At 44.5% G+C, this 125,450-nt stretch overlaps 5 long non-coding RNA genes across 5 annotated transcripts; all 5 read right to left on the bottom strand.

Annotated features, from left to right (window-relative positions):
• Positions 1-8,488: 8,488 nt before the first annotated feature.
• Positions 8,489-24,540, bottom strand: LOC121838313. The gene is made up of 3 exons (XR_006078460.1): positions 24,499-24,540; positions 23,576-23,580; positions 8,489-8,555 (listed from the first exon to the last, which is right to left on the bottom strand). It is a non-coding gene; the product is annotated as an uncharacterized LOC121838313 (long non-coding RNA).
• Positions 24,541-24,593: 53 nt separating this feature from the next.
• LOC121838312 lies at positions 24,594-40,646 on the bottom strand. Its single transcript, XR_006078459.1, has 3 exons — positions 40,605-40,646; positions 39,680-39,684; positions 24,594-24,660 (listed from the first exon to the last, which is right to left on the bottom strand). It is a non-coding gene; the product is annotated as an uncharacterized LOC121838312 (long non-coding RNA).
• A 53-nt stretch (positions 40,647-40,699) lies between these two features.
• Positions 40,700-56,757, bottom strand: LOC121838311. Its single transcript, XR_006078458.1, has 3 exons — positions 56,716-56,757; positions 55,792-55,796; positions 40,700-40,766 (listed from the first exon to the last, which is right to left on the bottom strand). It is a non-coding gene; the product is annotated as an uncharacterized LOC121838311 (long non-coding RNA).
• A 53-nt stretch (positions 56,758-56,810) lies between these two features.
• On the bottom strand, positions 56,811-72,866 carry LOC121838310. The gene is made up of 3 exons (XR_006078457.1): positions 72,825-72,866; positions 71,901-71,905; positions 56,811-56,877 (listed from the first exon to the last, which is right to left on the bottom strand). It is a non-coding gene; the product is annotated as an uncharacterized LOC121838310 (long non-coding RNA).
• A 53-nt stretch (positions 72,867-72,919) lies between these two features.
• Positions 72,920-88,975, bottom strand: LOC121838309. The gene is made up of 3 exons (XR_006078456.1): positions 88,934-88,975; positions 88,010-88,014; positions 72,920-72,986 (listed from the first exon to the last, which is right to left on the bottom strand). It is a non-coding gene; the product is annotated as an uncharacterized LOC121838309 (long non-coding RNA).
• Between the last annotated feature and the right edge of the window lie 36,475 nt (positions 88,976-125,450).

Genomic DNA, 125,450 nt, shown 5'->3' with positions numbered 1-125,450 from the left:
CCCAAAGAAAGCATTTATGAGAATTTTAGAGTAGCTCATTGTTGTTTGAGGCGAGGACGGGCGTTATGCGAACCAGAACATACAGAGCGAAGTACCAGGAAATGGATACAATGTGCACTGCTTGTGGAGAGGAGGACGAGACGGCTGAGCACTTGATACTCTACTGGAAAGGCCTTCACCCTATGCCTACCGAAGACAACATAGATTTAATAAAGTTTTTAGGTTTTAGAAACAGCGAAGGAAGAGTGGACAGTAGACAAAGTAGAGATTGTCAAGCAAAGATTGAGTGAATAGTGCCAGAAAGAGAAAAAAACTAGGTATTATTACCTGATGGCAAGGGAATTTATAGCCTCACTTTCTTTGCAGTGCGGAGTGAATATAGTTTTCATATTTAAATATTCTAAGTTTAAACGGTAAAACAAAATGGCTTGATGGCGCAAGCTGCCGCCCGAACCAAAGGGCTCAGCCGGATTCATCCATCCGTCCATCCATCAAGGATGGGAGGCACGGGAGGCCAGTAGCCAGCTGCAGTATTTCCTTCACAAACCTTTACATAGCTGGGCGATTGCAGTACTGCCTAGTGACAATATTTGATTGCGGCTCATTGATTGGACCCCCAGCATTGTGTGATCACTCGATTTGGGCTTATGACAATCAATAGCTGGACAAGCATTCGGGTAGTTTTCTGTGTCCAATCGCTGCAATGACGACAACGGACGAACCATGACAATGTCTGGAATTAAGCCCGTGTAAGGTGCCTTGCCAACCCCAGCGTGTGGCTACGATGAACATTAGCGGCGTTGAGTCGGCTCCAGATCACGTGGCCGCTTGTTCTGGCTGCGATTTAAAACAAAAAGAAGGACCTTGCTCTTCATTTGTTCTTTTGCGAATTTGATTGCGTGTGCTGACAATCGGACGGTTGTTTCACAAGTTCTTAACGTGAGGGATCTGTTCTAAGCGGTATTTGCTCAAAGTACAATAATAGCTGCATCACCCCTTTTAGTATTTATTTCACTCAAAATGATTTTCAGGCAGAAAAAAAAATTCGTGTTCTCTTTCTAGCTGTAGTGTGTATTTCACTGACATGAATTCCAGATACCTCCGCAGCATCATGTCTTGTTCTGACAAAATTAGGCTTAGGTAGAGGTGGACTCATAGAGAAATCTGGAATCCCTTTGTTTTATTTTATTTCAGCTAACATCCTCTTCTCAAACATTGGTGCTTTACACAAAGCGCAAGCGCAACATGTTCAGGGACGGACAAAAAATATGTTTGTCCGTCCCTTCCCATTTTCTTCCTCAAGTTTAATTCCTCAAGTTTAATTGTCCATACCATCCCGCTCGTTCAGTCCTTACATGCTCAGGGAGTTTCAGCTTCCTTCGATACCGAAACGCACGTTTTATTTAATCTCCTCCCCTTCCCTCGAATGCAGATTCTTCCGCTATCGACCCTACTTTTAGCAGAGCTGGTACCTTTGTTCCCCTTTGAAGATGTTATGATTAACGGATGTATGCTCTGATGAGAGTGAGGACGAGAGATGTTCTTTGTTCTATATAAAAAGGGGCTCTCGTGGAAATAGCCTTTCACGAGGGCCATATGACGGGATAGTTGTTTATACATTACATAAATAAAAGTAGATCAAAAGACCACGGCAAGTAGAAGAAAGCATATGTTAGTGTAACTTAATTTAAAATACAGTTTTTTGTTTCTTAATTTTGACGTGTAAATAAATTCTTGCGTTGTATCGTCGTTTGTTTTGATTTCATATACCTCCTTAAAGTTCTGCTTTATATTCCTTCGTTTCTTCACTAAACAGCAGTTCCGAGTCAGCACTTTTCCGTTTGTGTATTCCTGTTCTTATATTATTTTTATTTGCACTACCATCGTTTTTTAAATAAAATATCAGCTGCGTTTCCTGATGTTTCTTTGTAGGACTTTTTTTTTCGTGCCTCGGAGTTTTTTGTATGATATTATAAAACCCGAGATGGATGTATTATAGTTTTTTTGTTTCTCAATCTGAAAAATGACGTTAGTGACCCCGAGTGGACACTCCCCCGCGCTATTGTCCAAAGTATTTTTGGAGTTATTCGTATATTTCAAATTAAATGAGAGTGATTTATTTCATTGCTTATCTATTTATTCCTTTAATAAAATTGCAGACAATTCTGAGCCTAAGAAACAGTGTACAGTACAAAAAGGCAAAGTTAAAATAATTAGAAACGACCATTTAACTAAGGACAGAAACAATATCCCAAGCAGCACACTTGCTTGGGCTAGCTGGGGCCAGGATGGGGCCTTGGCCGTAGTAGACTGGACCGGGACCGCCCAGGGAATTCGGTGAACTGCCAGCCTGGCGTCTCACCGTATTTCCCGTGCACCGGTATGCCACGGAACTGCCAGGGAAGGGATTTCCTTGGCGTTCCTCGTCTTTTCTTGGTCCGAACAGACCAGTGTAGACAGGCGGCCGCCAACATTGGCGCTTCAGTGTGTTCATTGGCCCCAGGATTTTACGGAACTGCCAGGGAAGTGATTCCCTTGGCGTTCCTTGTATTTTGTTGGTCCGAGCCGACCGGGGTAGACAGGTGGCCACCAACATTGAAGTCTTAGTGGCGCTTCAGCGTGGTCATTGGCCCCGGGATTCTACGTAACTGCCAGGGAAGTGATTTCCTCGGCGTTCCTTGTATTGTCCTGGTCCGAGCCGACCAGGTTAGACAGGCGGGTGCCAAGATTTAAGGATTTCGTGGCGATTCACTGTATTCACTGGCCCCAGGATTCCACGGAACTGCCGGGGAGTGGTTTCGGGCAGTGGCGTCACAAGGTGGGGGACCGCGCCCGGGTGCAGCGCTCAGGGGGGTGTCGCGACGGGATGCGGGGGGAGGGGGGGGGGGCGCGGCGGGCCACGCGAGAGCGGAGGGTGGGGGGGGGGGGGGGAAGTTCGCGGCGGGCCACGCGAGAGTGGAGGGGGGGGGGGGGGGAGCGGCGGGTTATGCGGCCACGCACGAGCGGAGCGCGGGGGGGGGGGGGGGGGGGGGGAGGAGGGGGGGTGTCGCGGCGGGCTACTGCCGCGAGTGCCGCTGACCCTCGTGACGCCACTGGTTTCGGGTGTCGTTTATTTTTGCAAGATCAGCGCGCGAAGGAACGACGGGCAATTACCGTCGTTCATTATTTTTTGTCTGGAACTTGCTTGACATCGGACCCTGAAGTACTAGATACGGCCACTTTTACTTACATCAACTTAATATCCGTTCTTACGTTGCGCTTAAATTTGACTCTCACGCTATTATCACAAAGCCAGTGACGTACAGCTTCGTACACGAGAATCTGCGCTTAGACCTTTGGCCAGAAACCGTTTCCTCCTTTTCAAAAATATTGCGCTTGCCGGCGTGACGCGATCGTCGGGCTTTATTGACACGGCCGTGCCGACAGTACATCGCAACCGCAAGCAGGGTCCGCAAAACAGCACCCCATGTCTGATTTCACAAAATCGCCAAAAACAAACTGTTGCACTGGATGCGTAAATTAGAAAAAAACAATAGAACACATTTCATCAAATTCCAGAGGCCGGTGTTTATTCCAGAACAAATTGACTAATCGCAAATCAGTCGGCGCTTCAAGAAAAAATATGTGAAAAACATGTTGCTCAACTAAATCTGCGTACATTGCAGCGGCGTTGAGCGCGCGTGTTCAGTTTTCCGTTTGCTAAGACCCCGAGTTCTTTCCAGACTGAAAAGAATGACCGGGTGCTTCAGTCAAATTGATCGTCCCACCTTTAAATAAACAACAAATATCAGTTTCACATGCTACGTAATTGCATCCTGGTGGTGCGTTTTCTTCGCGAAAGCGAACTTGCCTCAGAAGCTTCAAGCAAAAAATGCTTTCTAAAACCGACATGTGCTAAGCCTTTAGTTTTTCAAATGAAACGCGACACGCAAAACTTCCGACACGAGAAAGGCTTAGATGTTGGCTGGTATTTCTAAGTTCAAGAAGAGGCAAGACTGCTCTCGCTGCACCAACGTCAACGCTTAGTGCCGCAGTATGAGAAACTGATTTTTAGTATTTATTTAAAGCGGGAACGACTCATCTGACTCACCTTACACCGCCAACACACGTGGAATGCAGTCCGCACGGACCGCACCACAAGTTACGAAAGCCTTGGCCACGCGTGGTGCAAAGCAAAAACGTTGTATGTGCAAGTGGCGCTAGTGATCAAGTACATAAAAAAGAAGTTTGTTCCGCGGAAAATCGCATTCACTGATGTAAGGAATCGAAACAAAGTAAGGGGTACCGCGAATGTAAATATTTATTTACATTTTTATTTTCATCTCAAAATTAAGCAAGCCGGACTTTAATCCGCGTTTGGATAGGTTCCACGGGGAGTCATGCTTATCAGAATTTGTAAATACGAAATAGGCTTAGCTTAGGCAGTCAAAACATAGATGACATAGATCTACCCTGCCATCTATTACACTATCTACATACAAAACATAGATTACATCTATGTTTTGTATCATTTCTTTGTTCTATGACTCTTCATTCTCTCTTTCACCATAAATACGAGCGAAGGTGAGCTCGTGACGTGTCAACAGCGACCTCACATTGCTTTCGCTCGCACTGATCGTGAAACGAAGTGTAGGACATGTGGGGCACGTTTCGGCGGTGCACGCGTCGACGTGTTCAGAACTAATTTGTTCTACGTCATCAAGGTTAGCGTAACTTCTGCAGGGCAAAAATTGCAAATTGGGTTATGGGGATATTTTTACAGCGTGTAGTTGGTCAGCCATTTAAAGTTGCGACGAGTCACTCGCGGTAGATGAGCAATTTAGCCGGTGCAGCACAACCACTAGCCTGGGGTCTTTAACGTGCGCCACGCAGTAGTGATACACGACCGAACGCCGGTACGATGCTCATCCAGATCGAAACGGGCAGGGGTGCGGAACCCAGGTGCAACAGAACCCAGGATCCCTGGGTTCTGTTGCGCGAGCTTTCGCTCCGCGTGCTCCGAGCTGGTGTGCTCTAGCCCACTCGGCCGCCGATCCCGCTCTGGAGGGAAACATGTCTTCTGTTTAGACACGCACAGAAAGTTAGCGAGTGGATTACACCGCTGTATGCACTGAAGCTGTAGCGATCTAGAAGGTCCACGAAAAAAAAAAATACAGCCATACTCGTTGGCAGGTTGAAAGTAAACGCTGGGGAGGGGGTCGGCTCCTCCCGAGCGTTCGCTCTGCAAAAGTGGAAAGAGATGGGAGGAGCTGCTTCATCTCAAAACTGAAAGTTTTCAGATGAAGCAGCTCCTCCCTCCTTCGATTTGTGTGAATGTTGATAAGGCAAAAAACGCAGTGCCTCTTATGCTCATTTAGCGACGCAGCCAGGAATATTTTCTAAGGGATGGGGAGGGGGGGGGGGGACGCTTCTCCCGCCTCCCCTGTATTTACATCACTGGTGTATTGTCGGCTGTACATGATCTTGAATTTCTCAAAACAACCTGTTTTACTGAGCCACAAAACACGGCCTGTAATTCCAACCAAACAAAAAAAAAAACTTAAAAAATACGTACATTTTTTAGCAAAAAAATAAATAAACTTAAAACAGATATCTAGTGAATGATTAATCAATTACATGTATTCACAAATAAGAAATCAAGTCGAATTAAGATATTAAACACCGTTTGTTTGAAGGACCAGATGGACATGAGTTGATGCAGATTCCAATCAGCAAACAAAGGTTATCAAGCAATGTATAACAGGAGAAGAAGCTGGGAAATTATGTCTGCTCGCATTCGATTGACTTCAAAGTTTGTATAGAGTACGATAACTGCAGTAATGTCAACCGTAGTGACACCGGCCCCAGAAATATGGACAGAGATAGAGTGGGGTCGAAACCAAAACTACTAAGTCGTATTTCAATCCTTGGCTGCCTTGGCTGGCTTGGCTTCGTGCCAATTCAAAGCCGCAAGCAACTTCTGGATCCTTGTTCGTTCCGGAGAGGACACAAAGGCCTTTCTCGGAGTGCGTCGGTCGATCCGAGTTTAGTTAAGTTTTGACGATTGCATATTCATATTGCATGCTAGAAGAATATCCAGATATGCTAGATCATCTTCGGAACAACGTAGCTCATGTTGCCACCGTAATTCGGATGATTTTTCACTTTTTTCTACGATTTGAGTCGAAAAAAGTGAAATCGTCTTAGCACTGACCGGCGGCGGCGCCGCGGTGCCGCCGTGCCGAGTATGTAGGCTCCCTAGCCGTGCCGCTATCTTGAGAATCCCGTGAATGCTCTGCGACACCGGAGCACTGCAGAGACGCTGATTAGATTGTTTCTAAAGTACGCGTTGCTATCAGTGAACTGTTCTGTGTTGTTAAACGCTTGATTGCGTGTCGTCTCGTCCTTTTTCATGCTAGCGGCAGCGTTGAGTTGTGCCCAATGTTTTGAAACTCCCGGCCCGCGCGTTCTGGGTTTTCACGCCGCGTCCAGAGGGATGGCGCGGTTCGACTGGCGCTGGCGTTTGGCGTATTGATAGGACACGCTCCTAACTGGGTGTCGTCGTTGTGCTCGTGTACGGCGTGTGCCTCGCGCCGGCGTGCGGTGCGTGGCGTTGGGTTTGAGGTGCTCGGGCCTTGAGTTTCTTATACTTGGGACACACGGGCAACTCGAATGCCATTTACAACGAATGACATTTGAGCGGACGGCCAATCGGCGCGCGACACTCCGGGCGTGACGCGTTCCACGCGCGACAGATAGCGAGCTGATTCGCCGATCACACAATTGTCATTCGTTGTAAATGGCATTCGAGTTGCCCGTGTCGCACGGGTGTTAAAAGTGTTGACCGAGCCCTGTTAATCTCATCGTTCTTGTTGTTTTCTCCCTTGTTGCCTGTTTGTTATTTTGATCATCTTGGTCTGGTTGATTGGCTAGCAGACGATCGTGCGTACGGGCCCCTGCATATATGTCTAGCCTTGCGAACCACCCAGGGTACTACTGTCGCTAATAATGATTATTATTGCTTGCCTTAGCGACGTTTTAATTTACTCCAGCTACATTCGTGACTTGTAGAACTCGTGGGTGCACAAGTAGTTTACATGGCCGAGGAAAGAGGTTGAATGATTTGATTAAAATGCTCTGATCTGGTATAGAACGTTTAGTGGTACTGGGGAGACACATACAAAGCAAGGAGATCCAGCTTTGAATGTGTTGGCTCCCTACTTACTACAACGTTTAAATACCTGAGGCCCTGGTAAAGTTGAAGGGAGTCTCTTAAAACATTTGTGGAAAGACCCAAAGCTGGATACAATTTTAGTCTAATAGCTGGTCCACACTGTTGCAACCGACTAGGACTGACTCCGACAAAACCACTCTTTAAGCCTCTTGTGACGGCTTATGACCACGCCGTCCAGCAGTAATAATGGCAGTCGTAAGCGGCTTAAAACCCTGTTTTGTTCAACTCGGTCGTAGTCAGTTGCAACAGTGTGAACCAGCTCTAACGCCTCTTAGGCGCATGCGCAAACAGTAGCTTCAGGATAAACTTGCGCATTGCACTGCCCCAAAGGATTTCGATCACATCCCCGGTGTTTATTTTTAATTTGTATCCCTGCACTGCACAACATGTCAAGAGGCTTGTTGATTGCTGTGCATGTGCCTATCAAGCGAGCTGTGCTATTTTTAAGTGGTGTTTAATTTGTGTTTAGCTTCCTGGGATTTCTTAAGGTACCAGTAGGTATCTAAGCTCTACATGCACATTCTTCTTAACAGGCGCTTCACCAGAAATTTGTTTTTTTTTTGGGGGGGGGAGGGCCAGCAAAATGGACGATTCTGGGGGGGGGGATAGGGTAGGTAATAAAGAAAAGGTGAGGTAGGCTCCTACCCCCCCTTCCGGCTGCGTGCCTGGTTCTTAATACAATTGCGTCATGAAGAAGCTAAGTTTCCTTGTTTGGTTGAGTTTAATGGTGCTGTCATCATGGTCTTTGCACTGTCGACAACAAGAGAAGCGTAATGTTGGCACTTTTTCTTTTGTTGATCTGTGAAGCAAGTTTTGGTTTCTTTTTTTGTTCCAGAATATCAGTCTGATTCTTAATCATGGTATTGCAGGAAGTCTGTATCATCAAGAAAAAACTGCAGGTGGCTGGAAGCTGCCGATCAGCTGCCAGTCTGGATAGTAGCCATCAACCCAGCAAAGGCCTGCAGGCGAATCAGCCCAACCTGTTTCTCTGCCGCCATTCAAGACAGGGTGCTTTGTGAAAAGTGAAACGGGGCCCATGCACCGCTTCCGCAGGGCCCTACTGGTATTTATCTGACCTTTTGTTTTCCTAAACAAATAACACCATTACAAACTGTAATATACCGAGCGATTGCCCACTCTAAATTGGGGATGACCATGGAGAGCTGGGGGATAGGTGTACCAGAATATGTGTAGCGAGGATTGCGCTGCAGAACCCAGGGGTCCTGAGCTCGGTCCCCACCCTTGCTCACACACACCAGTGAGCTTGCTAGCCAACCGGCATACGGAAACAACTAGGAGTCCCGGTTCCCACTGTCCCATTTGTCATACACGTTGCACACCACTTGCTTGGTTTGTTCTAAGATTTCTTGGTTGCCAAACTTCATAAAAATCTTACATGTCAAACAAAGGGGCGAGCTCACAGAGTGTGCCTACAATAAACCACACTGATGATGCCCAAAGATGCGCATGATAAAGATGCCATCTTAATTTTGCAGGGAGCTAGAAAACCTAGGGTGAATTTAAACCAAGAAAACACAAAATAGCTAAAAAGGAAATGCTCTAGGTTTGGCACGTCCTGGCTAATGTTATGCTAACATTCTAAAGTCAAAGCTAAACAGAACAATTTTACATATATTTTAATTGGTTACGTTCCACCCAGCAAATTATTATGGTTGAACTATATTCAGCTATGCAGTGAAATGGTGTCCTTTGGCTCTCTAGCTTTAGCTCCATTGCCACGGAACGTTGTCCCCAAGTATATCATTTTCTAGCTCTTTTCGACTGCACCCCTCCTATTCCTCTCCTGCTTTGCTGTTCTACTCGTTCTATCCCCATTCTGTCTGCCAGTCGTGGAGATAAACGCCCATGGCGACAGGGTGCTTGATGTCTCTTTCATATATTTTTTTAACTTGCTTAAAATAGAGGAATAGGCTTTAATATGTCCTTAGATGAGTTGATATGTTTCAAAAGTAGGGGTTGAGCGCTTACTCTGCCGCGGGTGCATGCTCGGTGTTTTTTGGTAGTTTTATGGTGTTGTGCGTTACCAGAATAAGTTGGGCTTTAGTATAGTTACCGCATATGTGTACAGTAACTCACGCAGTTGTTAATGGCCGTTAGTACCTAACTCAACCCTGTGCAGGATGTCTATGAGCTGAAAATTGGTATTGTTGAGAAATTCGGCAATTGGAAAAGTCTCAAGATTTCCAGCCTAATCAGTATCGCCCTGTTGGAAAATATCGATGATGGAAAGATGATGGAAAAGGCTCATACAAGCGTAACCGTAATATGGGACATCCTATACAAGCGAAAAGGCAGCTCCAGTATAGTGGATTACGGCGGAACGATACAGGTAGGCGGAACCATACAAGCGTGTCGTATTATGGGACATCCTATACCGGCGTAGTGGATTATGGCGGAACCATGTAGGCGGACGGAACCATACATGGATAACGTAATATGGGACATCCTATACCAGCGAAAAGGCGATACCGGCGTGGTAGAGCCATATGGCTCCAACATGGTGGTTTCGCCTTTTCACTGTTGTACACGGCAATTTAGTTTTAAGCTTTACATATATGTTTAGAAAGGCCGTGAAAGCTAAATTAATGCGATTTGTGCAGGAGAGTTATATGGCCAGGCGTACGTAGCATAGGGACCTAGTCGTAACGATCAGTCAGATAATTAAATACAATTTGTTAATTAACTTTTTAATTAGTGAAAATGAAACTATGGTTTCTATTGGAAACTTGCTGAGTCACTGAAAACCACAAAATCAACTCTTTTTAGAAGGATATAATGCAGGGGTAGCATTTTACGCGTTCTGTAAAAATGCTTTATTTGGATACGAGTTTCTAGGTTTCAGTTTCTTATCAGAGCTCATTTTTGCGCCCACGGTCCTGTTCCCCAGGGGCTTAGACGCGCAACACACGTGCGCCTTGCTTCCCTCCATCCTACGAGGGAGGCGAGGGGGCGGCTTCGCACTGCGGCCACCGGGCAGCAGGACCGTAGGTGCAAAGATGCGCTCTGGTAAGAAACCGAAGTCTGGAAACGCGTCCAAATTGACCATTCTTTTAGAACACCATAAAATGCTGCTCTTGTCTTATATCTTCACAAAGAAAATTGATTTAGTGTGTTTTGATGATGCTTAGAAGTTTCTAATTGGAACCATGGGTCTATTTTCACTGATTAAAAATTTTAGGAACATACTATACTTAGAGAGAGGCTGAAGCGGTTTTGTATTTGAGAAAACTCTTTTAAATCTTCTTCATTTGACCTCCAGAATCTCAAATATCAAAATTATTTGCTAATTTAATTAATCGAGGCTGCATAGTCATTTTTAAAGCGCTTTGAAAGCACTTCCCTAGAGAGGGACGTAACAAGAGCAGCTTTCAAAATCTTTGTTCACGCATCTTCAGTGCCTATGAAAGCTATGCACGCACATGCTATTTTTTAAAGGGGCAGAAAAATGTGTCACGACTGGTGCCAATGCGGGAGAATATACCTAGAAAACTTGCGACTGGACGCGCGGCCCTTAAGCGACATACACTTGGCGGCTGAAAGGTCTTCTTACGATGTCACTATTGGTAGGATGTTTTTTTTGTGTTTTCTCACGTTTAGTTATATCTTTGTGGAAAACGAACGGGATATTCAGATTCGCGGGATAAAACCACGCGAGAATGAACCTCCATCTAGTTTTCTGAAAGAAGTCTGGCACATCTCTGTAATAAGCCGACTGATCATTACAAATTAGCCTTTTATACTATGCCGCCCTGGCCATATAATTCACGTGTACAGACTGCGTAAATGTAGCTTTTACGGCTTTTTTTTAAAAAATCTGTAAAATATACAAAAAAACACTCTGTAGAATGTCCCCCAATACAATATGATTGTATGGTTCCTTTCCCGCTTGCATTGTTCAAGAAAGACTTGTGGATATCCAGCGTTTCATTGGAATGCTGGATGTCAATAAGTCTCTACATCAGTGAGTGGTTTCAAACAATTATGATGTTTGCACCCCAGTAAGCTCTCATCCGAGGCTCACCAGGAGCACTAAGAGCAGAGGCAAAATGTCGTGACCTGGTAAATTTGGTTGCAGGTATTTATTTTTAGAAGAACTGCATGCAGCAAAGCTTAACTTTGCTCAAAAGAAGATAATTAAAAATTCAATACTGAACAATGGTGTCCCTTGAGCTGTCAGACCAAACTCCCACTCTTGTCACTCAGGAGTTCCTAACTTGTGCGTAGAGGATCAGCACAACCCAGATTTGTGCTGCAAGCGCACCTGCAATATGAAAGTTGAAAAAACATGAGATGAAATATGAGACGTTTACAATTCTCTGTAATGAGAAAATACAGTACAGCTCTCGAAGAGGAAGATGGGAGGGTATGCCCCTCCTTCCCTCCCCTCCTCCTTTTCTGCTCCCTCCCATTTAGGGGGAAATTTCCCCACTAAATTTAGCGGGTTAAGTTTCCCAATAAATTTAGCGCGGAAATTGATGTCACATGACCTCTACACAAATGCAGTTTTTCTGCTAAAAGTAGCGGGGAAAATGACGTCGCATGACCGTGTCACGTCATCCATAAAAACACTCAGTTTCTCAGCTAGACTTAGCGGAAATATTAACGTCACATGACCACAACATTAATTCAATTTCCTGCCAAGTTTAGTTGGGCGGTTACGCCGACAGCGACGCCGCGAAACGCGGAAACGGGTGCTAACAGCTGCGCTAAAAACTAAATGCATCAGGTGAAATAAAGTGAACATTAGATATACTGTAAGAAAAAGGAGAATCTAAGATACCGTTCTCAGATCCTTCCTTTTGTCCGTTCTCAAATGTTTTGATATCAAGAAATGTTTATCTCTTTATTCATACCCAGAGAATTCCTCCCAGTTTCAGCATGAATGCAATAAATCAATGCAGACTAGACCTAGTAAACTATAATGCACATAAAAATGAATGTTTGCCACATAGTCATGTATCAGTCAGTGGCTCAGATCTCAAAATACATTTGTATTGAGGAACATTCTTGAATAAAACTTCTGGGCTTCGAATTCAACAGTTTGTACTTCCATAAGGAACACTGTATGGCACTGATTTTTTTTGTTTTTTGTGACACATCAGAAACAGCACAACACTGTCATCCTTGCATACCTAACAAGAATTTGTATTTTTTTTTAGCATGGCATGTGCTATTCTAATGCCCATACAGCCTCCTTTAACAAAATTTCCTTTGTATAGCTTTTTATTGGTTCTTATTTAGCTCGCACGACAGATTCGGTACCTTGAATTCTCACTCGGCATCAACAGTTTTATATATTAATGTAATAGCGAAAGACAAGATGTATGGACTTGAGTATGGTTCAACAAGCACAGATGTTGAGAAAAGTACTGAGGAAAACTCAAATGTCAAAATAAAAATAAGCTGGAATGTGGATACAATTATGGACATGGTCATGAATACACTTAGCAGATTCAATATAAAGAATATGTGTTAGACGCACGCTCAAAGAAACCTGTTGCATCATTATTCATTCAAATTACTTTGCAGAACCCAGCGCTGCAGTCTCAGGTGGGAGTTCGCTGGATGAGTCTACTGAAAATGAGTGTAGACGGAAAAAGCAGTTTGATCTGCGATAATGAGCATTACATAAGTGACATGTCATTATTACTGTTACAGTGCCGAATGTTCCAAACTGTCAGTCGCATCATTCTGTGAATTCCCTCCGTACATTACAGGGTTTGGCTCTTTCGAATGCTTTGCGAGAAAAATGATGAACTGGAAATATCTAGAGTAGTTCTAGAAAAACTATTTCCAGAATCTTATCTCAGCATCGCAAAGAATATAAAAAGTTTCTAAAGACAAGGTTAGTGCAGGAGTTGAATAAACTAAATACTTTGTTTTTCGAAATTATCTTGCCGTAGTAAACGTATGAAGTTCCCCTAGGTAGAGCTAGTCATTACGGATAATTGTGCCCATTGCATACCATAAAAATTTAATTTGCGACCTACAATGTTTACAAACTCAATTAACTCTGAATAAGTGGACCACTTGGCATTAAAAATTGGCCTCACCATGACTGTCTGCCAACATCTACATAATAATTTTCATGAACCTATGTATTTCAAGAAAATATTTGGTGCGAGCTGCTTAAAACACAATAGCACTTTTTAACAAGTGCTGATTGTTGGGCAAGTTCGTACGGTACGTTAGAAAACATAATTGCGCTTTAAAGACGGGGACATAGGAAGGACAGACACCACCGAGTGCTAACTTTCAACTGATTTAATTCAAGAACCTCAGCGTAAAAACACACCGCGTCACCGCACCACATCTCAACCAATCCGTGGCCCTGCCACGGACCGCAAGTACGCCAACTTTTTATCCGCCAAGTCAATTGACGCCACACTGACACAACACATGCCAGAACTATTTATAGCATCAGCCTCCATAACCTCTCAAACAGTCATATCTTTGTGCCTAGCAAGAACAGTAGACAAAGCAAATAATGGTTTGCACTCGCAGTGATAATCTGTCGTGTCACTGTCATGACTGCGGGTGCAAACAATTATTTGCTTCGTCTACTGTTCTTGAGAGGCACAAAGATAGGACTGTTAGCGAGATTATGGAGGCTGACACTATAAATAGTTCCGGCACAAGTTGTGTCAGTATGGCGTCAATTGACTTGGCGGATAAGGAGTTGGCGTACTTGCGGTCCGTGGCAGAACGGATTGGTTGAGATGTGGTGCGGTGACAAAGTCCGTTTCTACGCTGAGGTTCTTGAATTAAATCAGTTGAATGTTAGCGCTCTGTTGTGTCTGTCCTTCCTATGTCCCCGTCTTCCAAGCGCAATCTTGTTTTCTACCACACTTTTTAACACTAATAGAAAGCCTGTAGTGGGCCACAACTTAAGCAGTTTTCCCTTCATTATGAAGAGCAATTACACATATGTGAACCATGAATATAGGCCTGCACTGAATTTTTTTCTTAAGCTGAACGTGCTATGCTCTGTTTACTGACCGGAAGTCGTCCACGTCGTGCGCCTCAAGCCGTACTACGCGCGATAAGAATGCGAAATGTGATCTTGTGCACCGCTTGATAGGATTGTGTTTTGCGAGCCTCCGTATGTTCCCATTTTTTTGTTTGTTTCGCTCTGTTTTGTTGCCTTTTACGTGGCATCCAGACGATGCCTTTTTAAAGGGGGGAGTAATGCCACGCTCGTCAGTGAGTGACCGCGCGCGTGGCCGAGTGGTTACCCTGCTTCACTGTCGTGCAGAAAGTCTGGGTTCGATTCCAGTCAGTGGAATGCTCTTTTATTTGTTCTTTCATTGCGTTCTCGTCAGATCGAGTTCTGAATGTTCCTGTCGCCGAACAATTTAGGCCGATTGTTCCAGAACCCAACGCGCGTACATAAGGGACTCTGCGTGCTGATCTGCAGTCAGTTTTCGCCCAGCGTTCGACTCTGCTGCTACGCCGACTTCGACGCCCGCGACGCTCCGTGATTATATTTTGTACCCTTTTATTTTTGGCACAAGTTCGCCACATTAAACGTTTATTTCTTTCTGTTTATTTATTGTTGATTGGTCACCGCCTGTGACAATATGTTGGTAATGCATAATATGAAGAACAGACTGGATGAATCAATAGATTGCGAGGGCATACTGGGCGAGTTACAGAACGGGTTTCGAAAACAAAGGTGGCTGGAGGACAGTATATTTTCTCTAACACAGTGTATAGAAACAACGCAAAAAGAAAACAGATAGCTCTGGCTGGCATTTCTGGATATCAAGGGTGCCTATGACAATGTGAACCAAAGGAACCCGTGGGACATAGTGGAGAGCTAAACCTAGATGAAGTACACACATCAATATTAAGGAACATTTACAAAGATAATAATGTGATTATAACATGGGAAGGTAAGGCAACGGGGAAAATAGAGATAAGACGAGATCTTAGGCATGAGTGCCCGTTGTCGCCTTTGCTGTTTATGTTGTTTCTGAGAGGATTAAAGAATAGACTAGAAAGTGTGGGCTTGGCTTCCACCTTTCGTACTGTAAGCTAGGCCAAAAAATTCAGCACTCCTTACCGGAATAGGTGTATGCGGATGATATCGTACTAATGTCTAACAACCGGACAGAGTTGCTGGAATGAATGAGTATCTGTGGTAGGGAAGGAAAGGAATTAGGTTTAGAAGTCTGTAGTGAAAAATCAGCAGTCATGATTTTTTAACAATGATGAAGTTGTGAGGCTGAAGACACAGAATATTACAGTTGAGAGAGCAAGCAAATACAAGTACCTAGTAGTATGGGTATGTGATGGTGAAGAATATCTCAGTGAGCATGAAAAATATATAATAGGTAAGGGTAACAGAAATGCAGCTGTAATGAAAAGTAGAGCACTTTGGATTTATAGCAGGGTTGAGGTGGTGAGAGAGATTGGGAAAGGGGTCATGGTGCCTGGTTTGACTTTCAGAAACGCAGTGCTATGCATAAAATACGAAGCATGCAAGACTCGAAATAAAACAGCGTGGAGTAGGTAGGCTGGCTTTGAGGGCACATTGAAAAACGCAAAACCAGGGAGTACAAGGAGACTTGGGATGGGCGTCATTTGAGTGCACGGAAGCTGTGACCAAGATAGCATTAGAGGATCGGTTGAGGCAAATGGATGGAGAGCAAGAAGCACGAAAGGATTTGTTCTATTTATACATCAGGAGTATAGACACAAAGTGGAGACAGCGTACCAGGAAATTAAGTGGAAAGTTTTAGGCTATAGTGCAGCTACGGAAGAGCAGGTCTCAGTTAAGAAGAAAGTTAAGGCCACTTGAAAGACATCGGTGGCTAGAGGGAATGCAGGGGAAAAAAGCTCTGGAAAGCTATAGATTAAGCAAAACAGTTATTCCCAAAGAAAGCATTTATGAGAATTTTAGAGTAGCTCATTGTTGTTTGAGGCGAGGACGGGCGTTATGCGAACCAGAACATACAGAGCGAAGTACCAGGAAATGGATACAATGTGCACTGCTTGTGGAGAGGAGGACGAGACGGCTGAGCACTTGATACTCTACTGGAAAGGCCTTCACCCTATGCCTACCGAAGACAACATAGATTTAATAAAGTTTTTAGGTTTTAGAAACAGCGAAGGAAGAGTGGACAGTAGACAAAGTAGAGATTGTCAAGCAAAGATTGAGTGAATAGTGCCAGAAAGAGAAAAAAACTAGGTATTATTACCTGATGGCAAGGGAATTTATAGCCTCACTTTCTTTGCAGTGCGGAGTGAATATAGTTTTCATATTTAAATATTCTAAGTTTAAACGGTAAAACAAAATGGCTTGATGGCGCAAGCTGCCGCCCGAACCAAAGGGCTCAGCCGGATTCATCCATCCGTCCATCCATCAAGGATGGGAGGCACGGGAGGCCAGTAGCCAGCTGCAGTATTTCCTTCACAAACCTTTACATAGCTGGGCGATTGCAGTACTGCCTAGTGACAATATTTGATTGCGGCTCATTGATTGGACCCCCAGCATTGTGTGATCACTCGATTTGGGCTTATGACAATCAATAGCTGGACAAGCATTCGGGTAGTTTTCTGTGTCCAATCGCTGCAATGACGACAACGGACGAACCATGACAATGTCTGGAATTAAGCCCGTGTAAGGTGCCTTGCCAACCCCAGCGTGTGGCTACGATGAACATTAGCGGCGTTGAGTCGGCTCCAGATCACGTGGCCGCTTGTTCTGGCTGCGATTTAAAACAAAAAGAAGGACCTTGCTCTTCATTTGTTCTTTTGCGAATTTGATTGCGTGTGCTGACAATCGGACGGTTGTTTCACAAGTTCTTAACGTGAGGGATCTGTTCTAAGCGGTATTTGCTCAAAGTACAATAATAGCTGCATCACCCCTTTTAGTATTTATTTCACTCAAAATGATTTTCAGGCAGAAAAAAAAATTCGTGTTCTCTTTCTAGCTGTAGTGTGTATTTCACTGACATGAATTCCAGATACCTCCGCAGCATCATGTCTTGTTCTGACAAAATTAGGCTTAGGTAGAGGTGGACTCATAGAGAAATCTGGAATCCCTTTGTTTTATTTTATTTCAGCTAACATCCTCTTCTCAAACATTGGTGCTTTACACAAAGCGCAAGCGCAACATGTTCAGGGACGGACAAAAAATATGTTTGTCCGTCCCTTCCCATTTTCTTCCTCAAGTTTAATTCCTCAAGTTTAATTGTCCATACCATCCCGCTCGTTCAGTCCTTACATGCTCAGGGAGTTTCAGCTTCCTTCGATACCGAAACGCACGTTTTATTTAATCTCCTCCCCTTCCCTCGAATGCAGATTCTTCCGCTATCGACCCTACTTTTAGCAGAGCTGGTACCTTTGTTCCCCTTTGAAGATGTTATGATTAACGGATGTATGCTCTGATGAGAGTGAGGACGAGAGATGTTCTTTGTTCTATATAAAAAGGGGCTCTCGTGGAAATAGCCTTTCACGAGGGCCATATGACGGGATAGTTGTTTATACATTACATAAATAAAAGTAGATCAAAAGACCACGGCAAGTAGAAGAAAGCATATGTTAGTGTAACTTAATTTAAAATACAGTTTTTTGTTTCTTAATTTTGACGTGTAAATAAATTCTTGCGTTGTATCGTCGTTTGTTTTGATTTCATATACCTCCTTAAAGTTCTGCTTTATATTCCTTCGTTTCTTCACTAAACAGCAGTTCCGAGTCAGCACTTTTCCGTTTGTGTATTCCTGTTCTTATATTATTTTTATTTGCACTACCATCGTTTTTTAAATAAAATATCAGCTGCGTTTCCTGATGTTTCTTTGTAGGACTTTTTTTTTCGTGCCTCGGAGTTTTTTGTATGATATTATAAAACCCGAGATGGATGTATTATAGTTTTTTTGTTTCTCAATCTGAAAAATGACGTTAGTGACCCCGAGTGGACACTCCCCCGCGCTATTGTCCAAAGTATTTTTGGAGTTATTCGTATATTTCAAATTAAATGAGAGTGATTTATTTCATTGCTTATCTATTTATTCCTTTAATAAAATTGCAGACAATTCTGAGCCTAAGAAACAGTGTACAGTACAAAAAGGCAAAGTTAAAATAATTAGAAACGACCATTTAACTAAGGACAGAAACAATATCCCAAGCAGCACACTTGCTTGGGCTAGCTGGGGCCAGGATGGGGCCTTGGCCGTAGTAGACTGGACCGGGACCGCCCAGGGAATTCGGTGAACTGCCAGCCTGGCGTCTCACCGTATTTCCCGTGCACCGGTATGCCACGGAACTGCCAGGGAAGGGATTTCCTTGGCGTTCCTCGTCTTTTCTTGGTCCGAGCAGACCAGTGTAGACAGGCGGCCGCCAACATTGGCGCTTCAGTGTGTTCATTGGCCCCAGGATTTTACGGAACTGCCAGGGAAGTGATTCCCTTGGCGTTCCTTGTATTTTGTTGGTCCGAGCCGACCGGGGTAGACAGGTGGCCACCAACATTGAAGTCTTAGTGGCGCTTCAGCATGGTCATTGGCCCCGGGATTCTACGTAACTGCCAGGGAAGTGATTTCCTCGGCGTTCCTTGTATTGTCCTGGTCCGAGCCGACCAGGTTAGACAGGCGGGTGCCAAGATTTAAGGATTTCGTGGCGATTCACTGTATTCACTGGCCCCAGGATTCCACGGAACTGCCGGGGAGTGGTTTCGGGCAGTGGCGTCACAAGGTGGGGGACCGCGCCCGGGTGCAGCGCTCAGGGGGGTGTCGCGACGGGATGCGGGGGGAGGGGGGGGGGGCGCGGCGGGCCACGCGAGAGCGGAGGGTGGGGGGGGGGGGAAGTTCGCGGCGGGCCACGCGAGAGTGGAGGGGGGGGGGGGGGGAGCGGCGGGTTATGCGGCCACGCACGAGCGGAGCGCGGGGGGGGGGGGGGGGGGGGGGGAGGAGGGGGGTGTCGCGGCGGGCTACTGCCGCGAGTGCCGCTGACCCTCGTGACGCCACTGGTTTCGGGTGTCGTTTATTTTTGCAAGATCAGCGCGCGAAGGAACGACGGGCAATTACCGTCGTTCATTATTTTTTGTCTGGAACTTGCTTGACATCGGACCCTGAAGTACTAGATACGGCCACTTTTACTTACATCAACTTAATATCCGTTCTTACGTTGCGCTTAAATTTGACTCTCACGCTATTATCACAAAGCCAGTGACGTACAGCTTCGTACACGAGAATCTGCGCTTAGACCTTTGGCCAGAAACCGTTTCCTCCTTTTCAAAAATATTGCGCTTGCCGGCGTGACGCGATCGTCGGGCTTTATTGACACGGCCGTGCCGACAGTACATCGCAACCGCAAGCAGGGTCCGCAAAACAGCACCCCATGTCTGATTTCACAAAATCGCCAAAAACAAACTGTTGCACTGGATGCGTAAATTAGAAAAAAACAATAGAACACATTTCATCAAATTCCAGAGGCCGGTGTTTATTCCAGAACAAATTGACTAATCGCAAATCAGTCGGCGCTTCAAGAAAAAATATGTGAAAAACATGTTGCTCAACTAAATCTGCGTACATTGCAGCGGCGTTGAGCGCGCGTGTTCAGTTTTCCGTTTGCTAAGACCCCGAGTTCTTTCCAGACTGAAAAGAATGACCGGGTGCTTCAGTCAAATTGATCGTCCCACCTTTAAATAAACAACAAATATCAGTTTCACATGCTACGTAATTGCATCCTGGTGGTGCGTTTTCTTCGCGAAAGCGAACTTGCCTCAGAAGCTTCAAGCAAAAAATGCTTTCTAAAACCGACATGTGCTAAGCCTTTAGTTTTTCAAATGAAACGCGACACGCAAAACTTCCGACACGAGAAAGGCTTAGATGTTGGCTGGTATTTCTAAGTTCAAGAAGAGGCAAGACTGCTCTCGCTGCACCAACGTCAACGCTTAGTGCCGCAGTATGAGAAACTGATTTTTAGTATTTATTTAAAGCGGGAACGACTCATCTGACTCACCTTACACCGCCAACACACGTGGAATGCAGTCCGCACGGACCGCACCACAAGTTACGAAAGCCTTGGCCACGCGTGGTGCAAAGCAAAAACGTTGTATGTGCAAGTGGCGCTAGTGATCAAGTACATAAAAAAGAAGTTTGTTCCGCGGAAAATCGCATTCACTGATGTAAGGAATCGAAACAAAGTAAGGGGTACCGCGAATGTAAATATTTATTTACATTTTTATTTTCATCTCAAAATTAAGCAAGCCGGACTTTAATCCGCGTTTGGATAGGTTCCACGGGGAGTCATGCTTATCAGAATTTGTAAATACGAAATAGGCTTAGCTTAGGCAGTCAAAACATAGATGACATAGATCTACCCTGCCATCTATTACACTATCTACATACAAAACATAGATTACATCTATGTTTTGTATCATTTCTTTGTTCTATGACTCTTCATTCTCTCTTTCACCATAAATACGAGCGAAGGTGAGCTCGTGACGTGTCAACAGCGACCTCACATTGCTTTCGCTCGCACTGATCGTGAAACGAAGTGTAGGACATGTGGGGCACGTTTCGGCGGTGCACGCGTCGACGTGTTCAGAACTAATTTGTTCTACGTCATCAAGGTTAGCGTAACTTCTGCAGGGCAAAAATTGCAAATTGGGTTATGGGGATATTTTTACAGCGTGTAGTTGGTCAGCCATTTAAAGTTGCGACGAGTCACTCGCGGTAGATGAGCAATTTAGCCGGTGCAGCACAACCACTAGCCTGGGGTCTTTAACGTGCGCCACGCAGTAGTGATACACGACCGAACGCCGGTACGATGCTCATCCAGATCGAAACGGGCAGGGGTGCGGAACCCAGGTGCAACAGAACCCAGGATCCCTGGGTTCTGTTGCGCGAGCTTTCGCTCCGCGTGCTCCGAGCTGGTGTGCTCTAGCCCACTCGGCCGCCGATCCCGCTCTGGAGGGAAACATGTCTTCTGTTTAGACACGCACAGAAAGTTAGCGAGTGGATTACACCGCTGTATGCACTGAAGCTGTAGCGATCTAGAAGGTCCACGAAAAAAAAAAATACAGCCATACTCGTTGGCAGGTTGAAAGTAAACGCTGGGGAGGGGGTCGGCTCCTCCCGAGCGTTCGCTCTGCAAAAGTGGAAAGAGATGGGAGGAGCTGCTTCATCTCAAAACTGAAAGTTTTCAGATGAAGCAGCTCCTCCCTCCTTCGATTTGTGTGAATGTTGATAAGGCAAAAAACGCAGTGCCTCTTATGCTCATTTAGCGACGCAGCCAGGAATATTTTCTAAGGGATGGGGAGGGGGGGGGGGACGCTTCTCCCGCCTCCCCTGTATTTACATCACTGGTGTATTGTCGGCTGTACATGATCTTGAATTTCTCAAAACAACCTGTTTTACTGAGCCACAAAACACGGCCTGTAATTCCAACCAAACAAAAAAAAAAACTTAAAAAATACGTACATTTTTTAGCAAAAAAATAAATAAACTTAAAACAGATATCTAGTGAATGATTAATCAATTACATGTATTCACAAATAAGAAATCAAGTCGAATTAAGATATTAAACACCGTTTGTTTGAAGGACCAGATGGACATGAGTTGATGCAGATTCCAATCAGCAAACAAAGGTTATCAAGCAATGTATAACAGGAGAAGAAGCTGGGAAATTATGTCTGCTCGCATTCGATTGACTTCAAAGTTTGTATAGAGTACGATAACTGCAGTAATGTCAACCGTAGTGACACCGGCCCCAGAAATATGGACAGAGATAGAGTGGGGTCGAAACCAAAACTACTAAGTCGTATTTCAATCCTTGGCTGCCTTGGCTGGCTTGGCTTCGTGCCAATTCAAAGCCGCAAGCAACTTCTGGATCCTTGTTCGTTCCGGAGAGGACACAAAGGCCTTTCTCGGAGTGCGTCGGTCGATCCGAGTTTAGTTAAGTTTTGACGATTGCATATTCATATTGCATGCTAGAAGAATATCCAGATATGCTAGATCATCTTCGGAACAACGTAGCTCATGTTGCCACCGTAATTCGGATGATTTTTCACTTTTTTCTACGATTTGAGTCGAAAAAAGTGAAATCGTCTTAGCACTGACCGGCGGCGGCGCCGCGGTGCCGCCGTGCCGAGTATGTAGGCTCCCTAGCCGTGCCGCTATCTTGAGAATCCCGTGAATGCTCTGCGACACCGGAGCACTGCAGAGACGCTGATTAGATTGTTTCTAAAGTACGCGTTGCTATCAGTGAACTGTTCTGTGTTGTTAAACGCTTGATTGCGTGTCGTCTCGTCCTTTTTCATGCTAGCGGCAGCGTTGAGTTGTGCCCAATGTTTTGAAACTCCCGGCCCGCGCGTTCTGGGTTTTCACGCCGCGTCCAGAGGGATGGCGCGGTTCGACTGGCGCTGGCGTTTGGCGTATTGATAGGACACGCTCCTAACTGGGTGTCGTCGTTGTGCTCGTGTACGGCGTGTGCCTCGCGCCGGCGTGCGGTGCGTGGCGTTGGGTTTGAGGTGCTCGGGCCTTGAGTTTCTTATACTTGGGACACACGGGCAACTCGAATGCCATTTACAACGAATGACATTTGAGCGGACGGCCAATCGGCGCGCGACACTCCGGGCGTGACGCGTTCCACGCGCGACAGATAGCGAGCTGATTCGCCGATCACACAATTGTCATTCGTTGTAAATGGCATTCGAGTTGCCCGTGTCGCACGGGTGTTAAAAGTGTTGACCGAGCCCTGTTAATCTCATCGTTCTTGTTGTTTTCTCCCTTGTTGCCTGTTTGTTATTTTGATCATCTTGGTCTGGTTGATTGGCTAGCAGACGATCGTGCGTACGGGCCCCTGCATATATGTCTAGCCTTGCGAACCACCCAGGGTACTACTGTCGCTAATAATGATTATTATTGCTTGCCTTAGCGACGTTTTAATTTACTCCAGCTACATTCGTGACTTGTAGAACTCGTGGGTGCACAAGTAGTTTACATGGCCGAGGAAAGAGGTTGAATGATTTGATTAAAATGCTCTGATCTGGTATAGAACGTTTAGTGGTACTGGGGAGACACATACAAAGCAAGGAGATCCAGCTTTGAATGTGTTGGCTCCCTACTTACTACAACGTTTAAATACCTGAGGCCCTGGTAAAGTTGAAGGGAGTCTCTTAAAACATTTGTGGAAAGACCCAAAGCTGGATACAATTTTAGTCTAATAGCTGGTCCACACTGTTGCAACCGACTAGGACTGACTCCGACAAAACCACTCTTTAAGCCTCTTGTGACGGCTTATGACCACGCCGTCCAGCAGTAATAATGGCAGTCGTAAGCGGCTTAAAACCCTGTTTTGTTCAACTCGGTCGTAGTCAGTTGCAACAGTGTGAACCAGCTCTAACGCCTCTTAGGCGCATGCGCAAACAGTAGCTTCAGGATAAACTTGCGCATTGCACTGCCCCAAAGGATTTCGATCACATCCCCGGTGTTTATTTTTAATTTGTATCCCTGCACTGCACAACATGTCAAGAGGCTTGTTGATTGCTGTGCATGTGCCTATCAAGCGAGCTGTGCTATTTTTAAGTGGTGTTTAATTTGTGTTTAGCTTCCTGGGATTTCTTAAGGTACCAGTAGGTATCTAAGCTCTACATGCACATTCTTCTTAACAGGCGCTTCACCAGAAATTTGTTTTTTTTTGGGGGGGGGAGGGCCAGCAAAATGGACGATTCTGGGGGGGGGGATAGGGTAGGTAATAAAGAAAAGGTGAGGTAGGCTCCTACCCCCCCTTCCGGCTGCGTGCCTGGTTCTTAATACAATTGCGTCATGAAGAAGCTAAGTTTCCTTGTTTGGTTGAGTTTAATGGTGCTGTCATCATGGTCTTTGCACTGTGGACAACAAGAGAAGCGTAATGTTGGCACTTTTTCTTTTGTTGATCTGTGAAGCAAGTTTTGGTTTCTTTTTTTGTTCCAGAATATCAGTCTGATTCTTAATCATGGTATTGCAGGAAGTCTGTATCATCAAGAAAAAACTGCAGGTGGCTGGAAGCTGCCGATCAGCTGCCAGTCTGGATAGTAGCCATCAACCCAGCAAAGGCCTGCAGGCGAATCAGCCCAACCTGTTTCTCTGCCGCCATTCAAGACAGGGTGCTTTGTGAAAAGTGAAACGGGGCCCATGCACCGCTTCCGCAGGGCCCTACTGGTATTTATCTGACCTTTTGTTTTCCTAAACAAATAACACCATTACAAACTGTAATATACCGAGCGATTGCCCACTCTAAATTGGGGATGACCATGGAGAGCTGGGGGATAGGTGTACCAGAATATGTGTAGCGAGGATTGCGCTGCAGAACCCAGGGGTCCTGAGCTCGGTCCCCACCCTTGCTCACACACACCAGTGAGCTTGCTAGCCAACCGGCATACGGAAACAACTAGGAGTCCCGGTTCCCACTGTCCCATTTGTCATACACGTTGCACACCACTTGCTTGGTTTGTTCTAAGATTTCTTGGTTGCCAAACTTCATAAAAATCTTACATGTCAAACAAAGGGGCGAGCTCACAGAGTGTGCCTACAATAAACCACACTGATGATGCCCAAAGATGCGCATGATAAAGATGCCATCTTAATTTTGCAGGGAGCTAGAAAACCTAGGGTGAATTTAAACCAAGAAAACACAAAATAGCTAAAAAGGAAATGCTCTAGGTTTGGCACGTCCTGGCTAATGTTATGCTAACATTCTAAAGTCAAAGCTAAACAGAACAATTTTACATATATTTTAATTGGTTACGTTCCACCCAGCAAATTATTATGGTTGAACTATATTCAGCTATGCAGTGAAATGGTGTCCTTTGGCTCTCTAGCTTTAGCTCCATTGCCACGGAACGTTGTCCCCAAGTATATCATTTTCTAGCTCTTTTCGACTGCACCCCTCCTATTCCTCTCCTGCTTTGCTGTTCTACTCGTTCTATCCCCATTCTGTCTGCCAGTCGTGGAGATAAACGCCCATGGCGACAGGGTGCTTGATGTCTCTTTCATATATTTTTTTAACTTGCTTAAAATAGAGGAATAGGCTTTAATATGTCCTTAGATGAGTTGATATGTTTCAAAAGTAGGGGTTGAGCGCTTACTCTGCCGCGGGTGCATGCTCGGTGTTTTTTGGTAGTTTTATGGTGTTGTGCGTTACCAGAATAAGTTGGGCTTTAGTATAGTTACCGCATATGTGTACAGTAACTCACGCAGTTGTTAATGGCCGTTAGTACCTAACTCAACCCTGTGCAGGATGTCTATGAGCTGAAAATCGGTATTGTTGAGAAATTCGGCAATTGGAAAAGTCTCAAGATTTCCAGCCTAATCAGTATCGCCCTGTTGGAAAATATCGATGATGGAAAGATGATGGAAAAGGCTCATACAAGCGTAACCGTAATATGGGACATCCTATACAAGCGAAAAGGCAGCTCCAGTATAGTGGATTACGGCGGAACGATACAGGTAGGCGGAACCATACAAGCGTGTCGTATTATGGGACATCCTATACCGGCGTAGTGGATTATGGCGGAACCATGTAGGCGGACGGAACCATACATGGATAACGTAATATGGGACATCCTATACCAGCGAAAAGGCGATACCGGCGTGGTAGAGCCATATGGCTCCAACATGGTGGTTTCGCCTTTTCACTGTTGTACACGGCAATTTAGTTTTAAGCTTTACATATATGTTTAGAAAGGCCGTGAAAGCTAAATTAATGCGATTTGTGCAGGAGAGTTATATGGCCAGGCGTACGTAGCATAGGGACCTAGTCGTAACGATCAGTCAGATAATTAAATACAATTTGTTAATTAACTTTTTAATTAGTGAAAATGAAACTATGGTTTCTATTGGAAACTTGCTGAGTCACTGAAAACCACAAAATCAACTCTTTTTAGAAGGATATAATGCAGGGGTAGCATTTTACGCGTTCTGTAAAAATGCTTTATTTGGATACGAGTTTCTAGGTTTCAGTTTCTTATCAGAGCTCATTTTTGCGCCCACGGTCCTGTTCCCCAGGGGCTTAGACGCGCAACACACGTGCGCCTTGCTTCCCTCCATCCTACGAGGGAGGCGAGGGGGCGGCTTCGCACTGCGGCCACCGGGCAGCAGGACCGTAGGTGCAAAGATGCGCTCTGGTAAGAAACCGAAGTCTGGAAACGCGTCCAAATTGACCATTCTTTTAGAACACCATAAAATGCTGCTCTTGTCTTATATCTTCACAAAGAAAATTGATTTAGTGTGTTTTGATGATGCTTAGAAGTTTCTAATTGGAACCATGGGTCTATTTTCACTGATTAAAAATTTTAGGAACATACTATACTTAGAGAGAGGCTGAAGCGGTTTTGTATTTGAGAAAACTCTTTTAAATCTTCTTCATTTGACCTCCAGAATCTCAAATATCAAAATTATTTGCTAATTTAATTAATCGAGGCTGCATAGTCATTTTTAAAGCGCTTTGAAAGCACTTCCCTAGAGAGGGACGTAACAAGAGCAGCTTTCAAAATCTTTGTTCACGCATCTTCAGTGCCTATGAAAGCTATGCACGCACATGCTATTTTTTAAAGGGGCAGAAAAATGTGTCACGACTGGTGCCAATGCGGGAGAATATACCTAGAAAACTTGCGACTGGACGCGCGGCCCTTAAGCGACATACACTTGGCGGCTGAAAGGTCTTCTTACGATGTCACTATTGGTAGGATGTTTTTTTTGTGTTTTCTCACGTTTAGTTATATCTTTGTGGAAAACGAACGGGATATTCAGATTCGCGGGATAAAACCACGCGAGAATGAACCTCCATCTAGTTTTCTGAAAGAAGTCTGGCACATCTCTGTAATAAGCCGACTGATCATTACAAATTAGCCTTTTATACTATGCCGCCCTGGCCATATAATTCACGTGTACAGACTGCGTAAATGTAGCTTTTACGGCTTTTTTTTAAAAAATCTGTAAAATATACAAAAAAACACTCTGTAGAATGTCCCCCAATACAATATGATTGTATGGTTCCTTTCCCGCTTGCATTGTTCAAGAAAGACTTGTGGATATCCAGCGTTTCATTGGAATGCTGGATGTCAATAAGTCTCTACATCAGTGAGTGGTTTCAAACAATTATGATGTTTGCACCCCAGTAAGCTCTCATCCGAGGCTCACCAGGAGCACTAAGAGCAGAGGCAAAATGTCGTGACCTGGTAAATTTGGTTGCAGGTATTTATTTTTAGAAGAACTGCATGCAGCAAAGCTTAACTTTGCTCAAAAGAAGATAATTAAAAATTCAATACTGAACAATGGTGTCCCTTGAGCTGTCAGACCAAACTCCCACTCTTGTCACTCAGGAGTTCCTAACTTGTGCGTAGAGGATCAGCACAACCCAGATTTGTGCTGCAAGCGCACCTGCAATATGAAAGTTGAAAAAACATGAGATGAAATATGAGACGTTTACAATTCTCTGTAATGAGAAAATACAGTACAGCTCTCGAAGAGGAAGATGGGAGGGTATGCCCCTCCTTCCCTCCCCTCCTCCTCTTCTGCTCCCTCCCATTTAGGGGGAAATTTCCCCACTAAATTTAGCGGGTTAAGTTTCCCAATAAATTTAGCGCGGAAATTGATGTCACATGACCTCTACACAAATGCAGTTTTTCTGCTAAAAGTAGCGGGGAAAATGACGTCGCATGACCGTGTCACGTCATCCATAAAAACACTCAGTTTCTCAGCTAGACTTAGCGGAAATATTAACGTCACATGACCACAACATTAATTCAATTTCCTGCCAAGTTTAGTTGGGCGGTTACGCCGACAGCGACGCCGCGAAACGCGGAAACGGGTGCTAACAGCTGCGCTAAAAACTAAATGCATCAGGTGAAATAAAGTGAACATTAGATATACTGTAAGAAAAAGGAGAATCTAAGATACCGTTCTCAGATCCTTCCTTTTGTCCGTTCTCAAATGTTTTGATATCAAGAAATGTTTATCTCTTTATTCATACCCAGAGAATTCCTCCCAGTTTCAGCATGAATGCAATAAATCAATGCAGACTAGACCTAGTAAACTATAATGCACATAAAAATGAATGTTTGCCACATAGTCATGTATCAGTCAGTGGCTCAGATCTCAAAATACATTTGTATTGAGGAACATTCTTGAATAAAACTTCTGGGCTTCGAATTCAACAGTTTGTACTTCCATAAGGAACACTGTATGGCACTGATTTTTTTTGTTTTTTGTGACACATCAGAAACAGCACAACACTGTCATCCTTGCATACCTAACAAGAATTTGTATTTTTTTTTTAGCATGGCATGTGCTATTCTAATGCCCATACAGCCTCCTTTAACAAAATTTCCTTTGTATAGCTTTTTATTGGTTCTTATTTAGCTCGCACGACAGATTCGGTACCTTGAATTCTCACTCGGCATCAACAGTTTTATATATTAATGTAATAGCGAAAGACAAGATGTATGGACTTGAGTATGGTTCAACAAGCACAGATGTTGAGAAAAGTACTGAGGAAAACTCAAATGTCAAAATAAAAATAAGCTGGAATGTGGATACAATTATGGACATGGTCATGAATACACTTAGCAGATTCAATATAAAGAATATGTGTTAGACGCACGCTCAAAGAAACCTGTTGCATCATTATTCATTCAAATTACTTTGCAGAACCCAGCGCTGCAGTCTCAGGTGGGAGTTCGCTGGATGAGTCTACTGAAAATGAGTGTAGACGGAAAAAGCAGTTTGATCTGCGATAATGAGCATTACATAAGTGACATGTCATTATTACTGTTACAGTGCCGAATGTTCCAAACTGTCAGTCGCATCATTCTGTGAATTCCCTCCGTACATTACAGGGTTTGGCTCTTTCGAATGCTTTGCGAGAAAAATGATGAACTGGAAATATCTAGAGTAGTTCTAGAAAAACTATTTCCAGAATCTTATCTCAGCATCGCAAAGAATATAAAAAGTTTCTAAAGACAAGGTTAGTGCAGGAGTTGAATAAACTAAATACTTTGTTTTTCGAAATTATCTTGCCGTAGTAAACGTATGAAGTTCCCCTAGGTAGAGCTAGTCATTACGGATAATTGTGCCCATTGCATACCATAAAAATTTAATTTGCGACCTACAATGTTTACAAACTCAATTAACTCTGAATAAGTGGACCACTTGGCATTAAAAATTGGCCTCACCATGACTGTCTGCCAACATCTACATAATAATTTTCATGAACCTATGTATTTCAAGAAAATATTTGGTGCGAGCTGCTTAAAACACAATAGCACTTTTTAACAAGTGCTGATTGTTGGGCAAGTTCGTACGGTACGTTAGAAAACATAATTGCGCTTTAAAGACGGGGACATAGGAAGGACAGACACCACCGAGTGCTAACTTTCAACTGATTTAATTCAAGAACCTCAGCGTAAAAACACACCGCGTCACCGCACCACATCTCAACCAATCCGTGGCCCTGCCACGGACCGCAAGTACGCCAACTTTTTATCCGCCAAGTCAATTGACGCCACACTGACACAACACATGCCAGAACTATTTATAGCATCAGCCTCCATAACCTCTCAAACAGTCATATCTTTGTGCCTAGCAAGAACAGTAGACAAAGCAAATAATGGTTTGCACTCGCAGTGATAATCTGTCGTGTCACTGTCATGACTGCGGGTGCAAACAATTATTTGCTTCGTCTACTGTTCTTGAGAGGCACAAAGATAGGACTGTTAGCGAGATTATGGAGGCTGACACTATAAATAGTTCCGGCACAAGTTGTGTCAGTATGGCGTCAATTGACTTGGCGGATAAGGAGTTGGCGTACTTGCGGTCCGTGGCAGAACGGATTGGTTGAGATGTGGTGCGGTGACAAAGTCCGTTTCTACGCTGAGGTTCTTGAATTAAATCAGTTGAATGTTAGCGCTCTGTTGTGTCTGTCCTTCCTATGTCCCCGTCTTCCAAGCGCAATCTTGTTTTCTACCACACTTTTTAACACTAATAGAAAGCCTGTAGTGGGCCACAACTTAAGCAGTTTTCCCTTCATTATGAAGAGCAATTACACATATGTGAACCATGAATATAGGCCTGCACTGAATTTTTTTCTTAAGCTGAACGTGCTATGCTCTGTTTACTGACCGGAAGTCGTCCACGTCGTGCGCCTCAAGCCGTACTACGCGCGATAAGAATGCGAAATGTGATCTTGTGCACCGCTTGATAGGATTGTGTTTTGCGAGCCTCCGTATGTTCCCATTTTTTTGTTTGTTTCGCTCTGTTTTGTTGCCTTTTACGTGGCATCCAGACGATGCCTTTTTAAAGGGGGGAGTAATGCCACGCTCGTCAGTGAGTGACCGCGCGCGTGGCCGAGTGGTTACCCTGCTTCACTGTCGTGCAGAAAGTCTGGGTTCGATTCCAGTCAGTGGAATGCTCTTTTATTTGTTCTTTCATTGCGTTCTCGTCAGATCGAGTTCTGAATGTTCCTGTCGCCGAACAATTTAGGCCGATTGTTCCAGAACCCAACGCGCGTACATAAGGGACTCTGCGTGCTGATCTGCAGTCAGTTTTCGCCCAGCGTTCGACTCTGCTGCTACGCCGACTTCGACGCCCGCGACGCTCCGTGATTATATTTTGTACCCTTTTATTTTTGGCACAAGTTCGCCACATTAAACGTTTATTTCTTTCTGTTTATTTATTGTTGATTGGTCACCGCCTGTGACAATATGTTGGTAATGCATAATATGAAGAACAGACTGGATGAATCAATAGATTGCGAGGGCATACTGGGCGAGTTACAGAACGGGTTTCGAAAACAAAGGTGGCTGGAGGACAGTATATTTTCTCTAACACAGTGTATAGAAACAACGCAAAAAGAAAACAGATAGCTCTGGCTGGCATTTCTGGATATCAAGGGTGCCTATGACAATGTGAACCAAAGGAACCCGTGGGACATAGTGGAGAGCTAAACCTAGATGAAGTACACACATCAATATTAAGGAACATTTACAAAGATAATAATGTGATTATAACATGGGAAGGTAAGGCAACGGGGAAAATAGAGATAAGACGAGATCTTAGGCATGAGTGCCCGTTGTCGCCTTTGCTGTTTATGTTGTTTCTGAGAGGATTAAAGAATAGACTAGAAAGTGTGGGCTTGGCTTCCACCTTTCGTACTGTAAGCTAGGCCAAAAAATTCAGCACTCCTTACCGGAATAGGTGTATGCGGATGATATCGTACTAATGTCTAACAACCGGACAGAGTTGCTGGAATGAATGAGTATCTGTGGTAGGGAAGGAAAGGAATTAGGTTTAGAAGTCTGTAGTGAAAAATCAGCAGTCATGATTTTTTAACAATGATGAAGTTGTGAGGCTGAAGACACAGAATATTACAGTTGAGAGAGCAAGCAAATACAAGTACCTAGTAGTATGGGTATGTGATGGTGAAGAATATCTCAGTGAGCATGAAAAATATATAATAGGTAAGGGTAACAGAAATGCAGCTGTAATGAAAAGTAGAGCACTTTGGATTTATAGCAGGGTTGAGGTGGTGAGAGAGATTGGGAAAGGGGTCATGGTGCCTGGTTTGACTTTCAGAAACGCAGTGCTATGCATAAAATACGAAGCATGCAAGACTCGAAATAAAACAGCGTGGAGTAGGTAGGCTGGCTTTGAGGGCACATTGAAAAACGCAAAACCAGGGAGTACAAGGAGACTTGGGATGGGCGTCATTTGAGTGCACGGAAGCTGTGACCAAGATAGCATTAGAGGATCGGTTGAGGCAAATGGATGGAGAGCAAGAAGCACGAAAGGATTTGTTCTATTTATACATCAGGAGTATAGACACAAAGTGGAGACAGCGTACCAGGAAATTAAGTGGAAAGTTTTAGGCTATAGTGCAGCTACGGAAGAGCAGGTCTCAGTTAAGAAGAAAGTTAAGGCCACTTGAAAGACATCGGTGGCTAGAGGGAATGCAGGGGAAAAAAGCTCTGGAAAGCTATAGATTAAGCAAAACAGTTATTCCCAAAGAAAGCATTTATGAGAATTTTAGAGTAGCTCATTGTTGTTTGAGGCGAGGACGGGCGTTATGCGAACCAGAACATACAGAGCGAAGTACCAGGAAATGGATACAATGTGCACTGCTTGTGGAGAGGAGGACGAGACGGCTGAGCACTTGATACTCTACTGGAAAGGCCTTCACCCTATGCCTACCGAAGACAACATAGATTTAATAAAGTTTTTAGGTTTTAGAAACAGCGAAGGAAGAGTGGACAGTAGACAAAGTAGGGATTGTCAAGCAAAGATTGAGTGAATAGTGCCAGAAAGAGAAAAAAACTAGGTATTATTACCTGATGGCAAGGGAATTTATAGCCTCACTTTCTTTGCAGTGCGGAGTGAATATAGTTTTCATATTTAAATATTCTAAGTTTAAACGGTAAAACAAAATGGCTTGATGGCGCAAGCTGCCGCCCGAACCAAAGGGCTCAGCCGGATTCATCCATCCGTCCATCCATCAAGGATGGGAGGCACGGGAGGCCAGTAGCCAGCTGCAGTATTTCCTTCACAAACCTTTACATAGCTGGGCGATTGCAGTACTGCCTAGTGACAATATTTGATTGCGGCTCATTGATTGGACCCCCAGCATTGTGTGATCACTCGATTTGGGCTTATGACAATCAATAGCTGGACAAGCATTCGGGTAGTTTTCTGTGTCCAATCGCTGCAATGACGACAACGGACGAACCATGACAATGTCTGGAATTAAGCCCGTGTAAGGTGCCTTGCCAACCCCAGCGTGTGGCTACGATGAACATTAGCGGCGTTGAGTCGGCTCCAGATCACGTGGCCGCTTGTTCTGGCTGCGATTTAAAACAAAAAGAAGGACCTTGCTCTTCATTTGTTCTTTTGCGAATTTGATTGCGTGTGCTGACAATCGGACGGTTGTTTCACAAGTTCTTAACGTGAGGGATCTGTTCTAAGCGGTATTTGCTCAAAGTACAATAATAGCTGCATCACCCCTTTTAGTATTTATTTCACTCAAAATGATTTTCAGGCAGAAAAAAAAATTCGTGTTCTCTTTCTAGCTGTAGTGTGTATTTCACTGACATGAATTCCAGATACCTCCGCAGCATCATGTCTTGTTCTGACAAAATTAGGCTTAGGTAGAGGTGGACTCATAGAGAAATCTGGAATCCCTTTGTTTTATTTTATTTCAGCTAACATCCTCTTCTCAAACATTGGTGCTTTACACAAAGCGCAAGCGCAACATGTTCAGGGACGGACAAAAAATATGTTTGTCCGTCCCTTCCCATTTTCTTCCTCAAGTTTAATTCCTCAAGTTTAATTGTCCATACCATCCCGCTCGTTCAGTCCTTACATGCTCAGGGAGTTTCAGCTTCCTTCGATACCGAAACGCACGTTTTATTTAATCTCCTCCCCTTCCCTCGAATGCAGATTCTTCCGCTATCGACCCTACTTTTAGCAGAGCTGGTACCTTTGTTCCCCTTTGAAGATGTTATGATTAACGGATGTATGCTCTGATGAGAGTGAGGACGAGAGATGTTCTTTGTTCTATATAAAAAGGGGCTCTCGTGGAAATAGCCTTTCACGAGGGCCATATGACGGGATAGTTGTTTATACATTACATAAATAAAAGTAGATCAAAAGACCACGGCAAGTAGAAGAAAGCATATGTTAGTGTAACTTAATTTAAAATACAGTTTTTTGTTTCTTAATTTTGACGTGTAAATAAATTCTTGCGTTGTATCGTCGTTTGTTTTGATTTCATATACCTCCTTAAAGTTCTGCTTTATATTCCTTCGTTTCTTCACTAAACAGCAGTTCCGAGTCAGCACTTTTCCGTTTGTGTATTCCTGTTCTTATATTATTTTTATTTGCACTACCATCGTTTTTTAAATAAAATATCAGCTGCGTTTCCTGATGTTTCTTTGTAGGACTTTTTTTTTCGTGCCTCGGAGTTTTTTGTATGATATTATAAAACCCGAGATGGATGTATTATAGTTTTTTTGTTTCTCAATCTGAAAAATGACGTTAGTGACCCCGAGTGGACACTCCCCCGCGCTATTGTCCAAAGTATTTTTGGAGTTATTCGTATATTTCAAATTAAATGAGAGTGATTTATTTCATTGCTTATCTATTTATTCCTTTAATAAAATTGCAGACAATTCTGAGCCTAAGAAACAGTGTACAGTACAAAAAGGCAAAGTTAAAATAATTAGAAACGACCATTTAACTAAGGACAGAAACAATATCCCAAGCAGCACACTTGCTTGGGCTAGCTGGGGCCAGGATGGGGCCTTGGCCGTAGTAGACTGGACCGGGACCGCCCAGGGAATTCGGTGAACTGCCAGCCTGGCGTCTCACCGTATTTCCCGTGCACCGGTATGCCACGGAACTGCCAGGGAAGGGATTTCCTTGGCGTTCCTCGTCTTTTCTTGGTCCGAACAGACCAGTGTAGACAGGCGGCCGCCAACATTGGCGCTTCAGTGTGTTCATTGGCCCCAGGATTTTACGGAACTGCCAGGGAAGTGATTCCCTTGGCGTTCCTTGTATTTTGTTGGTCCGAGCCGACCGGGGTAGACAGGTGGCCACCAACATTGAAGTCTTAGTGGCGCTTCAGCGTGGTCATTGGCCCCGGGATTCTACGTAACTGCCAGGGAAGTGATTTCCTCGGCGTTCCTTGTATTGTCCTGGTCCGAGCCGACCAGGTTAGACAGGCGGGTGCCAAGATTTAAGGATTTCGTGGCGATTCACTGTATTCACTGGCCCCAGGATTCCACGGAACTGCCGGGGAGTGGTTTCGGGCAGTGGCGTCACAAGGTGGGGGACCGCGCCCGGGTGCAGCGCTCAGGGGGGTGTCGCGACGGGATGCGGGGGGAGGGGGGGGGGGCGCGGCGGGCCACGCGAGAGCGGAGGGTGGGGGGGGGGGGGAAGTTCGCGGCGGGCCACGCGAGAGTGGAGGGGGGGGGGGGGGAGCGGCGGGTTATGCGGCCACGCACGAGCGGAGCGCGGGGGGGGGGGGGGGGGGGGGGAGGAGGGGGGTGTCGCGGCGGGCTACTGCCGCGAGTGCCGCTGACCCTCGTGACGCCACTGGTTTCGGGTGTCGTTTATTTTTGCACGATCAGCGCGCGAAGGAACGACGGGCAATTACCGTCGTTCATTATTTTTTGTCTGGAACTTGCTTGACATCGGACCCTGAAGTACTAGATACGGCCACTTTTACTTACATCAACTTAATATCCGTTCTTACGTTGCGCTTAAATTTGACTCTCACGCTATTATCACAAAGCCAGTGACGTACAGCTTCGTACACGAGAATCTGCGCTTAGACCTTTGGCCAGAAACCGTTTCCTCCTTTTCAAAAATATTGCGCTTGCCGGCGTGACGCGATCGTCGGGCTTTATTGACACGGCCGTGCCGACAGTACATCGCAACCGCAAGCAGGGTCCGCAAAACAGCACCCCATGTCTGATTTCACAAAATCGCCAAAAACAAACTGTTGCACTGGATGCGTAAATTAGAAAAAAACAATAGAACACATTTCATCAAATTCCAGAGGCCGGTGTTTATTCCAGAACAAATTGACTAATCGCAAATCAGTCGGCGCTTCAAGAAAAAATATGTGAAAAACATGTTGCTCAACTAAATCTGCGTACATTGCAGCGGCGTTGAGCGCGCGTGTTCAGTTTTCCGTTTGCTAAGACCCCGAGTTCTTTCCAGACTGAAAAGAATGACCGGGTGCTTCAGTCAAATTGATCGTCCCACCTTTAAATAAACAACAAATATCAGTTTCACATGCTACGTAATTGCATCCTGGTGGTGCGTTTTCTTCGCGAAAGCGAACTTGCCTCAGAAGCTTCAAGCAAAAAATGCTTTCTAAAACCGACATGTGCTAAGCCTTTAGTTTTTCAAATGAAACGCGACACGCAAAACTTCCGACACGAGAAAGGCTTAGATGTTGGCTGGTATTTCTAAGTTCAAGAAGAGGCAAGACTGCTCTCGCTGCACCAACGTCAACGCTTAGTGCCGCAGTATGAGAAACTGATTTTTAGTATTTATTTAAAGCGGGAACGACTCATCTGACTCACCTTACACCGCCAACACACGTGGAATGCAGTCCGCACGGACCGCACCACAAGTTACGAAAGCCTTGGCCACGCGTGGTGCAAAGCAAAAACGTTGTATGTGCAAGTGGCGCTAGTGATCAAGTACATAAAAAAGAAGTTTGTTCCGCGGAAAATCGCATTCACTGATGTAAGGAATCGAAACAAAGTAAGGGGTACCGCGAATGTAAATATTTATTTACATTTTTATTTTCATCTCAAAATTAAGCAAGCCGGACTTTAATCCGCGTTTGGATAGGTTCCACGGGGAGTCATGCTTATCAGAATTTGTAAATACGAAATAGGCTTAGCTTAGGCAGTCAAAACATAGATGACATAGATCTACCCTGCCATCTATTACACTATCTACATACAAAACATAGATTACATCTATGTTTTGTATCATTTCTTTGTTCTATGACTCTTCATTCTCTCTTTCACCATAAATACGAGCGAAGGTGAGCTCGTGACGTGTCAACAGCGACCTCACATTGCTTTCGCTCGCACTGATCGTGAAACGAAGTGTAGGACATGTGGGGCACGTTTCGGCGGTGCACGCGTCGACGTGTTCAGAACTAATTTGTTCTACGTCATCAAGGTTAGCGTAACTTCTGCAGGGCAAAAATTGCAAATTGGGTTATGGGGATATTTTTACAGCGTGTAGTTGGTCAGCCATTTAAAGTTGCGACGAGTCACTCGCGGTAGATGAGCAATTTAGCCGGTGCAGCACAACCACTAGCCTGGGGTCTTTAACGTGCGCCACGCAGTAGTGATACACGACCGAACGCCGGTACGATGCTCATCCAGATCGAAACGGGCAGGGGTGCGGAACCCAGGTGCAACAGAACCCAGGATCCCTGGGTTCTGTTGCGCGAGCTTTCGCTCCGCGTGCTCCGAGCTGGTGTGCTCTAGCCCACTCGGCCGCCGATCCCGCTCTGGAGGGAAACATGTCTTCTGTTTAGACACGCACAGAAAGTTAGCGAGTGGATTACACCGCTGTATGCACTGAAGCTGTAGCGATCTAGAAGGTCCACGAAAAAAAAAAATACAGCCATACTCGTTGGCAGGTTGAAAGTAAACGCTGGGGAGGGGGTCGGCTCCTCCCGAGCGTTCGCTCTGCAAAAGTGGAAAGAGATGGGAGGAGCTGCTTCATCTCAAAACTGAAAGTTTTCAGATGAAGCAGCTCCTCCCTCCTTCGATTTGTGTGAATGTTGATAAGGCAAAAAACGCAGTGCCTCTTATGCTCATTTAGCGACGCAGCCAGGAATATTTTCTAAGGGATGGGGAGGGGGGGGGGACGCTTCTCCCGCCTCCCCTGTATTTACATCACTGGTGTATTGTCGGCTGTACATGATCTTGAATTTCTCAAAACAACCTGTTTTACTGAGCCACAAAACACGGCCTGTAATTCCAACCAAACAAAAAAAAAAACTTAAAAAATACGTACATTTTTTAGCAAAAAAATAAATAAACTTAAAACAGATATCTAGTGAATGATTAATCAATTACATGTATTCACAAATAAGAAATCAAGTCGAATTAAGATATTAAACACCGTTTGTTTGAAGGACCAGATGGACATGAGTTGATGCAGATTCCAATCAGCAAACAAAGGTTATCAAGCAATGTATAACAGGAGAAGAAGCTGGGAAATTATGTCTGCTCGCATTCGATTGACTTCAAAGTTTGTATAGAGTACGATAACTGCAGTAATGTCAACCGTAGTGACACCGGCCCCAGAAATATGGACAGAGATAGAGTGGGGTCGAAACCAAAACTACTAAGTCGTATTTCAATCCTTGGCTGCCTTGGCTGGCTTGGCTTCGTGCCAATTCAAAGCCGCAAGCAACTTCTGGATCCTTGTTCGTTCCGGAGAGGACACAAAGGCCTTTCTCGGAGTGCGTCGGTCGATCCGAGTTTAGTTAAGTTTTGACGATTGCATATTCATATTGCATGCTAGAAGAATATCCAGATATGCTAGATCATCTTCGGAACAACGTAGCTCATGTTGCCACCGTAATTCGGATGATTTTTCACTTTTTTCTACGATTTGAGTCGAAAAAAGTGAAATCGTCTTAGCACTGACCGGCGGCGGCGCCGCGGTGCCGCCGTGCCGAGTATGTAGGCTCCCTAGCCGTGCCGCTATCTTGAGAATCCCGTGAATGCTCTGCGACACCGGAGCACTGCAGAGACGCTGATTAGATTGTTCCTAAAGTACGCGTTGCTATCAGTGAACTGTTCTGTGTTGTTAAACGCTTGATTGCGTGTCGTCTCGTCCTTTTTCATGCTAGCGGCAGCGTTGAGTTGTGCCCAATGTTTTGAAACTCCCGGCCCGCGCGTTCTGGGTTTTCACGCCGCGTCCAGAGGGATGGCGCGGTTCGACTGGCGCTGGCGTTTGGCGTATTGATAGGACACGCTCCTAACTGGGTGTCGTCGTTGTGCTCGTGTACGGCGTGTGCCTCGCGCCGGCGTGCGGTGCGTGGCGTTGGGTTTGAGGTGCTCGGGCCTTGAGTTTCTTATACTTGGGACACACGGGCAACTCGAATGCCATTTACAACGAATGACATTTGAGCGGACGGCCAATCGGCGCGCGACACTCCGGGCGTGACGCGTTCCACGCGCGACAGATAGCGAGCTGATTCGCCGATCACACAATTGTCATTCGTTGTAAATGGCATTCGAGTTGCCCGTGTCGCACGGGTGTTAAAAGTGTTGACCGAGCCCTGTTAATCTCATCGTTCTTGTTGTTTTCTCCCTTGTTGCCTGTTTGTTATTTTGACCATCTTGGTCTGGTTGATTGGCTAGCAGACGATCGTGCGTACGGGCCCCTGCATATATGTCTAGCCTTGCGAACCACCCAGGGTACTACTGTCGCTAATAATGATTATTATTGCTCGCCTTAGCGACGTTTTAATTTACTCCAGCTACATTCGTGACTTGTAGAACTCGTGGGTGCACAAGTAGTTTACATGGCCGAGGAAAGAGGTTGAATGATTTGATTAAAATGCTCTGATCTGGTATAGAACGTTTAGTGGTACTGGGGAGACACATACAAAGCAAGGAGATCCAGCTTTGAATGTGTTGGCTCCCTACTTACTACAACGTTTAAATACCTGAGGCCCTGGTAAAGTTGAAGGGAGTCTCTTAAAACATTTGTGGAAAGACCCAAAGCTGGATACAATTTTAGTCTAATAGCTGGTCCACACTGTTGCAACCGACTAGGACTGACTCCGACAAAACCACTCTTTAAGCCTCTTGTGACGGCTTATGACCACGCCGTCCAGCAGTAATAATGGCAGTCGTAAGCGGCTTAAAACCCTGTTTTGTTCAACTCGGTCGTAGTCAGTTGCAACAGTGTGAACCAGCTCTAACGCCTCTTAGGCGCATGCGCAAACAGTAGCTTCAGGATAAACTTGCGCATTGCACTGCCCCAAAGGATTTCGATCACATCCCCGGTGTTTATTTTTAATTTGTATCCCTGCACTGCACAACATGTCAAGAGGCTTGTTGATTGCTGTGCATGTGCCTATCAAGCGAGCTGTGCTATTTTTAAGTGGTGTTTAATTTGTGTTTAGCTTCCTGGGATTTCTTAAGGTACCAGTAGGTATCTAAGCTCTACATGCACATTCTTCTTAACAGGCGCTTCACCAGAAATTTGTTTTTTTTTTGGGGGGGGGGAGGGCCAGCAAAATGGACGATTCTGGGGGGGGGGATAGGGTAGGTAATAAAGAAAAGGTGAGGTAGGCTCCTACCCCCCCTTCCGGCTGCGTGCCTGGTTCTTAATACAATTGCGTCATGAAGAAGCTAAGTTTCCTTGTTTGGTTGAGTTTAATGGTGCTGTCATCATGGTCTTTGCACTGTCGACAACAAGAGAAGCGTAATGTTGGCACTTTTTCTTTTGTTGATCTGTGAAGCAAGTTTTGGTTTCTTTTTTTGTTCCAGAATATCAGTCTGATTCTTAATCATGGTATTGCAGGAAGTCTGTATCATCAAGAAAAAACTGCAGGTGGCTGGAAGCTGCCGATCAGCTGCCAGTCTGGATAGTAGCCATCAACCCAGCAAAGGCCTGCAGGCGAATCAGCCCAACCTGTTTCTCTGCCGCCATTCAAGACAGGGTGCTTTGTGAAAAGTGAAACGGGGCCCATGCACCGCTTCCGCAGGGCCCTACTGGTATTTATCTGACCTTTTGTTTTCCTAAACAAATAACACCATTACAAACTGTAATATACCGAGCGATTGCCCACTCTAAATTGGGGATGACCATGGAGAGCTGGGGGATAGGTGTACCAGAATATGTGTAGCGAGGATTGCGCTGCAGAACCCAGGGGTCCTGAGCTCGGTCCCCACCCTTGCTCACACACACCAGTGAGCTTGCTAGCCAACCGGCATACGGAAACAACTAGGAGTCCCGGTTCCCACTGTCCCATTTGTCATACACGTTGCACACCACTTGCTTGGTTTGTTCTAAGATTTCTTGGTTGCCAAACTTCATAAAAATCTTACATGTCAAACAAAGGGGCGAGCTCACAGAGTGTGCCTACAATAAACCACACTGATGATGCCCAAAGATGCGCATGATAAAGATGCCATCTTAATTTTGCAGGGAGCTAGAAAACCTAGGGTGAATTTAAACCAAGAAAACACAAAATAGCTAAAAAGGAAATGCTCTAGGTTTGGCACGTCCTGGCTAATGTTATGCTAACATTCTAAAGTCAAAGCTAAACAGAACAATTTTACATATATTTTAATTGGTTACGTTCCACCCAGCAAATTATTATGGTTGAACTATATTCAGCTATGCAGTGAAATGGTGTCCTTTGGCTCTCTAGCTTTAGCTCCATTGCCACGGAACGTTGTCCCCAAGTATATCATTTTCTAGCTCTTTTCGACTGCACCCCTCCTATTCCTCTCCTGCTTTGCTGTTCTACTCGTTCTATCCCCATTCTGTCTGCCAGTCGTGGAGATAAACGCCCATGGCGACAGGGTGCTTGATGTCTCTTTCATATATTTTTTTAACTTGCTTAAAATAGAGGAATAGGCTTTAATATGTCCTTAGATGAGTTGATATGTTTCAAAAGTAGGGGTTGAGCGCTTACTCTGCCGCGGGTGCATGCTCGGTGTTTTTTGGAAGTTTTATGGTGTTGTGCGTTACCAGAATAAGTTGGGCTTTAGTATAGTTACCGCATATGTGTACAGTAACTCACGCAGTTGTTAATGGCCGTTAGTACCTAACTCAACCCTGTGCAGGATGTCTATGAGCTGAAAATTGGTATTGTTGAGAAATTCGGCAATTGGAAAAGTCTCAAGATTTCCAGCCTAATCAGTATCGCCCTGTTGGAAAATATCGATGATGGAAAGATGATGGAAAAGGCTCATACAAGCGTAACCGTAATATGGGACATCCTATACAAGCGAAAAGGCAGCTCCAGTATAGTGGATTACGGCGGAACGATACAGGTAGGCGGAACCATACAAGCGTGTCGTATTATGGGACATCCTATACCGGCGTAGTGGATTATGGCGGAACCATGTAGGCGGACGGAACCATACATGGATAACGTAATATGGGACATCCTATACCAGCGAAAAGGCGATACCGGCGTGGTAGAGCCATATGGCTCCAACATGGTGGTTTCGCCTTTTCACTGTTGTACACGGCAATTTAGTTTTAAGCTTTACATATATGTTTAGAAAGGCCGTGAAAGCTAAATTAATGCGATTTGTGCAGGAGAGTTATATGGCCAGGCGTACGTAGCATAGGGACCTAGTCGTAACGATCAGTCAGATAATTAAATACAATTTGTTAATTAACTTTTTAATTAGTGAAAATGAAACTATGGTTTCTATTGGAAACTTGCTGAGTCACTGAAAACCACAAAATCAACTCTTTTTAGAAGGATATAATGCAGGGGTAGCATTTTACGCGTTCTGTAAAAATGCTTTATTTGGATACGAGTTTCTAGGTTTCAGTTTCTTATCAGAGCTCATTTTTGCGCCCACGGTCCTGTTCCCCAGGGGCTTAGACGCGCAACACACGTGCGCCTTGCTTCCCTCCATCCTACGAGGGAGGCGAGGGGGCGGCTTCGCACTGCGGCCACCGGGCAGCAGGACCGTAGGTGCAAAGATGCGCTCTGGTAAGAAACCGAAGTCTGGAAACGCGTCCAAATTGACCATTCTTTTAGAACACCATAAAATGCTGCTCTTGTCTTATATCTTCACAAAGAAAATTGATTTAGTGTGTTTTGATGATGCTTAGAAGTTTCTAATTGGAACCATGGGTCTATTTTCACTGATTAAAAATTTTAGGAACATACTATACTTAGAGAGAGGCTGAAGCGGTTTTGTATTTGAGAAAACTCTTTTAAATCTTCTTCATTTGACCTCCAGAATCTCAAATATCAAAATTATTTGCTAATTTAATTAATCGAGGCTGCATAGTCATTTTTAAAGCGCTTTGAAAGCACTTCCCTAGAGAGGGACGTAACAAGAGCAGCTTTCAAAATCTTTGTTCACGCATCTTCAGTGCCTATGAAAGCTATGCACGCACATGCTATTTTTTAAAGGGGCAGAAAAATGTGTCACGACTGGTGCCAATGCGGGAGAATATACCTAGAAAACTTGCGACTGGACGCGCGGCCCTTAAGCGACATACACTTGGCGGCTGAAAGGTCTTCTTACGATGTCACTATTGGTAGGATGTTTTTTTTGTGTTTTCTCACGTTTAGTTATATCTTTGTGGAAAACGAACGGGATATTCAGATTCGCGGGATAAAACCACGCGAGAATGAACCTCCATCTAGTTTTCTGAAAGAAGTCTGGCACATCTCTGTAATAAGCCGACTGATCATTACAAATTAGCCTTTTATACTATGCCGCCCTGGCCATATAATTCACGTGTACAGACTGCGTAAATGTAGCTTTTACGGCTTTTTTTTAAAAAATCTGTAAAATATACAAAAAAACACTCTGTAGAATGTCCCCCAATACAATATGATTGTATGGTTCCTTTCCCGCTTGCATTGTTCAAGAAAGACTTGTGGATATCCAGCGTTTCATTGGAATGCTGGATGTCAATAAGTCTCTACATCAGTGAGTGGTTTCAAACAATTATGATGTTTGCACCCCAGTAAGCTCTCATCCGAGGCTCACCAGGAGCACTAAGAGCAGAGGCAAAATGTCGTGACCTGGTAAATTTGGTTGCAGGTATTTATTTTTAGAAGAACTGCATGCAGCAAAGCTTAACTTTGCTCAAAAGAAGATAATTAAAAATTCAATACTGAACAATGGTGTCCCTTGAGCTGTCAGACCAAACTCCCACTCTTGTCACTCAGGAGTTCCTAACTTGTGCGTAGAGGATCAGCACAACCCAGATTTGTGCTGCAAGCACACCTGCAATATGAAAGTTGAAAAAACATGAGATGAAATATGAGACGTTTACAATTCTCTGTAATGAGAAAATACAGTACAGCTCTCGAAGAGGAAGATGGGAGGGTATGCCCCTCCTTCCCTCCCCTCCTCCTCTTCTGCTCCCTCCCATTTAGGGGGAAATTTCCCCACTAAATTTAGCGGGTTAAGTTTCCCAATAAATTTAGCGCGGAAATTGATGTCACATGACCTCTACACAAATGCAGTTTTTCTGCTAAAAGTAGCGGGGAAAATGACGTCGCATGACCGTGTCACGTCATCCATAAAAACACTCAGTTTCTCAGCTAGACTTAGCGGAAATATTAACGTCACATGACCACAACATTAATTCAATTTCCTGCCAAGTTTAGTTGGGCGGTTACGCCGACAGCGACGCCGCGAAACGCGGAAACGGGTGCTAACAGCTGCGCTAAAAACTAAATGCATCAGGTGAAATAAAGTGAACATTAGATATACTGTAAGAAAAAGGAGAATCTAAGATACCGTTCTCAGATCCTTCCTTTTGTCCGTTCTCAAATGTTTTGATATCAAGAAATGTTTATCTCTTTATTCATACCCAGAGAATTCCTCCCAGTTTCAGCATGAATGCAATAAATCAATGCAGACTAGACCTAGTAAACTATAATGCACATAAAAATGAATGTTTGCCACATAGTCATGTATCAGTCAGTGGCTCAGATCTCAAAATACATTTGTATTGAGGAACATTCTTGAATAAAACTTCTGGGCTTCGAATTCAACAGTTTGTACTTCCATAAGGAACACTGTATGGCACTGATTTTTTTTGTTTTTTGTGACACATCAGAAACAGCACAACACTGTCATCCTTGCATACCTAACAAGAATTTGTATTTTTTTTTTAGCATGGCATGTGCTATTCTAATGCCCATACAGCCTCCTTTAACAAAATTTCCTTTGTATAGCTTTTTATTGGTTCTTATTTAGCTCGCACGACAGATTCGGTACCTTGAATTCTCACTCGGCATCAACAGTTTTATATATTAATGTAATAGCGAAAGACAAGATGTATGGACTTGAGTATGGTTCAACAAGCACAGATGTTGAGAAAAGTACTGAGGAAAACTCAAATGTCAAAATAAAAATAAGCTGGAATGTGGATACAATTATGGACATGGTCATGAATACACTTAGCAGATTCAATATAAAGAATATGTGTTAGACGCACGCTCAAAGAAACCTGTTGCATCATTATTCATTCAAATTACTTTGCAGAACCCAGCGCTGCAGTCTCAGGTGGGAGTTCGCTGGATGAGTCTACTGAAAATGAGTGTAGACGGAAAAAGCAGTTTGATCTGCGATAATGAGCATTACATAAGTGACATGTCATTATTACTGTTACAGTGCCGAATGTTCCAAACTGTCAGTCGCATCATTCTGTGAATTCCCTCCGTACATTACAGGGTTTGGCTCTTTCGAATGCTTTGCGAGAAAAATGATGAACTGGAAATATCTAGAGTAGTTCTAGAAAAACTATTTCCAGAATCTTATCTCAGCATCGCAAAGAATATAAAAAGTTTCTAAAGACAAGGTTAGTGCAGGAGTTGAATAAACTAAATACTTTGTTTTTCGAAATTATCTTGCCGTAGTAAACGTATGAAGTTCCCCTAGGTAGAGCTAGTCATTACGGATAATTGTGCCCATTGCATACCATAAAAATTTAATTTGCGACCTACAATGTTTACAAACTCAATTAACTCTGAATAAGTGGACCACTTGGCATTAAAAATTGGCCTCACCATGACTGTCTGCCAACATCTACATAATAATTTTCATGAACCTATGTATTTCAAGAAAATATTTGGTGCGAGCTGCTTAAAACACAATAGCACTTTTTAACAAGTGCTGATTGTTGGGCAAGTTCGTACGGTACGTTAGAAAACATAATTGCGCTTTAAAGACGGGGACATAGGAAGGACAGACACCACCGAGTGCTAACTTTCAACTGATTTAATTCAAGAACCTCAGCGTAAAAACACACCGCGTCACCGCACCACATCTCAACCAATCCGTGGCCCTGCCACGGACCGCAAGTACGCCAACTTTTTATCCGCCAAGTCAATTGACGCCACACTGACACAACACATGCCAGAACTATTTATAGCATCAGCCTCCATAACCTCTCAAACAGTCATATCTTTGTGCCTAGCAAGAACAGTAGACAAAGCAAATAATGGTTTGCACTCGCAGTGATAATCTGTCGTGTCACTGTCATGACTGCGGGTGCAAACAATTATTTGCTTCGTCTACTGTTCTTGAGAGGCACAAAGATAGGACTGTTAGCGAGATTATGGAGGCTGACACTATAAATAGTTCCGGCACAAGTTGTGTCAGTATGGCGTCAATTGACTTGGCGGATAAGGAGTTGGCGTACTTGCGGTCCGTGGCAGAACGGATTGGTTGAGATGTGGTGCGGTGACAAAGTCCGTTTCTACGCTGAGGTTCTTGAATTAAATCAGTTGAATGTTAGCGCTCTGTTGTGTCTGTCCTTCCTATGTCCCCGTCTTCCAAGCGCAATCTTGTTTTCTACCACACTTTTTAACACTAATAGAAAGCCTGTAGTGGGCCACAACTTAAGCAGTTTTCCCTTCATTATGAAGAGCAATTACACATATGTGAACCATGAATATAGGCCTGCACTGAATTTTTTTCTTAAGCTGAACGTGCTATGCTCTGTTTACTGACCGGAAGTCGTCCACGTCGTGCGCCTCAAGCCGTACTACGCGCGATAAGAATGCGAAATGTGATCTTGTGCACCGCTTGATAGGATTGTGTTTTGCGAGCCTCCGTATGTTCCCATTTTTTTGTTTGTTTCGCTCTGTTTTGTTGCCTTTTACGTGGCATCCAGACGATGCCTTTTTAAAGGGGGGAGTAATGCCACGCTCGTCAGTGAGTGACCGCGCGCGTGGCCGAGTGGTTACCCTGCTTCACTGTCGTGCAGAAAGTCTGGGTTCGATTCCAGTCAGTAGAATGCTCTTTTATTTGTTCTTTCATTGCGTTCTCGTCAGATCGAGTTCTGAATGTTCCTGTCGCCGAACAATTTAGGCCGATTGTTCCAGAACCCAACGCGCGTACATAAGGGACTCTGCGTGCTGATCTGCAGTCAGTTTTCGCCCAGCGTTCGACTCTGCTGCTACGCCGACTTCGACGCCCGCGACGCTCCGTGATTATATTTTGTACCCTTTTATTTTTGGCACAAGTTCGCCACATTAAACGTTTATTTCTTTCTGTTTATTTATTGTTGATTGGTCACCGCCTGTGACAATATGTTGGTAATGCATAATATGAAGAACAGACTGGATGAATCAATAGATTGCGAGGGCATACTGGGCGAGTTACAGAACGGGTTTCGAAAACAAAGGTGGCTGGAGGACAGTATATTTTCTCTAACACAGTGTATAGAAACAACGCAAAAAGAAAACAGATAGCTCTGGCTGGCATTTCTGGATATCAAGGGTGCCTATGACAATGTGAACCAAAGGAACCCGTGGGACATAGTGGAGAGCTAAACCTAGATGAAGTACACACATCAATATTAAGGAACATTTACAAAGATAATAATGTGATTATAACATGGGAAGGTAAGGCAACGGGGAAAATAGAGATAAGACGAGATCTTAGGCATGAGTGCCCGTTGTCGCCTTTGCTGTTTATGTTGTTTCTGAGAGGATTAAAGAATAGACTAGAAAGTGTGGGCTTGGCTTCCACCTTTCGTACTGTAAGCTAGGCCAAAAAATTCAGCACTCCTTACCGGAATAGGTGTATGCGGATGATATCGTACTAATGTCTAACAACCGGACAGAGTTGCTGGAATGAATGAGTATCTGTGGTAGGGAAGGAAAGGAATTAGGTTTAGAAGTCTGTAGTGAAAAATCAGCAGTCATGATTTTTTAACAATGATGAAGTTGTGAGGCTGAAGACACAGAATATTACAGTTGAGAGAGCAAGCAAATACAAGTACCTAGTAGTATGGGTATGTGATGGTGAAGAATATCTCAGTGAGCATGAAAAATATATAATAGGTAAGGGTAACAGAAATGCAGCTGTAATGAAAAGTAGAGCACTTTGGATTTATAGCAGGGTTGAGGTGGTGAGAGAGATTGGGAAAGGGGTCATGGTGCCTGGTTTGACTTTCAGAAACGCAGTGCTATGCATAAAATACGAAGCATGCAAGACTCGAAATAAAACAGCGTGGAGTAGGTAGGCTGGCTTTGAGGGCACATTGAAAAACGCAAAACCAGGGAGTACAAGGAGACTTGGGATGGGCGTCATTTGAGTGCACGGAAGCTGTGACCAAGATAGCATTAGAGGATCGGTTGAGGCAAATGGATGGAGAGCAAGAAGCACGAAAGGATTTGTTCTATTTATACATCAGGAGTATAGACACAAAGTGGAGACAGCGTACCAGGAAATTAAGTGGAAAGTTTTAGGCTATAGTGCAGCTACGGAAGAGCAGGTCTCAGTTAAGAAGAAAGTTAAGGCCACTTGAAAGACATCGGTGGCTAGAGGGAATGCAGGGGAAAAAAGCTCTGGAAAGCTATAGATTAAGCAAAACAGTTATTCCCAAAGAAAGCATTTATGAGAATTTTAGAGTAGCTCATTGTTGTTTGAGGCGAGGACGGGCGTTATGCGAACCAGAACATACAGAGCGAAGTACCAGGAAATGGATACAATGTGCACTGCTTGTGGAGAGGAGGACGAGACGGCTGAGCACTTGATACTCTACTGGAAAGGCCTTCACCCTATGCCTACCGAAGACAACATAGATTTAATAAAGTTTTTAGGTTTTAGAAACAGCGAAGGAAGAGTGGACAGTAGACAAAGTAGAGATTGTCAAGCAAAGATTGAGTGAATAGTGCCAGAAAGAGAAAAAAACTAGGTATTATTACCTGATGGCAAGGGAATTTATAGCCTCACTTTCTTTGCAGTGCGGAGTGAATATAGTTTTCATATTTAAATATTCTAAGTTTAAACGGTAAAACAAAATGGCTTGATGGCGCAAGCTGCCGCCCGAACCAAAGGGCTCAGCCGGATTCATCCATCCGTCCATCCATCAAGGATGGGAGGCACGGGAGGCCAGTAGCCAGCTGCAGTATTTCCTTCACAAACCTTTACATAGCTGGGCGATTGCAGTACTGCCTAGTGACAATATTTGATTGCGGCTCATTGATTGGACCCCCAGCATTGTGTGATCACTCGATTTGGGCTTATGACAATCAATAGCTGGACAAGCATTCGGGTAGTTTTCTGTGTCCAATCGCTGCAATGACGACAACGGACGAACCATGACAATGTCTGGAATTAAGCCCGTGTAAGGTGCCTTGCCAACCCCAGCGTGTGGCTACGATGAACATTAGCGGCGTTGAGTCGGCTCCAGATCACGTGGCCGCTTGTTCTGGCTGCGATTTAAAACAAAAAGAAGGACCTTGCTCTTCATTTGTTCTTTTGCGAATTTGATTGCGTGTGCTGACAATCGGACGGTTGTTTCACAAGTTCTTAACGTGAGGGATCTGTTCTAAGCGGTATTTGCTCAAAGTACAATAATAGCTGCATCACCCCTTTTAGTATTTATTTCACTCAAAATGATTTTCAGGCAGAAAAAAAAATTCGTGTTCTCTTTCTAGCTGTAGTGTGTATTTCACTGACATGAATTCCAGATACCTCCGCAGCATCATGTCTTGTTCTGACAAAATTAGGCTTAGGTAGAGGTGGACTCATAGAGAAATCTGGAATCCCTTTGTTTTATTTTATTTCAGCTAACATCCTCTTCTCAAACATTGGTGCTTTACACAAAGCGCAAGCGCAACATGTTCAGGGACGGACAAAAAATATGTTTGTCCGTCCCTTCCCATTTTCTTCCTCAAGTTTAATTCCTCAAGTTTAATTGTCCATACCATCCCGCTCGTTCAGTCCTTACATGCTCAGGGAGTTTCAGCTTCCTTCGATACCGAAACGCACGTTTTATTTAATCTCCTCCCCTTCCCTCGAATGCAGATTCTTCCGCTATCGACCCTACTTTTAGCAGAGCTGGTACCTTTGTTCCCCTTTGAAGATGTTATGATTAACGGATGTATGCTCTGATGAGAGTGAGGACGAGAGATGTTCTTTGTTCTATATAAAAAGGGGCTCTCGTGGAAATAGCCTTTCACGAGGGCCATATGACGGGATAGTTGTTTATACATTACATAAATAAAAGTAGATCAAAAGACCACGGCAAGTAGAAGAAAGCATATGTTAGTGTAACTTAATTTAAAATACAGTTTTTTGTTTCTTAATTTTGACGTGTAAATAAATTCTTGCGTTGTATCGTCGTTTGTTTTGATTTCATATACCTCCTTAAAGTTCTGCTTTATATTCCTTCGTTTCTTCACTAAACAGCAGTTCCGAGTCAGCACTTTTCCGTTTGTGTATTCCTGTTCTTATATTATTTTTATTTGCACTACCATCGTTTTTTAAATAAAATATCAGCTGCGTTTCCTGATGTTTCTTTGTAGGACTTTTTTTTTCGTGCCTCGGAGTTTTTTGTATGATATTATAAAACCCGAGATGGATGTATTATAGTTTTTTTGTTTCTCAATCTGAAAAATGACGTTAGTGACCCCGAGTGGACACTCCCCCGCGCTATTGTCCAAAGTATTTTTGGAGTTATTCGTATATTTCAAATTAAATGAGAGTGATTTATTTCATTGCTTATCTATTTATTCCTTTAATAAAATTGCAGACAATTCTGAGCCTAAGAAACAGTGTACAGTACAAAAAGGCAAAGTTAAAATAATTAGAAACGACCATTTAACTAAGGACAGAAACAATATCCCAAGCAGCACACTTGCTTGGGCTAGCTGGGGCCAGGATGGGGCCTTGGCCGTAGTAGACTGGACCGGGACCGCCCAGGGAATTCGGTGAACTGCCAGCCTGGCGTCTCACCGTATTTCCCGTGCACCGGTATGCCACGGAACTGCCAGGGAAGGGATTTCCTTGGCGTTCCTCGTCTTTTCTTGGTCCGAACAGACCAGTGTAGACAGGCGGCCGCCAACATTGGCGCTTCAGTGTGTTCATTGGCCCCAGGATTTTACGGAACTGCCAGGGAAGTGATTCCCTTGGCGTTCCTTGTATTTTGTTGGTCCGAGCCGACCGGGGTAGACAGGTGGCCACCAACATTGAAGTCTTAGTGGCGCTTCAGCGTGGTCATTGGCCCCGGGATTCTACGTAACTGCCAGGGAAGTGATTTCCTCGGCGTTCCTTGTATTGTCCTGGTCCGAGCCGACCAGGTTAGACAGGCGGGTGCCAAGATTTAAGGATTTCGTGGCGATTCACTGTATTCACTGGCCCCAGGATTCCACGGAACTGCCGGGGAGTGGTTTCGGGCAGTGGCGTCACAAGGTGGGGGACCGCGCCCGGGTGCAGCGCTCAGGGGGGTGTCGCGACGGGATGCGGGGGGAGGGGGGGGGGGCGCGGCGGGCCACGCGAGAGCGGAGGGTGGGGGGGGGGGGGGGAAGTTCGCGGCGGGCCACGCGAGAGTGGAGGGGGGGGGGGGGGGAGCGGCGGGTTATGCGGCCACGCACGAGCGGAGCGCGGGGGGGGGGGGGGGGGGGGGGAGGAGGGGGGGTGTCGCGGCGGGCTACTGCCGCGAGTGCCGCTGACCCTCGTGACGCCACTGGTTTCGGGTGTCGTTTATTTTTGCAAGATCAGCGCGCGAAGGAACGACGGGCAATTACCGTCGTTCATTATTTTTTGTCTGGAACTTGCTTGACATCGGACCCTGAAGTACTAGATACGGCCACTTTTACTTACATCAACTTAATATCCGTTCTTACGTTGCGCTTAAATTTGACTCTCACGCTATTATCACAAAGCCAGTGACGTACAGCTTCGTACACGAGAATCTGCGCTTAGACCTTTGGCCAGAAACCGTTTCCTCCTTTTCAAAAATATTGCGCTTGCCGGCGTGACGCGATCGTCGGGCTTTATTGACACGGCCGTGCCGACAGTACATCGCAACCGCAAGCAGGGTCCGCAAAACAGCACCCCATGTCTGATTTCACAAAATCGCCAAAAACAAACTGTTGCACTGGATGCGTAAATTAGAAAAAAACAATAGAACACATTTCATCAAATTCCAGAGGCCGGTGTTTATTCCAGAACAAATTGACTAATCGCAAATCAGTCGGCGCTTCAAGAAAAAATATGTGAAAAACATGTTGCTCAACTAAATCTGCGTACATTGCAGCGGCGTTGAGCGCGCGTGTTCAGTTTTCCGTTTGCTAAGACCCCGAGTTCTTTCCAGACTGAAAAGAATGACCGGGTGCTTCAGTCAAATTGATCGTCCCACCTTTAAATAAACAACAAATATCAGTTTCACATGCTACGTAATTGCATCCTGGTGGTGCGTTTTCTTCGCGAAAGCGAACTTGCCTCAGAAGCTTCAAGCAAAAAATGCTTTCTAAAACCGACATGTGCTAAGCCTTTAGTTTTTCAAATGAAACGCGACACGCAAAACTTCCGACACGAGAAAGGCTTAGATGTTGGCTGGTATTTCTAAGTTCAAGAAGAGGCAAGACTGCTCTCGCTGCACCAACGTCAACGCTTAGTGCCGCAGTATGAGAAACTGATTTTTAGTATTTATTTAAAGCGGGAACGACTCATCTGACTCACCTTACACCGCCAACACACGTGGAATGCAGTCCGCACGGACCGCACCACAAGTTACGAAAGCCTTGGCCACGCGTGGTGCAAAGCAAAAACGTTGTATGTGCAAGTGGCGCTAGTGATCAAGTACATAAAAAAGAAGTTTGTTCCGCGGAAAATCGCATTCACTGATGTAAGGAATCGAAACAAAGTAAGGGGTACCGCGAATGTAAATATTTATTTACATTTTTATTTTCATCTCAAAATTAAGCAAGCCGGACTTTAATCCGCGTTTGGATAGGTTCCACGGGGAGTCATGCTTATCAGAATTTGTAAATACGAAATAGGCTTAGCTTAGGCAGTCAAAACATAGATGACATAGATCTACCCTGCCATCTATTACACTATCTACATACAAAACATAGATTACATCTATGTTTTGTATCATTTCTTTGTTCTATGACTCTTCATTCTCTCTTTCACCATAAATACGAGCGAAGGTGAGCTCGTGACGTGTCAACAGCGACCTCACATTGCTTTCGCTCGCACTGATCGTGAAACGAAGTGTAGGACATGTGGGGCACGTTTCGGCGGTGCACGCGTCGACGTGTTCAGAACTAATTTGTTCTACGTCATCAAGGTTAGCGTAACTTCTGCAGGGCAAAAATTGCAAATTGGGTTATGGGGATATTTTTACAGCGTGTAGTTGGTCAGCCATTTAAAGTTGCGACGAGTCACTCGCGGTAGATGAGCAATTTAGCCGGTGCAGCACAACCACTAGCCTGGGGTCTTTAACGTGCGCCACGCAGTAGTGATACACGACCGAACGCCGGTACGATGCTCATCCAGATCGAAACGGGCAGGGGTGCGGAACCCAGGTGCAACAGAACCCAGGATCCCTGGGTTCTGTTGCGCGAGCTTTCGCTCCGCGTGCTCCGAGCTGGTGTGCTCTAGCCCACTCGGCCGCCGATCCCGCTCTGGAGGGAAACATGTCTTCTGTTTAGACACGCACAGAAAGTTAGCGAGTGGATTACACCGCTGTATGCACTGAAGCTGTAGCGATCTAGAAGGTCCACGAAAAAAAAAAATACAGCCATACTCGTTGGCAGGTTGAAAGTAAACGCTGGGGAGGGGGTCGGCTCCTCCCGAGCGTTCGCTCTGCAAAAGTGGAAAGAGATGGGAGGAGCTGCTTCATCTCAAAACTGAAAGTTTTCAGATGAAGCAGCTCCTCCCTCCTTCGATTTGTGTGAATGTTGATAAGGCAAAAAACGCAGTGCCTCTTATGCTCATTTAGCGACGCAGCCAGGAATATTTTCTAAGGGATGGGGAGGGGGGGGGGGGACGCTTCTCCCGCCTCCCCTGTATTTACATCACTGGTGTATTGTCGGCTGTACATGATCTTGAATTTCTCAAAACAACCTGTTTTACTGAGCCACAAAACACGGCCTGTAATTCCAACCAAACAAAAAAAAAAACTTAAAAAATACGTACATTTTTTAGCAAAAAAATAAATAAACTTAAAACAGATATCTAGTGAATGATTAATCAATTACATGTATTCACAAATAAGAAATCAAGTCGAATTAAGATATTAAACACCGTTTGTTTGAAGGACCAGATGGACATGAGTTGATGCAGATTCCAATCAGCAAACAAAGGTTATCAAGCAATGTATAACAGGAGAAGAAGCTGGGAAATTATGTCTGCTCGCATTCGATTGACTTCAAAGTTTGTATAGAGTACGATAACTGCAGTAATGTCAACCGTAGTGACACCGGCCCCAGAAATATGGACAGAGATAGAGTGGGGTCGAAACCAAAACTACTAAGTCGTATTTCAATCCTTGGCTGCCTTGGCTGGCTTGGCTTCGTGCCAATTCAAAGCCGCAAGCAACTTCTGGATCCTTGTTCGTTCCGGAGAGGACACAAAGGCCTTTCTCGGAGTGCGTCGGTCGATCCGAGTTTAGTTAAGTTTTGACGATTGCATATTCATATTGCATGCTAGAAGAATATCCAGATATGCTAGATCATCTTCGGAACAACGTAGCTCATGTTGCCACCGTAATTCGGATGATTTTTCACTTTTTTCTACGATTTGAGTCGAAAAAAGTGAAATCGTCTTAGCACTGACCGGCGGCGGCGCCGCGGTGCCGCCGTGCCGAGTATGTAGGCTCCCTAGCCGTGCCGCTATCTTGAGAATCCCGTGAATGCTCTGCGACACCGGAGCACTGCAGAGACGCTGATTAGATTGTTTCTAAAGTACGCGTTGCTATCAGTGAACTGTTCTGTGTTGTTAAACGCTTGATTGCGTGTCGTCTCGTCCTTTTTCATGCTAGCGGCAGCGTTGAGTTGTGCCCAATGTTTTGAAACTCCCGGCCCGCGCGTTCTGGGTTTTCACGCCGCGTCCAGAGGGATGGCGCGGTTCGACTGGCGCTGGCGTTTGGCGTATTGATAGGACACGCTCCTAACTGGGTGTCGTCGTTGTGCTCGTGTACGGCGTGTGCCTCGCGCCGGCGTGCGGTGCGTGGCGTTGGGTTTGAGGTGCTCGGGCCTTGAGTTTCTTATACTTGGGACACACGGGCAACTCGAATGCCATTTACAACGAATGACATTTGAGCGGACGGCCAATCGGCGCGCGACACTCCGGGCGTGACGCGTTCCACGCGCGACAGATAGCGAGCTGATTCGCCGATCACACAATTGTCATTCGTTGTAAATGGCATTCGAGTTGCCCGTGTCGCACGGGTGTTAAAAGTGTTGACCGAGCCCTGTTAATCTCATCGTTCTTGTTGTTTTCTCCCTTGTTGCCTGTTTGTTATTTTGATCATCTTGGTCTGGTTGATTGGCTAGCAGACGATCGTGCGTACGGGCCCCTGCATATATGTCTAGCCTTGCGAACCACCCAGGGTACTACTGTCGCTAATAATGATTATTATTGCTTGCCTTAGCGACGTTTTAATTTACTCCAGCTACATTCGTGACTTGTAGAACTCGTGGGTGCACAAGTAGTTTACATGGCCGAGGAAAGAGGTTGAATGATTTGATTAAAATGCTCTGATCTGGTATAGAACGTTTAGTGGTACTGGGGAGACACATACAAAGCAAGGAGATCCAGCTTTGAATGTGTTGGCTCCCTACTTACTACAACGTTTAAATACCTGAGGCCCTGGTAAAGTTGAAGGGAGTCTCTTAAAACATTTGTGGAAAGACCCAAAGCTGGATACAATTTTAGTCTAATAGCTGGTCCACACTGTTGCAACCGACTAGGACTGACTCCGACAAAACCACTCTTTAAGCCTCTTGTGACGGCTTATGACCACGCCGTCCAGCAGTAATAATGGCAGTCGTAAGCGGCTTAAAACCCTGTTTTGTTCAACTCGGTCGTAGTCAGTTGCAACAGTGTGAACCAGCTCTAACGCCTCTTAGGCGCATGCGCAAACAGTAGCTTCAGGATAAACTTGCGCATTGCACTGCCCCAAAGGATTTCGATCACATCCCCGGTGTTTATTTTTAATTTGTATCCCTGCACTGCACAACATGTCAAGAGGCTTGTTGATTGCTGTGCATGTGCCTATCAAGCGAGCTGTGCTATTTTTAAGTGGTGTTTAATTTGTGTTTAGCTTCCTGGGATTTCTTAAGGTACCAGTAGGTATCTAAGCTCTACATGCACATTCTTCTTAACAGGCGCTTCACCAGAAATTTGTTTTTTTTTGGGGGGGGGGAGGGCCAGCAAAATGGACGATTCTGGGGGGGGGGATAGGGTAGGTAATAAAGAAAAGGTGAGGTAGGCTCCTACCCCCCCTTCCGGCTGCGTGCCTGGTTCTTAATACAATTGCGTCATGAAGAAGCTAAGTTTCCTTGTTTGGTTGAGTTTAATGGTGCTGTCATCATGGTCTTTGCACTGTCGACAACAAGAGAAGCGTAATGTTGGCACTTTTTCTTTTGTTGATCTGTGAAGCAAGTTTTGGTTTCTTTTTTTGTTCCAGAATATCAGTCTGATTCTTAATCATGGTATTGCAGGAAGTCTGTATCATCAAGAAAAAACTGCAGGTGGCTGGAAGCTGCCGATCAGCTGCCAGTCTGGATAGTAGCCATCAACCCAGCAAAGGCCTGCAGGCGAATCAGCCCAACCTGTTTCTCTGCCGCCATTCAAGACAGGGTGCTTTGTGAAAAGTGAAACGGGGCCCATGCACCGCTTCCGCAGGGCCCTACTGGTATTTATCTGACCTTTTGTTTTCCTAAACAAATAACACCATTACAAACTGTAATATACCGAGCGATTGCCCACTCTAAATTGGGGATGACCATGGAGAGCTGGGGGATAGGTGTACCAGAATATGTGTAGCGAGGATTGCGCTGCAGAACCCAGGGGTCCTGAGCTCGGTCCCCACCCTTGCTCACACACACCAGTGAGCTTGCTAGCCAACCGGCATACGGAAACAACTAGGAGTCCCGGTTCCCACTGTCCCATTTGTCATACACGTTGCACACCACTTGCTTGGTTTGTTCTAAGATTTCTTGGTTGCCAAACTTCATAAAAATCTTACATGTCAAACAAAGGGGCGAGCTCACAGAGTGTGCCTACAATAAACCACACTGATGATGCCCAAAGATGCGCATGATAAAGATGCCATCTTAATTTTGCAGGGAGCTAGAAAACCTAGGGTGAATTTAAACCAAGAAAACACAAAATAGCTAAAAAGGAAATGCTCTAGGTTTGGCACGTCCTGGCTAATGTTATGCTAACATTCTAAAGTCAAAGCTAAACAGAACAATTTTACATATATTTTAATTGGTTACGTTCCACCCAGCAAATTATTATGGTTGAACTATATTCAGCTATGCAGTGAAATGGTGTCCTTTGGCTCTCTAGCTTTAGCTCCATTGCCACGGAACGTTGTCCCCAAGTATATCATTTTCTAGCTCTTTTCGACTGCACCCCTCCTATTCCTCTCCTGCTTTGCTGTTCTACTCGTTCTATCCCCATTCTGTCTGCCAGTCGTGGAGATAAACGCCCATGGCGACAGGGTGCTTGATGTCTCTTTCATATATTTTTTTAACTTGCTTAAAATAGAGGAATAGGCTTTAATATGTCCTTAGATGAGTTGATATGTTTCAAAAGTAGGGGTTGAGCGCTTACTCTGCCGCGGGTGCATGCTCGGTGTTTTTTGGTAGTTTTATGGTGTTGTGCGTTACCAGAATAAGTTGGGCTTTAGTATAGTTACCGCATATGTGTACAGTAACTCACGCAGTTGTTAATGGCCGTTAGTACCTAACTCAACCCTGTGCAGGATGTCTATGAGCTGAAAATTGGTATTGTTGAGAAATTCGGCAATTGGAAAAGTCTCAAGATTTCCAGCCTAATCAGTATCGCCCTGTTGGAAAATATCGATGATGGAAAGATGATGGAAAAGGCTCATACAAGCGTAACCGTAATATGGGACATCCTATACAAGCGAAAAGGCAGCTCCAGTATAGTGGATTACGGCGGAACGATACAGGTAGGCGGAACCATACAAGCGTGTCGTATTATGGGACATCCTATACCGGCGTAGTGGATTATGGCGGAACCATGTAGGCGGACGGAACCATACATGGATAACGTAATATGGGACATCCTATACCAGCGAAAAGGCGATACCGGCGTGGTAGAGCCATATGGCTCCAACATGGTGGTTTCGCCTTTTCACTGTTGTACACGGCAATTTAGTTTTAAGCTTTACATATATGTTTAGAAAGGCCGTGAAAGCTAAATTAATGCGATTTGTGCAGGAGAGTTATATGGCCAGGCGTACGTAGCATAGGGACCTAGTCGTAACGATCAGTCAGATAATTAAATACAATTTGTTAATTAACTTTTTAATTAGTGAAAATGAAACTATGGTTTCTATTGGAAACTTGCTGAGTCACTGAAAACCACAAAATCAACTCTTTTTAGAAGGATATAATGCAGGGGTAGCATTTTACGCGTTCTGTAAAAATGCTTTATTTGGATACGAGTTTCTAGGTTTCAGTTTCTTATCAGAGCTCATTTTTGCGCCCACGGTCCTGTTCCCCAGGGGCTTAGACGCGCAACACACGTGCGCCTTGCTTCCCTCCATCCTACGAGGGAGGCGAGGGGGCGGCTTCGCACTGCGGCCACCGGGCAGCAGGACCGTAGGTGCAAAGATGCGCTCTGGTAAGAAACCGAAGTCTGGAAACGCGTCCAAATTGACCATTCTTTTAGAACACCATAAAATGCTGCTCTTGTCTTATATCTTCACAAAGAAAATTGATTTAGTGTGTTTTGATGATGCTTAGAAGTTTCTAATTGGAACCATGGGTCTATTTTCACTGATTAAAAATTTTAGGAACATACTATACTTAGAGAGAGGCTGAAGCGGTTTTGTATTTGAGAAAACTCTTTTAAATCTTCTTCATTTGACCTCCAGAATCTCAAATATCAAAATTATTTGCTAATTTAATTAATCGAGGCTGCATAGTCATTTTTAAAGCGCTTTGAAAGCACTTCCCTAGAGAGGGACGTAACAAGAGCAGCTTTCAAAATCTTTGTTCACGCATCTTCAGTGCCTATGAAAGCTATGCACGCACATGCTATTTTTTAAAGGGGCAGAAAAATGTGTCACGACTGGTGCCAATGCGGGAGAATATACCTAGAAAACTTGCGACTGGACGCGCGGCCCTTAAGCGACATACACTTGGCGGCTGAAAGGTCTTCTTACGATGTCACTATTGGTAGGATGTTTTTTTTGTGTTTTCTCACGTTTAGTTATATCTTTGTGGAAAACGAACGGGATATTCAGATTCGCGGGATAAAACCACGCGAGAATGAACCTCCATCTAGTTTTCTGAAAGAAGTCTGGCACATCTCTGTAATAAGCCGACTGATCATTACAAATTAGCCTTTTATACTATGCCGCCCTGGCCATATAATTCACGTGTACAGACTGCGTAAATGTAGCTTTTACGGCTTTTTTTTAAAAAATCTGTAAAATATACAAAAAAACACTCTGTAGAATGTCCCCCAATACAATATGATTGTATGGTTCCTTTCCCGCTTGCATTGTTCAAGAAAGACTTGTGGATATCCAGCGTTTCATTGGAATGCTGGATGTCAATAAGTCTCTACATCAGTGAGTGGTTTCAAACAATTATGATGTTTGCACCCCAGTAAGCTCTCATCCGAGGCTCACCAGGAGCACTAAGAGCAGAGGCAAAATGTCGTGACCTGGTAAATTTGGTTGCAGGTATTTATTTTTAGAAGAACTGCATGCAGCAAAGCTTAACTTTGCTCAAAAGAAGATAATTAAAAATTCAATACTGAACAATGGTGTCCCTTGAGCTGTCAGACCAAACTCCCACTCTTGTCACTCAGGAGTTCCTAACTTGTGCGTAGAGGATCAGCACAACCCAGATTTGTGCTGCAAGCGCACCTGCAATATGAAAGTTGAAAAAACATGAGATGAAATATGAGACGTTTACAATTCTCTGTAATGAGAAAATACAGTACAGCTCTCGAAGAGGAAGATGGGAGGGTATGCCCCTCCTTCCCTCCCCTCCTCCTTTTCTGCTCCCTCCCATTTAGGGGGAAATTTCCCCACTAAATTTAGCGGGTTAAGTTTCCCAATAAATTTAGCGCGGAAATTGATGTCACATGACCTCTACACAAATGCAGTTTTTCTGCTAAAAGTAGCGGGGAAAATGACGTCGCATGACCGTGTCACGTCATCCATAAAAACACTCAGTTTCTCAGCTAGACTTAGCGGAAATATTAACGTCACATGACCACAACATTAATTCAATTTCCTGCCAAGTTTAGTTGGGCGGTTACGCCGACAGCGACGCCGCGAAACGCGGAAACGGGTGCTAACAGCTGCGCTAAAAACTAAATGCATCAGGTGAAATAAAGTGAACATTAGATATACTGTAAGAAAAAGGAGAATCTAAGATACCGTTCTCAGATCCTTCCTTTTGTCCGTTCTCAAATGTTTTGATATCAAGAAATGTTTATCTCTTTATTCATACCCAGAGAATTCCTCCCAGTTTCAGCATGAATGCAATAAATCAATGCAGACTAGACCTAGTAAACTATAATGCACATAAAAATGAATGTTTGCCACATAGTCATGTATCAGTCAGTGGCTCAGATCTCAAAATACATTTGTATTGAGGAACATTCTTGAATAAAACTTCTGGGCTTCGAATTCAACAGTTTGTACTTCCATAAGGAACACTGTATGGCACTGATTTTTTTTGTTTTTTGTGACACATCAGAAACAGCACAACACTGTCATCCTTGCATACCTAACAAGAATTTGTATTTTTTTTTAGCATGGCATGTGCTATTCTAATGCCCATACAGCCTCCTTTAACAAAATTTCCTTTGTATAGCTTTTTATTGGTTCTTATTTAGCTCGCACGACAGATTCGGTACCTTGAATTCTCACTCGGCATCAACAGTTTTATATATTAATGTAATAGCGAAAGACAAGATGTATGGACTTGAGTATGGTTCAACAAGCACAGATGTTGAGAAAAGTACTGAGGAAAACTCAAATGTCAAAATAAAAATAAGCTGGAATGTGGATACAATTATGGACATGGTCATGAATACACTTAGCAGATTCAATATAAAGAATATGTGTTAGACGCACGCTCAAAGAAACCTGTTGCATCATTATTCATTCAAATTACTTTGCAGAACCCAGCGCTGCAGTCTCAGGTGGGAGTTCGCTGGATGAGTCTACTGAAAATGAGTGTAGACGGAAAAAGCAGTTTGATCTGCGATAATGAGCATTACATAAGTGACATGTCATTATTACTGTTACAGTGCCGAATGTTCCAAACTGTCAGTCGCATCATTCTGTGAATTCCCTCCGTACATTACAGGGTTTGGCTCTTTCGAATGCTTTGCGAGAAAAATGATGAACTGGAAATATCTAGAGTAGTTCTAGAAAAACTATTTCCAGAATCTTATCTCAGCATCGCAAAGAATATAAAAAGTTTCTAAAGACAAGGTTAGTGCAGGAGTTGAATAAACTAAATACTTTGTTTTTCGAAATTATCTTGCCGTAGTAAACGTATGAAGTTCCCCTAGGTAGAGCTAGTCATTACGGATAATTGTGCCCATTGCATACCATAAAAATTTAATTTGCGACCTACAATGTTTACAAACTCAATTAACTCTGAATAAGTGGACCACTTGGCATTAAAAATTGGCCTCACCATGACTGTCTGCCAACATCTACATAATAATTTTCATGAACCTATGTATTTCAAGAAAATATTTGGTGCGAGCTGCTTAAAACACAATAGCACTTTTTAACAAGTGCTGATTGTTGGGCAAGTTCGTACGGTACGTTAGAAAACATAATTGCGCTTTAAAGACGGGGACATAGGAAGGACAGACACCACCGAGTGCTAACTTTCAACTGATTTAATTCAAGAACCTCAGCGTAAAAACACACCGCGTCACCGCACCACATCTCAACCAATCCGTGGCCCTGCCACGGACCGCAAGTACGCCAACTTTTTATCCGCCAAGTCAATTGACGCCACACTGACACAACACATGCCAGAACTATTTATAGCATCAGCCTCCATAACCTCTCAAACAGTCATATCTTTGTGCCTAGCAAGAACAGTAGACAAAGCAAATAATGGTTTGCACTCGCAGTGATAATCTGTCGTGTCACTGTCATGACTGCGGGTGCAAACAATTATTTGCTTCGTCTACTGTTCTTGAGAGGCACAAAGATAGGACTGTTAGCGAGATTATGGAGGCTGACACTATAAATAGTTCCGGCACAAGTTGTGTCAGTATGGCGTCAATTGACTTGGCGGATAAGGAGTTGGCGTACTTGCGGTCCGTGGCAGAACGGATTGGTTGAGATGTGGTGCGGTGACAAAGTCCGTTTCTACGCTGAGGTTCTTGAATTAAATCAGTTGAATGTTAGCGCTCTGTTGTGTCTGTCCTTCCTATGTCCCCGTCTTCCAAGCGCAATCTTGTTTTCTACCACACTTTTTAACACTAATAGAAAGCCTGTAGTGGGCCACAACTTAAGCAGTTTTCCCTTCATTATGAAGAGCAATTACACATATGTGAACCATGAATATAGGCCTGCACTGAATTTTTTTCTTAAGCTGAACGTGCTATGCTCTGTTTACTGACCGGAAGTCGTCCACGTCGTGCGCCTCAAGCCGTACTACGCGCGATAAGAATGCGAAATGTGATCTTGTGCACCGCTTGATAGGATTGTGTTTTGCGAGCCTCCGTATGTTCCCATTTTTTTGTTTGTTTCGCTCTGTTTTGTTGCCTTTTACGTGGCATCCAGACGATGCCTTTTTAAAGGGGGGAGTAATGCCACGCTCGTCAGTGAGTGACCGCGCGCGTGGCCGAGTGGTTACCCTGCTTCACTGTCGTGCAGAAAGTCTGGGTTCGATTCCAGTCAGTGGAATGCTCTTTTATTTGTTCTTTCATTGCGTTCTCGTCAGATCGAGTTCTGAATGTTCCTGTCGCCGAACAATTTAGGCCGATTGTTCCAGAACCCAACGCGCGTACATAAGGGACTCTGCGTGCTGATCTGCAGTCAGTTTTCGCCCAGCGTTCGACTCTGCTGCTACGCCGACTTCGACGCCCGCGACGCTCCGTGATTATATTTTGTACCCTTTTATTTTTGGCACAAGTTCGCCACATTAAACGTTTATTTCTTTCTGTTTATTTATTGTTGATTGGTCACCGCCTGTGACAATATGTTGGTAATGCATAATATGAAGAACAGACTGGATGAATCAATAGATTGCGAGGGCATACTGGGCGAGTTACAGAACGGGTTTCGAAAACAAAGGTGGCTGGAGGACAGTATATTTTCTCTAACACAGTGTATAGAAACAACGCAAAAAGAAAACAGATAGCTCTGGCTGGCATTTCTGGATATCAAGGGTGCCTATGACAATGTGAACCAAAGGAACCCGTGGGACATAGTGGAGAGCTAAACCTAGATGAAGTACACACATCAATATTAAGGAACATTTACAAAGATAATAATGTGATTATAACATGGGAAGGTAAGGCAACGGGGAAAATAGAGATAAGACGAGATCTTAGGCATGAGTGCCCGTTGTCGCCTTTGCTGTTTATGTTGTTTCTGAGAGGATTAAAGAATAGACTAGAAAGTGTGGGCTTGGCTTCCACCTTTCGTACTGTAAGCTAGGCCAAAAAATTCAGCACTCCTTACCGGAATAGGTGTATGCGGATGATATCGTACTAATGTCTAACAACCGGACAGAGTTGCTGGAATGAATGAGTATCTGTGGTAGGGAAGGAAAGGAATTAGGTTTAGAAGTCTGTAGTGAAAAATCAGCAGTCATGATTTTTTAACAATGATGAAGTTGTGAGGCTGAAGACACAGAATATTACAGTTGAGAGAGCAAGCAAATACAAGTACCTAGTAGTATGGGTATGTGATGGTGAAGAATATCTCAGTGAGCATGAAAAATATATAATAGGTAAGGGTAACAGAAATGCAGCTGTAATGAAAAGTAGAGCACTTTGGATTTATAGCAGGGTTGAGGTGGTGAGAGAGATTGGGAAAGGGGTCATGGTGCCTGGTTTGACTTTCAGAAACGCAGTGCTATGCATAAAATACGAAGCATGCAAGACTCGAAATAAAACAGCGTGGAGTAGGTAGGCTGGCTTTGAGGGCACATTGAAAAACGCAAAACCAGGGAGTACAAGGAGACTTGGGATGGGCGTCATTTGAGTGCACGGAAGCTGTGACCAAGATAGCATTAGAGGATCGGTTGAGGCAAATGGATGGAGAGCAAGAAGCACGAAAGGATTTGTTCTATTTATACATCAGGAGTATAGACACAAAGTGGAGACAGCGTACCAGGAAATTAAGTGGAAAGTTTTAGGCTATAGTGCAGCTACGGAAGAGCAGGTCTCAGTTAAGAAGAAAGTTAAGGCCACTTGAAAGACATCGGTGGCTAGAGGGAATGCAGGGGAAAAAAGCTCTGGAAAGCTATAGATTAAGCAAAACAGTTATTCCCAAAGAAAGCATTTATGAGAATTTTAGAGTAGCTCATTGTTGTTTGAGGCGAGGACGGGCGTTATGCGAACCAGAACATACAGAGCGAAGTACCAGGAAATGGATACAATGTGCACTGCTTGTGGAGAGGAGGACGAGACGGCTGAGCACTTGATACTCTACTGGAAAGGCCTTCACCCTATGCCTACCGAAGACAACATAGATTTAATAAAGTTTTTAGGTTTTAGAAACAGCGAAGGAAGAGTGGACAGTAGACAAAGTAGAGATTGTCAAGCAAAGATTGAGTGAATAGTGCCAGAAAGAGAAAAAAACTAGGTATTATTACCTGATGGCAAGGGAATTTATAGCCTCACTTTCTTTGCAGTGCGGAGTGAATATAGTTTTCATATTTAAATATTCTAAGTTTAAACGGTAAAACAAAATGGCTTGATGGCGCAAGCTGCCGCCCGAACCAAAGGGCTCAGCCGGATTCATCCATCCGTCCATCCATCAAGGATGGGAGGCACGGGAGGCCAGTAGCCAGCTGCAGTATTTCCTTCACAAACCTTTACATAGCTGGGCGATTGCAGTACTGCCTAGTGACAATATTTGATTGCGGCTCATTGATTGGACCCCCAGCATTGTGTGATCACTCGATTTGGGCTTATGACAATCAATAGCTGGACAAGCATTCGGGTAGTTTTCTGTGTCCAATCGCTGCAATGACGACAACGGACGAACCATGACAATGTCTGGAATTAAGCCCGTGTAAGGTGCCTTGCCAACCCCAGCGTGTGGCTACGATGAACATTAGCGGCGTTGAGTCGGCTCCAGATCACGTGGCCGCTTGTTCTGGCTGCGATTTAAAACAAAAAGAAGGACCTTGCTCTTCATTTGTTCTTTTGCGAATTTGATTGCGTGTGCTGACAATCGGACGGTTGTTTCACAAGTTCTTAACGTGAGGGATCTGTTCTAAGCGGTATTTGCTCAAAGTACAATAATAGCTGCATCACCCCTTTTAGTATTTATTTCACTCAAAATGATTTTCAGGCAGAAAAAAAAATTCGTGTTCTCTTTCTAGCTGTAGTGTGTATTTCACTGACATGAATTCCAGATACCTCCGCAGCATCATGTCTTGTTCTGACAAAATTAGGCTTAGGTAGAGGTGGACTCATAGAGAAATCTGGAATCCCTTTGTTTTATTTTATTTCAGCTAACATCCTCTTCTCAAACATTGGTGCTTTACACAAAGCGCAAGCGCAACATGTTCAGGGACGGACAAAAAATATGTTTGTCCGTCCCTTCCCATTTTCTTCCTCAAGTTTAATTCCTCAAGTTTAATTGTCCATACCATCCCGCTCGTTCAGTCCTTACATGCTCAGGGAGTTTCAGCTTCCTTCGATACCGAAACGCACGTTTTATTTAATCTCCTCCCCTTCCCTCGAATGCAGATTCTTCCGCTATCGACCCTACTTTTAGCAGAGCTGGTACCTTTGTTCCCCTTTGAAGATGTTATGATTAACGGATGTATGCTCTGATGAGAGTGAGGACGAGAGATGTTCTTTGTTCTATATAAAAAGGGGCTCTCGTGGAAATAGCCTTTCACGAGGGCCATATGACGGGATAGTTGTTTATACATTACATAAATAAAAGTAGATCAAAAGACCACGGCAAGTAGAAGAAAGCATATGTTAGTGTAACTTAATTTAAAATACAGTTTTTTGTTTCTTAATTTTGACGTGTAAATAAATTCTTGCGTTGTATCGTCGTTTGTTTTGATTTCATATACCTCCTTAAAGTTCTGCTTTATATTCCTTCGTTTCTTCACTAAACAGCAGTTCCGAGTCAGCACTTTTCCGTTTGTGTATTCCTGTTCTTATATTATTTTTATTTGCACTACCATCGTTTTTTAAATAAAATATCAGCTGCGTTTCCTGATGTTTCTTTGTAGGACTTTTTTTTTCGTGCCTCGGAGTTTTTTGTATGATATTATAAAACCCGAGATGGATGTATTATAGTTTTTTTGTTTCTCAATCTGAAAAATGACGTTAGTGACCCCGAGTGGACACTCCCCCGCGCTATTGTCCAAAGTATTTTTGGAGTTATTCGTATATTTCAAATTAAATGAGAGTGATTTATTTCATTGCTTATCTATTTATTCCTTTAATAAAATTGCAGACAATTCTGAGCCTAAGAAACAGTGTACAGTACAAAAAGGCAAAGTTAAAATAATTAGAAACGACCATTTAACTAAGGACAGAAACAATATCCCAAGCAGCACACTTGCTTGGGCTAGCTGGGGCCAGGATGGGGCCTTGGCCGTAGTAGACTGGACCGGGACCGCCCAGGGAATTCGGTGAACTGCCAGCCTGGCGTCTCACCGTATTTCCCGTGCACCGGTATGCCACGGAACTGCCAGGGAAGGGATTTCCTTGGCGTTCCTCGTCTTTTCTTGGTCCGAGCAGACCAGTGTAGACAGGCGGCCGCCAACATTGGCGCTTCAGTGTGTTCATTGGCCCCAGGATTTTACGGAACTGCCAGGGAAGTGATTCCCTTGGCGTTCCTTGTATTTTGTTGGTCCGAGCCGACCGGGGTAGACAGGTGGCCACCAACATTGAAGTCTTAGTGGCGCTTCAGCATGGTCATTGGCCCCGGGATTCTACGTAACTGCCAGGGAAGTGATTTCCTCGGCGTTCCTTGTATTGTCCTGGTCCGAGCCGACCAGGTTAGACAGGCGGGTGCCAAGATTTAAGGATTTCGTGGCGATTCACTGTATTCACTGGCCCCAGGATTCCACGGAACTGCCGGGGAGTGGTTTCGGGCAGTGGCGTCACAAGGTGGGGGACCGCGCCCGGGTGCAGCGCTCAGGGGGGTGTCGCGACGGGATGCGGGGGGAGGGGGGGGGGGCGCGGCGGGCCACGCGAGAGCGGAGGGTGGGGGGGGGGGGAAGTTCGCGGCGGGCCACGCGAGAGTGGAGGGGGGGGGGGGGGGAGCGGCGGGTTATGCGGCCACGCACGAGCGGAGCGCGGGGGGGGGGGGGGGGGGGGGGGGGAGGAGGGGGGTGTCGCGGCGGGCTACTGCCGCGAGTGCCGCTGACCCTCGTGACGCCACTGGTTTCGGGTGTCGTTTATTTTTGCAAGATCAGCGCGCGAAGGAACGACGGGCAATTACCGTCGTTCATTATTTTTTGTCTGGAACTTGCTTGACATCGGACCCTGAAGTACTAGATACGGCCACTTTTACTTACATCAACTTAATATCCGTTCTTACGTTGCGCTTAAATTTGACTCTCACGCTATTATCACAAAGCCAGTGACGTACAGCTTCGTACACGAGAATCTGCGCTTAGACCTTTGGCCAGAAACCGTTTCCTCCTTTTCAAAAATATTGCGCTTGCCGGCGTGACGCGATCGTCGGGCTTTATTGACACGGCCGTGCCGACAGTACATCGCAACCGCAAGCAGGGTCCGCAAAACAGCACCCCATGTCTGATTTCACAAAATCGCCAAAAACAAACTGTTGCACTGGATGCGTAAATTAGAAAAAAACAATAGAACACATTTCATCAAATTCCAGAGGCCGGTGTTTATTCCAGAACAAATTGACTAATCGCAAATCAGTCGGCGCTTCAAGAAAAAATATGTGAAAAACATGTTGCTCAACTAAATCTGCGTACATTGCAGCGGCGTTGAGCGCGCGTGTTCAGTTTTCCGTTTGCTAAGACCCCGAGTTCTTTCCAGACTGAAAAGAATGACCGGGTGCTTCAGTCAAATTGATCGTCCCACCTTTAAATAAACAACAAATATCAGTTTCACATGCTACGTAATTGCATCCTGGTGGTGCGTTTTCTTCGCGAAAGCGAACTTGCCTCAGAAGCTTCAAGCAAAAAATGCTTTCTAAAACCGACATGTGCTAAGCCTTTAGTTTTTCAAATGAAACGCGACACGCAAAACTTCCGACACGAGAAAGGCTTAGATGTTGGCTGGTATTTCTAAGTTCAAGAAGAGGCAAGACTGCTCTCGCTGCACCAACGTCAACGCTTAGTGCCGCAGTATGAGAAACTGATTTTTAGTATTTATTTAAAGCGGGAACGACTCATCTGACTCACCTTACACCGCCAACACACGTGGAATGCAGTCCGCACGGACCGCACCACAAGTTACGAAAGCCTTGGCCACGCGTGGTGCAAAGCAAAAACGTTGTATGTGCAAGTGGCGCTAGTGATCAAGTACATAAAAAAGAAGTTTGTTCCGCGGAAAATCGCATTCACTGATGTAAGGAATCGAAACAAAGTAAGGGGTACCGCGAATGTAAATATTTATTTACATTTTTATTTTCATCTCAAAATTAAGCAAGCCGGACTTTAATCCGCGTTTGGATAGGTTCCACGGGGAGTCATGCTTATCAGAATTTGTAAATACGAAATAGGCTTAGCTTAGGCAGTCAAAACATAGATGACATAGATCTACCCTGCCATCTATTACACTATCTACATACAAAACATAGATTACATCTATGTTTTGTATCATTTCTTTGTTCTATGACTCTTCATTCTCTCTTTCACCATAAATACGAGCGAAGGTGAGCTCGTGACGTGTCAACAGCGACCTCACATTGCTTTCGCTCGCACTGATCGTGAAACGAAGTGTAGGACATGTGGGGCACGTTTCGGCGGTGCACGCGTCGACGTGTTCAGAACTAATTTGTTCTACGTCATCAAGGTTAGCGTAACTTCTGCAGGGCAAAAATTGCAAATTGGGTTATGGGGATATTTTTACAGCGTGTAGTTGGTCAGCCATTTAAAGTTGCGACGAGTCACTCGCGGTAGATGAGCAATTTAGCCGGTGCAGCACAACCACTAGCCTGGGGTCTTTAACGTGCGCCACGCAGTAGTGATACACGACCGAACGCCGGTACGATGCTCATCCAGATCGAAACGGGCAGGGGTGCGGAACCCAGGTGCAACAGAACCCAGGATCCCTGGGTTCTGTTGCGCGAGCTTTCGCTCCGCGTGCTCCGAGCTGGTGTGCTCTAGCCCACTCGGCCGCCGATCCCGCTCTGGAGGGAAACATGTCTTCTGTTTAGACACGCACAGAAAGTTAGCGAGTGGATTACACCGCTGTATGCACTGAAGCTGTAGCGATCTAGAAGGTCCACGAAAAAAAAAAATACAGCCATACTCGTTGGCAGGTTGAAAGTAAACGCTGGGGAGGGGGTCGGCTCCTCCCGAGCGTTCGCTCTGCAAAAGTGGAAAGAGATGGGAGGAGCTGCTTCATCTCAAAACTGAAAGTTTTCAGATGAAGCAGCTCCTCCCTCCTTCGATTTGTGTGAATGTTGATAAGGCAAAAAACGCAGTGCCTCTTATGCTCATTTAGCGACGCAGCCAGGAATATTTTCTAAGGGATGGGGAGGGGGGGGGGGGACGCTTCTCCCGCCTCCCCTGTATTTACATCACTGGTGTATTGTCGGCTGTACATGATCTTGAATTTCTCAAAACAACCTGTTTTACTGAGCCACAAAACACGGCCTGTAATTCCAACCAAACAAAAAAAAAAACTTAAAAAATACGTACATTTTTTAGCAAAAAAATAAATAAACTTAAAACAGATATCTAGTGAATGATTAATCAATTACATGTATTCACAAATAAGAAATCAAGTCGAATTAAGATATTAAACACCGTTTGTTTGAAGGACCAGATGGACATGAGTTGATGCAGATTCCAATCAGCAAACAAAGGTTATCAAGCAATGTATAACAGGAGAAGAAGCTGGGAAATTATGTCTGCTCGCATTCGATTGACTTCAAAGTTTGTATAGAGTACGATAACTGCAGTAATGTCAACCGTAGTGACACCGGCCCCAGAAATATGGACAGAGATAGAGTGGGGTCGAAACCAAAACTACTAAGTCGTATTTCAATCCTTGGCTGCCTTGGCTGGCTTGGCTTCGTGCCAATTCAAAGCCGCAAGCAACTTCTGGATCCTTGTTCGTTCCGGAGAGGACACAAAGGCCTTTCTCGGAGTGCGTCGGTCGATCCGAGTTTAGTTAAGTTTTGACGATTGCATATTCATATTGCATGCTAGAAGAATATCCAGATATGCTAGATCATCTTCGGAACAACGTAGCTCATGTTGCCACCGTAATTCGGATGATTTTTCACTTTTTTCTACGATTTGAGTCGAAAAAAGTGAAATCGTCTTAGCACTGACCGGCGGCGGCGCCGCGGTGCCGCCGTGCCGAGTATGTAGGCTCCCTAGCCGTGCCGCTATCTTGAGAATCCCGTGAATGCTCTGCGACACCGGAGCACTGCAGAGACGCTGATTAGATTGTTTCTAAAGTACGCGTTGCTATCAGTGAACTGTTCTGTGTTGTTAAACGCTTGATTGCGTGTCGTCTCGTCCTTTTTCATGCTAGCGGCAGCGTTGAGTTGTGCCCAATGTTTTGAAACTCCCGGCCCGCGCGTTCTGGGTTTTCACGCCGCGTCCAGAGGGATGGCGCGGTTCGACTGGCGCTGGCGTTTGGCGTATTGATAGGACACGCTCCTAACTGGGTGTCGTCGTTGTGCTCGTGTACGGCGTGTGCCTCGCGCCGGCGTGCGGTGCGTGGCGTTGGGTTTGAGGTGCTCGGGCCTTGAGTTTCTTATACTTGGGACACACGGGCAACTCGAATGCCATTTACAACGAATGACATTTGAGCGGACGGCCAATCGGCGCGCGACACTCCGGGCGTGACGCGTTCCACGCGCGACAGATAGCGAGCTGATTCGCCGATCACACAATTGTCATTCGTTGTAAATGGCATTCGAGTTGCCCGTGTCGCACGGGTGTTAAAAGTGTTGACCGAGCCCTGTTAATCTCATCGTTCTTGTTGTTTTCTCCCTTGTTGCCTGTTTGTTATTTTGATCATCTTGGTCTGGTTGATTGGCTAGCAGACGATCGTGCGTACGGGCCCCTGCATATATGTCTAGCCTTGCGAACCACCCAGGGTACTACTGTCGCTAATAATGATTATTATTGCTTGCCTTAGCGACGTTTTAATTTACTCCAGCTACATTCGTGACTTGTAGAACTCGTGGGTGCACAAGTAGTTTACATGGCCGAGGAAAGAGGTTGAATGATTTGATTAAAATGCTCTGATCTGGTATAGAACGTTTAGTGGTACTGGGGAGACACATACAAAGCAAGGAGATCCAGCTTTGAATGTGTTGGCTCCCTACTTACTACAACGTTTAAATACCTGAGGCCCTGGTAAAGTTGAAGGGAGTCTCTTAAAACATTTGTGGAAAGACCCAAAGCTGGATACAATTTTAGTCTAATAGCTGGTCCACACTGTTGCAACCGACTAGGACTGACTCCGACAAAACCACTCTTTAAGCCTCTTGTGACGGCTTATGACCACGCCGTCCAGCAGTAATAATGGCAGTCGTAAGCGGCTTAAAACCCTGTTTTGTTCAACTCGGTCGTAGTCAGTTGCAACAGTGTGAACCAGCTCTAACGCCTCTTAGGCGCATGCGCAAACAGTAGCTTCAGGATAAACTTGCGCATTGCACTGCCCCAAAGGATTTCGATCACATCCCCGGTGTTTATTTTTAATTTGTATCCCTGCACTGCACAACATGTCAAGAGGCTTGTTGATTGCTGTGCATGTGCCTATCAAGCGAGCTGTGCTATTTTTAAGTGGTGTTTAATTTGTGTTTAGCTTCCTGGGATTTCTTAAGGTACCAGTAGGTATCTAAGCTCTACATGCACATTCTTCTTAACAGGCGCTTCACCAGAAATTTGTTTTTTTTTGGGGGGGGGGAGGGCCAGCAAAATGGACGATTCTGGGGGGGGGGATAGGGTAGGTAATAAAGAAAAGGTGAGGTAGGCTCCTACCCCCCCTTCCGGCTGCGTGCCTGGTTCTTAATACAATTGCGTCATGAAGAAGCTAAGTTTCCTTGTTTGGTTGAGTTTAATGGTGCTGTCATCATGGTCTTTGCACTGTCGACAACAAGAGAAGCGTAATGTTGGCACTTTTTCTTTTGTTGATCTGTGAAGCAAGTTTTGGTTTCTTTTTTTGTTCCAGAATATCAGTCTGATTCTTAATCATGGTATTGCAGGAAGTCTGTATCATCAAGAAAAAACTGCAGGTGGCTGGAAGCTGCCGATCAGCTGCCAGTCTGGATAGTAGCCATCAACCCAGCAAAGGCCTGCAGGCGAATCAGCCCAACCTGTTTCTCTGCCGCCATTCAAGACAGGGTGCTTTGTGAAAAGTGAAACGGGGCCCATGCACCGCTTCCGCAGGGCCCTACTGGTATTTATCTGACCTTTTGTTTTCCTAAACAAATAACACCATTACAAACTGTAATATACCGAGCGATTGCCCACTCTAAATTGGGGATGACCATGGAGAGCTGGGGGATAGGTGTACCAGAATATGTGTAGCGAGGATTGCGCTGCAGAACCCAGGGGTCCTGAGCTCGGTCCCCACCCTTGCTCACACACACCAGTGAGCTTGCTAGCCAACCGGCATACGGAAACAACTAGGAGTCCCGGTTCCCACTGTCCCATTTGTCATACACGTTGCACACCACTTGCTTGGTTTGTTCTAAGATTTCTTGGTTGCCAAACTTCATAAAAATCTTACATGTCAAACAAAGGGGCGAGCTCACAGAGTGTGCCTACAATAAACCACACTGATGATGCCCAAAGATGCGCATGATAAAGATGCCATCTTAATTTTGCAGGGAGCTAGAAAACCTAGGGTGAATTTAAACCAAGAAAACACAAAATAGCTAAAAAGGAAATGCTCTAGGTTTGGCACGTCCTGGCTAATGTTATGCTAACATTCTAAAGTCAAAGCTAAACAGAACAATTTTACATATATTTTAATTGGTTACGTTCCACCCAGCAAATTATTATGGTTGAACTATATTCAGCTATGCAGTGAAATGGTGTCCTTTGGCTCTCTAGCTTTAGCTCCATTGCCACGGAACGTTGTCCCCAAGTATATCATTTTCTAGCTCTTTTCGACTGCACCCCTCCTATTCCTCTCCTGCTTTGCTGTTCTACTCGTTCTATCCCCATTCTGTCTGCCAGTCGTGGAGATAAACGCCCATGGCGACAGGGTGCTTGATGTCTCTTTCATATATTTTTTTAACTTGCTTAAAATAGAGGAATAGGCTTTAATATGTCCTTAGATGAGTTGATATGTTTCAAAAGTAGGGGTTGAGCGCTTACTCTGCCGCGGGTGCATGCTCGGTGTTTTTTGGTAGTTTTATGGTGTTGTGCGTTACCAGAATAAGTTGGGCTTTAGTATAGTTACCGCATATGTGTACAGTAACTCACGCAGTTGTTAATGGCCGTTAGTACCTAACTCAACCCTGTGCAGGATGTCTATGAGCTGAAAATTGGTATTGTTGAGAAATTCGGCAATTGGAAAAGTCTCAAGATTTCCAGCCTAATCAGTATCGCCCTGTTGGAAAATATCGATGATGGAAAGATGATGGAAAAGGCTCATACAAGCGTAACCGTAATATGGGACATCCTATACAAGCGAAAAGGCAGCTCCAGTATAGTGGATTACGGCGGAACGATACAGGTAGGCGGAACCATACAAGCGTGTCGTATTATGGGACATCCTATACCGGCGTAGTGGATTATGGCGGAACCATGTAGGCGGACGGAACCATACATGGATAACGTAATATGGGACATCCTATACCAGCGAAAAGGCGATACCGGCGTGGTAGAGCCATATGGCTCCAACATGGTGGTTTCGCCTTTTCACTGTTGTACACGGCAATTTAGTTTTAAGCTTTACATATATGTTTAGAAAGGCCGTGAAAGCTAAATTAATGCGATTTGTGCAGGAGAGTTATATGGCCAGGCGTACGTAGCATAGGGACCTAGTCGTAACGATCAGTCAGATAATTAAATACAATTTGTTAATTAACTTTTTAATTAGTGAAAATGAAACTATGGTTTCTATTGGAAACTTGCTGAGTCACTGAAAACCACAAAATCAACTCTTTTTAGAAGGATATAATGCAGGGGTAGCATTTTACGCGTTCTGTAAAAATGCTTTATTTGGATACGAGTTTCTAGGTTTCAGTTTCTTATCAGAGCTCATTTTTGCGCCCACGGTCCTGTTCCCCAGGGGCTTAGACGCGCAACACACGTGCGCCTTGCTTCCCTCCATCCTACGAGGGAGGCGAGGGGGCGGCTTCGCACTGCGGCCACCGGGCAGCAGGACCGTAGGTGCAAAGATGCGCTCTGGTAAGAAACCGAAGTCTGGAAACGCGTCCAAATTGACCATTCTTTTAGAACACCATAAAATGCTGCTCTTGTCTTATATCTTCACAAAGAAAATTGATTTAGTGTGTTTTGATGATGCTTAGAAGTTTCTAATTGGAACCATGGGTCTATTTTCACTGATTAAAAATTTTAGGAACATACTATACTTAGAGAGAGGCTGAAGCGGTTTTGTATTTGAGAAAACTCTTTTAAATCTTCTTCATTTGACCTCCAGAATCTCAAATATCAAAATTATTTGCTAATTTAATTAATCGAGGCTGCATAGTCATTTTTAAAGCGCTTTGAAAGCACTTCCCTAGAGAGGGACGTAACAAGAGCAGCTTTCAAAATCTTTGTTCACGCATCTTCAGTGCCTATGAAAGCTATGCACGCACATGCTATTTTTTAAAGGGGCAGAAAAATGTGTCACGACTGGTGCCAATGCGGGAGAATATACCTAGAAAACTTGCGACTGGACGCGCGGCCCTTAAGCGACATACACTTGGCGGCTGAAAGGTCTTCTTACGATGTCACTATTGGTAGGATGTTTTTTTTGTGTTTTCTCACGTTTAGTTATATCTTTGTGGAAAACGAACGGGATATTCAGATTCGCGGGATAAAACCACGCGAGAATGAACCTCCATCTAGTTTTCTGAAAGAAGTCTGGCACATCTCTGTAATAAGCCGACTGATCATTACAAATTAGCCTTTTATACTATGCCGCCCTGGCCATATAATTCACGTGTACAGACTGCGTAAATGTAGCTTTTACGGCTTTTTTTTAAAAAATCTGTAAAATATACAAAAAAACACTCTGTAGAATGTCCCCCAATACAATATGATTGTATGGTTCCTTTCCCGCTTGCATTGTTCAAGAAAGACTTGTGGATATCCAGCGTTTCATTGGAATGCTGGATGTCAATAAGTCTCTACATCAGTGAGTGGTTTCAAACAATTATGATGTTTGCACCCCAGTAAGCTCTCATCCGAGGCTCACCAGGAGCACTAAGAGCAGAGGCAAAATGTCGTGACCTGGTAAATTTGGTTGCAGGTATTTATTTTTAGAAGAACTGCATGCAGCAAAGCTTAACTTTGCTCAAAAGAAGATAATTAAAAATTCAATACTGAACAATGGTGTCCCTTGAGCTGTCAGACCAAACTCCCACTCTTGTCACTCAGGAGTTCCTAACTTGTGCGTAGAGGATCAGCACAACCCAGATTTGTGCTGCAAGCGCACCTGCAATATGAAAGTTGAAAAAACATGAGATGAAATATGAGACGTTTACAATTCTCTGTAATGAGAAAATACAGTACAGCTCTCGAAGAGGAAGATGGGAGGGTATGCCCCTCCTTCCCTCCCCTCCTCCTTTTCTGCTCCCTCCCATTTAGGGGGAAATTTCCCCACTAAATTTAGCGGGTTAAGTTTCCCAATAAATTTAGCGCGGAAATTGATGTCACATGACCTCTACACAAATGCAGTTTTTCTGCTAAAAGTAGCGGGGAAAATGACGTCGCATGACCGTGTCACGTCATCCATAAAAACACTCAGTTTCTCAGCTAGACTTAGCGGAAATATTAACGTCACATGACCACAACATTAATTCAATTTCCTGCCAAGTTTAGTTGGGCGGTTACGCCGACAGCGACGCCGCGAAACGCGGAAACGGGTGCTAACAGCTGCGCTAAAAACTAAATGCATCAGGTGAAATAAAGTGAACATTAGATATACTGTAAGAAAAAGGAGAATCTAAGATACCGTTCTCAGATCCTTCCTTTTGTCCGTTCTCAAATGTTTTGATATCAAGAAATGTTTATCTCTTTATTCATACCCAGAGAATTCCTCCCAGTTTCAGCATGAATGCAATAAATCAATGCAGACTAGACCTAGTAAACTATAATGCACATAAAAATGAATGTTTGCCACATAGTCATGTATCAGTCAGTGGCTCAGATCTCAAAATACATTTGTATTGAGGAACATTCTTGAATAAAACTTCTGGGCTTCGAATTCAACAGTTTGTACTTCCATAAGGAACACTGTATGGCACTGATTTTTTTTGTTTTTTGTGACACATCAGAAACAGCACAACACTGTCATCCTTGCATACCTAACAAGAATTTGTATTTTTTTTTAGCATGGCATGTGCTATTCTAATGCCCATACAGCCTCCTTTAACAAAATTTCCTTTGTATAGCTTTTTATTGGTTCTTATTTAGCTCGCACGACAGATTCGGTACCTTGAATTCTCACTCGGCATCAACAGTTTTATATATTAATGTAATAGCGAAAGACAAGATGTATGGACTTGAGTATGGTTCAACAAGCACAGATGTTGAGAAAAGTACTGAGGAAAACTCAAATGTCAAAATAAAAATAAGCTGGAATGTGGATACAATTATGGACATGGTCATGAATACACTTAGCAGATTCAATATAAAGAATATGTGTTAGACGCACGCTCAAAGAAACCTGTTGCATCATTATTCATTCAAATTACTTTGCAGAACCCAGCGCTGCAGTCTCAGGTGGGAGTTCGCTGGATGAGTCTACTGAAAATGAGTGTAGACGGAAAAAGCAGTTTGATCTGCGATAATGAGCATTACATAAGTGACATGTCATTATTACTGTTACAGTGCCGAATGTTCCAAACTGTCAGTCGCATCATTCTGTGAATTCCCTCCGTACATTACAGGGTTTGGCTCTTTCGAATGCTTTGCGAGAAAAATGATGAACTGGAAATATCTAGAGTAGTTCTAGAAAAACTATTTCCAGAATCTTATCTCAGCATCGCAAAGAATATAAAAAGTTTCTAAAGACAAGGTTAGTGCAGGAGTTGAATAAACTAAATACTTTGTTTTTCGAAATTATCTTGCCGTAGTAAACGTATGAAGTTCCCCTAGGTAGAGCTAGTCATTACGGATAATTGTGCCCATTGCATACCATAAAAATTTAATTTGCGACCTACAATGTTTACAAACTCAATTAACTCTGAATAAGTGGACCACTTGGCATTAAAAATTGGCCTCACCATGACTGTCTGCCAACATCTACATAATAATTTTCATGAACCTATGTATTTCAAGAAAATATTTGGTGCGAGCTGCTTAAAACACAATAGCACTTTTTAACAAGTGCTGATTGTTGGGCAAGTTCGTACGGTACGTTAGAAAACATAATTGCGCTTTAAAGACGGGGACATAGGAAGGACAGACACCACCGAGTGCTAACTTTCAACTGATTTAATTCAAGAACCTCAGCGTAAAAACACACCGCGTCACCGCACCACATCTCAACCAATCCGTGGCCCTGCCACGGACCGCAAGTACGCCAACTTTTTATCCGCCAAGTCAATTGACGCCACACTGACACAACACATGCCAGAACTATTTATAGCATCAGCCTCCATAACCTCTCAAACAGTCATATCTTTGTGCCTAGCAAGAACAGTAGACAAAGCAAATAATGGTTTGCACTCGCAGTGATAATCTGTCGTGTCACTGTCATGACTGCGGGTGCAAACAATTATTTGCTTCGTCTACTGTTCTTGAGAGGCACAAAGATAGGACTGTTAGCGAGATTATGGAGGCTGACACTATAAATAGTTCCGGCACAAGTTGTGTCAGTATGGCGTCAATTGACTTGGCGGATAAGGAGTTGGCGTACTTGCGGTCCGTGGCAGAACGGATTGGTTGAGATGTGGTGCGGTGACAAAGTCCGTTTCTACGCTGAGGTTCTTGAATTAAATCAGTTGAATGTTAGCGCTCTGTTGTGTCTGTCCTTCCTATGTCCCCGTCTTCCAAGCGCAATCTTGTTTTCTACCACACTTTTTAACACTAATAGAAAGCCTGTAGTGGGCCACAACTTAAGCAGTTTTCCCTTCATTATGAAGAGCAATTACACATATGTGAACCATGAATATAGGCCTGCACTGAATTTTTTTCTTAAGCTGAACGTGCTATGCTCTGTTTACTGACCGGAAGTCGTCCACGTCGTGCGCCTCAAGCCGTACTACGCGCGATAAGAATGCGAAATGTGATCTTGTGCACCGCTTGATAGGATTGTGTTTTGCGAGCCTCCGTATGTTCCCATTTTTTTGTTTGTTTCGCTCTGTTTTGTTGCCTTTTACGTGGCATCCAGACGATGCCTTTTTAAAGGGGGGAGTAATGCCACGCTCGTCAGTGAGTGACCGCGCGCGTGGCCGAGTGGTTACCCTGCTTCACTGTCGTGCAGAAAGTCTGGGTTCGATTCCAGTCAGTGGAATGCTCTTTTATTTGTTCTTTCATTGCGTTCTCGTCAGATCGAGTTCTGAATGTTCCTGTCGCCGAACAATTTAGGCCGATTGTTCCAGAACCCAACGCGCGTACATAAGGGACTCTGCGTGCTGATCTGCAGTCAGTTTTCGCCCAGCGTTCGACTCTGCTGCTACGCCGACTTCGACGCCCGCGACGCTCCGTGATTATATTTTGTACCCTTTTATTTTTGGCACAAGTTCGCCACATTAAACGTTTATTTCTTTCTGTTTATTTATTGTTGATTGGTCACCGCCTGTGACAATATGTTGGTAATGCATAATATGAAGAACAGACTGGATGAATCAATAGATTGCGAGGGCATACTGGGCGAGTTACAGAACGGGTTTCGAAAACAAAGGTGGCTGGAGGACAGTATATTTTCTCTAACACAGTGTATAGAAACAACGCAAAAAGAAAACAGATAGCTCTGGCTGGCATTTCTGGATATCAAGGGTGCCTATGACAATGTGAACCAAAGGAACCCGTGGGACATAGTGGAGAGCTAAACCTAGATGAAGTACACACATCAATATTAAGGAACATTTACAAAGATAATAATGTGATTATAACATGGGAAGGTAAGGCAACGGGGAAAATAGAGATAAGACGAGATCTTAGGCATGAGTGCCCGTTGTCGCCTTTGCTGTTTATGTTGTTTCTGAGAGGATTAAAGAATAGACTAGAAAGTGTGGGCTTGGCTTCCACCTTTCGTACTGTAAGCTAGGCCAAAAAATTCAGCACTCCTTACCGGAATAGGTGTATGCGGATGATATCGTACTAATGTCTAACAACCGGACAGAGTTGCTGGAATGAATGAGTATCTGTGGTAGGGAAGGAAAGGAATTAGGTTTAGAAGTCTGTAGTGAAAAATCAGCAGTCATGATTTTTTAACAATGATGAAGTTGTGAGGCTGAAGACACAGAATATTACAGTTGAGAGAGCAAGCAAATACAAGTACCTAGTAGTATGGGTATGTGATGGTGAAGAATATCTCAGTGAGCATGAAAAATATATAATAGGTAAGGGTAACAGAAATGCAGCTGTAATGAAAAGTAGAGCACTTTGGATTTATAGCAGGGTTGAGGTGGTGAGAGAGATTGGGAAAGGGGTCATGGTGCCTGGTTTGACTTTCAGAAACGCAGTGCTATGCATAAAATACGAAGCATGCAAGACTCGAAATAAAACAGCGTGGAGTAGGTAGGCTGGCTTTGAGGGCACATTGAAAAACGCAAAACCAGGGAGTACAAGGAGACTTGGGATGGGCGTCATTTGAGTGCACGGAAGCTGTGACCAAGATAGCATTAGAGGATCGGTTGAGGCAAATGGATGGAGAGCAAGAAGCACGAAAGGATTTGTTCTATTTATACATCAGGAGTATAGACACAAAGTGGAGACAGCGTACCAGGAAATTAAGTGGAAAGTTTTAGGCTATAGTGCAGCTACGGAAGAGCAGGTCTCAGTTAAGAAGAAAGTTAAGGCCACTTGAAAGACATCGGTGGCTAGAGGGAATGCAGGGGAAAAAAGCTCTGGAAAGCTATAGATTAAGCAAAACAGTTATTCCCAAAGAAAGCATTTATGAGAATTTTAGAGTAGCTCATTGTTGTTTGAGGCGAGGACGGGCGTTATGCGAACCAGAACATACAGAGCGAAGTACCAGGAAATGGATACAATGTGCACTGCTTGTGGAGAGGAGGACGAGACGGCTGAGCACTTGATACTCTACTGGAAAGGCCTTCACCCTATGCCTACCGAAGACAACATAGATTTAATAAAGTTTTTAGGTTTTAGAAACAGCGAAGGAAGAGTGGACAGTAGACAAAGTAGAGATTGTCAAGCAAAGATTGAGTGAATAGTGCCAGAAAGAGAAAAAAACTAGGTATTATTACCTGATGGCAAGGGAATTTATAGCCTCACTTTCTTTGCAGTGCGGAGTGAATATAGTTTTCATATTTAAATATTCTAAGTTTAAACGGTAAAACAAAATGGCTTGATGGCGCAAGCTGCCGCCCGAACCAAAGGGCTCAGCCGGATTCATCCATCCGTCCATCCATCAAGGATGGGAGGCACGGGAGGCCAGTAGCCAGCTGCAGTATTTCCTTCACAAACCTTTACATAGCTGGGCGATTGCAGTACTGCCTAGTGACAATATTTGATTGCGGCTCATTGATTGGACCCCCAGCATTGTGTGATCACTCGATTTGGGCTTATGACAATCAATAGCTGGACAAGCATTCGGGTAGTTTTCTGTGTCCAATCGCTGCAATGACGACAACGGACGAACCATGACAATGTCTGGAATTAAGCCCGTGTAAGGTGCCTTGCCAACCCCAGCGTGTGGCTACGATGAACATTAGCGGCGTTGAGTCGGCTCCAGATCACGTGGCCGCTTGTTCTGGCTGCGATTTAAAACAAAAAGAAGGACCTTGCTCTTCATTTGTTCTTTTGCGAATTTGATTGCGTGTGCTGACAATCGGACGGTTGTTTCACAAGTTCTTAACGTGAGGGATCTGTTCTAAGCGGTATTTGCTCAAAGTACAATAATAGCTGCATCACCCCTTTTAGTATTTATTTCACTCAAAATGATTTTCAGGCAGAAAAAAAAATTCGTGTTCTCTTTCTAGCTGTAGTGTGTATTTCACTGACATGAATTCCAGATACCTCCGCAGCATCATGTCTTGTTCTGACAAAATTAGGCTTAGGTAGAGGTGGACTCATAGAGAAATCTGGAATCCCTTTGTTTTATTTTATTTCAGCTAACATCCTCTTCTCAAACATTGGTGCTTTACACAAAGCGCAAGCGCAACATGTTCAGGGACGGACAAAAAATATGTTTGTCCGTCCCTTCCCATTTTCTTCCTCAAGTTTAATTCCTCAAGTTTAATTGTCCATACCATCCCGCTCGTTCAGTCCTTACATGCTCAGGGAGTTTCAGCTTCCTTCGATACCGAAACGCACGTTTTATTTAATCTCCTCCCCTTCCCTCGAATGCAGATTCTTCCGCTATCGACCCTACTTTTAGCAGAGCTGGTACCTTTGTTCCCCTTTGAAGATGTTATGATTAACGGATGTATGCTCTGATGAGAGTGAGGACGAGAGATGTTCTTTGTTCTATATAAAAAGGGGCTCTCGTGGAAATAGCCTTTCACGAGGGCCATATGACGGGATAGTTGTTTATACATTACATAAATAAAAGTAGATCAAAAGACCACGGCAAGTAGAAGAAAGCATATGTTAGTGTAACTTAATTTAAAATACAGTTTTTTGTTTCTTAATTTTGACGTGTAAATAAATTCTTGCGTTGTATCGTCGTTTGTTTTGATTTCATATACCTCCTTAAAGTTCTGCTTTATATTCCTTCGTTTCTTCACTAAACAGCAGTTCCGAGTCAGCACTTTTCCGTTTGTGTATTCCTGTTCTTATATTATTTTTATTTGCACTACCATCGTTTTTTAAATAAAATATCAGCTGCGTTTCCTGATGTTTCTTTGTAGGACTTTTTTTTTCGTGCCTCGGAGTTTTTTGTATGATATTATAAAACCCGAGATGGATGTATTATAGTTTTTTTGTTTCTCAATCTGAAAAATGACGTTAGTGACCCCGAGTGGACACTCCCCCGCGCTATTGTCCAAAGTATTTTTGGAGTTATTCGTATATTTCAAATTAAATGAGAGTGATTTATTTCATTGCTTATCTATTTATTCCTTTAATAAAATTGCAGACAATTCTGAGCCTAAGAAACAGTGTACAGTACAAAAAGGCAAAGTTAAAATAATTAGAAACGACCATTTAACTAAGGACAGAAACAATATCCCAAGCAGCACACTTGCTTGGGCTAGCTGGGGCCAGGATGGGGCCTTGGCCGTAGTAGACTGGACCGGGACCGCCCAGGGAATTCGGTGAACTGCCAGCCTGGCGTCTCACCGTATTTCCCGTGCACCGGTATGCCACGGAACTGCCAGGGAAGGGATTTCCTTGGCGTTCCTCGTCTTTTCTTGGTCCGAGCAGACCAGTGTAGACAGGCGGCCGCCAACATTGGCGCTTCAGTGTGTTCATTGGCCCCAGGATTTTACGGAACTGCCAGGGAAGTGATTCCCTTGGCGTTCCTTGTATTTTGTTGGTCCGAGCCGACCGGGGTAGACAGGTGGCCACCAACATTGAAGTCTTAGTGGCGCTTCAGCATGGTCATTGGCCCCGGGATTCTACGTAACTGCCAGGGAAGTGATTTCCTCGGCGTTCCTTGTATTGTCCTGGTCCGAGCCGACCAGGTTAGACAGGCGGGTGCCAAGATTTAAGGATTTCGTGGCGATTCACTGTATTCACTGGCCCCAGGATTCCACGGAACTGCCGGGGAGTGGTTTCGGGCAGTGGCGTCACAAGGTGGGGGACCGCGCCCGGGTGCAGCGCTCAGGGGGGTGTCGCGACGGGATGCGGGGGGAGGGGGGGGGGGCGCGGCGGGCCACGCGAGAGCGGAGGGTGGGGGGGGGGGGAAGTTCGCGGCGGGCCACGCGAGAGTGGAGGGGGGGGGGGGGGGAGCGGCGGGTTATGCGGCCACGCACGAGCGGAGCGCGCGGGGGGGGGGGGGGGGGGGGGGGAGGAGGGGGGTGTCGCGGCGGGCTACTGCCGCGAGTGCCGCTGACCCTCGTGACGCCACTGGTTTCGGGTGTCGTTTATTTTTGCAAGATCAGCGCGCGAAGGAACGACGGGCAATTACCGTCGTTCATTATTTTTTGTCTGGAACTTGCTTGACATCGGACCCTGAAGTACTAGATACGGCCACTTTTACTTACATCAACTTAATATCCGTTCTTACGTTGCGCTTAAATTTGACTCTCACGCTATTATCACAAAGCCAGTGACGTACAGCTTCGTACACGAGAATCTGCGCTTAGACCTTTGGCCAGAAACCGTTTCCTCCTTTTCAAAAATATTGCGCTTGCCGGCGTGACGCGATCGTCGGGCTTTATTGACACGGCCGTGCCGACAGTACATCGCAACCGCAAGCAGGGTCCGCAAAACAGCACCCCATGTCTGATTTCACAAAATCGCCAAAAACAAACTGTTGCACTGGATGCGTAAATTAGAAAAAAACAATAGAACACATTTCATCAAATTCCAGAGGCCGGTGTTTATTCCAGAACAAATTGACTAATCGCAAATCAGTCGGCGCTTCAAGAAAAAATATGTGAAAAACATGTTGCTCAACTAAATCTGCGTACATTGCAGCGGCGTTGAGCGCGCGTGTTCAGTTTTCCGTTTGCTAAGACCCCGAGTTCTTTCCAGACTGAAAAGAATGACCGGGTGCTTCAGTCAAATTGATCGTCCCACCTTTAAATAAACAACAAATATCAGTTTCACATGCTACGTAATTGCATCCTGGTGGTGCGTTTTCTTCGCGAAAGCGAACTTGCCTCAGAAGCTTCAAGCAAAAAATGCTTTCTAAAACCGACATGTGCTAAGCCTTTAGTTTTTCAAATGAAACGCGACACGCAAAACTTCCGACACGAGAAAGGCTTAGATGTTGGCTGGTATTTCTAAGTTCAAGAAGAGGCAAGACTGCTCTCGCTGCACCAACGTCAACGCTTAGTGCCGCAGTATGAGAAACTGATTTTTAGTATTTATTTAAAGCGGGAACGACTCATCTGACTCACCTTACACCGCCAACACACGTGGAATGCAGTCCGCACGGACCGCACCACAAGTTACGAAAGCCTTGGCCACGCGTGGTGCAAAGCAAAAACGTTGTATGTGCAAGTGGCGCTAGTGATCAAGTACATAAAAAAGAAGTTTGTTCCGCGGAAAATCGCATTCACTGATGTAAGGAATCGAAACAAAGTAAGGGGTACCGCGAATGTAAATATTTATTTACATTTTTATTTTCATCTCAAAATTAAGCAAGCCGGACTTTAATCCGCGTTTGGATAGGTTCCACGGGGAGTCATGCTTATCAGAATTTGTAAATACGAAATAGGCTTAGCTTAGGCAGTCAAAACATAGATGACATAGATCTACCCTGCCATCTATTACACTATCTACATACAAAACATAGATTACATCTATGTTTTGTATCATTTCTTTGTTCTATGACTCTTCATTCTCTCTTTCACCATAAATACGAGCGAAGGTGAGCTCGTGACGTGTCAACAGCGACCTCACATTGCTTTCGCTCGCACTGATCGTGAAACGAAGTGTAGGACATGTGGGGCACGTTTCGGCGGTGCACGCGTCGACGTGTTCAGAACTAATTTGTTCTACGTCATCAAGGTTAGCGTAACTTCTGCAGGGCAAAAATTGCAAATTGGGTTATGGGGATATTTTTACAGCGTGTAGTTGGTCAGCCATTTAAAGTTGCGACGAGTCACTCGCGGTAGATGAGCAATTTAGCCGGTGCAGCACAACCACTAGCCTGGGGTCTTTAACGTGCGCCACGCAGTAGTGATACACGACCGAACGCCGGTACGATGCTCATCCAGATCGAAACGGGCAGGGGTGCGGAACCCAGGTGCAACAGAACCCAGGATCCCTGGGTTCTGTTGCGCGAGCTTTCGCTCCGCGTGCTCCGAGCTGGTGTGCTCTAGCCCACTCGGCCGCCGATCCCGCTCTGGAGGGAAACATGTCTTCTGTTTAGACACGCACAGAAAGTTAGCGAGTGGATTACACCGCTGTATGCACTGAAGCTGTAGCGATCTAGAAGGTCCACGAAAAAAAAAAATACAGCCATACTCGTTGGCAGGTTGAAAGTAAACGCTGGGGAGGGGGTCGGCTCCTCCCGAGCGTTCGCTCTGCAAAAGTGGAAAGAGATGGGAGGAGCTGCTTCATCTCAAAACTGAAAGTTTTCAGATGAAGCAGCTCCTCCCTCCTTCGATTTGTGTGAATGTTGATAAGGCAAAAAACGCAGTGCCTCTTATGCTCATTTAGCGACGCAGCCAGGAATATTTTCTAAGGGATGGGGAGGGGGGGGGGGGACGCTTCTCCCGCCTCCCCTGTATTTACATCACTGGTGTATTGTCGGCTGTACATGATCTTGAATTTCTCAAAACAACCTGTTTTACTGAGCCACAAAACACGGCCTGTAATTCCAACCAAACAAAAAAAAAAACTTAAAAAATACGTACATTTTTTAGCAAAAAAATAAATAAACTTAAAACAGATATCTAGTGAATGATTAATCAATTACATGTATTCACAAATAAGAAATCAAGTCGAATTAAGATATTAAACACCGTTTGTTTGAAGGACCAGATGGACATGAGTTGATGCAGATTCCAATCAGCAAACAAAGGTTATCAAGCAATGTATAACAGGAGAAGAAGCTGGGAAATTATGTCTGCTCGCATTCGATTGACTTCAAAGTTTGTATAGAGTACGATAACTGCAGTAATGTCAACCGTAGTGACACCGGCCCCAGAAATATGGACAGAGATAGAGTGGGGTCGAAACCAAAACTACTAAGTCGTATTTCAATCCTTGGCTGCCTTGGCTGGCTTGGCTTCGTGCCAATTCAAAGCCGCAAGCAACTTCTGGATCCTTGTTCGTTCCGGAGAGGACACAAAGGCCTTTCTCGGAGTGCGTCGGTCGATCCGAGTTTAGTTAAGTTTTGACGATTGCATATTCATATTGCATGCTAGAAGAATATCCAGATATGCTAGATCATCTTCGGAACAACGTAGCTCATGTTGCCACCGTAATTCGGATGATTTTTCACTTTTTTCTACGATTTGAGTCGAAAAAAGTGAAATCGTCTTAGCACTGACCGGCGGCGGCGCCGCGGTGCCGCCGTGCCGAGTATGTAGGCTCCCTAGCCGTGCCGCTATCTTGAGAATCCCGTGAATGCTCTGCGACACCGGAGCACTGCAGAGACGCTGATTAGATTGTTTCTAAAGTACGCGTTGCTATCAGTGAACTGTTCTGTGTTGTTAAACGCTTGATTGCGTGTCGTCTCGTCCTTTTTCATGCTAGCGGCAGCGTTGAGTTGTGCCCAATGTTTTGAAACTCCCGGCCCGCGCGTTCTGGGTTTTCACGCCGCGTCCAGAGGGATGGCGCGGTTCGACTGGCGCTGGCGTTTGGCGTATTGATAGGACACGCTCCTAACTGGGTGTCGTCGTTGTGCTCGTGTACGGCGTGTGCCTCGCGCCGGCGTGCGGTGCGTGGCGTTGGGTTTGAGGTGCTCGGGCCTTGAGTTTCTTATACTTGGGACACACGGGCAACTCGAATGCCATTTACAACGAATGACATTTGAGCGGACGGCCAATCGGCGCGCGACACTCCGGGCGTGACGCGTTCCACGCGCGACAGATAGCGAGCTGATTCGCCGATCACACAATTGTCATTCGTTGTAAATGGCATTCGAGTTGCCCGTGTCGCACGGGTGTTAAAAGTGTTGACCGAGCCCTGTTAATCTCATCGTTCTTGTTGTTTTCTCCCTTGTTGCCTGTTTGTTATTTTGATCATCTTGGTCTGGTTGATTGGCTAGCAGACGATCGTGCGTACGGGCCCCTGCATATATGTCTAGCCTTGCGAACCACCCAGGGTACTACTGTCGCTAATAATGATTATTATTGCTTGCCTTAGCGACGTTTTAATTTACTCCAGCTACATTCGTGACTTGTAGAACTCGTGGGTGCACAAGTAGTTTACATGGCCGAGGAAAGAGGTTGAATGATTTGATTAAAATGCTCTGATCTGGTATAGAACGTTTAGTGGTACTGGGGAGACACATACAAAGCAAGGAGATCCAGCTTTGAATGTGTTGGCTCCCTACTTACTACAACGTTTAAATACCTGAGGCCCTGGTAAAGTTGAAGGGAGTCTCTTAAAACATTTGTGGAAAGACCCAAAGCTGGATACAATTTTAGTCTAATAGCTGGTCCACACTGTTGCAACCGACTAGGACTGACTCCGACAAAACCACTCTTTAAGCCTCTTGTGACGGCTTATGACCACGCCGTCCAGCAGTAATAATGGCAGTCGTAAGCGGCTTAAAACCCTGTTTTGTTCAACTCGGTCGTAGTCAGTTGCAACAGTGTGAACCAGCTCTAACGCCTCTTAGGCGCATGCGCAAACAGTAGCTTCAGGATAAACTTGCGCATTGCACTGCCCCAAAGGATTTCGATCACATCCCCGGTGTTTATTTTTAATTTGTATCCCTGCACTGCACAACATGTCAAGAGGCTTGTTGATTGCTGTGCATGTGCCTATCAAGCGAGCTGTGCTATTTTTAAGTGGTGTTTAATTTGTGTTTAGCTTCCTGGGATTTCTTAAGGTACCAGTAGGTATCTAAGCTCTACATGCACATTCTTCTTAACAGGCGCTTCACCAGAAATTTGTTTTTTTTTGGGGGGGGGGAGGGCCAGCAAAATGGACGATTCTGGGGGGGGGGATAGGGTAGGTAATAAAGAAAAGGTGAGGTAGGCTCCTACCCCCCCTTCCGGCTGCGTGCCTGGTTCTTAATACAATTGCGTCATGAAGAAGCTAAGTTTCCTTGTTTGGTTGAGTTTAATGGTGCTGTCATCATGGTCTTTGCACTGTCGACAACAAGAGAAGCGTAATGTTGGCACTTTTTCTTTTGTTGATCTGTGAAGCAAGTTTTGGTTTCTTTTTTTGTTCCAGAATATCAGTCTGATTCTTAATCATGGTATTGCAGGAAGTCTGTATCATCAAGAAAAAACTGCAGGTGGCTGGAAGCTGCCGATCAGCTGCCAGTCTGGATAGTAGCCATCAACCCAGCAAAGGCCTGCAGGCGAATCAGCCCAACCTGTTTCTCTGCCGCCATTCAAGACAGGGTGCTTTGTGAAAAGTGAAACGGGGCCCATGCACCGCTTCCGCAGGGCCCTACTGGTATTTATCTGACCTTTTGTTTTCCTAAACAAATAACACCATTACAAACTGTAATATACCGAGCGATTGCCCACTCTAAATTGGGGATGACCATGGAGAGCTGGGGGATAGGTGTACCAGAATATGTGTAGCGAGGATTGCGCTGCAGAACCCAGGGGTCCTGAGCTCGGTCCCCACCCTTGCTCACACACACCAGTGAGCTTGCTAGCCAACCGGCATACGGAAACAACTAGGAGTCCCGGTTCCCACTGTCCCATTTGTCATACACGTTGCACACCACTTGCTTGGTTTGTTCTAAGATTTCTTGGTTGCCAAACTTCATAAAAATCTTACATGTCAAACAAAGGGGCGAGCTCACAGAGTGTGCCTACAATAAACCACACTGATGATGCCCAAAGATGCGCATGATAAAGATGCCATCTTAATTTTGCAGGGAGCTAGAAAACCTAGGGTGAATTTAAACCAAGAAAACACAAAATAGCTAAAAAGGAAATGCTCTAGGTTTGGCACGTCCTGGCTAATGTTATGCTAACATTCTAAAGTCAAAGCTAAACAGAACAATTTTACATATATTTTAATTGGTTACGTTCCACCCAGCAAATTATTATGGTTGAACTATATTCAGCTATGCAGTGAAATGGTGTCCTTTGGCTCTCTAGCTTTAGCTCCATTGCCACGGAACGTTGTCCCCAAGTATATCATTTTCTAGCTCTTTTCGACTGCACCCCTCCTATTCCTCTCCTGCTTTGCTGTTCTACTCGTTCTATCCCCATTCTGTCTGCCAGTCGTGGAGATAAACGCCCATGGCGACAGGGTGCTTGATGTCTCTTTCATATATTTTTTTAACTTGCTTAAAATAGAGGAATAGGCTTTAATATGTCCTTAGATGAGTTGATATGTTTCAAAAGTAGGGGTTGAGCGCTTACTCTGCCGCGGGTGCATGCTCGGTGTTTTTTGGTAGTTTTATGGTGTTGTGCGTTACCAGAATAAGTTGGGCTTTAGTATAGTTACCGCATATGTGTACAGTAACTCACGCAGTTGTTAATGGCCGTTAGTACCTAACTCAACCCTGTGCAGGATGTCTATGAGCTGAAAATTGGTATTGTTGAGAAATTCGGCAATTGGAAAAGTCTCAAGATTTCCAGCCTAATCAGTATCGCCCTGTTGGAAAATATCGATGATGGAAAGATGATGGAAAAGGCTCATACAAGCGTAACCGTAATATGGGACATCCTATACAAGCGAAAAGGCAGCTCCAGTATAGTGGATTACGGCGGAACGATACAGGTAGGCGGAACCATACAAGCGTGTCGTATTATGGGACATCCTATACCGGCGTAGTGGATTATGGCGGAACCATGTAGGCGGACGGAACCATACATGGATAACGTAATATGGGACATCCTATACCAGCGAAAAGGCGATACCGGCGTGGTAGAGCCATATGGCTCCAACATGGTGGTTTCGCCTTTTCACTGTTGTACACGGCAATTTAGTTTTAAGCTTTACATATATGTTTAGAAAGGCCGTGAAAGCTAAATTAATGCGATTTGTGCAGGAGAGTTATATGGCCAGGCGTACGTAGCATAGGGACCTAGTCGTAACGATCAGTCAGATAATTAAATACAATTTGTTAATTAACTTTTTAATTAGTGAAAATGAAACTATGGTTTCTATTGGAAACTTGCTGAGTCACTGAAAACCACAAAATCAACTCTTTTTAGAAGGATATAATGCAGGGGTAGCATTTTACGCGTTCTGTAAAAATGCTTTATTTGGATACGAGTTTCTAGGTTTCAGTTTCTTATCAGAGCTCATTTTTGCGCCCACGGTCCTGTTCCCCAGGGGCTTAGACGCGCAACACACGTGCGCCTTGCTTCCCTCCATCCTACGAGGGAGGCGAGGGGGCGGCTTCGCACTGCGGCCACCGGGCAGCAGGACCGTAGGTGCAAAGATGCGCTCTGGTAAGAAACCGAAGTCTGGAAACGCGTCCAAATTGACCATTCTTTTAGAACACCATAAAATGCTGCTCTTGTCTTATATCTTCACAAAGAAAATTGATTTAGTGTGTTTTGATGATGCTTAGAAGTTTCTAATTGGAACCATGGGTCTATTTTCACTGATTAAAAATTTTAGGAACATACTATACTTAGAGAGAGGCTGAAGCGGTTTTGTATTTGAGAAAACTCTTTTAAATCTTCTTCATTTGACCTCCAGAATCTCAAATATCAAAATTATTTGCTAATTTAATTAATCGAGGCTGCATAGTCATTTTTAAAGCGCTTTGAAAGCACTTCCCTAGAGAGGGACGTAACAAGAGCAGCTTTCAAAATCTTTGTTCACGCATCTTCAGTGCCTATGAAAGCTATGCACGCACATGCTATTTTTTAAAGGGGCAGAAAAATGTGTCACGACTGGTGCCAATGCGGGAGAATATACCTAGAAAACTTGCGACTGGACGCGCGGCCCTTAAGCGACATACACTTGGCGGCTGAAAGGTCTTCTTACGATGTCACTATTGGTAGGATGTTTTTTTTGTGTTTTCTCACGTTTAGTTATATCTTTGTGGAAAACGAACGGGATATTCAGATTCGCGGGATAAAACCACGCGAGAATGAACCTCCATCTAGTTTTCTGAAAGAAGTCTGGCACATCTCTGTAATAAGCCGACTGATCATTACAAATTAGCCTTTTATACTATGCCGCCCTGGCCATATAATTCACGTGTACAGACTGCGTAAATGTAGCTTTTACGGCTTTTTTTTAAAAAATCTGTAAAATATACAAAAAAACACTCTGTAGAATGTCCCCCAATACAATATGATTGTATGGTTCCTTTCCCGCTTGCATTGTTCAAGAAAGACTTGTGGATATCCAGCGTTTCATTGGAATGCTGGATGTCAATAAGTCTCTACATCAGTGAGTGGTTTCAAACAATTATGATGTTTGCACCCCAGTAAGCTCTCATCCGAGGCTCACCAGGAGCACTAAGAGCAGAGGCAAAATGTCGTGACCTGGTAAATTTGGTTGCAGGTATTTATTTTTAGAAGAACTGCATGCAGCAAAGCTTAACTTTGCTCAAAAGAAGATAATTAAAAATTCAATACTGAACAATGGTGTCCCTTGAGCTGTCAGACCAAACTCCCACTCTTGTCACTCAGGAGTTCCTAACTTGTGCGTAGAGGATCAGCACAACCCAGATTTGTGCTGCAAGCGCACCTGCAATATGAAAGTTGAAAAAACATGAGATGAAATATGAGACGTTTACAATTCTCTGTAATGAGAAAATACAGTACAGCTCTCGAAGAGGAAGATGGGAGGGTATGCCCCTCCTTCCCTCCCCTCCTCCTTTTCTGCTCCCTCCCATTTAGGGGGAAATTTCCCCACTAAATTTAGCGGGTTAAGTTTCCCAATAAATTTAGCGCGGAAATTGATGTCACATGACCTCTACACAAATGCAGTTTTTCTGCTAAAAGTAGCGGGGAAAATGACGTCGCATGACCGTGTCACGTCATCCATAAAAACACTCAGTTTCTCAGCTAGACTTAGCGGAAATATTAACGTCACATGACCACAACATTAATTCAATTTCCTGCCAAGTTTAGTTGGGCGGTTACGCCGACAGCGACGCCGCGAAACGCGGAAACGGGTGCTAACAGCTGCGCTAAAAACTAAATGCATCAGGTGAAATAAAGTGAACATTAGATATACTGTAAGAAAAAGGAGAATCTAAGATACCGTTCTCAGATCCTTCCTTTTGTCCGTTCTCAAATGTTTTGATATCAAGAAATGTTTATCTCTTTATTCATACCCAGAGAATTCCTCCCAGTTTCAGCATGAATGCAATAAATCAATGCAGACTAGACCTAGTAAACTATAATGCACATAAAAATGAATGTTTGCCACATAGTCATGTATCAGTCAGTGGCTCAGATCTCAAAATACATTTGTATTGAGGAACATTCTTGAATAAAACTTCTGGGCTTCGAATTCAACAGTTTGTACTTCCATAAGGAACACTGTATGGCACTGATTTTTTTTGTTTTTTGTGACACATCAGAAACAGCACAACACTGTCATCCTTGCATACCTAACAAGAATTTGTATTTTTTTTTAGCATGGCATGTGCTATTCTAATGCCCATACAGCCTCCTTTAACAAAATTTCCTTTGTATAGCTTTTTATTGGTTCTTATTTAGCTCGCACGACAGATTCGGTACCTTGAATTCTCACTCGGCATCAACAGTTTTATATATTAATGTAATAGCGAAAGACAAGATGTATGGACTTGAGTATGGTTCAACAAGCACAGATGTTGAGAAAAGTACTGAGGAAAACTCAAATGTCAAAATAAAAATAAGCTGGAATGTGGATACAATTATGGACATGGTCATGAATACACTTAGCAGATTCAATATAAAGAATATGTGTTAGACGCACGCTCAAAGAAACCTGTTGCATCATTATTCATTCAAATTACTTTGCAGAACCCAGCGCTGCAGTCTCAGGTGGGAGTTCGCTGGATGAGTCTACTGAAAATGAGTGTAGACGGAAAAAGCAGTTTGATCTGCGATAATGAGCATTACATAAGTGACATGTCATTATTACTGTTACAGTGCCGAATGTTCCAAACTGTCAGTCGCATCATTCTGTGAATTCCCTCCGTACATTACAGGGTTTGGCTCTTTCGAATGCTTTGCGAGAAAAATGATGAACTGGAAATATCTAGAGTAGTTCTAGAAAAACTATTTCCAGAATCTTATCTCAGCATCGCAAAGAATATAAAAAGTTTCTAAAGACAAGGTTAGTGCAGGAGTTGAATAAACTAAATACTTTGTTTTTCGAAATTATCTTGCCGTAGTAAACGTATGAAGTTCCCCTAGGTAGAGCTAGTCATTACGGATAATTGTGCCCATTGCATACCATAAAAATTTAATTTGCGACCTACAATGTTTACAAACTCAATTAACTCTGAATAAGTGGACCACTTGGCATTAAAAATTGGCCTCACCATGACTGTCTGCCAACATCTACATAATAATTTTCATGAACCTATGTATTTCAAGAAAATATTTGGTGCGAGCTGCTTAAAACACAATAGCACTTTTTAACAAGTGCTGATTGTTGGGCAAGTTCGTACGGTACGTTAGAAAACATAATTGCGCTTTAAAGACGGGGACATAGGAAGGACAGACACCACCGAGTGCTAACTTTCAACTGATTTAATTCAAGAACCTCAGCGTAAAAACACACCGCGTCACCGCACCACATCTCAACCAATCCGTGGCCCTGCCACGGACCGCAAGTACGCCAACTTTTTATCCGCCAAGTCAATTGACGCCACACTGACACAACACATGCCAGAACTATTTATAGCATCAGCCTCCATAACCTCTCAAACAGTCATATCTTTGTGCCTAGCAAGAACAGTAGACAAAGCAAATAATGGTTTGCACTCGCAGTGATAATCTGTCGTGTCACTGTCATGACTGCGGGTGCAAACAATTATTTGCTTCGTCTACTGTTCTTGAGAGGCACAAAGATAGGACTGTTAGCGAGATTATGGAGGCTGACACTATAAATAGTTCCGGCACAAGTTGTGTCAGTATGGCGTCAATTGACTTGGCGGATAAGGAGTTGGCGTACTTGCGGTCCGTGGCAGAACGGATTGGTTGAGATGTGGTGCGGTGACAAAGTCCGTTTCTACGCTGAGGTTCTTGAATTAAATCAGTTGAATGTTAGCGCTCTGTTGTGTCTGTCCTTCCTATGTCCCCGTCTTCCAAGCGCAATCTTGTTTTCTACCACACTTTTTAACACTAATAGAAAGCCTGTAGTGGGCCACAACTTAAGCAGTTTTCCCTTCATTATGAAGAGCAATTACACATATGTGAACCATGAATATAGGCCTGCACTGAATTTTTTTCTTAAGCTGAACGTGCTATGCTCTGTTTACTGACCGGAAGTCGTCCACGTCGTGCGCCTCAAGCCGTACTACGCGCGATAAGAATGCGAAATGTGATCTTGTGCACCGCTTGATAGGATTGTGTTTTGCGAGCCTCCGTATGTTCCCATTTTTTTGTTTGTTTCGCTCTGTTTTGTTGCCTTTTACGTGGCATCCAGACGATGCCTTTTTAAAGGGGGGAGTAATGCCACGCTCGTCAGTGAGTGACCGCGCGCGTGGCCGAGTGGTTACCCTGCTTCACTGTCGTGCAGAAAGTCTGGGTTCGATTCCAGTCAGTAGAATGCTCTTTTATTTGTTCTTTCATTGCGTTCTCGTCAGATCGAGTTCTGAATGTTCCTGTCGCCGAACAATTTAGGCCGATTGTTCCAGAACCCAACGCGCGTACATAAGGGACTCTGCGTGCTGATCTGCAGTCAGTTTTCGCCCAGCGTTCGACTCTGCTGCTACGCCGACTTCGACGCCCGCGACGCTCCGTGATTATATTTTGTACCCTTTTATTTTTGGCACAAGTTCGCCACATTAAACGTTTATTTCTTTCTGTTTATTTATTGTTGATTGGTCACCGCCTGTGACAATATGTTGGTAATGCATAATATGAAGAACAGACTGGATGAATCAATAGATTGCGAGGGCATACTGGGCGAGTTACAGAACGGGTTTCGAAAACAAAGGTGGCTGGAGGACAGTATATTTTCTCTAACACAGTGTATAGAAACAACGCAAAAAGAAAACAGATAGCTCTGGCTGGCATTTCTGGATATCAAGGGTGCCTATGACAATGTGAACCAAAGGAACCCGTGGGACATAGTGGAGAGCTAAACCTAGATGAAGTACACACATCAATATTAAGGAACATTTACAAAGATAATAATGTGATTATAACATGGGAAGGTAAGGCAACGGGGAAAATAGAGATAAGACGAGATCTTAGGCATGAGTGCCCGTTGTCGCCTTTGCTGTTTATGTTGTTTCTGAGAGGATTAAAGAATAGACTAGAAAGTGTGGGCTTGGCTTCCACCTTTCGTACTGTAAGCTACGCCAAAAAATTCAGCACTCCTTACCGGAATAGGTGTATGCGGATGATATCGTACTAATGTCTAACAACCGGACAGAGTTGCTGGAATGAATGAGTATCTGTGGTAGGGAAGGAAAGGAATTAGGTTTAGAAGTCTGTAGTGAAAAATCAGCAGTCATGATTTTTTAACAATGATGAAGTTGTGAGGCTGAAGACACAGAATATTACAGTTGAGAGAGCAAGCAAATACAAGTACCTAGTAGTATGGGTATGTGATGGTGAAGAATATCTCAGTGAGCATGAAAAATATATAATAGGTAAGGGTAACAGAAATGCAGCTGTAATGAAAAGTAGAGCACTTTGGATTTATAGCAGGGTTGAGGTGGTGAGAGAGATTGGGAAAGGGGTCATGGTGCCTGGTTTGACTTTCAGAAACGCAGTGCTATGCATAAAATACGAAGCATGCAAGACTCGAAATAAAACAGCGTGGAGTAGGTAGGCTGGCTTTGAGGGCACATTGAAAAACGCAAAACCAGGGAGTACAAGGAGACTTGGGATGGGCGTCATTTGAGTGCACGGAAGCTGTGACCAAGATAGCATTAGAGGATCGGTTGAGGCAAATGGATGGAGAGCAAGAAGCACGAAAGGATTTGTTCTATTTATACATCAGGAGTATAGACACAAAGTGGAGACAGCGTACCAGGAAATTAAGTGGAAAGTTTTAGGCTATAGTGCAGCTACGGAAGAGCAGGTCTCAGTTAAGAAGAAAGTTAAGGCCACTTGAAAGACATCGGTGGCTAGAGGGAATGCAGGGGAAAAAAGCTCTGGAAAGCTATAGATTAAGCAAAACAGTTATTCCCAAAGAAAGCATTTATGAGAATTTTAGAGTAGCTCATTGTTGTTTGAGGCGAGGACGGGCGTTATGCGAACCAGAACATACAGAGCGAAGTACCAGGAAATGGATACAATGTGCACTGCTTGTGGAGAGGAGGACGAGACGGCTGAGCACTTGATACTCTACTGGAAAGGCCTTCACCCTATGCCTACCGAAGACAACATAGATTTAATAAAGTTTTTAGGTTTTAGAAACAGCGAAGGAAGAGTGGACAGTAGACAAAGTAGAGATTGTCAAGCAAAGATTGAGTGAATAGTGCCAGAAAGAGAAAAAAACTAGGTATTATTACCTGATGGCAAGGGAATTTATAGCCTCACTTTCTTTGCAGTGCGGAGTGAATATAGTTTTCATATTTAAATATTCTAAGTTTAAACGGTAAAACAAAATGGCTTGATGGCGCAAGCTGCCGCCCGAACCAAAGGGCTCAGCCGGATTCATCCATCCGTCCATCCATCAAGGATGGGAGGCACGGGAGGCCAGTAGCCAGCTGCAGTATTTCCTTCACAAACCTTTACATAGCTGGGCGATTGCAGTACTGCCTAGTGACAATATTTGATTGCGGCTCATTGATTGGACCCCCAGCATTGTGTGATCACTCGATTTGGGCTTATGACAATCAATAGCTGGACAAGCATTCGGGTAGTTTTCTGTGTCCAATCGCTGCAATGACGACAACGGACGAACCATGACAATGTCTGGAATTAAGCCCGTGTAAGGTGCCTTGCCAACCCCAGCGTGTGGCTACGATGAACATTAGCGGCGTTGAGTCGGCTCCAGATCACGTGGCCGCTTGTTCTGGCTGCGATTTAAAACAAAAAGAAGGACCTTGCTCTTCATTTGTTCTTTTGCGAATTTGATTGCGTGTGCTGACAATCGGACGGTTGTTTCACAAGTTCTTAACGTGAGGGATCTGTTCTAAGCGGTATTTGCTCAAAGTACAATAATAGCTGCATCACCCCTTTTAGTATTTATTTCACTCAAAATGATTTTCAGGCAGAAAAAAAAATTCGTGTTCTCTTTCTAGCTGTAGTGTGTATTTCACTGACATGAATTCCAGATACCTCCGCAGCATCATGTCTTGTTCTGACAAAATTAGGCTTAGGTAGAGGTGGACTCATAGAGAAATCTGGAATCCCTTTGTTTTATTTTATTTCAGCTAACATCCTCTTCTCAAACATTGGTGCTTTACACAAAGCGCAAGCGCAACATGTTCAGGGACGGACAAAAAATATGTTTGTCCGTCCCTTCCCATTTTCTTCCTCAAGTTTAATTCCTCAAGTTTAATTGTCCATACCATCCCGCTCGTTCAGTCCTTACATGCTCAGGGAGTTTCAGCTTCCTTCGATACCGAAACGCACGTTTTATTTAATCTCCTCCCCTTCCCTCGAATGCAGATTCTTCCGCTATCGACCCTACTTTTAGCAGAGCTGGTACCTTTGTTCCCCTTTGAAGATGTTATGATTAACGGATGTATGCTCTGATGAGAGTGAGGACGAGAGATGTTCTTTGTTCTATATAAAAAGGGGCTCTCGTGGAAATAGCCTTTCACGAGGGCCATATGACGGGATAGTTGTTTATACATTACATAAATAAAAGTAGATCAAAAGACCACGGCAAGTAGAAGAAAGCATATGTTAGTGTAACTTAATTTAAAATACAGTTTTTTGTTTCTTAATTTTGACGTGTAAATAAATTCTTGCGTTGTATCGTCGTTTGTTTTGATTTCATATACCTCCTTAAAGTTCTGCTTTATATTCCTTCGTTTCTTCACTAAACAGCAGTTCCGAGTCAGCACTTTTCCGTTTGTGTATTCCTGTTCTTATATTATTTTTATTTGCACTACCATCGTTTTTTAAATAAAATATCAGCTGCGTTTCCTGATGTTTCTTTGTAGGACTTTTTTTTTCGTGCCTCGGAGTTTTTTGTATGATATTATAAAACCCGAGATGGATGTATTATAGTTTTTTTGTTTCTCAATCTGAAAAATGACGTTAGTGACCCCGAGTGGACACTCCCCCGCGCTATTGTCCAAAGTATTTTTGGAGTTATTCGTATATTTCAAATTAAATGAGAGTGATTTATTTCATTGCTTATCTATTTATTCCTTTAATAAAATTGCAGACAATTCTGAGCCTAAGAAACAGTGTACAGTACAAAAAGGCAAAGTTAAAATAATTAGAAACGACCATTTAACTAAGGACAGAAACAATATCCCAAGCAGCACACTTGCTTGGGCTAGCTGGGGCCAGGATGGGGCCTTGGCCGTAGTAGACTGGACCGGGACCGCCCAGGGAATTCGGTGAACTGCCAGCCTGGCGTCTCACCGTATTTCCCGTGCACCGGTATGCCACGGAACTGCCAGGGAAGGGATTTCCTTGGCGTTCCTCGTCTTTTCTTGGTCCGAGCAGACCAGTGTAGACAGGCGGCCGCCAACATTGGCGCTTCAGTGTGTTCATTGGCCCCAGGATTTTACGGAACTGCCAGGGAAGTGATTCCCTTGGCGTTCCTTGTATTTTGTTGGTCCGAGCCGACCGGGGTAGACAGGTGGCCACCAACATTGAAGTCTTAGTGGCGCTTCAGCATGGTCATTGGCCCCGGGATTCTACGTAACTGCCAGGGAAGTGATTTCCTCGGCGTTCCTTGTATTGTCCTGGTCCGAGCCGACCAGGTTAGACAGGCGGGTGCCAAGATTTAAGGATTTCGTGGCGATTCACTGTATTCACTGGCCCCAGGATTCCACGGAACTGCCGGGGAGTGGTTTCGGGCAGTGGCGTCACAAGGTGGGGGACCGCGCCCGGGTGCAGCGCTCAGGGGGGTGTCGCGACGGGATGCGGGGGGAGGGGGGGGGGGCGCGGCGGGCCACGCGAGAGCGGAGGGTGGGGGGGGGGGGAAGTTCGCGGCGGGCCACGCGAGAGTGGAGGGGGGGGGGGGGGGAGCGGCGGGTTATGCGGCCACGCACGAGCGGAGCGCGGGGGGGGGGGGGGGGGGGGGGGAGGAGGGGGGTGTCGCGGCGGGCTACTGCCGCGAGTGCCGCTGACCCTCGTGACGCCACTGGTTTCGGGTGTCGTTTATTTTTGCAAGATCAGCGCGCGAAGGAACGACGGGCAATTACCGTCGTTCATTATTTTTTGTCTGGAACTTGCTTGACATCGGACCCTGAAGTACTAGATACGGCCACTTTTACTTACATCAACTTAATATCCGTTCTTACGTTGCGCTTAAATTTGACTCTCACGCTATTATCACAAAGCCAGTGACGTACAGCTTCGTACACGAGAATCTGCGCTTAGACCTTTGGCCAGAAACCGTTTCCTCCTTTTCAAAAATATTGCGCTTGCCGGCGTGACGCGATCGTCGGGCTTTATTGACACGGCCGTGCCGACAGTACATCGCAACCGCAAGCAGGGTCCGCAAAACAGCACCCCATGTCTGATTTCACAAAATCGCCAAAAACAAACTGTTGCACTGGATGCGTAAATTAGAAAAAAACAATAGAACACATTTCATCAAATTCCAGAGGCCGGTGTTTATTCCAGAACAAATTGACTAATCGCAAATCAGTCGGCGCTTCAAGAAAAAATATGTGAAAAACATGTTGCTCAACTAAATCTGCGTACATTGCAGCGGCGTTGAGCGCGCGTGTTCAGTTTTCCGTTTGCTAAGACCCCGAGTTCTTTCCAGACTGAAAAGAATGACCGGGTGCTTCAGTCAAATTGATCGTCCCACCTTTAAATAAACAACAAATATCAGTTTCACATGCTACGTAATTGCATCCTGGTGGTGCGTTTTCTTCGCGAAAGCGAACTTGCCTCAGAAGCTTCAAGCAAAAAATGCTTTCTAAAACCGACATGTGCTAAGCCTTTAGTTTTTCAAATGAAACGCGACACGCAAAACTTCCGACACGAGAAAGGCTTAGATGTTGGCTGGTATTTCTAAGTTCAAGAAGAGGCAAGACTGCTCTCGCTGCACCAACGTCAACGCTTAGTGCCGCAGTATGAGAAACTGATTTTTAGTATTTATTTAAAGCGGGAACGACTCATCTGACTCACCTTACACCGCCAACACACGTGGAATGCAGTCCGCACGGACCGCACCACAAGTTACGAAAGCCTTGGCCACGCGTGGTGCAAAGCAAAAACGTTGTATGTGCAAGTGGCGCTAGTGATCAAGTACATAAAAAAGAAGTTTGTTCCGCGGAAAATCGCATTCACTGATGTAAGGAATCGAAACAAAGTAAGGGGTACCGCGAATGTAAATATTTATTTACATTTTTATTTTCATCTCAAAATTAAGCAAGCCGGACTTTAATCCGCGTTTGGATAGGTTCCACGGGGAGTCATGCTTATCAGAATTTGTAAATACGAAATAGGCTTAGCTTAGGCAGTCAAAACATAGATGACATAGATCTACCCTGCCATCTATTACACTATCTACATACAAAACATAGATTACATCTATGTTTTGTATCATTTCTTTGTTCTATGACTCTTCATTCTCTCTTTCACCATAAATACGAGCGAAGGTGAGCTCGTGACGTGTCAACAGCGACCTCACATTGCTTTCGCTCGCACTGATCGTGAAACGAAGTGTAGGACATGTGGGGCACGTTTCGGCGGTGCACGCGTCGACGTGTTCAGAACTAATTTGTTCTACGTCATCAAGGTTAGCGTAACTTCTGCAGGGCAAAAATTGCAAATTGGGTTATGGGGATATTTTTACAGCGTGTAGTTGGTCAGCCATTTAAAGTTGCGACGAGTCACTCGCGGTAGATGAGCAATTTAGCCGGTGCAGCACAACCACTAGCCTGGGGTCTTTAACGTGCGCCACGCAGTAGTGATACACGACCGAACGCCGGTACGATGCTCATCCAGATCGAAACGGGCAGGGGTGCGGAACCCAGGTGCAACAGAACCCAGGATCCCTGGGTTCTGTTGCGCGAGCTTTCGCTCCGCGTGCTCCGAGCTGGTGTGCTCTAGCCCACTCGGCCGCCGATCCCGCTCTGGAGGGAAACATGTCTTCTGTTTAGACACGCACAGAAAGTTAGCGAGTGGATTACACCGCTGTATGCACTGAAGCTGTAGCGATCTAGAAGGTCCACGAAAAAAAAAAATACAGCCATACTCGTTGGCAGGTTGAAAGTAAACGCTGGGGAGGGGGTCGGCTCCTCCCGAGCGTTCGCTCTGCAAAAGTGGAAAGAGATGGGAGGAGCTGCTTCATCTCAAAACTGAAAGTTTTCAGATGAAGCAGCTCCTCCCTCCTTCGATTTGTGTGAATGTTGATAAGGCAAAAAACGCAGTGCCTCTTATGCTCATTTAGCGACGCAGCCAGGAATATTTTCTAAGGGATGGGGAGGGGGGGGGGGACGCTTCTCCCGCCTCCCCTGTATTTACATCACTGGTGTATTGTCGGCTGTACATGATCTTGAATTTCTCAAAACAACCTGTTTTACTGAGCCACAAAACACGGCCTGTAATTCCAACCAAACAAAAAAAAAAACTTAAAAAATACGTACATTTTTTAGCAAAAAAATAAATAAACTTAAAACAGATATCTAGTGAATGATTAATCAATTACATGTATTCACAAATAAGAAATCAAGTCGAATTAAGATATTAAACACCGTTTGTTTGAAGGACCAGATGGACATGAGTTGATGCAGATTCCAATCAGCAAACAAAGGTTATCAAGCAATGTATAACAGGAGAAGAAGCTGGGAAATTATGTCTGCTCGCATTCGATTGACTTCAAAGTTTGTATAGAGTACGATAACTGCAGTAATGTCAACCGTAGTGACACCGGCCCCAGAAATATGGACAGAGATAGAGTGGGGTCGAAACCAAAACTACTAAGTCGTATTTCAATCCTTGGCTGCCTTGGCTGGCTTGGCTTCGTGCCAATTCAAAGCCGCAAGCAACTTCTGGATCCTTGTTCGTTCCGGAGAGGACACAAAGGCCTTTCTCGGAGTGCGTCGGTCGATCCGAGTTTAGTTAAGTTTTGACGATTGCATATTCATATTGCATGCTAGAAGAATATCCAGATATGCTAGATCATCTTCGGAACAACGTAGCTCATGTTGCCACCGTAATTCGGATGATTTTTCACTTTTTTCTACGATTTGAGTCGAAAAAAGTGAAATCGTCTTAGCACTGACCGGCGGCGGCGCCGCGGTGCCGCCGTGCCGAGTATGTAGGCTCCCTAGCCGTGCCGCTATCTTGAGAATCCCGTGAATGCTCTGCGACACCGGAGCACTGCAGAGACGCTGATTAGATTGTTTCTAAAGTACGCGTTGCTATCAGTGAACTGTTCTGTGTTGTTAAACGCTTGATTGCGTGTCGTCTCGTCCTTTTTCATGCTAGCGGCAGCGTTGAGTTGTGCCCAATGTTTTGAAACTCCCGGCCCGCGCGTTCTGGGTTTTCACGCCGCGTCCAGAGGGATGGCGCGGTTCGACTGGCGCTGGCGTTTGGCGTATTGATAGGACACGCTCCTAACTGGGTGTCGTCGTTGTGCTCGTGTACGGCGTGTGCCTCGCGCCGGCGTGCGGTGCGTGGCGTTGGGTTTGAGGTGCTCGGGCCTTGAGTTTCTTATACTTGGGACACACGGGCAACTCGAATGCCATTTACAACGAATGACATTTGAGCGGACGGCCAATCGGCGCGCGACACTCCGGGCGTGACGCGGAACAAACTTTAAGTTCACATGTTAAACATGTCTGCAGACTCCTTTTTGTAATTGGAACTCCATCCAACCTAAGATTTGAATATTTTTTTTGCATTTTAGGCTTAGTAGTGCTTTTGCTGTTCTAGTAATAGGTAAGAAAAATGCTTTTTTCAAGTGGCATACCTAACACCTGGTGGCACGAGGACTCCCCTGTCGTGACGCTGATCGAAAGTCATAGGCAGGGAGATACTGCGATGCTCTTGTTGCTGGGATTATCTCCCCCATGGTCCTGGCCAGACCACAGAAAAAGATTGAGTCCAAGCTTGTGGCCACTAGGATCTCCGGATCTTGAGGCACCCAAGTAGCTGAAAATAAAAACAAATCACAATCACGTACTTGGCAGAGCTACATTAGAATGGCTAGCATATTCTTTCGTGATCAGCACATAGATCCTCTTATTTTAGTCATATTCACCCCCCAGGACAAGGCCACGTATGCGTTAAAATGATGGGTACCGAATTAAGGCGAATGATCAAATGCATTCATTTAACCCTCTTTCGCCCCAACCTGAGAGACTTCTGTCAAATATTCACATTCAACTGTAAAGACTACAAATAAAACTACTACTGCAATGCAGAGCCGTATAGTCTGTTCTCAAATGTTTTGATTTTAAGAAATGTTTATATCTTTATTCATACCCAGAGAACCCCTCCCAGCTTCAGCATGAATGCAATAAATCAATGCAGACTAGACCTTGTAAACTATAATGCACATGAAAATGAATGTTCGCCACATAGTCATGTATGAGTCAGTGGCTCAGATCTCTAAATACATTTGTATTGAGGAACATTCTTGAATAAAACTTCTGGGCTTTGAATTCGACAGTTTGTACTTCCATAAGGAACACTGTATGGCACTGATTTTTGTTGTGACACATCAGAAACAGCACAGCAGTGTCATCCTTGCATACCTAACAAGAATTTGTATTTTTTTTTTTTAGTATGGCATGTGCTATTCTATGCTTATACAGCCTCCTTTAACAAAATTTCCCTTGTAGAGATTTTTATTGGTTCTTATTTAACTCGCACGACAGATTCGGTACCTTGAATTCTCACTTGGCATCAACAGTTTTATATATTGATGTATTAGTGAAAGACAAGATGTATGGTCTTGAGTACGGCCCAACAAGCACAGATGTTGAGAAAAGTACTGAAGAAAACTCAAATGTCAAAATAAAAATAAGCTGGAATGTGGATACAATTAAGGACATGGTCATGAATACAGTAGCAGATTTAATATGAAGAATACGTGTTAGACGCACGCTCAAAGAAACCTGTTGCATCTATATTCATGCAAATTACTTCGCAGAACCCAGCGCTGCAGTCTCGGGTGCGAGTTCGCTGAATGAGTCCACTGAAAATGAGTGCAGACGGAAAAAGCAGTTTGATCTGCGACAATGAGCATTACATAGGCAAGTGACATGTCATTGTTACTGTTACAGTGCCGAATGTTTCAAACTGCCAGTCGCATCATTCTGGAATTCCATCCGTATATTACAGGGTTTGGCTCTCTCGAATGCTTTGCGAGAAAAATTATCAACTGGAAATGTCTAGCGTAGTTCTAGAAAAACTACTTCCAGAATCCTAACTCAGCATCGTAAAGAATATAAAAAGTTTCTAGAGATAAGGTTAGTGCAGGAGTTGAATAAACTAAATACTTAGTTTTGCGAAACCATCTTGCCGTAGTAAACGTATGAAGTTCCCCTAGGTAGAGCTAGTCATTACGGATGATTGTGCCCATTGCATACTATAAAAATTTCATTTGCGACCTACAATATTTACAGACTCAACCAACTCTGAATAAGTGGAACACTTGGCACTAAAGATTGGTCTCACCATGACTGTCTGTAAACATCCACATAATAATTTCCATAAACCTATGCATTTCAAGAAAATATTTGGAGCGAGCTGTTTAAACTGACTTAACACTTTTTAACACTAATAGAAAGCCTGTAGTGGGCCACAACTTAAGCAGTTTTTACTTCATTATGAAGGGCAATAACAAATATGTGAAGCTTAAAACTAGGCCTGCACTGAATTGCTTTCTTAAGTTGAACGTGCTATGCTCGGTTCAATATATTATCTTTGCAGAGCTGACAATGTGCAAGTTCCCATTTTTTTATATTTCACATCTCCCGACTGCTGGGTGGGGTAGGTACATAAGATTGATGACACCAACGTAACACAATGATTATTTTAAGAATTTGTTTGTGTATAGCACTAGCGAAGCCATCTGCGGGAAGTTATTTCTGTGACTCTGTCGAACCTACATCCGTGGGCTTTAAGTTCACATGTGAATCATGTCTGCAGACGCCTTTTTGTAATTGGAACTCCATCCAACCCGAGATTTGAATGTTTTTTGCATTTTAGGCTTAGTAGTGCTTTTGCTGTTTCACTTCAAGAAGAGGTAAGAATGCTTATTTCGAGTAGCATACCTAACACTTGGTGGCATGAGGACTCCCTTTTCGTGATGCTAATCGAAAGTCACAGGCAGGGAGATACTGTGATGCTCTTGTTGCTGGGATTACCTCCCCCATGGTCCTGGCCGGACCACAGAAGAAGATTGAGTCCAAGCTTGTGGCCACTAGGATCTCCAGATCTTGAGGCAACCAAGTAGCTGGAAATAAAAACAAATCACAATCAAGTACTTGGCAGAGCTACATTAGAATGGCTAGCATATTCTTTCGTGATCAGCACATAGATCCTTTTGTTTTTATACTTGGTACGTGCACCTATTAAAAAACTGCTCCTTCACAGCCACAGTCCCAGGACAAGGCCACACAGGCCTTGAAATGATGGGTACCGAATTAAGGCGAATGATCAAATGCATTCATTTAACCCTCTTTCACCCCAACCAGGGAGATTTCTGTCAAATATTCACATTTAACTCTAAAGACTATAAAAAAAACTACTACTGCAATGCAGAGCCGTATAGTGGGAGAGTTTAACCAGTGGGTGTGGTGACAAACGTGACGGAGAGGAGGAAAAGGAGGAGAGCGCCGAAGGAGGGAGAGAGAAGGCAGCAAAAAGGAGACGACCGCTATTTTGACGCAACGCTGTTGGCGCGAAGCACTGCTGAGGCTATGTGTCGTCTGCTACTGGCTTAATTGATTTTTGCCTTTATAAAACTTTGCGTTTAAACATGAAGAAACTTCTTTCTTTAGGTTTTTAAGCCACCGAGGAATAACACTGTATTATTTTATTGCCAAAGCCTGCCAAATAAAAGCAAAGGGCAGGTGTCTGGATAGAAAGAGTTTAGTTGGCGCACCAAGAGGCTAACCAATAAAAATGGGTACCACTCTGCGCAAAATGCCTAAAAAGCGTGCATCTCTACTTGACACTAACAGCAGCACACACTATCTATTTTACTGACTAAAGGGTACTAGATCATTATTTTCAGCTAACTAGTCAAAACAGACAACGGCTAAAAAAAAAAGCAATGGCAAAACCAACAATCGAATTCGCCTGCTCTCCAGTAGCACGACATCTATAGAAGGCAGACCTGCAGAATGAACAAGCAGTCTAAAGAAAAGTATGTCCCATGTATAATTTGTTTCCATGCTGCAAAGCAAGTGCTGGAAAGAGGTTTCACGACATTAACACAAAATTTTTTTCAATCAGTTGAGAACAAGTTAGAGCAGTGAACTTGTCCTTGCCCTTGGCATAACGTTGTTGCCCTAGGAAACTCAAATAAATTTGTGAATAAAAACAAAAAAAAAGACTAACCTTCATAAAAAAAATCTAACTTTCGCAAAGAAAAGTTATCTTGAACAAAATATGCGGGATACAGTTGTACAGCATCCATTTTTGTGCTGAACCAATTTTGAGGCAAATCTGCGACAATGAAAAGAAAACGCCCAAGTACAATTAAGGGAAAGATAGAAAGGATGCATACCTACAGCAAAAAAATTTAGAACGACCATGGGCAGGAACCTCTGGTGAGGCTCTCGGAGTGACTCCCTGCAATGGGCCTGCGAAGACCAGAGAACAAGATCGGTCAGAGCTTGCAGCCATAAGGTGCTTCATACCATGAAGTTTCAGAAGTAGCTGCACTTGGAAGCAAAGTGCATTTCATTTCTCTGCAGAATGGAGAGTTTAATAGCTAGTATGCATTCATAAGGTGATACAGTCACGAATGCAGATTTTTCAATGCAGCACTATATCACCAAATTGTTAACCGTGCCGGGCAACACTAAAAACCGGGAGCATTATTCCAAACTATCTCAGTTTAAAGTTAACCACGGCAGAAGCTGCAAGCCATGTGACCTTCTAGTTGGATGCCATGGTACGTCGAGCTTATAATCATGTCTCACACTGTTTTTGCTGCAATGGCTTGTAGTGTCAAAAGTGGTCCAGCTTAAAAGAGATGCAAAGTATAGACGTTTGTGAGTGGGGCCCTGACCTAGTCTTCAGCTACATTGCGAGGTAGGATGTTCCAACCGGGATGTTTGCTGCCTGTAACCACACGACCAGCTTGTGCACAGCGATCGCTCGAGCCGAGTACATGTCCTCGACAGTGCCATTATTTGACAAGCAGTTTTATGAATGTTAAACATGACTGACTTGCAGAGAGAGTGCATCTCAACGACTAATGACTTGGGATACCTAACTGAATACTGATATATTAACTGAATGCAAAACAAATTACCTGGCAGGCATTAAATTTATCAACAGGGTGGGTTGACTCCGCATTAAGTTGGAGTCGATGCGTCAGGCACGTAGCCAGGATTTTGTTTCAGGGGGGGGCCCCCTCATGACAAAACGCTGTATGAGGGGGAGGGGGGAGAGGAGGACCCATGCAAAATGGAAGATATCGGGGGGGGGGGGGGGGGCGGGGCCTCATAAGCTTCCCCCTGGCTACGTGCCTGCGATGCGTAATAGGACAATACAAACAAAGATATGCCTTACAATTCCTTTTGCACCCCCAAAATGATGTGTTTTTGAAGGTAAGATACACAATGTTCTTGATTCAGAAAGTGCCCCAGCTGTACCTCGGCTATTCTACCTCAGCATATGCAGTAAGGGCACTCGCCAAGCCTATTCTCCTCAGCTCTGTGCAGGTTAAGCTAAGTTAGAGTATAGAGGTACACGCTCACTGACAGCATGAGAAAGGCAGGGAGAAGTCTCCGTTGTTCCACCACCAGCCCGTCTGCTACCTTCCATGACGTTTCAGCGCCTCATGAGCCTGGAGCAAGCACATCTGTCCAAAGTGGGGTGAAAAGCACAAGCACGTGCTGGAGGACGCCCAGCCATTCTCTTTTTGTCATCGGCTATTCTACATATTTTAGTATGACATATTTTTAAGTGAGAAAAAGTATTGCAAATATGCAGTCCAACTTTGACCATAATACAGAAGTCTGATAAAGATAACAGTTGCCATTCACCATTTTCCAAATAAGTGCTCCCACCTATCGGAACATCTACACATGTGGTGCGTGAGTGGGTTCAGGACTGAGACGCTAGAAAATGAAGCGCTCACAAGGCTTGTCTGGCCCTTCCAACCATGCGGGTACATTCATCGCAAATCCCAGATTTTTAGACAAAATGATTTAGAATAAGCAAATCTTGTCTACGCCCGAGGTAGAACATTGAATTGTGATTCCCCCATATCGTGCCAACCATCCTTCAACCTGCGGTACCACCTGCAAATGAACTATGTTGTGCTGCGGCACGCGTCCATGCTGCCTGCTTGAGAAGAAAACCACTGCTCGTGTTGAAGACGACATCCCACAATGTACAGGCAACAATGTTTAACGAACTAAAACAAAATTGATATCATTCAATAGACACAGATAGGCTTACAAAGTGTCGACACCATGATTGTTGTTGTTGGTTTTACTCCTGCATACAAACATAAGTGACTTCCTCTTTCCTCCGATGTACAGTAAAACCCCCTTATCTTCGTGGCCCCTATTTCTTCTCGAATCGGTCACAGAGGACATAATCGCAGCCACTGAATTCTGCAAAATTAAAGGCCGCGAAAATTAAAGGTTCGCCAACATTAAAGAGTTTACTGTTCTTCCGTGTGTCACATAATGTTAACATTTCAAGGAGGCTGAAGGTATTGGTTTAAGGAAAAATTGACCTATGAAAAAAAATGCCCTTCTCCAGGTTAGGCACGCGAGGTTCTTTTGCACTACCTATAAGGCGGCAAGTTTGTTTCGGCAGAACTTTTGGTTAAACGGAGTCACAAAAGTAGCTATACTTGGAGTCAACCATTTTGTGCTGCATTATAAAGCTAGAGTAAATTCCACTGTGCTTCTGCACAGCACTGTTTGTTGCGAGAGCATATGTGGTTTAGTGTTGCATCCCATTTGCATGATCTAGAGAAACTAGCGCTGACAGAGTTAGAGCACTAAAAAAAAAAAAAAAAAAAAAAACAGCCGACTGTGGAAACATTGAGAGATGCACACATGCGAACTGTGCATTTCTTAAAAGTGGATTCGAGCAAAGGTAAAAACAATATCTATAATAACGGCGGCCATACTTGCCTTGCCCAAGCACGACCACTTTTCCCTCGGTAGCACCATCCAGTAAGCACCAGCAACACGCCCATGAGACGCCGCCGACTCATGGATTGAATGACGACCCGCCCGAGGTCTTGGAAGGAGATCCGGAACACTGCTTTAGGCCACATGTTGTATCTGGAGGGGGCGGGGACTAAAAGTAAAAATTGACAAATTTATCTGAAGCGCTACATTCCTATAGCATAAACTCTAGGATAGCAGTATTTTTTTTTTTTTGAGGTCAGTGATGCATTTTAATTAAACACAAATGGTTGGTTTATAACTTTATATGATGAACCAGCAGCCCCTATTTTCCTTAAGTGTAACGGAGTGTCTAACGTGACGTCCGACGGAACCCGAAATAAAAATTAAAGTTACCGTATTTACTCGAAAATAGGTTGAACCCAATTTATTGGATCGACCCAGAAAAAAAAAAAAAAAGAATTGAAATATAGGTCGATCTTTTTTTTTATTTTTAAGAACAGGGGAAATTTTGGGCAAAAGAAAGAAAAAAACCTTTATTTGCATCACTCTCAGCTAAATCACGGGGCGATGCCAAACACTTTATCACCGTCAGAACTTCTGGACATGTTATCATCGTCCCAAGCTTCGTCAGCTGGGTAGACATCCTCGCAAATTCGCAGCAATACTTCACTGACACCGTTGTGAAATGACGACAAGAAACGAAAAAAGGTGCGAAGCGACGGAAGACAAACTACAAAGACGCAAGCAAAGCCGCCGTGTCGCCATGAGCAACACGCGAGCCGAGCCGCCTCAAGCAACTAACAAAAATAACTTTTTTTTTTTTTGTGCGCGTTTGCGAGGATGGAGGGTAAAGTGCATGGCGCATCGCGTTCCTCTGCTTACCCGTTGCCCAGCAAGGGGAACGCTAGAGGCGCGATGTCGAAATCCGACGCCCGACCGGCCACCGCGGGCGGCGAGCCATTTCGGCAACCAAAAGCTTTTTGAAACAAGAAGCGGCGCGGCTCTACGGCAACGCCGGCTCGGTGACTCGATAGCTTCATGCCTCCGGTAGGGTCGCAAAATTTGGTCGCGAATGTAGGTGTCGAAATTCTTTAGTCACAATTTCCGAAAAGAAAAAGAAAAAAAAAAAAAAAAGGTCGATTTATATTGAATAAACACGGCAGTCAGCCGCGCGACGAGACACACATTATGAAAGCGATTGGTGCGAGCGACCGAGGCGATGAGCGACGTTTTCTAGAAGCCCAGGAACCGAGCGGCGCAAGCAGCGAGAGTGAGAAATCTTCGGCGCTCGGCGCCGGCTCTCGTAGCTTCTCGCCGTCGCTCGTCTCGTTGATCGCTATATTGCTAACATGCCGTTCAAAAAGGCGCTCTAAGTGCTTACCATTGCATTGGGACCAGCCTCGCTTCCAACCGTAACCAGTCTTTTTTTTTTTCTTAGCCGCCCAGGTAGAAGTTAACATCGTACATACACCGTTTTCAAGCATGGCTCCTCGTTCATTGCTCGATTTACATTTTCGGCAAATGACCGCAATGAAGCACAATTATTCTAGTTCAAAATTGTCACGAACACTTGGCACGCATGCTTATACTGTAGCGCACCTAACGTAATTTAAAAGTAGAACGAAAACGGGACGAGATTCGCTTACCGTTTCACGGATCCTAGGCCTAACGGCCGTACTTCGAAGTCGCCTTCGGTCCGGCGATCGGACGAGTCGAGCCGGCCTGACGCAGGCTGACCACGCCTGGTTGAACTATGAGAGGTGCCGTCCAGTTGAGAGCCAGAGACGCAGTAGAAACGGACCGCAAAACATCTGTCCCGTAACCGTAAACGAGCCAACACACCCCCACACCGCTCTTTCTTCGCCATCTCCGCGACGACCGGAAGTGGAAGCCGCGAAGCTAGAAAACCCGCGGCAGCGGAAGCCACTGGGCGGAAGCTTTAAGTTTCGGTTTCGCTTTTCTCCAACGCAAGCTACGGTCGCTACGGTTTCGGGCTGGTGGGTTTGTCGGGTTTGTGGCTGGCTGCGACGACGCGAGGGGCCACGAAAAGACGCCAAGTTGGCCGAGTACGAGTCACGGCCCACGATACGAGCAACGGGCCGTTTGCCGCTGTCGACCGGCGATGAGGTATCCGCGGCTTGGTGTCACGATCGGTTTGTTGCCGTGCACGTTGACTCAAAGCTCGAAGTTATGCAGTTCCGTTCCGGCACCAGCCGCACCACGTTTTCCGGTGCATCGCACGTGGAGGCCTTTCGACGCATTCAGTGAACGTAAAGATCGTGCCCGCTGTCTTCGGTGCTGTGGAAGAAGTTGGGAGACGGAAGGCGTTTAGGACTCCAGGCCGGGCCGCCGGTTCACTCTGAACGAGAGGCGACGTGTGTGTGCACGCTTTGAGGAAGCCTCCGCGTTTCGCCGCGCTAGACCTCGCCGATCGCGACCAGACCAACCGGACCCCGAGTCCGAGAGGCTCTTGCGGAGCGAGGAACTGCACCGAGGTAGGAGCTGCTCGTTCTGCGCTACCATGCAGTGCTCTACAGTGCTCGGAGCTCTCGGTGTCATTCGTGCTTGCACCGAAGCCTTTGTGACCCCTTCGGACGCGCAAGTCGTACTTCGCAAAGGTTTGGACGGGGCCGCCCTCACCGAGCAGCTCCGCTATATTCCGCTTACTTATGATCGCAATAAAAGCTTGCGTTCTCGGGAAAAAAATTGCGGGACCGCTCTCCGCGCCGCCGACGAGGTTGGCCGCCGCCATGTTCTCAGCTGTTCACTCGCTCCCGCAGCGAGCGCCTTCCGATAATCCTCCCCGTTCCAAAATGCGATGCCCTTTGCGCATTATGCCGTTTACATGACCGCATATTGAATGCGGCAACTGGATTCAATACGACTAAGTCGCATTCGTGTAAACGTGGCTTATGTTCTTTTTCGACATGTATGGTGTATGTAACGATAGCGGTGGTGAACGATGGACGTTTTTGTTGGAAGATGGCGGTCGTCTTTCTGCATGTATGATTTGGTTATACCGGTGGTCCCGTGGTATAAGCGTTTTGTTGGAACGACGGCAGTCGCCTACGTCATCGGACGCAAAATCATACCAGCCACACCGAATCATATCGGCAAGCAAAGTGGCTGCCAGTATAGACAGACCCGGAGCCATAGCGGTGCCGGTATCTCCAGTTATGCAGAACGCCAAATCAAACTAGCTGCATGCGTAACACAAAGAAGTTACGGTGGTGTCATACCAGAACTCTACAAGCAGCAGGTTTGTTTCTTGTACGTTTTTCCAATAGGGCGATCAGGGAATTTCAGCCTTCCTTTCTCTGAATGTAAGCAAAAGACACGTGTGGTGTGGCACATGCACCTTCCTCCTACTCAGCAACTCGGCCGGCCTGCCAACGTAAATCTTTGCTGGAAACTAGAGTCTTGGTAGAATCCAATGATGCAACTTCATCTCGAAATGTATTTACAAGGCAAACTTCTATACTCTCAATAAACTGCTGCTGCTTATGGCAGATTTGTGGAATGGCTTCATAGTGCGAGAGTTTGTCTCTATAGCTACCCTAGTTGCTCCTGAATAAACTTCTAGGGGATCTTTTCCGGGCTGTGAACATCATGACAGTTGAGGTAGTTTCTGCTGGAAGAGGGAGGGGGGCAGAGAGGGTATCCCTCAGCTTGACAGTCCATAGAAGCTTTGTCAGTCAGGATTTTGAATGTTGCGAAGACAATGACGGCTGTGTTAGCTCATATATTTTTTGCCAGAAGTTGTACGACTAACTGCCAGGATTGCAACATCCAACAGCATGACATGCCAGCTCCTGTGGTGTCATTTAATTTTGTCGCTTAGAGACCACTTTTGGTACATGGGTTATATAGAACACTAAACGAACCAGTTGGAGGCGCATTCCAGGCACCATAACGTAGCCTCTGCTGCTGAGATGTTCTTATTGCAGGTATAATTTCCGATTCTGTTTTTTTGTTTGTTTTTTTTCAGTGGGAGCTCATGGGGGTGGCACGGTGCATGGAAGGACAGAGTGGCTGACAGTGAGCTGCCCAAGCAAGCTGCTGGCTCTTGAGACCGTCTCCGAAAGCCTCTGGATGGGCTAAATTGCAGACGTGCCTGGACATTTATAAATGGTAAACACAATCTAGACTGCCTTTGAATAATGCCTTGGTCTAACGGATGTAGCTTAGATGTCGTGTTTGGCTGCTAGAATGGAACTGGATAGTGTTAAGCGGCACATGTCACCAAGTAAGCACACGCTGGGACGCTTATCCACAAACTCGGCTTCCCAGTCCACGAGCAATCAAAGACCCAGCCAAAGAGATCCCGAGTCATCCATGATTTCATATTTCATACGTATATGATGGTTTTATTGCAACAGCTCATACTATTTGGCATTCTAAACTTTCCCATCACTAAGGATACATTTTTGTGGTGCCATCCGTGTTGGTTTTCAAAAGCTCTGATACCTGGGCCTTGTTCTGTTAGCTTCCATGCGAACTGTGGATCGCTTGCCAGGGATGCTTTTGCCACTGCAGGCCAATTTCCTTGGCCAGACATTTAACTATTTTTGGTTTCATACTTGGCTTCAATTGATTGTTGAGCCATTGACTTTCTCTTTCGACGCTGGCACTGCCACCACAATAGTCCCATCACATACACTGGCACTACTGCTCGTTACAGAAGGTACAGCCGTTTGCACCTATCTATCCATCCCTTAGATGGTCTTTTCTCCTATGCCATGGTGGCCCTTAAGTTAATGTAGCTATCCACTTGCAGTGAAGTTCTTCACATCAAGTTAAAAGGAATCTTTCACATTCTTTTAGAAGATTCTTCACTTCAAAAGTAAAAGGAGTTTTTCACATGCCTGTAGAAGATTGGTCCCAATATAGGAATGTTGCTTGCCCCGACATCTCTAAACCACCTCAGTAGTGGTTTCTCGATGTCTTAACATGCCGTGCGTCAGAATGTGTTTTGTCGCGCTTTTATGTCACACCGTTTCTTGAGTAGTTTACAAAGATCTTGTGGGCTCCAGTGACACAAAACGTTTTGTCTCCTTCTCCACATGCCTTATTATTTCAAGTTTTGTTGCAAATGTCAACTTTGCCCTCTAGACATTCACAGTCATAACAACTCTCACAGAATTCAGTGGTTATTGTACTCTTTTTACTGGTTTTCTTTTTGAGCAAAATGTGCCAGTGCCAAATGCACAGGCTCGGAGGAAGGGATCAAGAAGAAAGAAGGTGGAACCCGCGCACGGTGTGGTTGTGGTGGAACGCGAAGCAAGGCTTCGTGGGTTTGGGTGGTCAAACCTTGAGCAAGGCTTCGTCAAGACTGTTGGTGGGCACCGAGCAAGTCTTAGACAATGTGCCTGTGCTTGTGAGTGAGCACTGTGTGGCGCTGTAAGCACCCAAGCCACCACCGACATCTTGGGACCATGATTGGACTCTCCATCTCCTCCAAATGTATGGCATCTTTGATTTGGCTTCTGTTCCTTTTGTTATGTTTTCAAAGCTTTTGTGTGTTTCCTTCTGCGGTTATGAAGAGTGGAGCGCTTGCAAGATATGTTCTATTCCTTTATTTATTCCTTTTTTTTTACGACTGTGTGTGCGTCCTGTGCACCTTTTCTTTACTTTTGAATTTCTTTACTATTAAATAGTGTTCCGTAACGCCAGGCTCGACTCACTCTCAATTCCTACCGCCTCTCAGGAAGTCCATCGCCTAGGTGTGGCCTTAGCACCTGGACAGCGGTCCAGTTCAAATTAAAGTTTGTTTTTATAGGATCTTTTCCAACCGAACCTGTGACTAACTTGTGACAGGTTCAAGTCCTGTAGTGGATGCCAGTTTGTCACAGGTTCGGTTGGAAAAGATGCCATAAACAAACCAACTTGTAATCTGAATTGGACCGCTGTCCAGGTGCTAGGGCCACACCTAGGTGATGGACTTCCTTAGATGCGGTAGGAATTGAGAGTGACTTGTACCTGGCATTTCGAAACACTATTTATTAGTAATGAAATTCAAAATTAAAGAAAAGGTGCACAGGACGCACAAACGGTCGTAAAAAAATGAAAATAATAAAGGAAAAGAACATATCTTGCAAGCCTTCTGCTCTTCGTAACAGCGGCAAGAAAATCACAAAAGCTTCGAAAGCGTAACAAGGAGGGAACAGAAGCCAAATCAAAGACGCTAGACATTTCGTATTAGGAAAGTCGAATAATGGTCTTAAGATGTCGGTGGTGGTCCCAGTCCCTTGTGGCACCAGTCGGAGTCGAGAACTTGTGGTGGCTTGGGTGCTTATAGTGCCAAACAGCGCTCGCTCACAAGCACATGCACATCGTCGAAGTTTGCTCAGGGCCCACCAACCATCTTGACAAAGCCTTCTTCAAGGTTCGACCTCCCACACCATTGAAGCCTTGCTTGTTGTTCCAACCACTGAAGCCTAGCTCTACGCAGCTTCCGCCTTCCTTCTTTTTTTTCTTTTTCCTCTCCCGAGCTCGTGTTTTCTGCACTTGTGCATCTTACTCAAAACGGAAGCCAACAAAGAAAAAAATCGTTCAATTCTGTGACAGCAACATGTAGGCCTATTTGTTGGTTGATTCTAATGTCAAATATCCATGATTGTCCACATTGGATACCATTTGCCTGTGGTGTGTTCTGCAGCCACAAACATCTGCCATGCCACCGCTACGCATTACTGTTCACTGGAGAAACCTGCTATGTGGCTTCAGAGCATGCAGTCATTAATTTCAACTCTAGGGAATTTGACAGTGATGTCTCACGCAAATGGACACCTCCGTTCCTACCCAAAAGCGTCCATAATGTGAGCTGTGCATAATAACAGGACAAAATGCAGGTATTTACCCGGTTAGTCCCCGAAAACGGTTTTTATATAGCGGAGTATCCATATTATTGAGACATGACTGTTTCCCCACCCTGCCCGAGTCCTACTAGAGCGACAAAGAGAAACACCTGACACTGATATGCCTCAAGCCTGGATAATACGCCAAAAAACACAGACGAAATGAAGGAAGATCTGGGCAGGACACGTTTTAACTTTTAACTGAACAGTTTACTTTGGTAAAAAAAAAATATATCTACTGATAGGAAGTAACAGATGCTGTGTGAACACTGTAAACCTGATTCGCATGGTGTGATTTTACTTGCGAGTTTGCTGTTGTGACGTCACTCATGCAGCGAAATATAGGCATGGGGGAAGCTGCAGTGCCTGACGTCACAGGTGTAAATTTGCAAGCGAAATTGCGCCATGTGAAGTGGGCTGATGCGACGTCTGAACGCACTCCTCCAGAAACGAGCGTCATTGACTCTGCAGACCGTGGAATTCTTTGTCATGTATTAGTAATGAGGGTGGGCTCACATGAGTTGTTATTCTAGGATTTCATCAAGAAGGCATTGTGAATTTTCCTCTTTGCTTTTGTCTTGTAGCAGCCCATGACACTAGTCTTTTTCTAAGTTGGACTTGCACTCACAATGGACACAGTGAATTGCTAGGTGACCTTCTGGATAAAATACCAGGGTAACAACTCTTGTCTGAGGTGCACCCTTAGTGTCATTGTCTGACAGAATTTCACTCCCTGTGGAACTAGTGGCACTGGTTTCTGAGGAAGTGCATTTTGACCTTACAGTGTTCTGCCAGCAGGTGTCAGTTTTTATCTGTATAGATGCTTTTAGGGAGTCAGTTACTCGAGCTGCCACCAGTCGGCGCGCTTAACGGGCTGCCATAGCTGACCTTCATTTTGTCGCCGTTGCTCCGCATTGTGTGCTGCACCGGTCACCACCAGAGCTTTGTTTTCGTGTTCTTTTACGTTCCGCGTTGAAGTCGAGTATTTTCTTTAGGTCTTTTTGATATTTCAAGCTTTCATTTATTAATTTGATACCTATGTTTCAATATAGATGTTGTATTTTCTTATTTATAGAATGGAATCGGACAGTGAATGGATCACTATACAAGATCATGGCCTAGGCTTCAAAGAACATGTAAGTTCATCACATTCTTTTGTTTTTGTCGCTAATAAAGGGCAGTCAACACCATTGCGACATATGAAAATATCAACTGACGCAGTGAGGCTATCTCCAGATGCCCGTCGTTGGTTTGGCACGCAAAACCCTCAAATTTTTGGCGGTGAGGCTATCGCAGTCGTGCTTCTCGGTGCATGTGCGCGCTTTTAGACATTGTTTCCGTAGATAAAAGCCGGACCGCATGTAAGCGCTTTAGCGAGCAAGACGAGCGACGACGGCGAGTCAGCAACGAAAGTTTCTCACTGCCACCCGTCGCGGCGCTCGGCTTTTGGATTTCTAGAAAACCGCATGAAAGCGATTTGGGGAGCAACGAGATAAGCGACTCGCTTCGCTTTCGCTCGATCAGTCGCGCGACGAGGCAAACCGCACGCAAGCGACCAAAACGATGAGCGACGTTTTCTAGAAATCCAAAAACCGAGCGATGCAACGGGCGACAGCGAGAAATCTTCGTCGCCGACTCTCATCGTTGTCGCGTTGCTCGTCGCGCCGCTCGCTTGAGCACTTACATGCGGTTCGGCTTTTACTTACAGAAACAATGTCTAAAGTTCGCACATGCAGCAAGAAGCAAGAAGCACGACTGCGATAGCCTTACAGCGTCAGTTGAAATTTTTATGTGTCGCAATGGTGTTGACTGCCCTTATTAGCGATAAAAACAAAATGTGATGAACTTAATGGTCTCTGAAGCCTAGGCCATAATCTTGTATCGTCGATCCATTCGCTGTCCGATTCCATTCCATAAATAAGAAAATACAAGAGCGATGTTCAAATGTCGATATCAAATGATTAAATGAAAGCCCGAAATATTGAAAGGACCTAAAGCAAACACACGATTTCAACGCAGAACGTAAAAGAACTCGAGAACAAAGCTCCGGTGGTGGCCGGTGCAGCACACAACGTGGAGCAACTGCGAGAAACTGAAGGTCGGCTGTGGCGGCAGGGTCACGTGACGTCAAGGTGGCGGCGGCGCACCCTTGAAATGTTGCCTGAAAGGGTCTATATGTATTTCTGTTTTTTTATACAAACCATTCAGTTGAAGGTTATGCAGTGTTCTGTCCAGATCTTCCTTTGTTGTGTCTGTGTTTTTTTGGCATATTATTCAGTGATGAATAGCCAACTTGCCATCTTAAGCCCCAAGACCATGCAGCATGCATACCAAGATATCTTTTGGCAGTCTTGCAATAACTTGTGCTTACTTCATGAGCCTAGAAAAATGGGAAGCCAGCCAAAGGTATCTTCGTGTGCATGCTGAATGTATTTAAGTCGTGTCGGGGTCGGTTGTTCCTCTTGGTTGCTTTAGTAGGACTCTCATCCCATTTTACATTGACAGTTTATAATACAATTTCACAAGAATACTGCTCACATTCATTGTATTTATTGATTCAATATAATCAAGTCAGACTGAATGTTTTTCTGATCTGATTTTCTTTTGTGTCGTTTTAATTACTATGGAATTTGGTTTTTTGTGGGTTTATAGCTTCAGGGCTGTCAGTGGAAGTTGAGACCACTTTATATTGCAACCTTAGACGTAGCAAGGTGTAAAGTTGGGCGAGTTCGTTAAAACGGGTTATTGAACGGGTTAAAACAGCGCAAAAAAGATGGACCAGTAAAAGGAAAGACAGCGCTGTGTTTGTGATTAAACATGAGGAAGATGCATAGAAAGGGGGGACGGACAACGAAGTTGTCCGTCTGTCCCCCCCTTTCTATGTGTCTTCCTCATGTTTAGTTACTGTTACCAACATGCTCGTTTTGTACGTAACTGTGTCTGTGTTTCCTTTTACTGGTCGTTCGTCTTTTTAGAGGTAGGTAACATAAATACCAAAAAGTACTTCTATGCATTTAAAGAAAAGCAGATAGAAAACATTGTCTTTACAGTGAAGTTGTACTTATGGCTTTGTTTTACTATCAAGAGAATCAAGAAAAATTTTCCTTGCGGCAATTCAAAGTCTGCTTTCAAACGATCTGAGCAACCTTCCACAGTACTGTATGTTATATGTGGTGTTCACATTGAGGTGCTCTAACTGGCTTTTATTTTGCATTTACTGACAGTAATATTCTACAAATCGAGGGAAATCATGTTTGTCGCTGTCAAGCTCTGTAGTTCCTGCGTTATGTATTCTCCTGCAGTATGAAAGACCCAGTGGGAGCGCCTGGCCGAGGCAGTGACTGGTGTGCTCTGGGAGATCCCAATCTACCCAAGGGGGAACTCACCTAGTGCTCAGCTAAAGTGCTATGCACACTTATCAGTTTTTGGGTTCACGGTGGAGAGCAGTTCATTCACATTATGTCACAGCCACTAATTCTGAAATGGCTGTCCGAGAGAAACTGGCCCGAGTCAAGGCAATTATTTTCACTTCTAAAGTGCATGGTCCATGCCATCCTTCTGATTAATAAATCCGCTCATCAAGACATTTTATTTTTCAAATATGAGACTCGGGTGCAACATTAATATTTGTGCCTGTTTTCAAATTTTACACCAGAAACAACTGATAACAAAAACAATAATGAGCATGCTTACTTCGAGCCTCCATGATCATATCTCTGGGCGCAATGCCGATAAAGCACGCTCTTAGTCTAAACCTAAACCAAAAACTGTTCGCAAGCTCAGGACCAGTTCAGCCCCGAGTGAGCGTCCTTTCCTCGAGGCAGAACAGAATCTCGTGGAGCGCACATAGCACCCACGGCCATCACGGCCACGCGCTTTTAGTACATATTTTATATTGAAGGAGACTGAACATACCACCAAGACCTTTTGGGTGGCCTTTCTGCTGTGTTATAATTTAATTAGGAGCATGGTTCATGTAAAACCTATTTACTAAACATGCATCACTGGTTATCTTGTTCCTTCTCCAGGTGCTGCTATCCAGCTCTACGTCACAGCCATCAAGTGGCCATAGGGTGAACCATGGACAACTGCTGTCATAAGTACTCGAATCGGCAGAGCCCCCTACTAGCTGTGAAGCCCAGTTGCCAGGCAGCAGATACTCGACCAGCAACCAGCCTTTGTCGCTCTAGTGGGACACGAGAGCGACAAACAGAAACAAACGACAGCTACAAGCCTCCAACCCATTCAGCATGCCCGTGGTGGTACTTTTGGCAGGCGGCGTTTATTCGTTCGGTGCTCGTGAAATAAGCATCAGTGATTCTAAGCCTGCCAAAGATACCCTCGCGTGCATGATGCTTGTGTTTAAGCATAGCCTCCTTAATTCTACAAAGCCTGTCAAATCGGGAAAGACTCAGGTTTGAGACTTGTCGTCATTTGCTTCTGTTTGTCGCTGTAGTGGAACTCGGGCATAAGCTAGCACCATGTACTGAACATGAAATAAAAAACCACTGTATCAAACTTGACTTGATTTTGCAGCTTCATTTGCATGCCAACCGCACAATAAATACAGCAGCTCGCACATGTTTTCAACTTTCATTTTATTGTTTAAGTATTCTGAGAAAATTACTTTAGCAGCTTCATTAATCGTGGGTCACTAAATCCGGAACAATGTAGCAACCAGTTTTTTTCTGCACACAGCACCAAAAATTGGAGATGTTTGACTATATCATATGCCACAAAAAACATCCTTTGAATGACAGCATAGACTTCCTTGCGAGAAGTCTGTAAATTCCCCGTATAGCCAAGATTGAATGACCAGAGAACTCCCACCCTGGCCCACACTGCATTTACACCGTTTTGCCAAGCTTGACTGACAACTGAACTTCCAGTGTGGCCCAGGATGCATATAGACCGTTTTGCCAAGCTTGGCTGACCACTGAACTGCCAGCCTGGCCCAGGCTTGTTTTACACCGTTTAGCCAAGCTTGGCTGTACAAGGTACCCCCACTGAACTGCCGGGCCGGCTAGCCAGGCTGGGGCTAGCTTGCCCCTTGGAGCAAAACGGTGCTTGGGCCAGGGAAACTTTCCCCGGCTGCCCAAGCAGGCTCAAGCTTGAGCCGGTGAATTGTGCTGCTTGGGATATCACACAGAAGAGATCAAAGTCATTACTTACGAAATGTTTTTGAAGGGGCGCAAATCTTAAGCTTGCAATGAATATTTCCTCTTCTGTACTATGAAGTGTAATTTTGGCAACTTAAAGAATTATTAATCTATCGTAGTTTCTTCCCATAGTCGCGTACCTCATGCCCAGTCTCGAACATATAATTTATTTTCGCTTCGCAGTCAATGCGATTGCTTCATTAGCCAAAAAGAACGCCGAAGAAAAATATGAACTGGGAAGCGTGTTAATATTTGGGCAAAGACGAGAGAAAAAAACAGACTGAGGACAAAGGGGTTGTATGCAGTTATTTATTTGGAAGAAACAAAAGTTTAAATGTATTAATATACGCGAACATCTCAGACCATTTTTCCGCTGATAGAACGAGAGTTTTCTCGCGACAATTATGTTGTTCAAAGAGAAATGTTTAGTTTAATTAAAAAGGCACTGAAACCCCGAATGTCGTATTGCTTTTTGTTGACAAAAAACGATGCTAGTTGTTGTCATAATCCTGCAAAAAAAAAAAAAATACCAGTACGCGAAAAAAAAAAAAAAAAAAAAAACTTCCCTGGTGCGCCCTGGTGCGCCCGCGCCCTGGTGCACCCTGGTCCGCCCGCGCCTTTTTTTTTTGGCGTTTTTTTATCCCCCTTTTAAATTCCTCGCTTCTTTATTTCTGTGTTAATCGGTTAGAAAATTTAGAAACAGTGCAAGCGATATGTCTTTAATATTTATAAGGCCGAGGCTACATCCACTCGTGGGGACGTTGCCGAGTCGGGATGAGATAAGGCTCCATTCACGCAAAAGGTCACGTGACTTATGATACCAAAGTTAATTTGTTTTTACGTACATATTATGCTTTCTTATAAGTCAATATAGGTTATAAAAATGAAGAGGTTAAATTTCAGTGCTGTTTTAAAGTTAATATGTCACGCGACCTTACAAAGCTTGAGACAATTCATCAATTCCTTACTGTTTCCTAAGACTAATAGCAAATATCATGCATCATAAAAATAGTGCCAATATATATCTTTATAGTTATGTTGTCCAGGAGTCACACACACCTGTGGGCAGCTTGCGTGCCACCCGTGCGTGCGGGCGGTGCTGGTGCGGCCTCCGCGGCCTTCGCCCATGTGTGCATCGCTCCTGAGGCGAGGCGGAGGGGCTTCCTCGTGTGTATGGTTGGCTTGGTTCGAAGCGTTTTAGTGTGAGCTTATGTTTATCGAAGGGGACAAGTAGGTGCCCACCGCTCTGTACGTTCTTGACGTGCGCGTACGCTCGTAATCACACGAAGATTGTGAGAGCAGGGAAAACATGCATTAGTCCCATTAATAACAAACATACTGAGAGCATTCAATCTAGAAAACTGGGTAAAAGATTCTATAAACAATTTATTCCATGACAAATAAAACGGTATTCGATGCACAGATGCCACTCGTCCACGAGATCACCGATGAACACGAAGCCCTTCTTGCGGCTGAACTCCTGCAGGAGTTACTTCACATCTCTGTGCCGATCATTCAACGCCTGGATCTCGGGACGCTGACTACAATGACACTCCATCGAAGATAACCTGTTCTCCCGCCTCGGAATGACGGAAGAAAAGGCGATCTGCATCGTCGATTGCGTTCCAAGATCTGAATGGTCAGCCGACGATACTTGTCAATGTACGCGCTTGCACAAACGCTGGTGTTATTTGTGCCTAAATCGAGCAGGGCGTCAGACACCTTGAAAAACAAAGCCGCGAACTTAATGCCACGAAACGCCCGTACTTCGACAGCCACCCGGTTATTCGATGGGAAATACTAGGACAGGTATTTCAGTGTCGAATCCCCGGTAACCAAAACTTGAGGCATATCAGAAACGCGACCGTGTTAATACTCAAACGGTCAAATTCCTTGTCCGAAAAAACAGAAAAAAAAAAAACGCTTCAGAGAAGATCGAATCCGCTTGCGGAAGACCAGGCAGGCATAGTACCCAGGCAGCACACCATTGTTGGACCCCCGTTGGCCCAGTGTTGGCAAAAGATGGTTCCAATATTGGTCTGACGTTGGCATTTTCGAAAACGCCACATGATACAATGGTGGTCCAACATTGGTGCCAAAGTTGGACCACTGGTTTGCCAACGTCCTAGCCCACGTTGAACCAACGTGGTTTGCGCTCTTTTATCCAATATTGGCATAGACGTTTCACCGTTGGCTAAACCAACATTGGCATCTAACGCCTTACCCACTGCCTCTTCCAACATTGGCTTAAATATTGGGTATTCCAATATTGGCATCCAGTTTAATACACTGGCAAATTTTTGCATCCATTGTCTATGACATTATTGGATGCTATTTTTCAGCCAGTGTTCTAACCAGTGACACAAAAACAGTGCAGAGAACCAAACATGTATCTTGCCCTTTTTCCTCAAGCACTAGTGTTTTCTTTCTGATACTAAAATCTAATAAATGCGGCAATTTTACCATATTTGGACATTTTGGAAATCATTAAAGCATGCAAATGAATTGTTCATAACATTTTACAGTTCATAATTTATTTAAATCGAATAAAAAGATTTATAACATTGTGCAACCAGGGGGGCCTGGGCAGACTCGGTGGCTGGGTCGACAGGGCAGAGGGTTGGGCGAAGGGCTGGGCAAGGAAATTCCACACAGGGGCCTGACCACAGGATTCTGAAAGAGACAGAAGGGGGGGTTGGATTCAGGTGAAGGGTTTCAGAGGCTCTCAGTTCTCTTACGCTTGTCAATAAGGAATATGAAAATAAAACATAGCTTCACTATTAATCGCCGCCCTTTAATTAACTATTCGGTTACTCGGTTCAGTTGCTCTTCAAGTATAAAATCTCGGAAAGGCCTACCGACTTTTTTATGTTTACTTTTCCATATTATAAACTTTCTTTTCCAGTGAATTATTTTTCATTATTTAGTATATATATAAAAAAAAAAGAAACTTAGTACTGCCTTATAAAATAAATAGATGCGCAGGTAAGAAACCGGGGCCGGCTTGCTGAAATCAGTGTCTCAGCTGAGACTGGGTGAAAGAAAGCACTGTAAAGGCTGGAACGCGCGAGCGTCTTGAGTCGAGGTTTGAGTCCCGTTCACATCGTACGCTGGCTTTGACAGTGCTTTCTCTTCCCCCGTCTCAGCTCAGACGCTGTTTCTAGCAAGACGTCCCAGGCGTTTACTATTGTTTTGTTCGTCCGACGTGTCCTTACTCAGAGCTCGATCGATCTAGATTCAGATATTTATAGTGATTTTAAAAAAATTATCAAATGGTATGAAATTTATTTTATGAATTGCTTAGCCCTAATCTTGCAACATTATGGCGTCCCTTAACCTTTCATATAGCTTTAAGAAGTTTTAAAAATTATGATCTCGCCATTTAAGTTCACACCGATATTTTTACACGTAAGAACATGACAGTTGACCAAAATTTTATGACTGAATAAATGAAGAATCTAAAATAAATCACGCACACAAAATAGCTTGTCGTGTAAAGACAATTAGTGACAATTACGCTCGCAGAGCGCGGTGACATA

The sequence above is a fragment of the Ixodes scapularis genome, unplaced genomic scaffold, assembly GCF_016920785.2.
Source record: "Ixodes scapularis isolate PalLabHiFi unplaced genomic scaffold, ASM1692078v2 PGA_scaffold6__148_contigs__length_123643588, whole genome shotgun sequence".
NCBI lineage: Eukaryota > Metazoa > Arthropoda > Arachnida > Ixodida > Ixodidae > Ixodes > Ixodes scapularis.
This window is presented reverse-complemented; position numbering and strand designations above follow the sequence as displayed.